This window comes from Galendromus occidentalis, unplaced genomic scaffold, assembly GCF_000255335.2.
Source record: "Galendromus occidentalis unplaced genomic scaffold, Mocc_1.1 scf7180000077464, whole genome shotgun sequence".
Classification (NCBI taxonomy): Eukaryota; Metazoa; Arthropoda; class Arachnida; order Mesostigmata; family Phytoseiidae; genus Galendromus; species Galendromus occidentalis.
In genome coordinates this window covers 724880-857914 of record NW_003805452.1, presented here as the reverse complement: position 1 = coordinate 857914, position 133035 = coordinate 724880, and the positions used below count along the sequence as shown (strand labels likewise).

Below are 133035 nucleotides of genomic sequence, written 5' to 3'. Positions count from 1 at the left end.
TGGAGAAATCAGATTGGACGATTTCCCCGCGGAGCGCCTATCAGGCATCATTTACATGTGACGCGGAAATTCAGTCGTGCGGAGAGGCGGTTTGGAGGCTTCATTATCGAAGGGAGAAAACGAGAATCAAATCACAACAGACGGCCCACGCTTTCTGGACTTTGATACTCTCATACACCCATAGCGGGTGGCGGAGCCGTCAGGCATGGGAGAAATCAGGAAGACGAGGTTCGATGCTTGAAGGCGCACAGAGGCTTTTCTGGACCCTATCGGCATTGCATCGGGGGACATCGAGCGCCAATGATTTTCGAGGCTGCTGCTGAACGGTCTTTTGGAAACCGCTATCCTGGACTTGGCGTATGCCGTCGTTCAGCTATCGAAAACAAAGCTAAAACGGGCAGAACAGAGAGTTCGTGCAGGCTACCTCTGACTCCGTAGCGTCGGGGCGTATGTGTTCTCAGCAGCGTGACTTGGAACGTTTCGTGGGTTTCGGGGAGGCCGCTTGTCATCGCTCTGCCGATACACTAGGGATTTTAGATTCGACGAAGGTCCGACCAGGACAGGCGAGTCGTTCAATTCGATGTTTGTACCTCTGCATGGACGGGTCGGGACTCGACGTTTCGAAGCGGCCGATCTTCGAAAAGCTGGATATCATAACGACTTCAGGAGTGAATAATTTGGCTTGATCAAATCATACGGAGAAAAATCGAGAAGTCTCAGAAGGATCGGGGGACTTCTCGGAATTCGTGATCCGAGCGACAGAAACCGCAAGGTCAGCTTATCAATCGATTCGTGCGAATGCGACGCTACCTCAGAGGATATGGAACCGACGTTATTGTAGCATTCGGGGCGACTTCCGAAGCACGGATGGAGCCTGCCATCGTTCTGTCTCTACTGGGTATATTGGTGCCGGCCTTAGCGGAGGCGGCAGCTCTAGGAAGCCGCGAATAATCGGGTTCAGCATTAATCGAACGGAGTTGAATGGGAGCTACCAACTCGAAGCTCGACACTTGATGTGTCTGTCGAAAAAAATAAGGAAGATCACCTACCGCCTCGAATTGGCGACGGCCGCGCTTGAAATCACGGATTCTGCCAGCCTAGTCGCAGCCGCGCTATGATTCTGATAACTGGGATACGTCAGGCTCTCTGGGTCTTCGTCACACTCAAAAGAGGAATTTCCACCCACTTCGTATTGTCAACGCCTCGGTCCAGACTGGGCTTCCAAATCGCTGGTTTGGACTCTTCGAGATCCCAAGGCGGAAAGCTCGCCTCTAAAATCGACCAGGAAACTGGAATCGGCTTCGATTGACTCTCGCCGACAGCTATCAGTCGCAATGCTGTCATGACTTACTCGGCCCCTTGATGCTGTCACTGGTTTTTCGCGAGATAATCGCTCGTCAACAATCCTTCGGTCGTTTGCTTCGATTCCGATAAGTTGATAAACTTCGGCTCAACTCACCGATCCCGATACTCCTTGCTTCCGTTGGCGCCCATGCTCATAAACAAGGATACCCGCTCGCTGTATGATAAGCGCAATTGACGTTCGTCTGCCGAATGATCGTTTCGACTTACGTGGCGTTAGGAGTAAAAGCGAGCGCGCTCGAGCCGCCAAGGCCACAAGACAAACTGTTCAGGCGTCTGTGGAGAGGGAGTCGGGAGAGAAAGGGGCTGAGATGAGACGCGCAATCAAGAGATCGCGTGCAACTTACAAAAATGGGGCGCAGCGCCAAAGATGACCCGGTCATGGATCCCTGTCTCTGATCCAGATGAAATATCGAAGATCTATTTGCGCCAAAATTCGTCCTCCCGATTCCAAAAGCTATAGGTGACGTTCTGGTGTCTAGAACTTTCAGATTTCTAGATTGAAAAGTTTTCTAGAGAACCTTGGAAAATTTGATCCACGATAAGTCTATGGTGCATTGAATAGCCTTCCCAAAGCCGGGTCGAGAACTTCATTGCTTCCCGCAGGCGGCATTTTTCACAGCGGATCCCTCCGTGTCGTTTACGTGTCGGTCTCCCTCGCTGCGCAGCAGATGCGTGTTTTTCTCCTCTGTTTGTTCCTCCAAGTCTGTTGCTACGGACCATTCCCTGGCGATGTTTACGCCCGCATGATTCGTGATCGTCGTCACCTCGCGGCGACGGATGGATGGCCTCGAGCTCAGAGGGTCGCTCGGAGTCGGGAAAATCGTCGAAGGCACTGTCAGAGCGCGAGTGATCCGTGGTTCGCATCGACATGATTTCGACCAAGGCAGCGACGTCAAGGACACCACTGTCAAGTACATTAGCTCTCGCAAAAGAAGTTCATGGAGGTCGGATCCGGAATCCGGGAACGCACTCTGGAGGCGGTGTGGGGTCTTCTCGGAGACTCGGAATCGCAGCGTCGTGTGGACGGTCCAATCTGTACTCGCAATCGACGCCCAGGCGCAACCGGGTAGCGAGGGTTCTCAATTTGAATTACTGCTGAGAAAGTTTGGTGCTTTCCTGAAAATATCGAGCTCTGCCGAAACACCAATCCCTGGAATCGATAAGGCACTGGCGGCGATTCGGAGAGATCCCAAGCTGGGGATACCTAGTTGTGGCTTGTGAGTTCCCAGTATTCTACGTGTCCCCAGGGAGCGACCGATCTCCAGCCGATTGCATCAGCCACTCCACATTGATTGATCCCTCGCTCACGCGGTCGTTGTCTCGTCCTGCGACCGTGAAGAGCTCCTCCGACGGTCTGCTTAGAGAGCGCGGGCATGATTACAGTTGTTCCGTCTAGCGTAGGTATCCCGGGGGACTGGTCGGGACGTTTCCGAAGCTTTGTGCAATCGATGTGAATCACCTAGATACAAGTAAAGAAAGCCGCGCTCCCAACAATGGACCTTGAGATACTGAATTTTCAATGAGGGAGGAATGGGATTGATTAGTTTGATTCGATCTGGTGTTTTCGATATGATTTCGAGGATCGCGTCGAGGAGGATATCATTTCATCAACACGACGTCACTTCCGCTTCCCTTGGTCAGGTGAATCTTATGTATTCGACGTGAGTTGCCGGATTTCCCCGCTCCGAATTAACCTCGGGGTTCCTTCTCGCGAGAAGCCACTGCGAACAGAATCTATCCTGGAGCAGGATGTGTGACCCTTATAATCTCGCCTCTGAGCATTTTTCTCCCCTTGAAGCCTGAGCCAGGCGCCGACCTGAGCGCGGCTCCGACGGAGGTACCGAATGGATTCACGATTCCAGATTCAGCTGAACATGAGATGCAGTAGCCGACGAGCAAGCAGAACAAGAGGAGCGAATTGGATAGTGGGCCAACTCGTGTTTGTAGCGAATGGTTTCATACAGTGACTCATCTTGTTGCTCACTGGCTAGGTCGCTCGCTTGATGGGTCACTCACTTCACGCGGAATCCTGGACATTTATCAAAAAAAACCCGCGCAGGTAGTGTCGACGCCACTACCGTAATATTGCGTGAAAACGTCTTTCACCCTTTCAACACTAAAATTTTAGTTCTCTACTGTTGCTGTGAAATGACATCGTGTACATTTAGCTTTCAATCAAGTCGCGTGTACCTCGAATTTCTATAAATCATCGATGTCCGGTATAATTAGCGAAAATTGATCGGCTTTATATAGTATCAGTGATCGAGTTTTTTCGGCGTCCGAAGTCGTTTGTTTCCCCTCTTATGGATATTACTTTGGCGAACACGGGGCAGTGATATGAGAAGTAAGATATGTATGGCTCGCAGGCTACATCCACTCCTCTTGAAAATGTCAGGTCAATGCTAGTTTGGCCGAGCGTGGTTTTCTCGGACATTCTGCTGTCGAGTCTCAACTGGTATTTCGAATCCAGAAAATCCGTCAATTTCAGTCGTTCGTCGACTGAGGCATTGAAATCTCCCATCATGATCATGGGCATGGAATTTCCTACGCTTAGAAGAGGGATCTCATATTTGCGTAATTTTCGATCCAAAAAATTCATCAATGCCAAAAAGCCGATTCCCTGGTGCACGTAGAGGACAATGAGGTCGAAAACTTGCCCCGTGGCGCAGCATACCTGCGTAAGTGTCATATCCCCACAATGCACGGCGTCTGTGTTTTCTCGATCCTGCGTTTCGGCAAGTATGGGTGTCAGTGTAATTATTCCTGATTCATTCTTTGCGTATGAAGCTACTCCGCCCGCCCGTGTCTCGCATGGGCATAGATCGATCATGTGGAAGCCTCCGATGGCGATTGGTTGTGTTTCGTGATTCATCCATGTTTCCGTCACCGCCAAGAGATCCGTTTTCTTCAAGAGAGAATCTGAGGAAATGTCCTCGGCGTGAGCTTTCAGGCTCTGTACATTGATGTTCACAATCATCAGATGTCTACTGTCTTTATCGACCCCATCGATGAATTCCTTTATCTTTGATGTTATCGTAGGAAGACGATGCCTTGCTAATCGATTATACTCGTTTTGTACTTCTCGGATTGATGTTGTATTCGAGCCTCTGGCATGATGAAAGCAGAAGTCATCAGCGACGTTTGTGAGATAGAGACCTTCCAAGTGTGTCACTCTGCTGATGGCTACGTAAACGAGCTGTTGTTTATGATTCTTGTGGTAGTCATAAACAATATGTTCGAATGTTCCCCTTGTGATTTGTGTATTGTCAAGGCGCAAGCCGGTAATACGGGGAATTGGAGGCGCCGACATTTGATTCTCGGGGTGATGTTGATGATGAGTGATCGTAGGTCGATTGGGACCCAGCGATCATCCAGCTCTCCAGATTTGCTCCGTTTATGAGCTCTATTCTTGACACGGATACGGCGCCCTATGAAGTCTGATTCGAATTCCAGCCATAGGCGTCTATAGTCGTGTTCATCCTGTGAGTTAGGCAAGTGCTCGATATAACGTAATGCGCCGATCGCTCTGTTGACCAGTCCGTCTTCCACATCAATATTTGTGGTCAACATGTATGGATAACCTTTGGTCAATGTTATCTGGTATGCCAAGTTGCCGGTGTCGCGTGAGTTCATTTTGTGGACTTTTCCGATAGCTTCCCGCCTTTCACCATCGGTTCTGTACCCGGTATACGAATCCATCGCGATTGATATTTCCGTTGTCTCTGTTGTCGGAATAGCATTGGCGTTGAATTCTTCGACGTCTGCGTTATTGAAATACAAGCGCACTATTTCTGTAGATAGATGAGTTTCACACCATTCTCGTGTTCGGAATCGGGATTCAATGATATCCGCACCGTATTTTTCATAACGATTCGGACAAGGCGGGTTTTTTTCGATCGAACCTTGAGCTTGCCGACCGATCGGCAGAAAAGTTCCCAAATATTTCCCTTCAAGCAGCCAGAGGCCACGTAACCTGGAGTCCGGTAAAGGACGACTCAATCTCTGGAGAAATGGAAGAGCTCAGCATATAGACATTGACTTTTGGCTTTTATTGACCGGGAACTAGGTATGGGATCCGTGAAAATATTTACATGAGAAGCTTTCATTCAGGCTTTTAGCTCGCACGATTCGAGCGAGTGAGAGCTTTTTGTGTGCGCTATGAGATCGATTTCTTGAGTGAATCTTTCATTACATCTTCGTACGTGGCAGTAATACAATGTGAAAGCTCCCTGGGAGCGGATGAGTCGACGTCTGTGCAGAATGAGGTTGGAGCGCAGGTCGAAATGTTTTCCGCATATCTGAAACGAGAGGTATAAATTCCTTGCATGAGTATTGACTAATGACTTCCTCGACTCCCCCGTGGGAGAGCTTCGTATATGGAAAATACCGGAGGGCACGATACGAAAAACCACGGGTATGCTCACCACACAATCGAGAGGTTTCTCGTTCGGGTCTTGAGCCGCATGGGTCAACGAATGGAGCTTGAGGAGCCTCATGGACATCAGGGGATGACCGCACGCGGGGCAGAATACGACTCCGGAGTGATCATCGTCCCTGAGAGCGGAGCTGCGTTACTTTCATATGGACGCGCAATGCGGCTCGGCAAGCATTGGAATTCTCATCAATTAATCCCATCCCTACCTGTGGTTCTGTAGAGCGATGAGAGTTTTAAACGATTTTGTGCATTCATTACAGCTGTGTGGGCCACCGGACTCGCAAGCGTTTGTTGTTTCGTTCTCGTTGCTATCCAAGCCTGACTTCGGCCACTGCCGCCAGTTGGGGCCCAACTTCAGGGGCGTTTCCTTCAAATGAGAGGATATCACTAATGTATATTTATATTGCACGCAATATTGGTCCTCCTGATCGTGAGATTTCCGCGTAGAATTATATTCGCGGCGTCACCTCGATGAATTGGATTTCGGAGCACGGGGGATCGGAGGTCACATTGCTCGTAAAGCAAAACTCATCAACTAGCTACTTACGCGTTGCGTGGCAGATTTAGAACACTCCTTAAGGTTCACGTGCGTTTCCAGAACCGACTGATCCACCGCCGAGAATCCGCAGCGAGCGCATCGGAGTACGCCAAGGCAATTCCGAGCTGGGAAAGGTGAGAGGATTCATGCAGTGTTCGGGTGAAAAACTTAGGAAACTCAAGCGATGGCTGAACTTATAGAAGATGTCGTGAATCGAACGCAATGACGGGTGGAGGTGCCACTCGACGGCATGCAGGGGGACTACAGCTCCTTGACTCCATCAAAAGAGGCCAACACATATTCCCCATGAGGATCAGATCAGTGAATGTGAGGGGACACGGAATGCTCCCAAACGCAGGAGCCAGGCACAATGACCCGCAGGATTTCCGGAGATAGGATAATCCACGAGGAAACCAATCATCTATCAATCATCGGTAGTTTCCAAATGAAAAAATGATAGATTATGCGGGTGGGCAATGCAAGCACTAGAGCTGCAACTCACACGAAACAGCATGTAACCCGACGCGCTCGAGGGTGAAGCTCATGACGGCTCTCGACCGGGCTCATATTCTGAGTCGCTCCTCGGATTCCTTTCTCTGGGAGCTCTCGCATAGATGGATATCCTTCGGCAAGGAAACCCAGGAAGTTCGAAAAACGATTGAATCGGTCATTCCCCGGGGATTGAGATCAGTCTAGAATTCAGGGCCAGTGCAAATTGGACTAAGCATTACAGCGATTTGAGCTTACGGACCCGATAACAAAGAGTAGGTCAATGTCTAGTCTCGACGAACCAAAACCCGAAAATAAGACACGCGTTGTATCCGATGAATATTTATTGGGATCCCTCTCTTCCTATTCCTCGGTGTTCCCTTCCGATTTTCCCTCGATTACGAAGGTGAGTCCGTCTCTTTTCATCCTTAATCTTGAACTCAGAACAGTCTTGACGAGGGCCTGAGCTCCTCATGAGGGTGGTGTGTGGTGAGGGTCTTCGGGAGCTCACCAAGTTTTCTACTCGGAGCTGCGGAATTCCAGAGCATCGATAGTGAAATACGTAGTAGCGATCAGGTACGGACACGATAGATTCCCGAATGGGGATCACTGGAATATCTTTGCTCCCTTCGATCACCCTGAGCTTACTTCGGAGACTGAACACCGTTCGACGTGCTCGATGCGAAGCACGAGCGGCGCCCGTGACGTTCGACGTGCTCCACCGGAGACTCCCGCAGGTGCCCGCTCCCCACCGAAGCCTCGCGCTCGCGAGGTTCTTGATGCGTCGATACGGTCCAGGAAACTCCTTCCCCACTCGTATACGTCGGGAATTCCTCCCCGATTTCCTCATCGGATCCTCGGCTGCCCAGCATGATATCGTTCGGCTCGACTATTATTGCTCGCTGAATTTAGTACAGTCATTGCCTTCAATATACAATGAAATAGCGCACCGCTAACCGTCGATTTTCGGATGGGCCGCATACATCGTTTCGGGAAGATGAAATGCTGCATTCCCTGTCCCTGAGATTCAAATCAACTCTTTCTCCTAATATTGTTTCGCACTCCTGCGGCTGGACCTTTTTCGCCCAAGCACCCTCATCCGATACGTTGTGATTCTCCTGCATCACTGCGTCAGAACTCTTCAGATAAGGGAAAGTTGTGCTTGTGACCAGGATTGCGCTAGTCTATCGAAATCGATTCTTGAGGTAGGTGCTTTCTGCAACGTTTCCCAACTGTATAGCTTCGATAAGACCTGGAAGCAGAATTTCTCTTAATCACTGATTTTTCCCGCTCATTGAACCCCCTTGACATTGAATCCAGACGAAACTCTGAGAATGGCAGCTTCTTTATTACACTGTACACTTTTTATCTGAGCGAGCTCAGAACTACAAGATTCATCTGACGATGCTTGCCAGAGGGTCATCTCCCGCGACTTTCATCTTTGGTTTCTGCGGCAAGCAGACGACCAATATCGAGTCCCACTTTTCAGGACGCGGCTCTTCAAGACATGTTTTGAGCTGAACTTCGGTACGATACAACTCTCCCGACTTCCTACCACTGGTTCAGAACTATTGTGGGGCTTGAGGCTTGATATTCATGGGGAATAGAGATCTCCCGGAACTCGAGGGAAAGTTGTAAAAGACACGCGACGCGAGCAAATTCACGGGAGACTGGCACGTCACGCGTGAGTAATTTCCCTGACCAGAAATGAACATACACTCAAGGGTACTAGGAGAGTAATAAATAAAGTATCGAAGAACCAAGGTTTCATGCTCCTTTTCATCACAATTATGCGGTTCGAAATTCCGAGCGACGGAGAATCTTTCTCAGCATCTTCAACAAGGCGACGTTAGGTACTTGGCATGATCCGCGAATCCGAGTCCTGAATCATCATTCCTGTCGAAAATGAATGCGAATCATTCTTGTGAGTCCAAGGACCCGCCCTGCCAACTCGCATCGGCGTAAGCCTGTAATTGTTACGTGATGCTGATCGCTGATCAGAGCTTGCGCCACTATGAGACTTCGAGCCATACATGTCTAATATCCACACATATAGTAGCTGAAATCAAAATCGAAGCAGCGACCAGATCCGTACAGATGGACAGCCGGGATTCTCGATGGGTGGCTGATCGGAGCACACCGAAATCGCAGAATGGAGAACACGAGATGAGAATGCTCGATAAACTCACCTCTGTCACAAACGGGAGTCTCTCGGAGGAATCATTCGACGTCGAAGCGCCCTCTCCCCAAGCACCGATTGTCCTGGCGTGCGCCTGATGCTCGTCATCTTCGGAGAGTTCCTATCGCCGTCTGGGCCAAAGCTCGACGCTTTCCCTCTTTATCGCAGGCCTCAGCCCTTCCATGACTCAGACTATTCTTCGTATAATGCATATGATACATATTGAAGATCGTCGCTACAACGAGGTCATAATCCGTAAACAAGCAGGAACTTTCATTCGAGATTCTTATTGAGTCGCGTTTCCCCCATCGTTCAGCAGAATAATCTCGTCGCCTCGGACTGTGGTCATCCAAGTATCATCAAAAGTTATCTCGCTTAGTGAAGTGTTGGGACTTGATCGGGCTCTGGCGCGCGTACGATGAAGAGCGCTGCGAACACCGCTGAAGCTCGGAAGGGCCGCATCGATCATTTGAGAATCGTAAATCGGTTCGAACTCCCTCGCGACGCTGGCCATCACCTCGTCGTAGATATCTTTATACGACCTGTCTGGCCTCGAAAGAATGAGCCTTTTCATGTGGTCTTTAGCAGTCCTCCTGATGATCTCCTTCACTTCAACTCCGTGGGTGTGCGTGCCCGTCAATTTCACGACTTTCGGCGCGGGGTCCTGTGGAGAAGTTGGGAATATAATCAGCAAGGGCTTCGAATGACTTCTCCCGTATGCTCCTCCAATCTAAGTAAGAAAATGAAACGTACCTTAACCACTACTACCCGAGCCGAGCAGTCCTCGGTTTTTCTCTTGATACACCGGCAAAAGAATTTCCCGTTGTTTTTTTTATCGACCTCGTATATGAAGTCGTTGACTCGGAACATGGGGTTCCTCCTGGCAGACGAAACTTCCTCGACACTCAGGTCTGCGAAACTCTCCGCTCCTCTGGAATAGTCTGAACGATACGCTCCTAAGGCGCCGGGACATAGAGTCGTTGCTCGCTGGGGCAGTTTCCCCGTCAAGAAAATTACTATTGGAACTGAGACTACGTTTCCTGACCGAAAAACCGACTCCGGGGCTCATCTAACTTCCACTTTGAGCGCCCCGAGCTCCATTCCGCCGTTACGAGTGAGTTCGAGAGATCTGAACCGGAGGTCCGACTGAAGGGGTAAGTGTTTTTTCCCGATGACGGCAGCCATTCCGGATAGGTTTGCACCTATTGACCATGGGCCCACATTCAAAAGAGAACGCAGGCGCCGATAGGAATCGGATTGAAGGACGGAATCCAAAAAGTTTTCTGCTCCCAATATGAAGCCTCCGGAAGTTGACTTGAGGATTTGTTCGCGCACGGTTCAATTTTTCTAGCAATTTTTCCGCTTCAGCGGCTCCAGCAATAATGATCTCCGATGAACAGAGTCGGCTGGGGAACACCAGCTCGGTCAGTGCATGGCGTACTACTACGGCTGCCAGTGAGTTCCGGATTGGGCCGATGACAAGGAAGACGACAGGATTCCGGTGGGACAGCAAGCTAGAATTCGTTTTTATTCCTATCGAGCCGAATACGGTAAGTCGGGGGAGAGATCAGTTTATTTAGATATGACGACCCTGGAGCCGTCGCGTCGGGAGGGTCCAAGTTGACCTGCAAGCAGAACTTTCCTTCAGTACCGGATCTTATTCCGTCGCTCAATAGGCTCTCTCTAGCTCAGGGCTCCCCGGAAGGGGGGCCTGGGACCCCCTGGCGGTCTCAGATCCTGTTCTCGACGCTCCCGAATCCCGAAGGTCGGTGAGAAGTTACCTTTTCATCATCTGAAGAAACATATTCGATACAGCTCGCAAGACTGTCGACCGTACCCACTGCGTCAGAATTTCTCGCTCGATGAAAGACAGGAACATAGTATTCGTCCGGCCAAGAAACCGACTAGGATTTTCGCTATGACATTGCAAGAGTCCCGCGCTGGTGAGGAATCGGGAGCCTCTGGTCTAGCTCGAATCGAGAGGTTTTACGGATCCTCTGCATCGGTCCCTTCAAGAACAAGACCGGAGGTTTCACATTCAACGTACCAAGTATTTATTTATTCATTTATTTATTATTAATTCAGCTTGGCTTCTGCCGTAGAGGCTTTTAGTTGCAACAGTGTGTAGTGTAATAGTTAAGGACCGCCGGATGCTAATTGCAGTCAACTAGAGCAAATGAAAGAATTTTCGGAATACAGCGACGGTGACTCATCGGGAATACTGTTCTCAGTTCTTCCGAAGGATAAGCGCAGGTCACTCGCAGGAGTCCTCGATCAGAACAAGCAACCTGCATCATCAGTGTAACGCTCGTCGAACACAAGCCCAGGGTTTCTCACGTTCCCTTCTCCCCTCACGCCCAAGTCCTCCTTTCGATGATGGAATCAGCCCACTCACTCGCGGAGTTCCCTCGTTTTTGGTTGTAGCTTTGAACGCTTCTTTCTGAATCGACTCCTGTATAGATCCATTACTACCACAATCAAATCCGCGACGGATAAACCGATCACATGTCTGGGGATACGTTTGCTGTGTTTGATTTTATGCCATAGATTTGATATATTTCACTCTGAGCTACCGCGCGAGGATACATCAGTACTTGAAGTTGCTGCTGGCAACCGTATCGGTGCGATGTACCGTTTAAAAAATTCTCGACGATAGGGGCGGTCACGACAAGTCAGCTTCCGTCATATCCTCGTTGCGAAGACAATTCTGCGATGATTGATGATACGATAGCGAGTTCTTGTGTCTGAACTGCCGACCGCATCGATTGCACGTGAAAGGCTTTTCGCCGGTGTGTATCTTAACGTGACGAACGATACTCTGTTTATAATCTGTAACCGACGCCAGAAAGAATCGTTGGACTTTCAGCTCCATCTCCATAAATAATATCAAATCAAATCATGCTCGGAGAAGAATCTAGGACTCCTCCTCACCTGTGGTGAACTCGCACAGGTCGCAAGCGAACTTGTAATCACGAGTTTTCGAGTACAGTGAATCGTTCAATTCACCAAGATCCGTTCCGAAAGAAAATCCGAATAGGTGCGCACCTGTAACGACACGAGAATCATTCCGGATTCGCATATTAGAGGAGTCGCGAGCTTTCCTGGGTCCGCTTGACCGGGCCCTGTGAATCCTAATGGAAAATCGTCGCTGGGTAGAATGAGACGCAAGACTGATTCGAGACGAGATTTATTCCACTATTCAGCCAGATCCAAGCCGACAGGGCCTTGCGCGGGTATCACTCCTCTGGCCAGTGATCGGAGCTCGTTGCTCTCCTACCCTTCCGGCGGCCCGGGTCTGGAAGAAGAACTCGCTTAGGTCTGGTCTTGACTTCGACGCTACTGATAGCTTCTCGGGATTCGATCAGCGTGAGGCTCATATCGAATAGAATCGGTAAGTCTCGAGTAAGAACGAGGAGACTCAGTTTTTCCAATGTACAGGCGTTTATTGCTCATGAACGGTATGAACCGCGGAAAATTTGCCACCGGCCACCGAAATAGCTTGTTGGAATGAGTGAGACTCTTCTTCGAGTGTATTTGTAAATGCTATCTGCCATAGAAATAAGTATTCGGAAAAGACTTAAACATCACAGAAGGTTGTGTTCAGATCACGATCATCGCAATAGATTGCAGAAGTGTACAATAATGATATATCGACATGTTCATCCAGGCCGCGCCTACGGGCCGGGACGGCCCTCATCAAAGCGAGACTACCAAATGGAATGACCACCTCGGTGTGACACCTTTGGATGTGTTTGCGACCACCCTGTGTACGAGTATTGCACAGTATCTCCTATAGATAAGGTCATTCGTCGGCTTCGAACGCTTCCTCATCTTAAAATGTGCATGCGTTCCTCACCTCAACGCACATACTAGTAGGAACAATCGGAGCTTTCTCGCTCAGCAGTGCTGCGCAGACGATCCGTAGCATACCTGTAGTATCCTTCAGTCGAATGATTCGACTCCTAATCCTGCGGAAGCTCCCCCCGAGGATTTTCGATCGCGTCGAATCAACTTCCGAAAGTACATCGGCTACGGTATGCTCGCTATCGAGCTCTACGCTCTCAGTATCCGTGATATAGTGACTGAATAAGGTACAAGAAAGTTCGCGGAGGCCTCCGGCGTAAACAGCTCGGGGACCGGACTGTCGCCCAGGCCATTTCTCCATCACAAATTTTCACTCTGACAGTGATCCACTTACATAGATACATCATTATTCGTGACTCGCTTCCCTATTGTCTCGTGGGGCGAATCGCTCTTCTTCCTTTCTTCCGTGCGTGTGTGTATAATATTTGTACTTCTTTTTATGTATATATATATATATATTATGATGTTTATGTATACGTATATGCAGTATTTTATATTTTGAAGTAATACTTCAATCTCGAGTAACGACGCAAATCGCGGAAGATATCGTGTTCGCTGACCTAATACTGAGTGCATTCACAGATTACGGTATGATGAAGTTCGCAGTCCCCGGAATCGCCCGTCCGGGCCCTCCGGGTCGACAACTCGCGAACTTCATCGAGGATTCAAGTTAACATCACAATAGCGGTTCGTGGCGAACTGTCATCCAGACCATCAACTTTCAGAGCTTCGATCCGAGGGAACGAGACAGCCGTCTCGTGAGTTCCATCACAGGGTCGATGAGTGTGTCGGAGTTTCAGAAAACAGGCAAGATCACGATTCACCGAGCGCTGCACATTGGCGCCGCTCATGACTACCCGAGTCCGAACCGCATCCCATGAGCGCTGGGTCGACTCCGAATATTTTCCGTAATTCCTCTCCTCTTATTTGCTACGACATTACGATGCCCGCTCCGAGAAAGCGAGAAGACCAAAGTTCATGAATGACGAACTCTAAGAGTATCCTCAGAGATTCATGAGAACGACCGAAGCCCGAGAGAAGGATCGAAGCCCTGCTCAGGTCTGACAATTAACGCCGATCACATCTTATCACCTAAACCATTACCACAACCAACAACCTAGGTTGATGTAGAAAGCCGTGCGAAGTTCTTCCATAGTTGATGAGATTGAGATTCTCCACGTGAGTAGTTGAAGTGCCAGGCTTCACCGATTGAACTCAGAAGGTCTCACCGTGCACGCGTCTCAGATGAACATTCAGAGGACTCTTTTGGGTGAAACCCCTACCGCATACGTAGCATTTGTACGGGCGGGATCCAGTGTGGGTTCTCACGTGGTCGACCATGTGGGACCTGTTCATGATTACAGAATCGATGAGAAATCGTAGAAGCCTGAAGGGTTTATTCACCAGACTACATAGTATCTGAATAATAGTGTTGAGTAAAACAATATACTCTACTCACCGACACAAGGTTTTGTATTCGCAGTGCAGGCAGTGGTAGAAGCCTTTATTCCCATTCCTCAGAAAGTGTTGACCTTCGCCCTCATTTCCCGACGACCCGAAACTTGACCCCTGCGGATCCAAGAGACCAGACGACTCCAGGAGCTTGAGATTCAGCAGACTCACTGTGAGGGAAAAAATAAGACTTGTCCATTGAAATGATAAAGAAAACAACCAAACAGACAAAATTATGAACCGAAACCGAAGATAGAACTCAGCCAATCAATGAGAGGAGACACTTATATTAGGAATGATTCCATGGGGAGCATTCTTAAAGGAAAGGAACCAAAGGTGGCATGCCAAACGAAGCGGCAAAATGTGTTTATTCGAACAGAATAACAAAATATGCTGACGGGGTGAGGTTCCTCCCGGGAAAAACGCCGTTCCGATAAGGGGGACTCACAATGATCTATCTTCGTTGTGCATCTGACATTATCAATTCATGGAGACATGACCGTCACCAGTGTAACCTCAAGTTCAGAACTTTATTCCACAAAAGAAAGTCTCCGTAGGAGACCTCAAAATGATACAAGTTTTTGTGAACAAACTGGATGATATTCCCTGCATTTCCGCTACTTTTCGGGGAACCACCAGCGGGATTCATCTCTTGATAAATGCTTCCTCGATATCGACGGCTGCTGATTCGGGACCGATCGGCGAAATGCGCTTCCAAACCGATATTTGTATACATTACAACTTTTCTTACTTACCTAGCTTCCACAAAACATATCGCCCCCGACCCACCTGAAGAAACACCTACTACGAATATCCTCGTATTCAAAACATTGCACTAAATGAGATCACTGACTTCGTCTCGGTAGTTCACCACGAAGCCATCTTCGGACGTTGAGATCGACAGCCGTCGGTGTTTCCCGACGAAAACCGTCTTCGGGCCCTGTTTCAGGAGAACTCTGATTCTGCGACGGTGAACGCGGGGGGTCGTCACCGGAAAATACAGAGTCCATATCTTGCGAGACGTATCTACACCTCATATCTAAGCTCATCATATAAATACTAATTACATGTTTCATGTTGTATTCAGGGGGAGAGACGCGAAGTCTTTGATGCGAGACTGGCTTCGAATGTATATCGAATGAGTTCATCACCAGCGAATGATGGGTGCAACGAGGTACGCAGTATAATTGGATACTTTGTGAATGCTCGAGACCAATGGCACAGCAGGTCATTCGATTTCCGATGATTTGCAGGGACGCGACCCCCAAAGGTTGGTAGCTCATTCCCTCAAGGCTTCCTGGTCGTTCCGTCCCGGACAGAGCCCTCGCATGCGGTGCATATGCAACCCGAACTTTTGCGTATATGATCGACCGCAATCAACGCATTCGAATCTCTCGCCAGTGTGGATGCGCAAGTGGCGATTCAAGGTACCCCGTTGTGTAAATGTTTGATGACAGATACAGCATGGATAAGGTCGCTGTTTCAAATGGACTGTGTTGATGTGAATTTCCAGTATCCTCCGCGTCGCGTACAGCTTCAGGCAGTACGCGCAGCGATGACCAATGGACGGGTCTTTGAACGCCTTCGAAGGATCTGAAATCGTCATCAACAATCGCCGTAAGAACACGATTCATCCCCGGCTCTAGGAGTTTCTAGCCGAGAGCTTCTCCAGTCGATGTCCTCGAGGGAATTTATTCTCGAACAGTGTACATGCGTCGCTTCCAGGGTGTCGACCAGGGAAATCTGGATTTCTGCCGCTCTTCGGACTCTGGCAGCGAGCCTGGAAGAAAAGAAGAGTCAGAGCTGCTCCGGGGGTTTGAGAAGTCTGCGCGACACTCGTCTCAATCAGGCAACAATAGCTCAGCTTGCCGGATTCCGCATTTTATTCAAAGAGGCTATCTATCTTTGAGCAAGATCATCAAATGGAGCATTTCATCAGTGAGATCAGTTTCCTCCACGTCGGGGATAGCGGAGGAATGACTAGGGAAGGACAGTTCACGGGAGCCCTCGGTGGTTACGATTTTCCTAAAACAGGCATAGACGGTAAAACGATTGAGAAGGGTTCGGGGGGAGGGTGCTCTTGAGTAACGGGTGCGTTACTGATCACTTGATCACCTACTTATGCCGAGACCATAAGCTTGCGCTCGACGGATTCGCCGGAGGAGTCCGATCGAATCCCGGGAGACTCTGTCAAAACGTCTTCATCACTTTCCGTTCGTCGTAGACGCAGTCCAATGTACCGTGCTTACGCGCGGCATGGATTCGGACATTGTTCCTCTGGCTGGCTGCATACCCACAGATTGCGCATCGGAAAGGTTTGTCTCCTGTGTGTGTTCGTTCATGTTTCACCAGTGTGTCCTTGTAGATTGTAGAATAATTGCAAAAACTGCATGGGTACCGCGCTGAATTCATGGCAGTCATAGCCGTTGCAGCTTGCTGCCGGAACTCCGCTTGCAGATCTTCGAAACGAAAGGTTCCTCCTTCCGATACTGGATCGCAAATGGTCTCGGGGTCCGCTGGGGAGGAAGCGGATGAGAATTAGGCGAGGGGAACTACAAGTCGTTTGGTGTGGTTCTCTTATCAGGAAGTCGTCGACCACAAGGACGAATCGATTTTATTAAGAACACACTGGCGGAGCCGCCGACATGTCTCCGATATTTTTCCCGCGATGACCAGGTATCATCCCCTGGACATTGAGACCTGGAACATGGAATTCGAGTGAGCTCGGATGGGCACAGGAAAACCCACACTTTTCTCCGCGTCGGAATAATAATATTTTCGGAGAGGAAAACTAGATTTCCATCGTCGTAGGGCGAACAGCTCTCTCCGAATTTATTCCATCTAATGTCCCTTCGTTACTCAATATTCGTCGATTTTCCATCGAATCCGACGGCTACACTCTCCATGCACACGTATTTGCTTTTCACCATATTCGGGAATCTTTAATCCTTGATCTGGACCACTTTTTATCCAGGCACACCGAAGTCTACACGATGAGATCATAATGGAGTCGCCTTGTGCCGACTGGGCATACTATACTGGCGAAATGTATAGCTCGATTGATTGATTGATTGTTTGTTAGTCAAGTCATTCCATCGATCATTATCTACTACTCTCACATGTGACTAGAATGTTTGTCGAGCACAGAGACCCCTAGGAAGTCCCGAGTCTCATCGACATCTTATATTATTCGATGACTTTTTGAGAATCACGCAGAGAAGTTGCGGATTCTAGATCTCGGGATAGCCCGGGTGGATTCTCCTCGTATTCTAGATCGAAAAGGAAAGAGCGCTTTCACATGAGGTCCGAGACTGGGTCGTTTTGGAAGCCGATCCTTTCATCTTCGAGTTCTCTGGCCATAGCCATAGTCAAAGAACAGGCCATTTCATGTCGCTTCAGATGTTGTTTGAGACGTTTCCCGCAGTAACGGCATGTGTACGGCTTCTCGCCTGCAAAAGAAAACCATGAAGTCAGCATCATACTCTCTGTGAGGTCAGCCCATATCGATATCTCGAGAACGAAGTCGACTGCAATCTTTACCTGTATGCGAGCGAATATGTCGTCGCATATTAGAGCCGTAACGGCTCTTGTAGTTGCAGATTGGGCAGAAGTATTTCACATTCTTCTGCTTGCGACTGTTTTTGCCAGATTTCGACCCAACAAAGTCAAAGTCGTCGTCTTCGTCATCGTCGTCGATTTCTTCTGTCCTCAGAACGATTCTTCGGAGATCTGATTAAGAGGGGCCCAAATTAGGGTTTTCGAAAAGATAGATCAGCTCTATGTATGATGGGAAGGTAAGGGGGTTCGCATCCCGCATACTCTTGACATCGAGCCCGCTGGGGAACCCTGAGGAGAAACACATCGTGACTCCGGGGAAGTTCCAGCATCTGGCTGGGGAAAAGCCGTGATCAGGCGCTCGTGCAACCCATCGGGTCGACGCCGCGGCTCATGAAAACCCGGTTTGACTTCAACGAAGTGCCAACTTGACATTTCCCCCTTGACGGGTCGCTAGGGCGAGCAGGGCTCTAGATCTGTGATGAAGAAAGTCCCATTTCAATAAACAAGCGGGAGCCGAATTCGCCCCGGGCTCTTGAGTGATCGGCCTTGAAAAGGTTCTGTCGCACGCGAACACTCCTGAAGCGAGGAAACTGGGTAGCCTCATATTTATTTTCCAAGAACTTCACGGCGACAACTTCACACATTTTTCCCTATAAAGCTGACGATGGAGACGCTGTCTGCAAGGAAGAAGAAACGATTAAGACTCGAAACTACAGTTCACAATGCCGAGAAATTCTTTGAACCAGACTCTATCGCCCGTCTCTGGCTGCATGGGCATCGGGAAGCGATACCCGTCTGATGAGATACCCCCGGATGTCCCCGAAACATAGGAGCCGGAACTGAAGGCCGAGGAAGGCATTCCATAAGGCTGACGAGAAACAGAAGTCACAAAGCATGAGCTGTGGAAGAAGAAGATTATAGCACGAAAGGAGCATGCAAACTCAAAAAACTCATTTTCCAAAAGTTGGAAGAGACTATGTCGGTTGTTTATTACAGCAAAGAATGCATGATTGGTGGAGGATTGCCAGTTTCCCCTACCATCAGAAGAAACAAAATCGATGAATCAATGAATTGAAAATGCGTCAGCTACCGAATCGGAAAGAGATCATTGTTGGAAAAAAAACTCGTCGAGTACAGCTCAGCGTTTCGAAGTTTGAAAAACTTTGTGTCGCACTAAGAGATGGTCAAATAGGAGCTCCTGAGTGTCGTAACCACAAGGGCACATAGGGCAGGTGAATTTTCGCTCGTGAGTCCGCTCATGCCGTTTAAGGTCGTCTTTCCTCGCGATCGCTTTACCGCAGTATCGGCAGTAATGTGGTTCCCTACCTGCAAGCCACAAAGAATCGAATAAAGCCGATTTCGAGGCGTTGAACCGCCGACTTTTCAGAAGCTCCGAGCTACTCACCAGTATGACGCAGTTCGTGACGTTTGACGTGAGAGCCATTAGCCGACGTGTATTCACAGAATCTGCAAGAGAATCTCTTCTCTCGTCGGGCTCCACTTTGAGGCTGTCGGGCGATGGTGTCGATTATATTGGCATTGGCATCTCCGTATTGACCGAAACACAAATTTTCTTTCATCATTTCTACAAAGATGATGCGTATGTTAGGAAGGGAGGATAAATGATCCGGAACGGAAAAGAGAATTCTCTCCGACTGCAAGCCTGAGTCCGGAGCGAAACGAATCTTGGGAGCTCGACAGATGAGAAACTCCAAAAGAGAAAAATACTACACAGCTCGATGTTGGTAGCGATTAGCGCCCAAATATATGCTGATCAGACTATATAATGAATGAAATCAAATAACTCGTGAATCATAAACTAATGGAACCTCCAAATAAATAGACAGATCCGGGGAAATAAAGTCCGGAGGAGAAATCGATGATTCCGGTTCTGCACGCACATAACGATTGTCGGCGGTCGCGCGAATGTTGGGAGTGATTTTAGTCTTTATTGTTCTTTCACGACAGGGCTCGATGAATTCCGAACCACCGGCCCAGGAGATATGTGTGTCACGTCATTAGAATTATCCGAGGGAGTGAGAGCAAAGATACAGTACAAGAGGAGTCTTACAATGAATGAAACGGGACGGCAATCGGTCGTGACGACCCATCACGCCGTTGGCGAGTTCACTTATACAAACTGTACACTACAGGCTACAGGATCACAAGTTAAGGGCCTCTCGATGGTTATCTCATTGGAGCGGCGTCTCTGGATGCTTCCGTCGAATGTGGGAGTTAATGGAGAATTTGCGTCGGAATAATATTCCACAACGTGGGCACTGGAAGAGCTCGGGAGCATCGATCAGGATTGATTGCGGCGTTTCCCGACAGGAGTCGCTTGGGCCTCCTGTCGAATATGGGTCCGATTCCGTGAAACGAACGAGCTCATAACTTGCGCCTGTCAAAATTTTGTCGTTTTAACCGAACGCTCCAATAGACTTCTCCGAGCCTTCCCCCCTCCTCCGTGAGCCCGGAGAGTTTTTCGGGATCATTCGCTCCTTACCATATGAGTGTTCACCGCGCTTTCGGAACTCTACTCGCGTGATACTGTCCGGCCGCATCGAGGTGACGCGGTACTTTTGCGTCACGTCAGCGGTCCCGTAGGGAACCACAGGGCTCTGAGCATCCTCTGAAAAATGCTGCTATGACAGGATTGCATGAGCCGATGAAGTAGACTTGTCCCCGCTCCTCTCACATTAGTGTTAAATCGCAGAAGGAAAGGTTGGCATTCGGAGGATGGGTGGACCCGTTTAGGCGGTTATTCTCGATCCTTTCAGGACCTGATCGATGCAAGAAGAGGAAAGTTTCAGCACGTCTGCGGCTTCGCATAGCCCTTATGAGCATTTATTGAACAAGTCACTGTTGATACAAGGGAGAACTCTGGCGTACGTTTGCATGGAAGCGCGGTGCTTCGAATATGGAAAAATTTGGCACAAAATGGCTTTCGGTGGCTCGCCACGTGAGGCCAACGCGGGAACGATCTTCCCGCTCGAGCTTGGCGACCCCGATATGAGTTGAATCAACTCGTAAAGGCAGATCCAGATGATTCCATTAAGGAATCATTCTTGTTGAGCTTGGGAGCCTTCACCAATCGGAACGTTCCTACCCAAAAAGACTGATTGCCGTTAGGGGGGACAAGAGGGAATGCATTCCAGAAGCCACCGGCACGTTTTCAGGTACACTCATACCGCCATTCAGTCTCCGAACAGTGTGCAAAGCGCCCAATGAGACGGCCGTCGAGACAAACATAGACCGCGAAGACAACGACATTGACTACACATCCATTGCATGCGACGATCGAGCCCACAAATGTACGTCCATTCTTTCATCCATCCATCCGTCCTTCCGCTCGGTCATGGGCTTTTCCGTGACGTCGGGCCATGAATCAATTCGAGATGTCTTCTCAGTGATTCTTGGACATATGGTTCTCAAGGTAATTCCTACGACTGAAACTCGCTTCGCACTTCGAGCATTTATGGGGCTTCACAGAAGAATGGACCCACATGTGTTCTTTCAAATCATAGCTGGTCCGTGCTCTGTAGGCGCAAACGGAGCAGGAGAATGGTTTCGCGGTCGAATGTGTTTTCATGTGTTTCTTGAGATATCTCTCCTGAGCGAACGTAGCTTCACAGCGGTTGCATTCGAACTTTTTCGTATCGTTATGAACTTCCATGTGTCCTTTCAGATTGCTCGATGTTCGAAATGCGAGTCCGCATACTTCGCATTTGTAGTTGCGTTCGCCCGTATGGATGGTGAGATGCTGATTCAGGAAAGTCTGCTTCTTGAGGCGTACGCCACATATGTGGCATTGGTACGGTTTTTCGTGCTCCAGCTCGTGGTCACGCATCTCACTCCGTTTGAAGGTCCGGAAACAGCATTTATCGCATTGGTATTCGCGAACGTTCTCTTCTTCTGTATCCGACGACGATAGTAAGAGGGTCTTTAGCTGGCGCGCGGATCTCCTCGGTCTTGTGGATGAACAGGACGCTTCCTGAGCCTCATCCGGGCCTTCTTCCTCTTCCGCAGACGTAGCGTCTTCGAGATCATATCTCGTTGCTGTAAGATTGCTGTTTTCAGTACTCTAAATGAGCTCCAACGCCGGGTCTATTGACTCGCGATTAATACAAAAAAATACACTCTCCGCCACCGCGCACTCAAAATCGAGGACCATCACCCGCTCGTTCGCATTAGTATATAAACACAGGGTGGACACTCCATCACCGAAGTACCGCGCAAATTAACGATGCCACGCTGGGCTATCCAGAATAAAATAGCGCCAACACTATTCTGATTCCCGAAAGAATCTCTCAATTTATTTAGCAATGAAGAGGTTTACATCGACGGTTAAGCCAGGATCGGGATTCATTCAAATTCTCCCATCGCCGGATTGTTGAACTCGGAATGGTCACAGTCATCAGACTGGGGCGTCTGCAAGGAAATTTCCGAATTAGAAAGTCCTGAGGCTTAGCCGAATTGAAGTATTGAAACCAGGAAGCAATCATATCGTAGAGTTTTCGGAGGAAAACCACGTTTATTTTCTAAAAAAATGGTGGATAATTGTCACATATCACTTATCGGGTTCTATCAGACCAGCAACTCCTGAAGTTCTTCGCGGTACATCGATTTCGATTTCGACTTCTCTACTGGCTCGGCGTTGTCGTTTTCTGAGCGTGCTTAGCCGCATGTTTCTTCAGGGAAGAGATATCACTCGCCGCGTATGAACACTGATCGCATTTGAAGGGTTTTTCTCCCGTGTGGGTTCTTGTATGGAGTTTCAAGTGAACTTTCTGCGTGAAGGACTTTTGACAGCTCTCACACTTGAACGGTCTCTCGCCCGTGTGAACTCGCCTGTGGCGCAACAGTCGCGCTGGATATACGAAATCTTTTTGACAATATTCGCATATTGTTTTACCAAGGTCACACGGCCGCACACTTCTCGCAAGAGCCTGTTGGTCTGCATTCATTCCTTCCTGAGAGGGTTCAACGTGTTGAGGGGTGGGTAGAGACGGATTCCATGGAGTCGCCGAAGGACATGCTGGACGATCGTTTCCAGCATTCGAGCTTCCTGAAGCGCTCGCGACGTAGTCTATCTCTGATTCTGCTCCCCTCACTGCAACGTGTATTCCTTGGAAATCGAAATCATCGAGGACAGACAGGCGTGGGGCAGCTATGAGAGCGGGCGGCGGATTATCGAGTGGTTGAGGGGGGGTCGTCGCGTCAGCCAGTGATGAGGAAACGTCGACAGTCTGGGACATGCCCTCCGTGAACTCTCTCAAGGACTCCTCGAGCTCCTTGATGATGGAATCTGCCGTGACTGAAACGGAATCTCTCGGAATGAGCTCGAATAATTTTGAAAGAGCGCCCCCGCAAACTGATGGGATCATCATCAAGAATCAGATGTATAGGGATTCAGGCGCAAAACTCACCCTCGAGATGTCGGAGGGGATGCTGGCACGCGTTTTAGTTCGGGAGATTGCACAGCAACAAAACCACACAACAGCGTATCTCGGCGAGGGGAAAATGCCTCCATGGAGGTGTTATTCGATATCACGATCGACAAAATGAGTCTGACCATCGGGGATGATCGATATGATTGTTAGACTATGATTCGTCCCAATGCAGGCAGATATGTACTTCGTCGGATTTCATGTTTTCGGAGATTTATTTGAGGCAGTATAGAATATGTTTCAGCTGCGATGGAATCGAGAAAATCATTCAAGAAGGTGGTCTGGCTGACATTCTGCGAGTTTTTCTGGAAAAAATACGTCCCCATTAGAGGGAGCGATCTACAGTCCAATCTGAGCCCACGGGTATGTAGGGCGTCTCCCGCGGTATACAGTACGATGAAATTAAAGACAAATGGATACATGGTTCATCATTCGGACTGTATTCTGTGAGGCAATGAAGAACGGAACGTATTCTGTAAATTACAGCTGGCGGATGAAATAGGTGATCGAGTCGGACAACAGAGAAAGATCACCGCGAAACAATCAGCTGAGTATAGTGTGCTGCTCTATTCCATATTCTTGCTATGAGACTTACTGTATATCTGTCGTGGGAGATTCTTGCCTACGGTAAGTGACCGACTGATTGATATGTTGATGGCACGCGGTGGAGGCTCACGTTCCGGGAAACATAAACAATTGCCCCTAGGACACGCGAAAATGAGTGTACACTCCCCAATATTGCTTTCCGGGGCTCGAGAAATCTCTCAACTCGACCGAAGCTGCCCCGGGATCGATTTGTTCTGCGAATGAATCGGGTCTCCTCCCTTGGTTAGGCCAACGAAATGAATGCATCAGACGGCGAGGGAGAATGATCATGGCCTGACGGGTGCCCTTCCATCGACATCGGAGTGCTCAAGGCCCGGGGCAACCTCGTTCGGCTTCTCATTCTTCTTCCCAGCCCTCGTTGATTACTACTTCCCATTGAGATCATTGCGTTTGTGGTCGACCGTACCTATTGAATATGCTTCCTGTGCACAGTCACTCTTCGATTATTGTGTGTGTGTATCGAGACCCCTCTGAAGGGAGGCGAGCGACAAAGAGGGATTGAGGTTTCGGAAGAGCTTGGATGCATCGAGGGATGTCGTCTCGGCCCATCTAGGATCAATACGCGCTCAACTCTCGGATCTCGATTATGGGCTTCACGAATGAATGGAGAAGTATCAAGGATTGTCTCCAACTCGAACCCGATGTTCGGGAATTAGGTATGTTGTTCAAGAGAAGAAAACAGCTATTCACGGTCGCCAACGCTTCGACACCGAGGATAATGCCGGCTAGTCCCTCATGTCGTCGCGAATGCTGCTTTCCAGAAGGAAGCTTTGCCCGACGAAATAAATGCATGGATTCGTGAGTCTACGAAACTTCTGCCAGCTCGTTTCCTTGAGCTCATGAAGGATGCAGGAGCCAAACACTCCGGAGTTCTCCGGGGAGGGTAAAGGAAACTTCTCTGTAGAAGAAAAGCTCTGCGAGGAGGAACGCGGCATAAAAATCACCGTGATATGATCGTGATTTCCAATCGGAGCTCGTCCGGCCTCATTAGAGACAATGCGGGATTCTTCGCTACTCTAATACAGCCCTCTGAGTCGCGGAAAAAAAATGCCATTGAGTCTTGATCTGATGCGCCTTTTGAGCAACTTGATTTTGCGGACTCAAGCTCTCCGCCGAAGGATTCTCATCCAAAAAAACAGGATGTCTTCCGCCCCCAAACTAACCCGTAAGGCTTAAAGCGATATCCGCCCTGGGAACTATGTTCTAGGATCGGAACTTCTCCTCAGCCTGATAGTTGGAACCACGATTGGCCCAAGTTCCCGAGGCAGGTTAGTACGCTGAGAACTCAGATGGCAAACCAAGTACTTAAGACTCACGCAGTAGAGATCAAATTTTCAGAGAAGGCTGAGTTCATGAGGTCCTCGGTACATGGCTCGTTGGAAGCTTTCTGAACTTCGTTCTACCCCCCCCCACCCCGTGTGTCGTGGAAACGGTTCCTCAAACCTAATTGCACACTGATATGCTGCGTCAAAAATATTCCTCATCCATGGAAAAAGATATCGTGGAACTTCTGATAGGATCTCGGTACAGCTGGGCATCTCATTCATTGGAAACTCGTCCATAACTTGAAAGATTCAGCTTGCGTGATGAGGAGTGATGCTCGCGATCTGGCTCACAGACGTTGTCAGCGGAATCGCATCTCGTGTCGTCTGCCAGGACAGACTTTGTTGTGTTGATAAATTCCACTGGGATAAGCTGTTCGGTATTCGCAGCTCTTGCACTTGTATGGCTTGCCCCCCAAATGAGTACTCATGTGGTACTTGAGATTATTGCGATTGCTGAACGTCTTCGTACAGTACGAGCACGCGTAAGGTTTTTCCGGGATTGTGTTCACGGCTTGAACAACGTAGGACATCGGTTTCGGTGCCGGAGGATATCCCATGTTCGCCGGTGGATAGTGGTGGTTTGTCTTGCAGTCGGGCATCTGTAGGTTGAAAGGACTGGATTCCAAGAGACGGGAGATTTCCACAAGGGCTGCAAGGCAGAAGATAGTCAGCGGGGTAGCCAAGGCGGCGGCGAGTGATCCATTCCTCCCTCGCAAAAAATTGTGCCAGACCTATCGGTCCTTGACGGATGGGCCGATCGAATAAAGCTATACTTCTAAAATGAAACTACCCGTTGTGAAACAATTTTTTTTATTGACCGTGGATTGATCCTCGATGCCGGAAATCTCAATTTCGGAAATATCCTGCAGGCTTGGTCTTGCTCATTTCCACTCGGATCCGCGCGTTCTCCATCTGCAAAAACAAAACGTGTTATTTGCGTCCTGTCCCCAGAGTCAGATGAGAATATAATTATTCCCGGCGGCCTCGATCGAGGAGGGCATGAGGCTACAGAGCTGTCGTCAATCTCAATGGACAAGTTTTATTCATCGGAAAACAATCTCTTGAAAATAGTTATCTCTAGATAATAAATCAAGACGTGTCATTGCAGCTGATAACTCCAGCGAAACGTCAGCTCTGACTGAGATCAGTACCAGCACTATCCATATGATACCGCGCGACCTCGCCTGAGATCATATTCCTGCTCTGAGAGCTATGTACCCCGGATGAAGCTCATCTGAAGGTCTGAAAGTTCGTGCATTCAAGTCACAACGGTACCCTCCCGGAGAATCGATGGGTCTGGTGCGAATACTGGTGATGATGATGAAGTTTGATGTGATGAAGGGTTAAGCGCTCTGGCACAGATGCTTGGCTTTAATGTGAGTTTTGAGGTGTTCCAGACGACTGTACTTCATGCTGCAGTAAGTGCATCCATAGGGCTTGTCTCCGGTGTGCTTCCTCATATGACGGTGCAAGTCATACTTTCTCTGGCATTTATAGTCACAGAAAGGACAGAGAAAGCGAAGTCCCATCCGTCGGTACACGAAGGACTGGTCTGAAATATCACAAGCAGAAGAGAATCTGAATCCCAGCTATTCCTGGACCGCCAGGAGCTTCTTTCCCTACATGTCAGAGTTCGGATCTCGCCGAGGATCCAGTGACGGACAATTAGGCCATCCATCGGACGATTCGCTCGTCATCTACACATTCTTCCACAAGGATCGCAAATCTACAATATCTACGAAACAGCATTTATTCGGTCCCGCTCTGCATGCTCCTGCCTCAGAGGCCGACGCCTGATTCAGGGAGCAAGCGAATATCACGACTCGATGATGTCTGATCTTTCGGGAAAACTCCGAAAAAGTACTTCCCTTTAAGGCCATCTCGTCTTGGTTTTTCGGGGGCTTCGGAACGCCTAGAAAAGAGAGCCTCGATTACAATCTGCTCCGACGGACGTTCCCAATCAGATCATTTACGAGCACGGTTTCGAAGAGACCGGTGTGTATTCCACAATGATATTTTATTTACATTTCTCCTCCTTAAATATCTATTCCCGTTCGAATTCTCTGATAGACTCGTTTATACGCAGTGCTAGACATCAGTCCGCTTAACAACTCTCCGCACACTCCGAGCTCCGATAAATCTGTGACGACATTTTCTAACAAATAAATATATATTTCCCATCGAGGAGCTAACGAAACGGAAAAAAAGTCAAAACTTATAAAGCATTTTCCGCAATGACTAGGCGAATTCCAATTCCGCTCATTGGATTCTCTCACGGTCACTCGGATTTGGTGTTGATGCGATTCAATACAAAATGACTAGTCGATCTGACGGGTCCAACTCGTTGGCGGTATAGGAACTGCAAGCAAGGTAGGTTCTCAAATCAAGAGATGATAATTCTTCTTCCCAGGATTCCTTTCCGCGATGAAGCATCTTCATTGGGAACGATCTCGATGCGTGATGGTTTTCAGTCCTATCGACTCACCAAAATTGGGTACATTGCTATAACCATGGACGCATTTGATGTGTGATGATAAGCTACGATAATTCTTGAAATCCCCGTTGCAAACGCTGCATTTGAAACCATTGCCCGGACTCCCTAGATGAACTTGGAGATGTCGCCGCACGTCGGGCTTCCGCGCGGACGTATATTTGCACTCTGGACAGACATAAGAACCTAGGAAAACGAACGTGATTATTACGAGCATTGAGATAATCGCGCAACGGATCTGATCGGAGAGCGAAGGTCGCTGCTCTTTACAGACCTCTCTTCAGCTGATGCTCTTCTAGTTTGTGGGTGAGGAGCTGCAAGCGATTCACGAAAGGTTTGTCGCAGCTATGGCACACGTTCTCCTCGAGATCGACCTCGAAAGCTTCTAGAGGACCCTCTGGAATATTAATTATTTCTTCTCTTTCATCCCGTCGTGTTCATCCACTCATAGACCGCGAGCCGCGAGGTCAATTATGGAATCAATGGCAGGAAAAGAGAACAGAGGTGAAGCACAGCACAAGCCTCTCTGGATATTCGCAGCGGAGTTTGTCGTCAGACAAAAATCGGAGCTATCAGCTTAATTTGAGTCTGGAAAACGAGCTTTATTGACCAGTCCCTGTACCAATCCCACCAAGCACTGTCGTAGGCGATAGCTATCGAGAGTTCTTAGGTCTTCTGGAAGAAAAGGACTTTCTCAGGTTTGCACCGTCACTTTACCGAGAGTATCGTAGTATTATGGACCCGAAGAACGAATGAATGAGCCTTGCTTCTCGGTGCAGTCTGCTTCCTTGATCCTGCTGCCTTCTCCACTTTTATTATTCTTCAACAACAGATTTTTCTATCGCCTCGTCTCTGCTACACAGTTACGGCTATCCGTCTGCAGAATCCACTAACGGGTCAGTTTCGTCAAGTAAAACATATTCAATAAATAACTATACATAGAAATGATTTGAGCGAATGACTCTCCTCCCGTGCTCCCGTTCTCTTCTGACTACGAACGGCGATCCTTCGTGGTCAACACCAGTCCGTACGACGCTCACGGGGAAGGGGAGTCCATATAGATTGTTTCAATCGGAAACTAATTGAAAAGCTTGGCCTCGTAGAGAATCCTGAAGCTGGCTAAGTCATCTGGCCTGGCTTTGTGAGCACGCTGGACATGTTTGGCGAGGATAACTTCGATTCCGGGAGACATCCTGTACGGAACCGAGCATATTCGGCATTGAGCGAACCTGTTCTCTTGCTCGAACCACGCCCACACGGGACTCCTCGCGAGGAGTTCAATGCCTCCAACTGTCTCCAAGTGTTCTCGCTCTATGGAGCAAGGCGCTCCTGCCAGAAGCACACCTGCAACCGAATGTCGGATGAGGATTCTGGGGTTGGCGATTGGCGATTGAGCTATTTTTAGGTCGCAGACGGTGACACAAAAATATCTTGAGCATTTAATGAACATTCGTTCTGCTTTTCATCCCTTGCTGATATAGCGCCCGCGAGATTCACGATGCTGTCGGGACTCGTCGAGCTTCACGTAGTGGTCTTCCCCTGCAAGGAAAACAATGTAAGACACCTCGCCCCGGAAACGAATAAGTTGCCGGATGTTCTCAGACATGACCTGTGTATTCGACACGAGCCATGGCTCCAATCGGAGCCGGCGTGCATTGTATCGGTCGAGTTCTATAGAAACAACACGGTCGACGTTGTGAACCAACTCACTCACACCTCCCCTTCGACTATACAGAATGAGCAGACTTGAGTACAGAATCCTCTTTATTCAAATGGGAGCCATCCCCAGTTTTTTTACGAAAGCCAAAAAAGCGGCCAACGGAGGAGCTCGACGAGATCTTTAGTTCTGTGTGTTCTGACGGTGACGATTCGAATATCTAGGAGTTCATGTGGACTCTGACACACTCCCAACCGCAATACCCGCATATCTGGTGTCTTATTCTCCAATCCAGGGGACCGGAGATCGTACCAGCTCCTCCCGGAGCTTCAACATGCGTACATGAGGAGATCACCCATGCTTGATTGATGCCCCGGAGCGGATTACGCCACGATCCGCTTCCATTCGGGCACTTATCTAAGTCGATCAAATGTAACAAGATAACATTGGGGAAAACAACTCGTCTCCCCGAGAGATCCCCTCCTCCATCGAGGGCCGGAATCTGGGACCCAGGTTTCACCGAGGAGGGAGATTTCTACTACCGGGTCATAAACATTTACATATCTCTTCAACATAGGCGCCGAAACCATTTGTACGTGGATTCCTCACGGTGTTTGGTGGTCGGGCCACCGGGACGTATTCAATATTCCCTTCCGATGGGATTCAGCATTCCTCGGGGGATTTCGGGTTCGTAAGTTCTTTTGTTACGAAACGTCTCCCATCTCATCGTCATCCTCGCTGCTGAGTTTCGCTAGACTTCGTGTCAATCTCGTCCGGTTGCTCCTCGACTCCGAAAGCTCAGCGGTCACCAAATCTTCCGACAGATTGGACACCAGAACATCTTCCCAAGTGCCGCTGATCTCATTCCCTCGCGAGATGCTCGCCATTTTCAGAGCGCCCGCGGTTCGCAACTGCTCAACGTATTGAGGCTGGGGCGGATGACTGTGGGTAGCGATAGCGCTCTGCAATTGAGTTTATTCGTCTGAATTAAATCCCCAAAACCTACGAGGTGAGCTGGTCCAGAACTCAAATAGTTGTGGAAGCTCCTTCGATATTCACCTATAGCTAAGGATAGCTGATCATTAGAGCTCCTGAATTTCTGACATTTTCATTTTCCGACTCTCGAATGAGGATAAATCCGATTGCGGCATCCTTATTCTAGCGTTTCCCGCATCGTCCGGCGGCAGGAAAAACTCATCAGAGGCGATTCCCTCGTCGATACGGTCTTCGCTCTTGCAGATTGGAAAGATATGAAATGTCCGAAATTCAGGAACTCTACTCATCATTCCCCGAGAGCTATCTTCGACGCGAGCATGGAACTACATCCATGTGACTGATGCTTCCACTTACATTGACCCTTTCGTTCAGGGTTTTGGTTCGGACGCTGCATTGGGGAGAGATGCAAACCCAATACTGCTGACCGTTCTTCCCAGTCTGGCCGTTTTTACGATAGAGATAATTGTCCACAACGAGCAAAGGATTCCCGCGCTTCGACATGACGTACTGCGCGGGTTTTTCGTCCGCTATGAACACCGACGCTTCCTCCGCTTTGTCTCCTTGTCTGGTACGATACAGCAGGTCTCGGTTCAGCATCAGGATCTTCGATTCGGGTTTCGAGCCATCGGGATATGAGAAAATCACCATCCCTGCGTTTAGAGCATATGGAGAGGATTTTAGATGGGAGACGGGACGATTCCCACTGGGTTCCTAGGATTGGGAGGTCATGATCGTCAAGGAATTTTATGATATGCGGATTTTTTATTCGTCTCCGGCGGTCGCTTCATACAGTAAAAGGAACCAGGACTCAGGGTCTTCTCGTTACGATGAACTCCGTTTCATGGATGAATCAGAGACGCGGGCGAAAAATCAATCCTCGGATGTCCGTACTTGAACGGCGCCCGTTCACGGAAGCTTTTTGCTGGGGAAAATGTGAAGAATATGCCTGGTTCCCCGGTGAACCGATAATCTGGAAAATAGAACTAGTTGTTAGCGACCGTCAGATTAGTGCGCTCGATCTCGATCCGATCGGACGAGGCAATTTCAATTACGGAGCTATCAAAGCGCAGGACGCAGCGGAAGAATTCGTCGAGCATCTATCATGTTGATAGCAATGCACAAGGAGGAGAATATATCATCAAGGAGCGCCGATTGATCTTGAATTTTATTTCGCAAATCGATAATTTCATTACGCTTTTATCGCAGATGTCGGCCTCGGTTCAACAATCATTGATCCCTCGATGTCGCCTCAAGGCACCCCGAAATCCTTGTGAGTCATCGACAGCTCTCTGAATGTCTATATAAACTTCCCAGGAATGCAACAATAGTAAATGATATATCGGGTTGATTCCATGGACGAGTCCATGTTGCACAATCTACATCACAGGGTATATTATACACATGTATTGGAACACAATGAAGGAGCTTCCAGCTCCATGATAATCCGATACACTCAGTTTGGCCACTAGTGAGCTGAGGAATCGCTCGCATGTACCCTCCCAGAAAGAAGTACGTGCGGGAAACTCATGAAAAAATTGCACTGCTCGATCGAGAACTTGGCGTAAGAGCGTTCGGAAATGTTATTCGGCCCTGATTGTCTCTACGCGAGGTTCGCGTACTCGGGATGACACGAGTGTATATGCTTCCGCAAATTCATAATGCTACAGCTGACGCCCAAATTGCATCCGTACATTCCCTGGCACAGTCGACATAATGCTTGCGTTTTGTCAATGGTGAGCAAGAAAAACTTCCACGCCGGTGAGCGGAAGGATTGGCTGACATCAACATACGTCTGGTGGCCGATCGTGATAAACTTGGCCTCCGCTGGGAAATTCAATGAGAATGCGAGCTCTGCAAAAGAAAAGTTAACTATTCGAGCGAGCATGGGTGAGCACGAAATATAAGAATCTGGAATCGTATGTGAGATACTGAGGTAGACCTCTCCGACCGAAGAATGACCAACCCCCTCTCATTCTCCTTCTTTTCTACAAAAATCAATTCACACATGCAATCCAAGCGGTGCGGTTCCTCCTTGGATTGCCCTGTAAGGAGAACAAGCGTGAGTGGACATCCATCCATCACAATCTCCACCGACTGAAAGTCCGTCGCCCCTCACTCTGTCCATCAATCACAAAGCGTTGGAAGTACCATTTTATTAACTTTCAGCAGTATCCTCATTGACTACACTCGAATTGGTCAGTCGAATTTCTATCCGCTCCCAGTGACATCATTCCGAACCCATGACAATGTTCGAGAACTGGACTCTAGAGCTTGGGCCGCTCGCTTCCGATCTTTAGCGGCCCACCATGACAGAACTCTAGCGAATATCCATCCCTCATTCGCCTAGGAATAAGTAGTTCATACGAGTCTATACGCTCATTTTCTAGATTAGGCAACTCCGTCTCCTATGACTTAACTTTCAATGACTAGCTTCCCATTCATGCAACATAATCAAGGATACCATGGAATCGTAGGCGATTCTTCCTTATATCTTTGGTTTCTCTTTGGCTCGGACATGGATTGCGGTCTCATCGAGAACTATGAAAGCTAGATCACCTCTTGCCAATGAAGTCCCGAGCACCAATCGGTTCTGCCATCTGGGCGTCAAACAATCTTCGCTTCCGAAAATATTGCAAAAGAGCAAACTCATCGAGTGAAAACTCTCAACAAGTTCCGTATGAGCCTGTCTCGTGGAAGGTAGAGGGTAAGATCCTGTGAAACGAGCCTTCATCTCTGACGAGCCTTTTGTGTAAATATATATATGTATATCCACCAACAAACGTCCAATATTCCAACGAAAGCCTATTATTGCGAAGACTACTAGTGCTCGATCGAGCTCATCAAAAATTCAGACGCTATTTTTATGAACGGTGCGAATATGACGTTGGAGCTTGCTTCGCTGGCGGAAATTATATCCGCAATGCATGCAGGGGAAAGGACGTTCTCCGGTGTGGGTTCTCACGTGATCCATCATGTGCTGACGATTCACGCTCTGGTAAACACAAAAGGAGCACATGTAGTGTGACTCGCTCCTGAAGAAAAGATTCGGCTCCGAATAGTCAAAGTTATCCACGAACGGAGCTATGGAACCCATCAGCGGAGAAGCTGCAAGAAATCAGGAAGAAATGACTGAAATAATTTTCGATGCGACACAACGAAGTCGAATGGAAAGAAGCACATGACTAGATGGAACTAAGTGGGGAAATGAGTCGAATATAAGATGAAATCGAAAATCGCATGGCATATCACGATACGCGAGGAATCTTCACAAAGAGTCAGGCCTGAGAGAGGTCAATTTGACGGAGAACGAGCATACGAAAGCATCTCGCAAGCTGGGTTCTGACGATTTGCCAGCATACCGGCATGAGGAAGGGGGCGGGCGCTCGAGGAGGAACATCGTTCGGAGCTAATCAGAGGATGGCATGCAGAGGTCAAGCGGGGGGAAATAAGGCAGGACCGTCGGAGAACGAAAAAAGAACCAAAATAAATTGCAGCTCCGCCATTTATTCAGACACGACGACCTCTGCATTCGAAATACTTTTTCGCTAACGGGGAAATACCATTTTACATGCGCTCAAGCAGGTGCCGCATTCACCGAAGGTACAACGAGCCTGTAATCTGCAAGAAGACGGAATTTTAGTATATGATCGTCGATTTCGGCATTTCGAAAAATGTCTTCGGGATTCAATGAGCCTCTGATGCGATGAAATAATTGAAACGATAAAAAAAAGCGACCTGCTGACTTAGTGGACCAGACAAATTTATTACATACTCAGGGTGTGATAAGAGCGATATCGTAGCGAGGAGCTCCTGCATGCAGAATTACTCCCATCTACGAGTGAACATGTCGCATACATTGCACGAATTCGTACTGTCTTAGTGGGAATAATATTGCGGCCCGTGGCGGGCATGAGGATCTCAGAAAAATTATCGACTGCCGACCGCGAAGACGCTCGAACGTTCTCGTCCACTGTATTGCACTACTTCAGAATGCTCGATATAATACATAAGTTCCTGAGAAGGGGGAACTGGTCAGACGACAAATCGCTGCCAGCTCATCGCCAACGGCCTTTCGTAAAGTTGAAATCATCCGTGATGTCGGGTGTGATAGGAAATGATTTTCTTGTTTCACCACAACCACATTGCATTAGCACTCCTTTGCCGGTACGTATCGTAAATTCACCTCTTCCAGATATGCTAATCGTATTGCACTGCTCACAGTTTTGTTTCTCCTCCAAGTCGATATAATTCGATATATATTTAATTATTCTGTCATGATAATTTTCGTGTAAATGAATAGCAATAATACTAGGTATAGAATACTCAGGTTTGCACTCTCGCCGCACGCTCGGAATATTCGGGATGTCCATTCTGTGCTCGTCAAGGAACGAAGCAAACCCCGAACTGACCCGAGGCGAACTCGAACTCTGTGGAGAACAGCTCTTATTTTATCCGATCCTCTGTGGGTTTGTGTTCGTTTTCATCTTCAGAAAGTGAGGCCGCGAAATTCTCTTCCGCTCCCTTTAAAGCACAAATCCGAATAGTGGTTTTCTGTTTCGATCGACTTCGCTGCCTACGGACTACTGTAGTCGCATTGTTCCGTCGTGAACGACACATCTGTCCCGAGGATGATCAAGAAAAAACTCTTACGCTAGAAGGGATCGGTCGTCAGCACGCCGATTCACGTGACGCAGCGTCGCGCTGCTGGAACCATTTGCTGCTGGAACCAACCGATTGGTCGGGAAGAAACGTTTGTTACGCGGTGTCTTCGCGTGTTTACAAACGGGTCGAAATGACTCGTCTGTGAGCGTGTGTCTCTTTCGGAGAGTGTGAATGAGCGAGTCTGGCTCCGCGAAGGGGACAGAAACCTCGTAATACATGATTTTGAATACAAAGCGCAAAACTTCTCTACGCTCCGGGAACCGGCTCCAAGTTCCACGGTCCCCTTACACAACCAAACTTTAGATCAGCACCTGGTAGGGATCCTCGTCTTCATCGATCACTCATTCATAGCTAATCTGCAAGTCTATCAAACAATCAATCAATCTGTCATGCTTCTAAAAGGTCTTCGTCACGTTTCCGCATTTGCAATATGATCGATCCCTATGTGCTATAAAAGGATTTAAGTCGTACAAAGAGACTAAATCGTGCTTCTTCCTTCGTTTGAACCGTCGGGTGGGCGGTCGGTCGTTCGATCGATCGAGAAGTTCGCCTAAGAATACCAGGTCACTGCTGCCACGTTTCCCACACCCGGCACTTTATGCGTCAGCTTGAGATGACGGGTCAAGATGCTTTTCTGAGAGAACGATTTACCGCACATCGCGCATTCGAAAGGCTTCTCCCCGGTATGCGTGCGTACATGACAGGTCATGTGGCCTCGTTGCGGTGAGGTGTACGGGCAGTATCGACACGAGTGCATGCGAGCGTTCGGGTCGTAGGTGTAGTGTTCTCCTTCTTCCAACGAAGGCAGAATCGAGTCGACCGATTCCTCTGCATCAACTACGCGGAAATGCGGCGACATTTCGTATTTGCGATTTGGTTTCCGAACGCGGCCTTTTCCTTCTTCAAGACGGAAGAATCCAGGATTAGACGATGATGAGCTCACTGCACGGTGGGAGAAAGGAAAGTATGAGTTCTAATTCAGGTCAGCGGTAAATCAGGATCAGGGAAAATCGCAATAAAATACAAATATGAGCAAATGAAAGTGGTGGTCAGATCATGAATCGAGGGAGTTGTCGAAAGAATGAACGAATCCAGCTGTCGAGACAATAATGATAACAACAATAACAGGGGAGATGCGAGAGCTCGCCAGGAAATCATGGTTTTCCCTAGAGTAGGGAATTCAATAATAAACAACACAATTCAAGCAGAAAAACGGAAAAAGAACGAATTTATCAAGCCAAGGAAGAGACGATTCGATGACTAATCGGAGATGACCCAGGGGAACTTAGGAAGAAAAAGTCGAGCCGCCAACCTGATCTCTGAGGTCTATGATCTGGAAGAAGAATTCATGTCAATATGGTAATCGATCAATTTTTCATATGAATCTTCAAGGAATTCGGCATGGCAACGAGTACTTGTGGATGCGCCAACATCACAGGAGTGATTTATTTACAATGTTATGTTATCTCTATGGGGTAAGATGTGATAGGTTATTCACAGTGATCGCTCGCTCGCTCATTCCGCAAGTTCAGCTATGATGTAGCCCTAGTTTCTACAGAGGATACAGGAGATGGTTCGGGAGTGAGGAGCACCAGACCATGCCCAAAATCTTTGGTGGAGACAGATCGCTCGCATTTCGCATTCGAAAATCCAGAGTTCCCTTCATCACTCGCAGAGATCAATAGAGAGCCCCACGCGACACAGTCTATAGGGATCGTTTATGATGATTTCTTAGAATACAATGAAACACGAAATGAAGACTTCTTGGCGCTCTGTCAGAGCTGGTAAAATGCTTGTATGCTAAAGCAAATGAACAAAACAGAATAACGAGTGGTTCAGACTAGATTACACAGTTTACCGTCTAGCCGCGTCTCATGCTGACGTTGCTGATACTGTTTATACACCACTTCTTTGGAAACTGAAGTCTACGTTTCTTCTCTGACACAGCATTATCGAGTGTCAGTTGACGGTATAATGATTCCCGAATCCTAGGCTCCAAGGCTCCACTAATATTCCTCGAGGCGAATATTGTTCCTTTTGAAGTTCTGGTGGACCTCTCGATAGTGGCGATAGAGAATCCCTCGCTGAGCGAAGGCTCGACCACACTCAGAGCACTGGAACGGTTTCTCTCCGGTGTGACGCCTAACATGTGATTCCATGCTCCCTTTGACCGTGGTCGAATAGAGACAGAGAGTACAGCGGAATATTCGCCGTGATTCCGAATGGATGCTGGGATTCTCGTCAATCGTGATTGGGAAATTGATATCTCGTCCCGGTCTCCCACGGCGACGGACCATGTTTCCTGTGAAATGCATATCAGGGGTGACTTCGAATCGAAGAACCTAGAGCAACCCGACGATTACTGGGAGATCTTCCAGTCAATAGCGTGTTTTTAGGACAAGCGTCAATCTTTGATCCGAATGAATATTCCGCAGCGGAGCTATTCATTTCAGTTCGGGATCGGGAGTTCGCTGACTTCCCGTAGGATAGATCACCGCGTCTCCTCGCAGCCCCAAGAGCTGCCACGATGGTTGCATAGCGCGTAGCGCGTCTATAAGGGTAGGCTTTCTAAGCTTCCGGTAGTGGGATCGGGAGATCAATGACAGGCTTGAGAGAATCGTATCACATTTATTCCTCGCCCAGCGAATTCTCCCGTATATTCGAGGAGCGCCTCTGATGCAGCTGTGAAGAGCGTCGAGTTATGAAGGCCATGGCAAGCGAGTCCACGCTGATTCTGGAAGGAGGGGCAGAGATCAGTTCACGCTCGGAATCGAGGATACCTCACAGAATACACGATAAAGAGCGTCAACAGATTATCTAGACTCTGGATCGAGTCCACGCGAGAGCTGGCTTCGATAGGGATCAAGTACTCTTGCTGTCGCTCCTTCCAAAAGTAGGCGTCTAAGGATCTCGAGCAGCTTTCCTCATGAATCTTCATCGCTGTTAAGCCCGAGACCGATTGGTCGGTGCGGATCCCCTCCTATATGCCTACAGTTTTTGCAAATGACGCTGGACGAATTCAGAGAGATATTTGCGGAGCTCGCTCCGGATAGTCGTAGATAAGGCACAAAAATTATCCGGCAGCAGTCCGTCGATCATCAGAGGACGGATGGTGTCTCTCGGGCTTTCTGGAACGATAAATATATATAAATATATCGTCAACGCTGGAAACTTTCTTCGTTTACCCTTCATATGATGCCCTTCTGATTTTTCTATTCCAAGAAAGAGTCTAAGAATCTCCTCTTGGTCATCCTGACCCAGAAACCGGGGTTGAGCGGGACCGACTCGGAACTTCCGACTCGGAAGTACGATGTGGTTCGAGGAGGGGCAGAGACGAGGATAGACAACACGAAATCGGGAGAGCTGCTGATCTACTAATGTATCAAAATCTCAGCTGGCGGCATCGCCCAGAAGCTGAGTCAAGGAAGAAATCATAATGAGAGGACACAGAATCCCGAGGATTGATAGGTTCTGAGCAAGAGAATGAAACATACGGATCGCTTGAGAAATAAAACGAGATTTATTCCTTTAGGAAACCCAACGGATCCACAAAAAGAACGAAATGAGGTTCTTAATAATGAGATCATACATAGGTTCTCTCTTCCAAGGGAGGGAGACTTGTCGAAAAAATATGAGATCATGGTTTCAGTGGCGCATATCCGAGGGTAGACCACGGCTACCTAATCAAGTATGCGGGAAAAGATATTGACACGATTCCAAGCAGTTTCGAGCGGACAACCTCACTAAGTCAAATCATAATTCATCGGGACCCGGGAAGCCGGGAATGAAACAGGAGTGCGCGGAGCTCCTAGACATCATATGCAAGCGTCATGCAGACCCAGGCGATCACAGGGGAACGCACTCGATTTGGAGCAAGTCTTTGGATATCATTCTTCGGATTCTTTAATGATTGCGGAGGCCGCGATTCGGAGGAACTACCTAGGATTTTCAGAGACTTGGGATGCTCCCGGGAGATTCGAGACTGAACTCGCATGAACTTATGATTTGAGCTGGGAAATGCAGATTGCGCAAGGTTGGGTTGGAAAATAAGCACGCGATCTGCCTCACGGTGTTCACAGACACCGCCGGGTGACGGGTGACCACAGGAAGTGAGATCAGCCGACGGAGAATACAGTCAAAAAGCGTCATTTCGACTGACACTGAGTATCATTCAGAAGAGGAGGTCGCTTTAGATGGGACTGGGCACTCCTTGACAAGTCTTGCGATGCATGTAAAGGGCCGGAGTGGACGGGAAACCCTGTCCGCATCTCTCACACTTGAATGGACGTTCCTTGGTGTGGATGGCGCGGACGTGATTCATCAAGACACTTCGAACGGTGAATCCTTTCCCGCAATACTCACACTCATATGGACGTTCCCCTGTATGGGTCCTGAGATGTGTTTTCATGTTCCTGTTGGATTTATAATTACAGACGAGACATCGGAAAGATCCGTCCGGATCTCGGACCGACAGATTACCTAGATCGCGACAGGGGGATCTTTCAGAGGTTGAGTTTGTCGAGGTCGAAGACGTCGACGGCGACGAAACTACGCTAAATAGGTGGCTGAAAACGGCGTGGAGTTGGGCGCGATCCATGTCTTCTTTGAGCGGGTCAGGAACGTCTGCAGATAGCGTTTCAAAAATTTCATTACGAATATTTTCGCGAAAGCGTTCTGCAACAGCTTCCTGCATATCGAGCACACGAGCGAAATCATCATCAAACTCCAGAAGAGAAAGCCAGACATGCATAAGTTCTGATTGAGAGCATATGCCAGAAAAGAAGACTCGCTGAGCGGGACGTAGGCGTCGCGCATCTGATTCCACGGCGCTATTCGAAAGTTGTCCCGAATGCATATCAGTTTTATTGCGTCTCAAGGACTTGAGAGAACATTCCATCGAGAAGCTCTTCGAGGTCCCATGACCGTTGTCGAGAATCCGGATCCTAGGCGGGAACAGACCCTGGAAGAAAAACGAACGTCAGTTTTGCTCATCTAAATCTCTGCCAAGAAGAATATTTGCTTCCGATAGAGCGAATGAGAACGCGAGATCTTCAGGGTAGAAAAGTAGACGTTGGATTTCCAACTTTATTGTGTTAAACTTGCGCTCTTCTTTCATAGGTTCTTAGTCATCATGGAGGGATTGTACACACGGGGAGATGCCCTTCCTTTACACCAACGCGGTGTACACTAGTAACAGTCTGGCAACAAACGACTCAGCGTTTTTCAACCATCGTCTCGAGCCGGAAGTTCTTGGCACATGCTCCTTTGAACCATAAATCAACACAGTGAGGGAGCAACGTCCAAAATGTATAAAACGTCGTCCTGCTCCTTCGAGTTAACATGCGTACCGGGTATGGAAGCTGATTGGCAATTGTCGCGAGAACTTTCCGCCGTCTGGCGATCGTTCTCAGATTATTGGCTCGAGTTCGAAAACGTAGTGTCAAATAAACGGATGTTTGGCACAGTGTAGAAAACTGCTCATCGTCAAAAGTGGAGAGGAAAAAGAGTGGAGGATATGATTGTGGCGGTATGAGAATTATCTCGACGTATCAACCGTCGGCTGCCCTGGTCATTTCAATTTCAAACCGAATTCGATTCCTATTTAGGCAATCCGTCAGTTTCCACCTCGTCGCCACAGCTTGATCGGAGGCGAGGTACTCGATGGATGGCGGAAGTCGATCCTTGGCGTACAACATTCATCTCGATATCCCCATTTCGGATCCCTGCTTCATTCTGTCCGCCGTTCTCCATTAATGAATTCAGGCAGAAGCTACCGGATCAGACGAAGGAAAATGTCTAGTATTGAAAGCTTGGCAATGAATGTTGGTGGAGATGAATTATGCGAGACGGCTGTGCGCCTCGGGATGGCTTTGTGATCCAGAATGGAATCCCCCTCCTATATATGCCAAGGAAATGTTTGGACGCCTGCGGACGCCACTTTAGGCGATCCTTCGATCTTTCGTATGGTATGTATCTATGTATGTATGCATCTTGTACTAGGGATTCGAATGTTCGGTATTTTATGGCACCGCAAAGCGAGCCATCGCTATAAAAGTCGGGTGTTCGATGAGGGCGAACAATTTGTTCGATAACGATAAATTCTTGAAAGGTGTACAGTTTTACCGGGATCGTTCGGAATGCTTGAAGTAAAAGCTCCTCGTAAATAAAATATGGTATGATCAGAATATGATCGTCTCTAAATTGACTACATAAGGTACACCCGTGCGGTTCCACAGCACTGGGACGCTCAGACACAATCTAAAATGTAGAACAATGAAATACAATTGATTGGAAAACTCCCCCAATGTCCCGAAGACTTGAAAAAAGTCAACGACTCAGAGTTGAAGACTCTCGGAGGCGGTATGCGGGATCTTCTCGACCCGGCGATCAACAACGCCGCCCCGATAAGAGTTCTGAGCGTTCCGGTGACGGACCGCGATGAATGTTTCGATATTGGAACCGAAAGTGGCCTATAAATATATCAGTATCGATGCTTGAAGGAATATGTGAACCTTGCGAACCCTTCGGAATAGACAATCGTCTCTCCGTTTTCTTCAAATGCCTCTCGTTCAAGTATAAACTGCCAGCTACTCTCAATTTGGCTGCTGACAACAACGATCGACATCCATTGAGTCGGACAACTCGACCCAAAGCGTAGTCTCTCCAATTGAACCGCCAGCTCAACGTCAATCATCACTGTGTAACTGTGTACTATAATGTGGAATGTATTCTAGAAAGAATTCGACGTGAATTCTTCGGACCGCTCCCTGGGAGCGACACATCCTCTTCTCTATAGCGAAAGGAATAAGGTCTGTACGACGATGCTTGAAAATCGGCGCCGACTCTCTCGAACGCGACGGACTACCGAAAAGTTACTTCGAGCCAGGCTCGATACCGGGCTTGTGATTGTGTCCTGGATTCAATGATCAGAATTTCTAGAAAGAAAGCTCTACTGAGTTTGCTCGTTGGCGAGCTGGTGTCGAATGCGACACGTCTTGCGGTGGACTGCGAGGGCTGCTGAAGACGAGTAGGATTTCGGACACAGGTTGCAATTGTAAGGCTTCTCTAACGTGTGCCGTGATCGCACGTGATTGTCGCGGCATTCCCGTTTGTTGAAACAGCGCCCGCACATCGCACACTGATACGGTTTGACGCCAGTGTGCGTGCGCACGTGCTCTCGGCAACGCGATCGCGACGAAGTTCTGTGCTCGCAGAATAGGCAGCGGAACCTATAGGGGATTAAGACACTTCAGACTTCAGAGCAGCTCCTACCGAGGCTTTTATTGAATGCAAAACTCTGAACGGCGGGATAAATACCTTTCGTCGGGATCGCGGACGATGTATTCGTCTTCCTGGAAGACTTTCTGAAGGTCGCTTTCCCGGTTGAATCTCGCCATTTTACCTGAGGCGTCTTGTGTTAGCGAATCACCGTACTTGCCGACGAGAGCATTGTTGTTGCGTTCCATGAGACGAGAAATATCGCCGTAGAACTCGTTATTCGAGAAGAGATCGTCTAGAACAAAAAGCAGTCGACCGAGTCAGAAAAATCCGCGGCAGTTATCAATACTCGACTTGTCGTTGCGGTGGGTTCGGGACGGAAACTCAAGTTTGTTAGGAAGCACGAATACAATGAAAACAAAACAAACAATCGGGGATTTATTGGAATGCAGAACCTAGGCCGAGCGAACGAAGAAATGGGAAATGTCAGAGATATCAACGAACTCGATAAAAACTCGAGAAACGATGAACTTGAAACCTCCGATGCGAACCATAACTGCAAACAGGCTGCGGAGAGTAATCTCCGATCTCTTCACGTTCCAGATCAACTTCAAGAGCCGAGACACCATTCCCTCGAAGAGACGCACTTAAAGAATCATGACGTGTAGAGCAATCGGCTCGCCAATGAGGGACTGAACCCCTGAGAAATGGGGCGAAAACTACTCCCGAAACAGAGTTATCGTTCTTTCACATGTGGGGGGCAATGCTCAAGGAAGTCCCTGGCTAAATCACCAGCAGCTCCTCTCAGCCGAAGCGTTTTCCCTCGGATCTACCAGCGACTTCTTATATTTCACAAGGGATAGGAGATAGGAGTGGATGTTCTCCGAATCAGATGTGGACATCCGCGAATTTCCTGACCCAATGCGAAGTAGCTCTCGGAAAATCCCGATTCGCAATGATCTGTAAGAAGAAAATGCTTGATAGAATTTGTCAACGCTTCTCTCAATCCAAATGAACATATCACCGGTACCCTTACCTCCCCGTCTGTGCACTTATTCTATTTTGCGGTTGGATGAACAAAGCATGGAAGGGGCTCGGGGCCCGCCGCTACTGGAAATAGTGCGACTCAACCCAATACACCCCAGCCTTTACTCAGGGAGAGTTCTCTTCGGACTTACACTTCGAGCTTCATCAATTGGTTACATTCCTCGAGGAGCTCCACAACGAACGGACTTCTCAAACGAAATCGAGGGAAACTTTTCCGGACCATTCTGAATTTCTGCTCAAAAATGCAGACGGATACATTGCCAACTTCCTCGCGATCGATTGGAGCTCCTCTTAGAAAACACAACGGGGAATCGAATCCAGGACTTTTTTATTCACCGCCCACTGATGTCGAAGCGCGTTCATTCCCGCGTCCACGATGGAATCTCGGCACACGGTCTCGCACACCAACTGCCTTCACGGCGGATCCTTGCGGAATCCTAAAATATCTTCTCAGCACATGCCTCGAGCCGATGCTCATCGCTTGAGCTCGAATCTTTGGGTCTCCACCAATCCCCAACATCCATCTGAGCAGGTCGACTGATCGATGGATGTATAGTTGGGCTTACATAACTTCTACGTCTCTCGTGATGAATGGGCAGATTTACAGTGCATAAGTCTCGCTGAAGTAGACGCGAATTTTTTGTTGCATCTTTTACACGTAAATGGTTTTTCGTTAGTGTGCTTGGCTCGGATGTGATCCTCGAGCCTCGTTCCGCGGCTAAATTGTCTCTCACAGAAAGAACATTTCAGAAGAGACGCTGCCTGATGGTTCTTGTAGAAGTGATCGCGGATCGAGACGTAATTAGAATGCTGGAAATCACACAGAGCACAATAATAAACGCCGTCCACCTGGCGGCCGTTGCCCGCACAGTGAATTTTACTGTTGAATCTCTCGTCTTCTCTGGGAGGCGGAGTTCTCTGTGGGGTCCGGTTTTGCTCTTTGGAGGTTTCTTTGGTGTTGTTCTCTGGGGGCATTGGCTGCGGTTCCTCTTCTTCTTCCTGTTCTTTTCGCGAATCGTTCTCCCCAGCTTTCCGACAATCCTTGTCATCGGAGTCGAAGACGCCCACGGCCTCGACGGCGACGCTCCTCTTCTCTGGAAACGATTCAAGGCTTAGGCTCCGCGCCAGCTCAAGGTGGTCCTGTTCCCTCTATCCCCGTCAAAGAGTGAGTTTCCGCACTGGATTCGCAAATAACTTCGGGACTTATTTATGACGGACGAGCAAAGAGAAGAATGACGTTGCTGCGCTGCGGGTAGTATTGGAAGTGTGACAAGATTCTGCAAGGAAAGAAAGCATTAGCATTGGTCGGTCTCGCCCGCTCTGTCGATCAGCGACTTCAATGATAAACAATGAGGAGGATTCACTCCGAATGACTCCACTCGATATTTATTCCAGGTTATCGCACCTTCCATCGATCAAGACTAGATTCTCGAGACAGTGTTTACTACCTACCACGACACCATCCATGCCGTGAGAATTTCAAGACGTCACTTCCGAGATTGCGATTCCCTGAGCGGATACCTCGCGTACTCCGATGGGATAATCTCTCACCCTATTCCAGGATCCTACGTGATCAAAGTCGAGCTCGGTCGAACCACGACCCGCCAACGTTTTGATTCGCGAGGAGAGCGCCCCGTATGAACTCACCTCGAGTAAGGAACTGGGCTTCGATTCCTCCACTCGGATAAGGTAATCCTCTCAACATGGGCTACTTAGAGGAACTCTATTCCGGCTCACGGTGACTTCAGGGTGCTCCTTTCACAGGAATTCCGCTCACAGGTCGAGTTTCGACCTCACTGAGGGCTCAGACTCGAGAAGACCTGCTCGAGACAGATTGCCCGAGAGAATAGGAAGTTGTCGGAGATCAAACCGCGAAAAATCTGCGCCCATTTTCACGACGATTCGATTAGGAATTTCGAATTTACAGACCCCTGCGCACCCCAGGAGCTCCTTGTGGACCTTGGCAACTCGGGTGATGAGCGTACATCACATTACCTCTTGTCGAACTAGGCAGTTTGCCGCTAAAACTCTATTCAGAAGAATAGCTGCCCTTGGCTCTACAGTCATCAGTCACCACTGTGTTCCAAGTTCCAGAAAGTCGGCTCGCGCTATGCCTCCTTCGATAGTAATATACATACACAGCGGTCAATGGTGGGAATGATAAAGGCGTATCGTATGCTTCGCCGGACTCAGGTAAGGTACCTACATATGCTTAGAATCTGTAGGTAGCGCGATCTCCGCTTCCAATGCATGGGATACAGCTGTACACTATAAATATATTATACTATATGTATAAGAGATCTGCCGCAGCGTTCTTTTGAGTAAATGACTAGAATCGTGAATGACTAGAATGTTCATGATTCATGATCAATGCGCGGGACGAGATTACGAGAGAATTCCCGCAGAGCTCTCAATGCGCGGTTCGTATGTGTTTGTTCAGGGACGTCGAGCTCGTATAGGACATCTCGCAATGCGTGCAACCGTACGGTCTCTGCTTCAGATGGACGGTTCGAATATGCCGAACTAGTGGACTTCTCGCGGCGAATGTTTTCGGACAGTAGGAACACACGTAGGGTCGCATGGCAGCGTGATGTTGGTAGAAATGTTTTTTGAGACTTTTGCAGACCGCGTTTGTGTAAGCGCAGAACCTGCAGAAGTACATTCCGCCGAAGCGGCGATAATGCTCCGGTCCGAAGCGTTCCTGCAGATCATTGTAGAACCCGAGGGCCACTTCTTCGTTGGCCATCATCCTCGAGTCGTCTTCATCGACGTCGTAGGAGGGATCGATGTCTGAAAACACCGGAGAACCTTTCCTAGTCAGATTTTTATATTTCGGCTCGGCCAACCTTCCTCTACTCGAGCCGTCGGCCCTTCGTTCGCTAAATTCGGAGAGTTATGGAGTACACGGAGCTCCATTTGATTGAAGCCCGTCGATAGCAGCTATTTTTATTCAGCGGAAATTACTCGGGCAGAGATCGATATCCCATGGGATTGGACGAGGCGGCGACTGCGATGATCGTCTCGATCCTCTGGAAGGAAAGTTCGCGTTAGTCGGATCGACTTCTCGTTCTCACATCTTCTCGCAATTATCCGAAGGAAGTCGGATTTAGAAATTGACTTCATAGGAAACCAACAGTCGTTCTCTTCCATGAGAATCGTTTATTCTTAGGAAGCGCGTTCCATAATACGGCTACATCCGACCGTCGGAGGAGTATTCGCAGCACAGATGTGGATAGACTGAGTGATATGGGGCGGGTACCTATGATGATTTATCATTACAAAGTTGTGAACATCGATTGTGACGAACTTATACCATTCCCGCCATCGTGGACCCGAGGATACGGAGAGCAACACCCACAATGAACGGAATTCAAAATGACCGACTAATTTCATTGGGTAGGTTGATTCCTGTGCCGCGTGTCGACCTGGTCCACCATGGGCAGAAAACACACTATCTGACGGTCCCCCACGACGACGGGACTCCGCTGTCCTTGAGTTAAGATTAGATGGTCGTTGGCACCTTTCAGACCTCTTCATATTCCCTCTTCAGCTACGGTCTGTCGTCTTCGAGATCAGGTAGAGTTTAATATCGTCGCACCGACCTCTCGGAGCGAAAAACTCCCGAATCGAACCCCCGGATCTGAAACTGTCGAGTCCTCCGATCCTGTCGCTTCAGCTCCCGATTTTTCCGGCTCGATCCAACCGGGGTCGACCCGGAGCACAGGGCGCTTGATCAGTCTTCGCGAACGATACAGTTTTCGAACAGAGTCTTTCTCGGACTATCGGGCTGTGATGCGGTAGTTAAGAGATTATGCCGTCGCGGCCAGCCGGCTGACACTGTGCCGATCCAATTTCACTTTCACCATTGATTGTGATTGCTGGGCGAAACTAGTGCCAAGTTACGGCCTGGAGCTGAGTTTGAGCTTTCGTCGGCTTGCCAGGGTGAGCAGTATTGATATGTTTCCAAACTTTGTCCTGAGAGGCGTATGTATTCGAACAATGTGGACAAGGATACGGCTTCTCTTTGGTGTGTATACACCTGCGAACATAAGACACCCGTGAGTCAAACGCTCATAGAGCAAGGTCGCTGCGGCTCGATAGGCTACGACACCATGAACTCACCTGACGTGGGTATCTCGGCGATACTTTCGCGAAAAGGTTTTTTCGCAGAAGTAACACTTGTATTCTCTCTCCTTCCCGTCATGCCTGCCCGGGGTGCCCGCATCGGCGTTACTGATATGATTGTTGTTGTTCTCTGCACGTTCGAGTTCGCTCCCTGGCCAGGGCATGTTCAGAAGACCGATACCGTCGAAGATTTGTTTCCAGTCGCCTGCGTCTAGAGAGGAGGTTGGAAAAGGGAACAAAAGTCAAAATCAGAACGGGAAAAGAACAGAAATCGAAGACATCATAGAGCAAACACGGAATTTAATGAGCTCGCTTGAGCAACAGAAGCGAATTATAAAGAAGGGAATAAATCCGCAAACACCAGAGGAACTTCCTGAGAAAAACTGAACATAGATACGGGGAATATTCATCAAGATAAATCATAGATCGATTTTTATTAGGGAAAAAACAGAAGGCTGAACTGAATGAAACTCCGGAACAAATGGAGGGAAGGATGGGACCGGAAGGTTTTGATCTTTCAAATCTGCGAAATCTGGAAGAAGAACTTGAATCAGTTAAGGGGCTCCGTATGCGCACCTGAGCGGTAATATTTATGTTCACTCCACGCAAAGGCTCAATGACTTATCGGGGATTTCTTGCTTCATCGATTGAGAGTTAAATCTATCCCGCTGCTTTCGGCCCGGACCGCGACCCATCATCTCAGGGACTGAGCGAGGTTCCCCCATGGGTGTCAGTTACTGGCCTTCTACGAGCGTGGATAAGCTCAGTCTGCTGAGGTCTTCGAATACATTTATAGACGCTCATTCAGATTGGAGCATCTCCGAGCGCCACGGTTTCTCCTCGTCCGGGCCCCGGGGAAAAAGTTCACGCTTTTGGAGATATGAGGTTCGAACGTAAAACACTCTTCGCCGACGTGCAAGTCCTTCTAAGTTTATTTAAATAGTAGTATTCATTTTTACATTGGTTTTACATGATTTCCAACAGCTCTCAGAGGACCGACCCCGGAGATACCAATTTCTTCTCATGAGGTCGGAAAAACAAGGAACAAGGGAAAAATCACCACCGAACGCACTTCCGGGGCAGGAAAGAACGGTTTCCAGACAAGTTCTCTCGAGACTCTCTCCTAGTTCGAGGGAACCACCTGAGGTTTCAAGCTCTCTGATCAAGAGAGATGAGGAGCCGATCAATGAAGCAGTGACTATCAGATGACTCGATCTTACATTCCTAAGGCATGTATGCTGCTCTCGGTGAACTTCTATTAAATGCTACTCGGTTCGTTAACAGAACGCATCCAGCCCTAGCGCTACGCTTAAACAAACTACTTGGTACCTACAGCTCTAGATTCTTGATGTGACTATTTACCACAGCTGTGGTAGAGTTGTGAGTTTCTCGAGAAGAAATCCCTATTGCATCGGTCGCAACGGAAGGGTCGCTCTCCCGTATGCACTCGTCGCACGTGATTATCCCTTTGAACAAGCGTGCCGAAGGTAGAACCGCAGAATCCGCATGAGAACGGCTTCACCATACAATGCTTACTGTTAAAATGGTACCGCACATTGGTCACTACCGGCGAACTGTAGTCGCAGTCCGGACAATGATAGAGACCGTTTTGTCTTTGTAACTTCAGCAGAGGTCCAAGTTGTTCCGAATGCGGAGCGATTTCTAGAATACTTGACGAAACTAGGAGGCTGCTTGGGAGGGATGCCGCTAAGCTAACGGGAACCAGAGCCGAACAAGAGCTGAACGGAGGTGACGGTGGATGCGTAATTATCGGTGCTGGCTGCCCTGGTGGTCCGGATGGAACTTGAGAAGCCGGCCGACCTACCAATGAAGGTCCGGTGGGGGTTATCGTGAATTGGCCTGCAAGCAATTTTTGGAATATCAGAATCAGATGCATTACTCCTTCTCTTTCGGAAAACGAGGGTGGTCAAAATTCCGAATTTATTCACACAAGCAGAACATCGAAGGTCTCCCAGCTCGTTGGCCTTAGAAGCAGTCGGAGCTCTGAAAGGAGAAGAGACGTTAGTAAGGATTCCCTTGGAAGTTCATTTCTGGCTGCAATCTGAGACCGATAGCTTTCCCGTCCGTCGATAGACCCGAAGCACCCGAAGAGATCATAGCGGACGTTCTTCACCGTGAATACACATTTATTGACAGTCGTTATGGGAATGTCTCAAGCTGGTTCGAAAACAGACAACGGAGTCGATTCGTATTCTTACACTATGGGACTCGGGGCAGATTATCCCGGGAGGGAAACAGCACGCTTGTCGGATCACGAAACGGAAAAATGATGTGCAACTACGGTGAGAATGCGGCGATTTCGCACTCGAGATATGTGCTCAACTAATCAACTACCCAAGCGGAACCGTAGCGGAGGGACCATCCCGCTGATTACACGTTCGATCCGTGGAAAACTCAGATAGACAGGTAAAATCTCACAAGAAATGCCTCCCATAGCGTGTTATACGGTCACTCGCGACGAAGCGAGTTCTGCGAGGACCGAAGTGATTCAAGAGCACGTGGCTATTAATAGAATTGAAACAGGCCGATCGATAAGAACATTGGCGACAGACATAAAAGCCGGCTTCTGTGATCTGGAAAGAGTCCGTCTGGGATCCTCTGAGCGGGCCGGGACATAAATCGCTAAACGATGCGGAGACTCCAGACCGTAATATATCTGTAAGAGTGATAATTCTTAGCTTTTCACATCATTAGTTCTTATTCTTGGGGCTTGGGACCGAGTATGTGGAACCATAATCGATATACTTGGGGCCCGTATTTCGTTATTAGCGCTCTACGGGACGCCTTTGTGGGACCTATCCCCTGCTAGCCGATAGAGTTTCCTCCTCTCTGACTTTGCTCTCGGACCCGCCTCGATATCCGGAATCTTCGCAGCCTAAGGGAGCAGTAAGAAATAATCAAGTCTTCAGCTCGAAAAAAATTTATTCATTTCAATATGGATTACCAACAATTGAGGCTGAACGGATAAGTTCGGATATGTATATAAGGAGCATATCGATGATATAGAAAAAATATGCGTTCAATATGTGGTGTAAATATGTAGCTTGATGTGTTCCGAATCGATCTGGATAGAATATTCCGAACGGTTCCAGTTGCTGCAACCGCTTCTACGATTATACCGATGGGTAATTCCCCAGTGTTTGTCAGGTCCTCTCCGGATTTACCTAGCGATTGCTGGATAGTTAAAGTAGACGTATAGCTTTTATCGTAACAAAGATTGCAACTAATGTATTGGCACTCCAATGGCTTATTCGGACACGAATAGCAATGATGAAGGATCAACACTCCGTAGTTCGTGTTCAGCGAGCTGGGAGAGGGGTGCTTTAAGTATGTGTAGTTCGAGTGTTAAATTACACTCAGGATTTCTCATATTGTAGTCTAGCATCGTATATTGCGTAGAGCTCATGTACGCTCTGTAAAGTAAATTGAATAAGGTTCCCCATTGACAATAGTAGAGGAAAATTAACCGGGTTGCGAAGCAAAGTCTTGATATTGGACTATCGATCGGCGCTCCGGATCGGATCACCGTCTCAGTTAGCCAGGTGTTCCAACCAATGGAATTTCTGGTTGTGTGCCTTCCAGAGCTCTTTGCGGGCGAAAGCCTTCTCGCAATGGGCGCACTTGTAGGGTTTCTCGCCGAAATGCCGGGCCTGGATGTGTCTCTTCATGTGATCTACTCGACTAGTGTTGTATTCGCAGTGTTTGCAATGGTGCAGAGAGCCTTGCGTTCGGTACTGATCGTTGTAATTGACTTTCGATTCCACGGTTATCATGGGCAATCTAGAGCGGGCCGAGTAACTCCCGATATAGGAGTTGTCTCTGTATTTCGCAGGCAAAACGTCGCCGACGGGCATCGGATAAAGCATTCCTGAAATGAAGGGGTGCCCGAGTTACGAATCAAACGAAAACATACATAAAATCAACACAATAACGATATGAGGAAATGAAACGGGGTTACTGTCAGAGGGAGCGAGTTCGAGGGAAAAAAGGGAAGAAAGGTCGAAACGAATGAGGCCCGACCCAAACTCAAGGAGAATATTTATTCGATCCTGGACAGCGATAGACCAGAAAATCACTGAGCGCGATCCGCTGTTTGTCTGTTCAAAACTCTCCTCCGAATCGAGAAATGGAAAAAAAAGGATCTCGCACAGCAGCTCGAGTATTCAGGCATATCGATCGACTGAACAGAAACGGAACGGAATTCCCTTGAAATGAGAATCAGACGAGAAGGCGGGGAGCGGTAGAGCTCGGAAGACTTCGACGAGAGGAGTCACATCTGGAAGAAGAACTTTTTATTAGCTTTGTTCTGGGGGCTCCTTATCGATATGAAACATCAGCCCGTGAGAGTGAAAGAATCACCTCAAACCTCTTTCCGCTTATGAAACAGATCGATATCCTATTTATTCACAAATTCAACTATTCAACATAAATTACACGAGATGAGATTTCGCGCTGGACAACATTTGAGGTATGGATGATCACTTCCTGCCGTTGTGCGTACTTTTACAATGCTGCCATAGATGGTAACTAGACGGGAAGGCTTCATCGCAAAGCTGGCATTGGTACGGCTTTTCTCCGGTATGAAGTGTTCGGAGATGATCTTTCAGCGACATATCACGGCTGAAACCTTTTCCGCAGAATGTACACACATACGGTTTGATGGTGCTGTGACGATGCCAAATGTGCCTTCGCATATGATCGACTCGCGAAGTCGTGTACGAGCAGCAATGGCAGCTGAATAAATCTCCATCCTTGGCGAATTTCTCGTGAGGTTGTGGTGGTCCCGTCAGAACTATTTGGGGACAGAGGTCATCAGCCCGCACCGGTGCGGCTGGATCGCTCAGGTGCGGCACAGGTGGGATGCTCGGTAGGTGCAGCTCCTCTTCATAGATAAACTCTGTGGAAAATGTAATGCGGTCAGATACCCCTATACCTTCCAAGAGCGGTTCCGATCCTTGCGAAGAAGAGCGCGGCCGGGTTCCAATTCAGGCAGGGGAGCAGTGCCCCAGTGCCTAGCCGCAGATCGAAAGTTACTTTATTGTCACGAAGGCTCCAGATATGAGGGATTTGCGTTTTCCCGAGGGTCTCCCGAGCGCTGCGACGTGAGCCGCGATTATCTGGAAAAAAATGGATCTTAGATGAAACAGCACCGCGATCCCACTCGACGAGGTGAGCTCTGCTCAGAGTTTTTTCGGGTCGGCCATCGCGCGATGAGATGATATGCCTGGCCTTCCGGAGTTGATCAAAAGGTCACCAGCGCAGAGTTCCAACGTGAGCTGCGATTTATTAATATCGACCTTCGTTCAATCTCTCACGCGAGTCCTTATCTATAGTACAATCAGTGTTTCACATAATTTGGGACGATATATTATCCATCGTGTAAGTATATAACTTTCTTCCCGACAAACCCATATTCTGCCTCGTCCCTCAGAACTTTGAGTCATCGAGCCTCTTGTACCCTGTACACATCGGACTAGCTTGCGAATACCTAGCGTGAGTCGAGAAACAGTCACAAATTCCTGGTCTCGCATTCGATAAACACTGAGGGAACAGTAGACGCAACTTCTCCTTTCGGAGCCCTCACGGATTGATAGCTCACATCACACAAACAATCGCCTGCTGCCCTTCTTCTTCTCGCCCTGCACATATGTATCTCTCTACCTATTCTTTGAAAACAAATTCCCAGATCCACATACCAATATGACTAGTTCATATATGTGACCGTTGATTAACTCGGCGTCGAGGATGTACAATAAACTTTGGTGTCTCTCAAAATTAAAAACATAGCCTCTCTGATGAGCGACACTAGCCGCTATCCACGCTTCATCGTACAGATATCTGGTTTCAATCACGCTCCTCCAGTCTCACTTCCACAGAACATCGTCGAGGGAACTGACTCATCTGTCCGGTTCGACTCCTGCCGCGAGCTTTCCAGCCTCGTTCAGCATCCTCACTGTGTCGTTACAATTCCATAAAAACCTGTGTATACAGAAACGCAGTATCGAGCCAGATCCGTATCCGGAATCGTGGCCCGACGATATGACGCCCTACCGGTCTCACGTCGTCACCAACCGGCGAATTGCCTGACTGTAGCGAGAAAATTACAGTAGAAAACAAGCTTCCTCCATCGAGCAAAACACTCCTCAGGATTTGATAAGTCTAAACTGTCGCATTGAACCTCAACAAAATCAAAGAGTGGGTTTTCCCCCTTGCAGCAAATATTTAACAGCGTCTTCTTGCTGAAGGGAGAACTTCCCGTGTTTTCGAAATCCCAGATACTGATTCCTCGCCTCATGAACATGCCAACATAGCTCCCCGGGTTCTGTCGTCATTCGATTTGACAAGACCCTGACAACTTGCTCAGCCCGAAGATTTTCGAACCTCCGCCAACGAGACGCTATGCCGAATGATTGCGGTCTTCGTGAAGCCGCAAAGCACCCGATGACGCGAAAGTTTTCTCACAGTGTTGGCATCGAAATGGTCTCTCTCCGGTATGTTTAGCTCGCAAATGGGAGTCCAGTACCTGTAGAACAAGCCACCGGACAATTTTGATCGTTCACCTGAGCAGAAGAGCCGGGACTTAAAACTACGCGAAGCGAGTAGTTACCTGCTTGGTGGAAAGCCATCGGCCACACAACAGACACTGATACTTCTTGCGAGACCATTCCATAGCCGATTGCGAACCTAAACCGAAGAGATTCCAATCGTGATCATTCCCTGGAAGAGCAATTATCTTGTCAATGGAAGTCTCTAGAGTCGAAGACATTGCGCCTCAGCATGAAATTTTCCCAGTTTCCCTCTCTGATCGGACGGCCTAAGAGCGAAAAAGAAAATCTGTCCCCTTTGAATTTTATTCCTCATTATGGATAATTTATTCGGTTTTAGCGCATATACTTTGTGTACAATGACAGCACCACGCTAGCCGACATCCGGCAGACCGTCCTTATGTGGCGACGAGCCGATGACGGCTGATTTCTCATTTGTCTCTCACAACTCCGATTGGATGAGTTCGACTCTCGGACATCGCTCGAATAAATGCTACATCGTAAAATCGGCACGGCTCCTGGAAGAAAATGGGTGGTCAGAAAACTCTCATTCCTCCGTCATACCTCCACGGTTAAATTGAATCGACAGCCGCCGTAGGCGAAGGAGAATCAGGTAGAACACACAAGTAATACAATACTCGACGTTTATATTCCAATCACGGGTGAGACTGCGTCTCAGCATAACACCGATCGGATCCAATGCGATTCCGCAATACACTTCACTCCTCCTCCTTCACTTCCCATATATCTATAAGAATATCTACACAACAACCTCATATATTTATATATATCTCCGCCTGAAGAACTTCTGCCCCGTCACCGGAATTCTCTTGACTCGGCGGATCAGAATTTTGATCCGATCTGTGACGCTCTTCACAGCCTCTCGGGAAGTTGTACGACCCTCAAAAGCGACTAGACCTCTTGAACTGCACGTTTTGCTCATACCTATGCTCTATGCTAATTACGATTACAGTAGTCTCTCAATCGAGACGATCACCATTCCCCCATTCTCACTCAGTCTTCCTCATTCGGAAGTGCCCTCAATGATTAGGCGCTCGTGGGTATATTTGAAAGCCGGGTGGTCGACGAGTTTGTTCTTTGGGCGATCATCATCTCTATGGGCAACTCGCTCCACCCATTTGTCAGTGATCGGTACAGCGCAAGGTCCGAGGGAACCCCGAGACGTGGATCAGCTCCCGGTATCTTGCTGACCAAGATTAGAGATGTTAAATCGCCTCATTCTTCGAACAGTCGTAACACTGTTCGTCCCCGATCTCCGTTGCTGTCGCCGCGTAACGCGTATCGCGTGATTCACCACCGGAGTACAACTTAAAGCTTAGAGCGAGTGAATCGGTTCTCTAACGTGAATCCTTTCGACTGTCGACTCCAGGGAATTCGCGCAGCTGCACCAGGCTGGTAATCTCCCGGACGGCGCCGCCCCGTGGGATAGAACCTCACCCCCTCTTGCTCACGGGTAGCGGGATGGGGAAACCGCATGAGAAGACTGGCACTGTGATTATTCTGCAGCTCATTTCGAGAGCAGGACGAGAGTCGACGATTTCTTGCAATCAACCCGAAGTATCGTTGAAAGTTCTCGGCAGACATCACCGCAGGCAGCTGCGATGAGAGATATCGTCCTGCAATTCAGTCTCGCCCGTCGAGATCCGTGAGTCGGGCTCCAGAGAAGTGTAACGCAGCCTATTCCGACGCATCGAAAACAGGGTAATAGAAACTTAATGGTTCCGGTGCTCATGCAGACGGAGAGCGGGCGTGGTTGCGAATGCTTTGCCACAGAGAGTACAAGGATATGGTCTTTCCCCCGTATGACGTGATCTGATGTGACCTTCAAGAGCTTGTTTCCCACTCATCCATCGACGACATACATGGCATTGAACTCGTCTGGTCCCGGTCTCGAGCGGTGGGGCCAGAGGTTCCAGAGTCCAGCCCCTCCAATCGGGCGGTGGTGAGTCTGAAAGTGTGGAATTGTTTCTGACACATATCTGGCTCCGGAAGAGGGATTCATTGGCCTCAGCAGGATCTGGGCAGATTGGCTGACAGTTATACACATTATCTATCGGAGCCAGAAATTTCACGGAACCACTCAGAGTCATTTATTTCCAATGCTGAATCGATCGAAATCCGTAGAGACTTGAGGGGCCTGGACGTCGGATGACCGATGGGCAAACATCTGTAATTGGAAAGAGCGATTAGGTTCCGTTCAACGAGCTTTCTCACGATAGATTGTAAAAAATTTAAAGGCAATCCTGCGTGAGGTTCTCATAGCAGAGAACAGATCCGACCAGTAAGATAATCCTACGCATTCATGGGCCTCGTGGAGAATGAGCAAGATGAAGATAGAGTCGAAGACATCTTTATTCAACTCATAAGAAAATCCGAACAGTCACTTGAATGATCAAGCCGTTTCGAACGCCAGTGGTTCCCGAGACCACCTCAGAACTCAACGAGAGCAAAATCGGCTCACTCTTATATCCCCATCCGCTCGTTTCCGCCCGTATTTACAATCCAAAGTCATACATTCTGTGGGTATGGGAAAACAAAAGAAAAACGTAGGACTCAAATGCATATCGCCAGACCAAGACATCCAGGTCTGAGCTAGCTTCCCAACGGATAATATGACTCCATCTTTCAACAAACCCCTAAAAACTATGATCCGAAAAATGCCCCAAGATTTTAACAGTTTGTAGTTCTTTGTCACCTTCTCCTGATGCTCAATCTATGATAATGTATTTGATATTATCTAGTTGGCCAACGGACCCGTCGTCGAGTGAGAGAATGGCTAAGCGTCCTCCATTCTCTTACACGATGGGAACTGTGCTGTCATCTCTGCTGTCATCATTCAGTATTAAACTTTTTCCGTCGAGCACTACTGATACCCCCGTCACATTTTTAATACTTTGCAAAGCCATCCGTAAAGCCACCCGGAGCCGTTCCCGCGGGAGGAACGTATCTTGAAGTATCCCGATCCGATCGAGTCCACCTACTCCCTCCTTTCTCACGTCGACAAGAGACATGTCAGAAAATGACGAGTGGTCGTGTTTTCACGAGGGCACCTGCTGGCTCTAATCGTCCCCATGACTGCTTCCTCGTCGAACCTCATTCGACTCTGCGATTCAAACCCCTTACAAAATAGCTTTAAGTAGCGCATTCCCTCTCGATTGGGCTCAATGCTTCAATGATGGCGGTCAAGATGATGATGCGAGTGATGAGAATACCTATCTGACGAATTTGTGGCTTGACTCTTATCATGACTTTCTTCGATGACTCACTTCAGGTCTTCATTCATGGCGATGAATATCGTCTTCGCGTACCAATGTCGCTTGACTTCGCAATCATTTCTCTTGCTCGTACCTCTCAGGATGGTGCCTACGCATGTGCATGCCTCTGGTATTTGGCGCGCAGAATCGTTTGACGCAGAAGAAACATTTATAAGGTTTCTCTCGCGTGTGTGCGGAGCGGATGTGATTTTCTTGGTTGCGTCTGTTGGCGAATTTTCTGAAACAGATTGGGCATTGGTGCTTCATGAGGAGTTCTGGACTCGATTCGTACGCCTCCACGAACTGAACGGGGGCGATGCCGTTGCACTCATCTTCCTCTTCTTCCTTGAAGTACGCCACGGGCTTGAAAGCTGAAAGCGAATGCCTGATTAGCTTGGACTGTCAGCTTATGCACCGCCGTGGCCAGCGTCCGAGTGATTCCGGTGAGCGGTGTGAGGTGTGAGCGATAGACCAGACATTTCCTGCACTAAATGACACTTAACAGCATGGAGATATTTTATTTGAAACTTCGAGTTATCGAACAGGTCGCGACCAGAAAGATTTTCTTGCAAGACACCCCTTTCACGCACATGTTAATTGCACATTGAACCTGAAATGGAACCCACCGCATTAGAATTTGTTCATCCTCGTCGATCAAGCATCAGGAGACTGCCATAATTTTTCTCAGCCGGCCGAGATAGAGGGCACCGCTTCAACTTCGTTTGAGCTTTTTATTTCCACTCTCTCACGCACTTCGCAAACATAATGAGTTCCCTTCTCTATATATCTATCTATGCACGTGTGTGTGTATATATATATATATATATATATTTATATATTTATAGTATGTCCTCATCTCCTCTAGATTGTATAATTATTGCTTTCATGGCCAGAATACGATCGACTGACGGCTCGAGCAGACCAACTGTCCGAAAGATACCATCGTCAATCTGATTGCATTTAGGTTCAACAATTGAGTTAACGCTTGCGTTCAATCATTAGAAATGACTCTTTTCAATAACAAGGAGTAAACGCGAGACTCACGAGTAGCCCGGGGATGGCGGGGTACCCATAGCGACTTCGGCAATTGACTGTTCGAAGATTTTATCAGGTAACTATGTAGGATGTAGAAACTAATCCCGTGAAAGGCACAATCATTCCCCTCATCAGAGTATTCAGAGGATAAACAATCAGAGTGTGGCAATAACAACACATCCGATGGCATCGACGTACGCGACGAACCCTTTGGGTGAGTCATCGACATCAGTCGCTTTTGAGTATGTTGCAAGCTATTGATTACCTATGAAATTGCACTTGTCGTCTCTAGATGAAAAGCAGGAAAATCGCGAAATCTCTCCGAAACGAGAAAACTGAGGCTCGAGCTAGAGTTTCACTTTTTGTGAGTTAGAATGTGATTTGACCGCCGCACGGCAGGCCTCAAAAATCCGTCAGCGACATCGACCCTTGTAGAAGATCGAAATGCCGAACTTTGACGTGGCGGTGAAGTGAACTCTTCTGGTTGAAAGTCATATTGCAATGAAGGCAAGAGAAAGGCCGTTCTCCTGTGTGAATTCTCTCGTGACGGATCATTTTGTTTTTATCGACAAATAACTTATCGCAAAATGTGCATCGATGTCCTTTCTGCATCGAATGAGCGTCCATGTGCCGGTTGAAGCTCGTGACGCAATTTGTGCGATAGGTACACGCACAACAAGCGTAGCGAAACTTCTCGGGTGAGTCTTCTTCCAGGAAGATATCGAGCAAGTTCCGATTGGCGTCCTCTTTCCCCGGAAAATCTGTAAGGACAGCGATTCTTTCCTATTGAGCGATTATATGTAGCTGATCGCTTCAGCGAGCGACCTGCGTAGACGCGGCGACGATCCTATCGCAGACGATGCATGACAGCTCCAGGAGTAGTAGTGGTAACGATCAAGCGAGACGGCGACAACATTGACAACGGCATGGTAAACCCACACGAGCCTTAGTAGTGGTAGCACATGCGAAGGGGTTAACTGGAAGGTTAGTGGATCGATGTCATTGTCGCATTCATCAATTTCACCCGTTTCGACCGCCAGAAGGCATTCAAGCCACTCATTCGAAGTCTCTCCACGAACTAGAGGGTGAAGGAGGAAATCCAGGCTCGCGATAGGACGTCTTCTCGCCGAACCTTGGCTCCCTGGCTATACTGCCTTAAAAATCCTGAAGCCTGTGGCTACTCCTCTTTCACGGAAGCGAGCCTAAGAGAATACGGACAATTCTGGAATGTGATTTGCCTTTTTTACTCTAAAGAAAGAGTATCACTGCCTAGAGCTCAGCAGTCTCGAGCCGATCAGAAGTCTCCTCTCGCGTACCCCGCGAAACATCTGGAAGGAGAATTATATTAGTCACGCTCTTCGCCTTTGCATTCGAGACATTGATAGAATACGCGTACCTTCCGTATATGAGAAACGACAGAGAAACTGACATGACGAAGCTCGCTTTTATTTTTGCGTTCGCCTGAATGGTGAGTATTGAGAGTTGCATCGCCGAACACCATCGGATACGAAGCTCTTGCAAGTCCCATCAACACCAGGATGAATTAGATAACGACTAGACATTTTTTGACGCTTTATCACACGCCATCAAGTTACGGATTCTTGGAGTTCGATGCATTGCGGAATGTCGGCGAGCCATCGGAAAAACTCTTCGCCGTATGTCGGGCGCTGGCCTGGGATTTCTCTAACAGCGAACATTGCACGGAACAGCGGTCATATCTCGCAATAGATATGAGATCGGTAAATCACAAGATCTGTTCGTAGAATACCACAACGTTGTACAGAAATATGTACCTAGGACAAGGTTCAAGTAGATGTGCTTTAGAGATCATCGATTCGGGGAGTATTATGATATTATTGTAAAACCTTTGGAAATTCGCTGGGATTTGATATATTCTGCTTCTTTGAGCCCAAATAACATTGATCGAAGCCGACTCCGCACAATAGTGCAGCTGTACATACACGACGACTAGCGATTCGAAATTCGATCAGTCTCACGGGCCCCGTCGACCCGCCGACGCTTTCTTATCAAGAAGGATGTATCGTATCACTTGAGCCTATATATGTTTTCATCCGTTAAGTGCATATTCTTCGTATGACTCTTCAGGTCTATGTAGCGGTCGAATCGTTCCGTGCACCGCGTACACCGAAATGGCGGCTCTGGACCGGCGTGAGATTTTAGGTGTCCGTTCATGTTCGATCGATCGCTGAACCGTCTCTGACATATTGGACATTCGTAGGGCTGGAATATAAAATCTCCTGATTAACTCCGCCATCCTGATTCATTCTTCATCCGCGGACGAATAACCTATCGGGCTGGTTGAGCTTGGGGTTGCAATACACCTTTTCACCGGTGTGGATCCGTAGATGGACCTTCAGATTGAAACGGGTGCTGAACGATTTGCCGCAGTAACTACATGATAAACCTCTGATTGGGATGATGACTTCGGGCAGGATCGGCTCATTCATCTCCTGTATCAGACCCCAGACGGAACTGGTCTCATCTGCATCGTCATCGTCGAAATCGGTCTCTGAAAATTTCGGCGACATATTAGATTATTGCCGGCGCGTGCACTCGATTGGGCGCCTACGAAGCGACTGAGCTGCACGCGAAGACGACAATGTCGCGGATTCGAAGGATACGTAGTTCAAAGCTCTTCGCGAGGGATCCCGTTTTGGAACGAAGAGAAAAGAGAAGAAAACGTTAATATCGAAGTTTATTCATACATATGATCTTGCAGTAAATCGCCCTAAATGCCACTATACCATATTTAGAAAAATGATTCAATATCGATGTATGTCAAAAAAAGAAGATAATAACAAGGATAGAATCACAGGTATGAATGAAAACCAGCACCATTTTTTAAAAAAGGACATCTGAAAGAGTGTGGCGGACAACTATGAATATGTACGCAAGTACAGTTCATAATGTGTCGCATATGATTGGTTTAGTATAAACAATAATAAGTGGATTGTTGGTTCGTTCGGAAAGTTCATTGATGATGCGCATCATCTCTCGCTAATAAGTGCTTTTCGAAATCAACTTGCCCCGTTAACATTTCTTTCGGTGATTTATGCTCCAATGAGAGAAATGTACACTCTTATCGATGAGATTGCCAACAATACAACAGTACCCTTATCCAAACACCTTGGTGAGTATGTGAAAGTTTCTCTCTCGCTCGTTCTTCGATTATTCCGCGAGCGATCTGATCGGAAGAAAATTCGTATGCGCAGGGTCCTTTGATACAACAGATGAACGCAGGAACAGCGAAAGAATCGAAGAAGGCTGATTTAGATGCTCTCGAAAAGCACTCAGCCATTCGCAATCTAGAGCGAGCCACATGATTGACGTGATTCCGATTCCGGAAATTCATCGGTTCGTGGCAGCGAGGAAGTCTGCGTTCCTCGGTGCTCCGCGCGGGATGAGCCGGTCTACCGGTATTCGAATGAAGGTATTCGTAGAAAAATCGGAGCGCAAAGTCCCCGCATCGCGCGGATCGGGAACCTCCGTCCATCGGAGCGCGGCGAATCGCAACGATTCAGCGTCCATGTCTCAAAGACGAGAGTGGATCGTTCACGAATGTCAGGTCCGACAGACGGGGAACCCTTCCCAGCCGAGCGTTCCCAAAATACGCAAAATCGTCAGGCGATGTCATCTGCTCGCGGCTTCTGTCGCTGATGAGCTCCTATCGTATATGGTTCACAAGTTATTGCTCAGATACATGGAATGTAGCTCCCTAGTTATGGGTATGCCCCCTGTGTTCGAAGCGATTCGATAATAGCCACAAAAATGAGTCGGAATCGCGACTCCATAGGATCACGGACTAATGCCAAGAATGCCCAGAAGGGAATCTCTGCGACTTGCTCCAAAAAATGGTTTGTTTGTCGGTATATTGTGTAGCACAAAAATATGTCGACCTTTCAACATTTCACGGACCTTGCGGAGCGGGAGCTCTTTCTCACCGCAAGTGGTGATGAGCGATTCCTGCTTCTGAGTTCACAACCAATGCCTCACGGGGCCCTGATCTTGGCAACAGGATATGGAGTCTCATCGGGTTCGGATATCTCATTTTTCCCGGGATAAAATGGAATTTTGAATTTACCACAGATATCTGTATAAACCTCTGGAATGCTCCAGCGAATAAGTCAAACTTTCAAATCGTTCCGAGCCCCTCGCGTCCGGAATGCATTGATTGCGAAATTTTCGCGGAATGCAAAATGATCCGAAAACCAACATCTTCATGGCACCGGGTCTAAGATCTCACAGTCAGTTTTTGTAATCCTCCAAGTATCTGTGTATAAGTACACGACCTACTACATATTTGACGCAGCGATATCAAGGATATCCCGTGAGAAACACCTTCCATAAAAAGTTACACATTTGTTTTTGAAAAACCGTAGGCGATAAAAACCGGGTATGCTCCGAGTCCGGAATGTTGTTTTAGCTGCTCCTTTTAACTCCAAACAATAAACACAACGAGGAGGAACTCTTCATAATGCCATTTCCAATCCAATGGGATCTCTTCCTCCGGAATCTCGGCCCGGATGATATCTCTCGCCCCAAAACATTGTGAGCGGCGCGAGAGTTCCACCGCAGGCGCCTGAGTTAGTCCTTCCTACGCGCGTGCTTCGCGCTACAAATCTTGAAATGAGCTCGGAAACCATTGGGGTTGCCTGTTTTGTACGCGCAATACGAGCAGGCGTACGGCTTTTCCCCAGTGTGGATCCGAATGTGCACCTGTTGGGAATACTTGCTACTGAACTCCTTGTGACAGTATTCGCAACGGAAGCGTTTGGCGCCGGAGTGTTTCAACTCGTGGGTTCGGAGGTTGGTCTTCTGCGTGAAGCCCTTTCCGCATATTGTGCATACGAAAGGTTTGTGACCTGAATGCAGGAGTAGATGGGAGCTGAGATAAGACATTTGCGAGAAAGTCTTTCCACAAATGGGGCATGTTCTGCTTTGGAAAGACGGGCCCGGCAGATCGTCGCTGGATGACGCCAGTTCGGCTAAGAGTGGCGTCAGAACGGCAAAGTCAAGACCTGTAAAGGCCGCTGCTTTGAGTTCAGATTCGTGATTTCGGCAGACTGACCGATGAAGTCGTGTGAGTCGAGCGGCAGACTGGGTGAGTTGAGGTTAGGCGATCGTTACGCAAGCATTGTAGTTCGTAGGAAGGAATCACCGAAGCATGGGTTAATGGCGAACCCTCCCGCAGATGCTGGAGATCCCTCGAGAAGTTAATTATTAGTCGGAGTTTCTCCATTCAAAGAAGACAGCGACGCTGTTCGAGGACGAGATTCGATGGCCGAGACTGCTTCCGAGACAATTTATTTTGCATTCTGATCTTGAACAGGGACAACGACTTTTGGATCCGTCACTTCGTCTGGGTTCGGAGCCTGTAAGAAAACTGTGGTGAGTGTCTGATCGGAATCCGTCTGGCAAGAGGAAACGATTTGCAAATGATAGGTAATGGCCCAAGCTATGTGGCGCGATTGACGGAATGAGTGACTTGCTGAGAGACAAATGCACGAGGAGAAAAATGAGGGAGTACTTTATCGATTGCCGAAATTGTATACATAGACATATTTTGGGTACTAAGCCTATCGGAGGACTGGCCTCGAATACTATCACGTACATTCCGTCTGGCCAGTGAGAGCTCAAGACGCTATACGCTGGAAATCACAGGCCTCGAAGTATCTCTCTCGTATCAATCTTCTCCCTGACAATGCTCTCTCAAAATCAACAATGGAGCGTCGGACTTATGGTCAGAGGAGTCTCAATTTTTCCTCGTTCTCAGTACATGCGCCGTGACTGCCAGAAGGACATCAGCTCTCTCAGGATGCAAACAAAACACATGATCCTTGAGTCGATTTCGTTGAGAGAATAGTTTTCCGCAGTCTAAGCATCTGTAGGGCTTTTCTCCCGTGTGAACCCTGTTATGGATCTTGAGGGAAGTTCGCTCATTGAATTTCTTCCCGCACAAGGCACACTCGTGGGGTTTTTCACCCGTATGCGTTCTCTCATGGCGGTCCAGATGACACTTCCGACCACATCTAGAAAGGATCATTGATTGAACCAACTGATTCGTCCTCAAACAGGCGAGCTTCTCATCCTAACTCAGCATCATCCAATAGCTCCGAACCTGACCTGTAGTCGCAGAAACGACAAGCGAAAGGCTTCAGTCCGCTGTGAATCGCCACGTGCTCGTTGTAGTGGCTTCGTCGGTTCGAGGAATATGGGCAATGCTCACAGACGAAGCGCTTATCGGAGAAAACATACGGCTCTTCAGCGAACGCGTTCTCCTCATTGATGAAAATACTCCCGGATTCCGCTTCCAGCGGTATGCCTTCTGTAGAGAACAGAGCTATGAGCGTCGAGACAGCGGGACCCCGAACATCCGATTCGGCTAATGCAGGCATTCCGCCCATCAGCCGCGTCAACTAACTAGACATCGAACGACTTGACCGGGGAACTCTTGAAAACGTTTTTTTATTCCTCTTTCCGCACTCGAATGTTCTCATTATCGAATGTCGGAGCTGTCGGTCACATCTCCCGATGATCTGAAACCGAAAATGGAATTATCAATTCCTTCTGCAATCATCCCAAATTGACGTCAGCACCATGAGAATCGATAGGGAGAATGTCCTCGACAAGCGTCTAAACCGAATTTATTGACCACGCTCACAGAAAACGGCCCCCTATGAGCGGCTCGCTCCTTGAAAGTACAACTTAGCACACGATCTTCCATCGTTCATTAAGTTTTTGTCCCGACTATCTATGCATATTCGACCGATCTCTCCACACGACAATAATGCGAACTCCAAGACCGGTCGGCGAGATCTGCTCACTTTCTCAAGCTTCTGACTAGAGTTATTTCCTCCAACTACTCAAGAACATTAGCCAAGGGAATACTGATCATTTCAACACGCTGACCTAGTGTCCTTTTCCGCATGGTCTGAATACTGCCTCATTGGCACAGTGGATGGCCATTGGCCCGTCGACTAGCTTATAATTCATTGCTCTCTCAACGGCTCAAAATAGGAATAATATCTGACACCTCGGACTAATACGACTCCCGACAAAGCCCCAAGATTAGAATCGTGACCGGGAGCGAAAATCTCAATTGCGCATGAGCTCACACACATGAGCCCACATTCTTCTATTCTAGCAACGCTAAAGACTCCTCGAGTTCTTTCGCAAGTTACGTAAGCCGAGATAGGACTCATCGCTATTTACACCGAAACAGCGGGCGGAAGCCCGAGTCATTGTTCGCTTTCGGTGGGAATTTTATTCTTTGGAGGGACTATTCCCCGTTCAGAGGCCCTCATGTTCGCTTCCTTCGTGCTTCTCTTCACGGAAAATCCGTCATCGTCCCCATTGTGATATTCGTAGTTCAAAGCTCGCCGAGGAATAAGTCTCCGATATCTCTCAGTCGAACGAGAATCAACCCGGATCCTCTCGTGAATGCTTGTCAAGTGGTTCAGTAGCAGAGGCCGAGTCTGCGGGAAACAGCTGGCCGTGACAGGGTTCTCAAAAAGCCATCCGTACGCGGCATGTGTCTCATCGATGCACGGTGACGTTTCTGTACGTCGTGAAGACTCAGAGTGCCGACGCATCTTTCATATTATTCAATAGCTTACGGCTTCGCTACTTGGTTCCGCCTACAAAGCCGAAATCTTCAATAGACGGGAATTCTAGAGTAGTGCAAAGGCTCTCAATCTCACCAGGACATCTCCCAGCCTAGCACAGTACTGCGAGTGCTGACCCTCGACGGGATGCGCTATGCCTGATCTACCTTCGTCAGGACTTCTAGCCGATTCGAAACCTTTGAGGATTTAACTCAGATTTGAGGCTGCGCTGGCGCTCCGTCCCTCACGATGGCGGCTCCTTTCCGGGTGGAGGGATCGGACGTGATCGTTGAAGCTGCGGTGAGTCGGGAAAGAGAGACCGCACAGGCTGCAAGTGATCGAACCAACGTGTCCGTCACGGTGGAGATCACGGCGTTGAGGGTCGCGGAATATCTTCCCACAAACATCGCAGATATACTTGCTCTCCCTGTGTAGTTTTTCGTGCTCACGAAGATCCCGCATGCTACCACAAGCGTAGTTGCAGTATTTGCAGGGGAAAGGTCGTCCGTTGTTGCACGTGTTCATGTGATTGATGAGATCGCGCTGCGAGGTGGATTGATAATTGCACTGTCCACAGATGAGTGGGAGGATCGACACGGTCGGAACGCAGGCCTCCTCCGTCGGGCCCTCTGCGCGGGAAAAGAGACCAAGACAATCTTTGTATTAGCAGGTGCCTGCCCATGACCGCTCAGTCGGTTCTGGTGCCGGCATCGGTCCAGCTTCGTCTGCTTACCTTCTTCGAAAGCGAGTTCTTCAAGAGATTCATCATCGTTCGATGGGTTATTCTCTTTGTCACTCACGCTGGCGGAACTTTCACAGAGATCGCTCTCTTCGTCCTCTTCGGCGGTGGCCGCGGCGTAGGCTGCCAACAGCTCATCCACCACATTCGCTGCTGCTAATTTAATGGCTGCGTCCTGCTCGTCTTCCGGAGTCGTTTTCGGCTTGACAGCTGGAGCGTCCTCCGACTGTTCTATCTTGGAGATGCTGAACCTTCCAACGCGACGGACCGAATCGGAGCCAACGTCGTCTTGAATCGGAGGAATTCGAACTTGAGATTCTCGCTACTCTACCCTACCGAGCCCAGATGGTCCTCTATCGAGCGAAAAAAGCTGATCGGGATCGAATACATGAATCTATTTTATTCTCTTATGGGTTCGATGTGTAGCTCGTCCGAGTTGCAGATGATGGGAAGCATCTCTCCATCTGGAAGAGGATAGAGAGTGAGTGACTGTTGGAGAGTATTCAAATTCGTCGGAAATCCCGACGGAAATAGGATTGAGAGTCACGGTTTGTACAACAATCTCCATCCTTAGCTTTATTCTCTGCTGACTTCTTGACCTCTGGAGGCCGAAATATATATTTACACATTAAAATGAATAAATACGTAGCGGTCTCGCTACTCTTCCGAGCATTCGAGTGTGTTAAGACACCTTGATCCTCCGCTCATCATACCTGAAGTCGTGAGTTGAGGACTGCCAGTCATTCAGGGATACAATCACCCAGTCGACCCGTTACATTATTTCCTAACAATCATATATCCATGCTCGGACTACATTCCAAAAGGCATCGGGACACTTATGTACTTGTAAGCAAATTGAGTTCATCGCACCTCACAATCGATCGAGACTCTAATAATCATTTGTTGCTAAAAAGTGTTCGTTGACCACCGGCTGAGCGAATTATCCGGTGAGCCCCTACAACGGAACGGCTCCTGCGCACACGCTTCCCTCGGATGGCTTCACTAACAATGGCGGATTCATCGGATTGCAGACGCTATCGAAGAATCGACGAACGATAGAAAAATTGAATCTCGAGTGCAATATTCGCTTCTGAGCAAAATGCACAGCCTCAATGAACGTCTCGAGAAAAGAGAAGAATTGAGTCGTCAGACGAGAAAATGAGATCTTAACAGAGTGTGCTCGTAGGTGCCGCCAAGAACAGCGCGAAGCACCGAGGGTTTCCATCGACGCTTTCAGCAAGAACCATTCTCACTTCAGCTCCCTAATCTTCCATCTGCACTCCTTCAGTTTTCCGAACACTTCCCATTGGGTTCACCCTGTGAATGTAGTCTCAGGTGCCGCTTGAAGTTGCTACTGTCACTGAATGAACGCGAACACCGATCGCACCTATAGGGCCGTTCCCCCGTGTGAACGCGATAGTGACCACTGGCTTTCGCACGGGTGGCGCTCGTCTTCCCGCAGATGTCACACTTGTACGAGCCGTGCGTGCCTTTCCGCAAGGCAGGGGAGACCTCCAGTTCCGAGTAGTCGTCCAATGGAAGTTCCTGATCGAGCGGAGTAGGCGAGAACGTCAACGAGTCTGAAATCAGAATTCGGTCACTTTTGGAAGCGACAAGAACTTTCGTGTGAACGGCAGGCGAAGATGGTCAAGCCGAACGCAAATCAAGAAGAAGCTCGGTCCTTTATTTCTCGCTGTTCTCTGTAATGGGCTGATAGGAGGACAGAATCAATCCGGTGATCGCTTCTAATCCTGTGTTGAATCCTCAACACGCAGTCTGCAATGAGAGTTTTCGTTACCCCTCGTATCGTTAAAGGGCTATCATGGTTGACTGAGACGGAAGTCTGAAGGGAGAGTCAACAAACTTCGACTGCCTAGTCAATAGACCCCCTGCGACCTGATGCTGGAATGAATTCACGAGAAGAAATCATTCAATGCCCAAAGCACATCGCCTCTAAGCATTCGACAGGGTAGTGATAAGAGAAACGAAGCAATCCGAACCTCAGCAGTTCTTAGAGAGACAACAACATCCGGACAGGATACCTCTTTGTTTTATAGGAGTTTTTTTAGAAAGAGTAAGAAAATTATTCTTGTTCGCAAAGCGTTGATAGTGTCACCTTCCCTCGATTAGCGATTCATTGCGCAGTCGTTAAGGAGTTAGACATATCACGGGAATCGCGCACGATAAAACGTGTGAATTATACAAGCTCCGGACTGACCATTGGAGTAACGATTGAACAAGCTTCACTCGCGGAGTGACAACATGAGGGTCTATCAGTTATTTCAAAAATGCATTTTCGCAATTGAAATGATTCGAGTATCCTCGTTCAATGATAGACATTTCTTGAATTTTTTCGTCCCATCTAAAAATATTCTGTTCGTCTCGAAGAAAGAAATCGCGGGTGAAGTTTCCTGAATGTCTTTCAGCAGATTGGCTTCGTCGAAAACGGTCCCGCCCGTCGAGATGAGCCCGATCAGTTGTGATCACTGATGGGAGTTGATGTGCGCTCGGAACTTCTCTCTGCCCGCTAGCTTGGCCTTGCATCGCATACAGTTGAACCATATGGTCCTCGAAAAGCGGGTCTCTTGCGATTCGGACGAGGTGTCTGACTCGTCGACGCTTTCACTATCTCTGGAAGAGGCAGCTTCGCTGCTCCGTACAGGGTTCGGGATCAACATTCTCGATCGGGTCCGACGGGCTAGTCTCACTAGCGGACTAGATGCATCCGGTGCGAGCAAAGTTGAGTTATCCTTCCCCTTCTCCGGAGTGATATTTGCTCTGCCTCCTGAAACGGATTCCTTTTCAGGCGCTTCGGGCCGACTGATGAGACGCGGATCTTCGACAGCTTCTTCGTCCATTGGTTCTTCGGAGCTCTCTCTATACGTGAGATTTCGGGGCCTGGGTCGGAGTCGCTCCTCAGCTGCAAGGCGGAGATATCGCTGTAGCACATATTCATCTGGATCGTTTAATTGGACCAAAGCATTCTGAATTAGAGGCAGTTTCTCAAGCGAGCCAGCAACGTATTTATTCTCTTCGCCGGGATGAAATTGAGGAGCGTTGGAGAGCGGAGGGTTAGCCAAGCAGGAGAGACAGACAGACAGACAGATGTACCTGGAAGGAGAAGATGATTAGCTCCGAGAGAATTTTCCGCTTGAGCCGCAATTTTTGAAACGTGAGAGACTCAGGTCAAAGCGCAAGAATGCAGAACGGCGACGATTTTTCATTATAATCGCACGAGACACTTTTATTTTTCCTCAACGCTCCGCCTCCAGGAGCACTTCCAAGCTTCGAAGTCAATGACGATAAGGTGCTCAGTAAGGTTAAATAAAATTGCTATGGAGCTCGCTCGAAGGCTGTTCTATCATGTCCGAAAACTAAGCGTACCGGGGACAGGGGAGCGGTTTGAAACACCGACAGCGGAAGCTGCAGGAGTCTGAGCTCATAGATTCTATGATTTGCATGAGATGAATATGCCGCCTTGATATTGCCAACAATTTGGTTCCCAGCTATATTTTGGCTCTGAACACAAGATTAAACCGTAGTAGCTTCGGATTCCGAGACCGAGCCCCGACTGCTTCTTTCTTATTTGCAGCAAGCACACGCAGAATGTTTCTTGCGCGGCGATCTCTTGATTCGGAGCCCTCTATCCTCCGACGACTCACGACTAGTAGATGAAACTGCAAAAAAGAGATTCAATGCGGACTCCGGCGCTTTCTAGGTACCTGTGCCTCAAGCGGGTTTCCTCACCTTTCGGTTTTTCTTTGCCGTCCGTTTCTTTGCTTGCGGTCTCGAGGTTGAAAGTGACGTGCTTACGGGCCAACTCTGCAGCATTTCTTCCAGGAGAAATGAACAGCTTGGTCGCTGACTGGGGTTTAGCTATCCGTCCCGTCAAGGTCGCGGATTTTTCCTTCCGGGGAGAATTCTTTCTTCCCTTCTCTTGAACGTCGGACCTCTTCGCCATCTTGTAGGTGGATAGACCCTCACCGAACTCACTCTCCAGAGTTTCTCCGAGTTCCACGAACGGGATCGGGAAGAATTGTAGTGGCTCCTCATCGTTGTCATCGTCAGATTCGCCGGCGCGAGATTTTCGTGCTGGAAAAATCCCAGAATCGACTCATTCAGAAATTGCTCTCCGTGGCTATTGGAGGTACGTGGTCGAGGACTTGCTTTTCTAGGCCGAGTGCATCTTTTCTTAAATCTATGAGTTTATTCGAGTTCGATATCAGACGAATCAGAGTTTGGCGTCGAAGTCCTGTCCACTGTCCATGTGCCGGAAGTCCTGTAAGGCAGAAAGTGGGAATTAGTAGGCTCCCGATCTCGTTGAGAATCCATCAATAGCACCTCATGAGTCGTGGAACTTCGCTCTCCAGCCCCATGTCGATCCAGGACGAGCATCACGATGCGAATTCCATAAATCTTTATTAGATTCAATGTTCCAAAAACGTCTCAAGCTGATATACGACTGATACGTTCGGCGTGCGGAGAGAAGACATCGATCTCCAACATGATATCGGGGGTAATCTCCCGGAAGATGCAACAAAACACGACGTCAAAACACTCTATAAAAATATCGTGCTGAACTCTGTATATGTTCTATGTATAAGTTTCACAAAGATGTATATTCATAGGTATTGCAAACAAGAAACCGGGTCCAGAGCAGCTATCGACATTAACGGGCATAGCTGATGAAATCACCTCTCCATTTAATCAAAATATATTCAATGTTCATATATAAGTGTATGATGATTATTTCTTTCGCACAAGAGGCATCGATCATATATTAGGGTGATACTCTCGTTCGATGATGTGGGCGGGTGAGCTCACAAACCCGTGTGAACAGCATGATATTCCGAGTTTCACAGTCAGCGGTAAAAATCAGGAGTAAATACTTGGGAACTCTCGCAGACGTTTCGTTGGATTCGATTTCCCATTCGGTCGAGTGACAGCGAATGATATGTAAGCTCTCTGAGAGAACTTGAACTCGATTGCTCATAGCAGATCGTACGCAGCTCACGATAGTTTAGGGGCGGAGGATTGGAGCAGAAGTTGCTGCTGCTGTTGTTTCTGCTGTTGCTGTTCCTGTCGCTTGAAAGGTTCGCAAGTCAGAAGATGTTTCGATATCTCTTCCTTGACGGCGGTGAAATCGCAATAGCCGCACTTCAGGAACTGTCTTCCCTGATGCATCTTCGTCGCATGGTTGCGTAGTTCCGTCATCGAGTTGAAGCCCAGGTCACAAACGTCGCAAACGTGATTGCGTCCGTGCTCGTGAACTTTGAGGTGATTTTCGAGATCCAAGAATCCTTTGTTGCAGATGTTGCAAACCTGGAAATCAAGGTCGCTCCATGAGTTGCGGAAAGCATGCGCACCCAATACACCGGGAGAGCCCCACGGGCGCTCGTCCACGGAAAGTTTTGTCTCTCACCTTGGTGGTCGACTGCGACTTAGTCTCATGAACTAGGGATCGGTGTTTTTTATAGGCACGAGAATCTTGGGTGATGAAGGGACAATCGTTGCAGACGTACTGCCAGAACTGATTAGCCTTCCCCCGGGTACTGGTCTGAGTGAGGTAATCGATATCGGTGCCAGGTGGAAGTTTGACGATGCCCGGATGAGTGGTCATCTGAATATTCGCGTTGAGAACGTTCGTCCTTGGAAGCGTCGTTGTAATCTGACGAGCATTGATAATCGGCGTCGAAATTCGTGTCGTAGGCTGCAGTATGCGGGGGATGATGATGGCTCTCGATGGTGTCAAGGTCGTAGGTTTCCGCGGCAGCGATGAGTATATTGCACTGTTGTTGTTCGGTTCCACGTCAGGTACAATCAAGTCTGGGTCCCCGAGTTCTGCCAAGCGCATTGGGAATTCTGGGAGGAGGAGAACGGATCACAGATCAGAATTGACTATGCCTCGGGGTACGGGATCAGGTCGACACTTCTGCTTCGCCACCGCCACACACATCGGACTCTAAAATCGCTTCTTTTTTCAAATTTATTCGCCACAATACGGCCAGTTTGCGTCGACAGGTCGAACAGGTCCTCGAGCTTTGGGGATGCTGCGCCGAGTTGGAGGCCTCGCGTCTGAAAGCAGAAATTTCAGTTAGTGCTGATTAACTCCTCCTTCGCACAGGAACTTCGAAGATTGCCTTCCTCTTGGATTGAAGACTCGATTTTAAGGAAATAAATAGGTATATGAAGTATTTTATTTTTCGTTGTCATAGATTCTGTAACCGGGTTCATCGGAATGGATTGTCTGCCTGGAGCACGGTCGTGGATCGACCACACCTCTGTACGATCGCTGTGATTCTCAGGCGCAAGCTTCGTCACAACAGCGAATATTGCGGGATGATGATAGTAAGTTCCATGATTTTTGTTTGAGAGCCTTTTCGCCACACACGTCCTCAGAACGTCTCATACATAGTTTGGAATACATGCGTGTTGGCTTTTGAATTACTCCACAGGAATCGATGGGTCAAAAATGTCGAGGGTAACAGACAAAAAAAACCAATTGCTGGACGCGAATTCAGCAGCTCAATGGATGGCGAAAATCTAAAGCAAACTAGAAGAAGAATGTGATCGTGAGAGAGCGACTTCCGTCGATGGTTCCGAAGTATTCCTCCGGTTCCTTGCTAACTACAGAATTCAAGGTATACATGGGGTGATTACATCGTTGGGGGAACATATTTGTAGAACGAGGAGAAAAAATGGAAATGCAGTACGCTGCTATGAGAGAAAAATCTGCGGCCCACTAATAGTCGAGTCTACAAAGAAGCCACATACAGTTCCGGGGAAGGCTTCCGCGGAAGAATCGATCGGGGAACGGAGCGGCTTTCGGGAGTACCGCGTCTACGCGGTGGAGAAGTGCGGGGAGTCGCAAATACGTATCTGAGGAACATCCGCAAAGGATTGTGAAGTCGTTTCTCCGGTAAACTGGCGTGGTTCTGTGGATGCGGCTCCCGCGAGCCAGGAATCTCCGAGAGTTCATCGGAGTTGGTGGTTTTGTACGGAATCGTACCGTTCACACTGATGCTTCGGCTTCGATTGTGAGCTATTGTAGTCGGTGGATGGAAATATCGCTACCTATGAAGATTCGTTCGTCCGTTCGTTCGTTCGTATGTATGCATGCATGTATCGTGGTAAATATGTTCCTCAACATGAGAGAACTGCTTCGTTGTACCTGTTGTGACGTTGGTCGAGGAGAATGATGAAAGATGAGCGTTGAGGAACGCTCCTAATTTCACATTACCTGATCTTATGGAGTAACAAAAGAATACTCGAGAAACCCATCGGGTCATTGCATTGTCCACTGGGAGTCCGCTGGCTCTAGCCATGAGAACTCTAGAAGGTAGACATAAGCCTGGAAAAGGAGTGCACAAGCGGCTCTATCGATTGATGCGCGACCTGATGAGAATGAGCGTTAGGCGGGGTATTCCACTGGGGATAAGTGTGTGAAGAGCCGCTCGTTGTTTCAGGGAAAATGCGTTGCGATGATTGCACGTCTCGATTTGGAATTCGCTCGCTCGAACTCATTAACGGAGCTTCGTAGTCTAGATTCCCAGGGAATATGAACGAACAATCCTTAGAGCCGCTGTGCGGCGCGGCACAAAACAGCGGTTCAATATACAGAGAAACGTCAAACGAATTTCAACAAAACAATAATCGCGAGAAATCCGCATTTCAATCTCATGTCTGGAAACGGCTGCGACCGCTGCTGTCGTCCTTGACAACGGCGCGCATTCATCAGGTGGCTTCGTCGGCAGCGACGATCTTCATGTCGTTTTCTTTACTTCACTCGCGGCGACGGAAGTCCTCGCGTCGAGAGGAATACTTCTTGAAACGACGGGAAAGGTTCGGGCGCTCTCCGTCTTGTCCGTGTCGCTGCCCTAGTATGTCGTTCACGTGCTCGTTGTGATCCGTCGAAGATTGCAGTGGCTATAATGCACTTAGGAATAACTGTTTTTGAGAGCTTCGTGGGAGAGTCTCTCTGACTTAGGGTTGACGACGCGGAAGGTTCCGTACAACATTGATCAATGACCCAGTCCGGACGCCCTTTGGGGGTCGGACAACGAGCTTGTAGAATGCCATGAGGAAGACAAGCGATTTTCTTCTCGAGTGACGCACTTCAGAGGGAGGCACGCGCCTTCTACGTTGAAGTCACCAACCGCGTTGTCTCGTGACCATGACGGCGGCTACGTTTCTAGCTTGCTGATTGTTCGGTATTGCCCCATGCAAATGTGTTGGAGGGTCTTCTGTGATCGCACGTTTTTACGTTTGAGGTTCATCGATGAGATTCACAATTGGGTCCCTTCTGTATCGGAGATTGCTTAGGAATGCTTAAATAGGTGATTCAATCCCGCTCTCCGATCCGAGAGCGTTGATTGTTCTCGAGCATCGTCGCCCTGAACTGTTGCTCCTCCGTCTGTCTTGTTGACCTCCACCGTTTCGACTGCTCTCATTTCGTTGTGGGGTGCTTCGATGCGTAGGATCCTGTACTTTGATGCTCTGTTCTACACATATCGACAATATCTACTATTTCTTGTAGATTTCACTGCAGCTCATCAAGTGTCGCCGGACGGCACTGCGATCACCGGATGAATATGCGCAAAAACTGCACTTGAATGGTTTCTCCCCGGTGTGAATTCTTCGATGGGTCTCCACGCTGCTCTTCCGAGTGAAGCTCTTGAAGCAGATATCGCACTTGAAGGGTTTCTCGCCGGTATGCACACGCATGTGACGTTGCAGAATCGACGCAACCTGTGTTTTATACGAGCAGTGTTTGCACGAAAATAATTTTCCCTCGACGGGAGATAGTTCCATTCCTTGTGGTAGACACCAGCCGGACATTTCTTCGAGAGATGAATCCGGCTCGGGAAGGATCCGCATTTCCAGACCTCCGGGGAGCGAGAGGACGTCATCATCTGCAAATTGAACCATGAGCCAGAGGGGAAAAGCAAACAAAATCGAAATAAATAAAACGAGTGGGGACAATTCCGACAATCGAGCAATATTCGGTCACAGGTTAAGAAGAAGAGACGACGACCTCGAACCCAGCCGTGACAAAACAATCGGGGAGGAGACACAGGAAATTTATTCAGCGGCGATATACAGGAAAGTAAGCAAACGCAGGCAACTGAGGAAACGATAATTTTCCGGTGCGGCAACTCAGGATAATGCCTATGCGATCCGAAGATACTGAAAATAACAGTATTTTGTCAGAACAGTTTTGCGATTTGCATTTTATTGTCCCATCGAATCGACTCGAAAGATCTATGAGAAACCGCATTCGTACACATCCTGCTTCCTCATCATTCGTTCAACAATATTTACATTGGTCTCGAGGACTCAAAATAAATGCGGCTACGGTGAGCCTGCGAAACGAGACAGCACTCCGAGCCCGCGATGACTCATCGGAAGCAGCCCTGGCACTTCGATAGCGATACCATGCAGTCGATCGTTGCACATCCGGCCTCATCGATTCAACATAGTAATATACATAAACTTGACCGGGGATAAATGCCGAAGACATGGCTTCACTGAATCCAAATATGCCAGGGAGCCAAAATGCTAAGAGTCTCAACTCCTTGGTGGGCTGTGAACATGGTACAAAGTTGTACATCAATATATCGACACCTCTGATGGTTCAGCGGCACGCGTAGAACAACGTGCTTCGAACCACTGGAACCAGGCGCTCTTGCGCAAGGATAGTAACTCGATCCCGAGAGTTTTGGGACCAGACGATTTGATCAACGTCTCGAGGGCAACGGCCCTCGCTGAACAGGATACGGGTCTATTGCACCGTGATTCGAAATCGAATCCTTCAAATTGAACCTTCACGCTGAATCTTATGGATTTTAACGCGACGCTTGGCGTGACTTTCATCCGCAGATCGGAGGCTACAGGAGCCGCACGGATCGCTTGGCGTCTCTTTCGAGTGTGTACGTTTGTGTATCGCGACGCTGTAACGCTGAGAGAAGCGTTTCCCACAGAGTTCACATTCGTAGGGCTTCTCTCCCGTGTGAACTCGGAAATGTCGACGTAGGCTGTAAGATCCCGCCGTTCTGTAGCCGCACAAAGCGCAGCCGAACAGCTGATCCGGTCCTGGAGTCAGCCTCTTCGATGATCGCGCCTCTTCCAGCGTATAGTAGCCCATGTCGATATTGAGCATCCACTCTGCAATTCCATCAGAGGAGTAGCCAGTTACATCATTGTACGCAAAGCACTTGCTATACTTGTCGACCCTTACTAAATGTAGACAGAACTTGTCTTTATTGTGATTCCATCGTTCTATCGACAGGTCTCCAAGAGACGAGTTCACCACTCGACAACCGGCGTTCGGATGCTGGCGGCTTCTGCAAGGGGAAGAATCGTTTAGAATCGGTTCGAGACATCGGAGAAAGTCGCGATTGATTTGTCTGGGAGAATATCCCCAACATACCGCCGTAGAAATCTCGTTGCGCCTACCGCCTACCCGATCGCTCGAAGCGTGAGAACATACGAGACGCTTTCTCTCTAGTCATCCAGGACGAATAAATAAGTTTATTCTATCAGAGAAGGAGGAACACTTCTTCTAATCGAAAGAGCTATGACATCTCGAGAGAGGGGTCGAGAATCTATCTAACAATTGCACGCTCTCCATATGTACATCTACAGGATCAATAGTGATGAAGATGCAGGGTGACCTTTTTACATTTCTCGGATTTTTTGCTCGCCTCCCTTGTCGAATACAATCCCCATGAATCCAATAGTTCGACACCGGCGTTTCCTCACCGGAATAAATAAATCTCTCTTTGACTGCTGCCCGGGATTTCCGTCGATCAGAACAAATTGAATGTTTCCATTGATTCAGGAGGGCAGCCTTCTGATTACAGATCGGTCTTCATTGACAGAGCAGTCCATTTATCTCTTGGGGTGTCGATGAATTCAGAAGTAAAAGTCCAAGGTGATGATTAAACTCTAGAGTCTCACTCTAATCTCGATCTAGCCTAACAGACTAACTAGTTCACACATCAGCACAAACAAAGCGACCGAGACGATCAAGCGTCGAAAACCGCGCGCTCGACCGCGATCTCGTCGGAAACTGAGACGAATAAAGCTTATGCTCCGCGAATGGCCTATCTTCCGTGAGTTCGAGTAGTCGAAAGCGGAGGACCAGGATTCCCCCACAGCTGATCAGCAGGGAGAAGCTTTCGACCGATCACGACGCTCACATATTCAGTCGGCGGGATACACTGTTATTTAGATGCAGAACGGCATGCTCGAAGCCTTTCACCGTCAGACGAGACACCATGGTACATCGAGTTTGGTGAGTGTTCATTTCTCTTCGAGATCGCGTTGTAAATACTCCACAGTGGCACGTAAACGGCTCAGCTTCGGGATGCGTCCAACGATGTGTGTCCATGATACCCACTTTATTGAAACGTTTATCGCAATAATCACATTTGAAGGGCCTCTCGCCCGTATGGGTCATCACATGAGCTTCGAAAACTTTCTTCCCTTTAGCCTTGCTATAATGGCAGATTGGACATTTGAAGTCATTGTTCATTACGGCACAGTCTACGATCATTTGCATCTCTTTGACAGTGATTCGTTGGGGTCCAGCGGCGTTTGGGTTTGTGGGTTCCTCGTCTTCGACGATGATCAATTCTCCGGGCTCTTCCTTGAAAACTGGAGCAACGGGCGAGTACGCGTCAAGCGATTCATCTAGGATCAGAAGCGGCTGGCGCGCGCCTGAAATTTCGGATTTCGCATTGAACAAACGCTTCTCGAGCTCTCCTCCTGCTCTTCTTCAGCTCAGACTTTTTCACTAGATCGTCCATTCGATGGGTGAGCTTTGACTGTTTGACGGAGCTCGGTATTGCCTCCAAGCATTCGGGGCGCGAGAAGGAATTTCAATTTCCATTCGGAGGAGTTTTTAAATGAAGTCATCCAATTATCTCGGAACGAGGACTAGGCCTCACTGTAGAGCTCAATTTGAGGGAAATCGAGAACCGAATCCAGATCGGAGGGGAGCGGGATATAGAGGCGAATCCGAACTGGCTGAGCGATGCCATCGACGAGAGGTGGAAGCAAGTCGAGTCTCGGCGAGTCAGACTCCCCGGGTCAGGATTACTGGACGATAAATCGGCTTGTTCTTCGAATTCCCTCGACACGGATCCCAGCTATTCAACCACTGCTTGAATGTGGGGAAATAAGGTTCCCCTGCATTTTTATTTCCTTGCGGAAGCTGACGACCACTCCACCAACGAGAGACACATTGATGCATTGAGCAGTGTGGCCGAAAATCATCGGTAGCAGGGCGATGGCGAAGGTCGGCCCGAGAACTAGGATGAGGGAGCCCCTCTCTCATCCGCCATTGAAAGCGATATCTCTGGAATTGGGAAAATCATGTCAGACGAGCTCATGAACTTCAAGATGAATAATCGTGAAGCTCGAGGGAGTACGACACAGGGATCGCTCTATCATTTCGCTTTTATGGTCGAACAGAATCAGTATACATATCTCCAAAGATCTTGAGAGCGAGTGAGCCTGGCTCTTATATATATATGCATGTATATCTCATTGCACTTCACTTCACCATTCATGATCTCCTCCTTCAACTCCTGCTATTCGAATCCTCACATACAGGTCAGCTCATCGGCAAGAAATGAAGCCTCCCGACTGTGTACTGAGAAAAGCCGTCAGACACATCGGGCCCGTATCGTGACTACATTTGGCTTTATATTATCCCGTCACTTTGGACTTCGAAAAATTGTGTAATGTACACGAAGGATTTGGAAAAGTCGAACACTGTCCGAGCGTTTCCTTCATTGACTCGCGCGCTCCTAACATTCATTATCTACATGAAATGAGTATTCGCTACCCCACTGGGTTCTGTAATTGCAGCGGTCGCAATGGTACAAGGTCCTCTCGTGAGTCATCATCCGGTGAGAATCAAGGTTGTTCCAAGTCTTGTAGGCTTGACCACACGCGTGGCATCTGTACGGCCTCCTACCTGGGTGCACTTTGAGATGCAGAAGCAGCTGAGTTAGATTTAGGTAAGTGTTGCTGCAGTAACAACAGACGAAACACGTGTCGTCCTCTCGAAAACATTGAGCCAACGCGTGATAAACCATATTGCAATTGGCAGACGGATCGATGTTGGGTGGATCAACCAATATCTCCATTGTCTCAAAGTCTTCCTCTGCCAACCTTGGTGCGTGCAGGCTTTGCCCGCTCACTGTAATTGAAGCGCTAATGAGATATCGAGTGCTATCCTGCGTCCATACGTCGAGGGGGTCGCCTTAACGTGGTCGCGAGCTAATAATTGGATAATTAATCAGCCGTTCGCTTTGCCAATCGTTTCCTATTCTTTATTGAACATCCATCTCTACAACACGTGATGTCGGACCGGTTGATGGAATCGATCGCGGAAGCGGATGACGATCGTCTGGAAGGACATAACGGGGTTATCAAGGGCTTTTTTCCAGTCGAATCGTCAGATGCGATCCCGCCGCCCCAAAGAGAGAAGCTCAGAACTTGTAGTCGAGCAAAGACTGCCCTGATTTTATTGAGAAAATAGAGAAAATTCGCAGAGTCTCCTCCCGATTGAAAAATTGTAGATGTATAAACTACATGAATCGATGTAAAAATATGGAACCCTCCTCATTTCTGTTCATTTGGAAACATACACAATACTCAACAAAGTGGCCCTTCTCGGGCCGTTTCTTACTTCAAAGATAAGACGGAATAGTAGAGATTGTCGACGAGTATAAATAATTCTTAGCTTCCTTCCTAAGTACGAAGAATGAGTTCAGCGGAACCAGCACCGCAAAGACGAGCTTTCACACGGGCAAGGACCGTTTGAGCTCTTGAAACCGTAATCTTTCCCGGAGCTGTACCGCTGTACCCCAGTTAGTCTGTGGCTAACGGCGCATCGACATCGGAAATCGGAGACCCCCAATTAGACGGCCGCCGAGGGATGTCGATCTCTCTGCTTGCTTTTGACCAACCGGAATCATGAGAGTTTCTGATGATAGACGCAGAAAAATATTCTCTGAGAGCTTTTGATACCCAACCTGAATAGTTATCTACAGTCGAACCCGCTTATAAGAGACCTCTCGGGGAATTGAAAATGGTCTCTTATATCCGGTTTCTCTAATATCCGAGGTATGGTCTTTCGATGAAAAGACCCGAAACATCTCGTTATCGTATGACTCGGATGCCGGTATCATGATCCTGTGGAGAGACGATCATTTTCGGAGCAATGATACTATCGAACTGGCGTGTTATCTCATTCGCGCAGGTGCCGAGAGGAAGAGGAGTCATGGAAGAGCAAACAGAAATTCTACTTGAGACGGTTCTCTCTTATATACGAGGTCTCCAACATGGAACTCTATGGGGCTGGGGTTTGAAAATTGTCTCTTACATCCGGTTTTCTCTTATATCCGAGTTTCTTATAAGCGAGGTTTTCAACATGAAGCCCTATGAAGAAAAAATCGGGGAATCGGGATCGGTCTCTTATATCCGGTTTTCTCTCTTAACCGGTTTTCTTATAAGCGGGTTCGACTGTATTGCGACTTCAGGCAGGCAACTTGAGTCGAACTTCGGTCGCCGGGACGTTGATCACGCACCTATTGCACTGTCCCAGAAGCGAGACAAACGAGAAGACACGTCACAAACATTCATCACAAAGTCCTATTACCATTTTGCTACGCAAGGCACTGTCGAGGCATAAAATGCCTTTGGCTTTCGAGAACACATTTCTCAGAATACTTGTACGCTAGATAAATTTTCGCTATGAAAATTGTTCAAGGAAGAAACTTCCGGCACCGTCACTTGGGCTCGCTGAGTTTGATGTCATTGGTTCGGACCACATCGAACAGGACAGATACAAGTCAAATCAGAAACGCCTCGCGGACATCCGACGCTCTAATCAACGTAGGCCGAAATGACTCCGCTGCTCGTGTTTCTTCACGTTGTACTCGGCGTAGTCCCTATAGTCACAGAATCTACATTTGTGGGTTCCCAAAGCTCGCATTTCGGACTGTTGCGTCCACCCGCCTCGGATAGTGCGGCGGAAAGTACCGCACTGATAGGAATGCACCAACAGGGCTTGTTCATCGACTGCTTCGAAACCGCAGCCTGTGCAGAGGAAGTCAACAGGAGCGGAGATGGGAGCGATGGTCACCGACGGTTCTTCAAACGGCGGCGTCCGAGCCTGTAGGCGCTGGGCTGCAAACAAAGTACAGCCTTAGTCGATTGCTCCCCTTGCTTCCACGATTCTCGTTTCGGGGGAAGGGGGTTTGAAACTCACCGAGTATTGAGCAGCCCGGGATTTCTTCGAGGACCAAGTTCTCTTTCAGATGGGTTATCAGCAGAGGCGGCGCTGGAACGGAATCGGTGCCCCATGGAATTGGAATTCGTTGCGAACACGACGGAGAAGAGGAAAATCATTGCGTGGAACGGAATTCAAGACGAACGACAGCGAACGGGATAGGAGAGTACCGAGAGAATCCACGAAGGTCGAGGGAACAGTCGGTCAAAAGAAATACAGAGTGAAGCTAAGAGCAAAATACAAAATATAAGAAATGGAAGAAAAGAATCAGAGGAGCGTCGAAACTGAGAGAAAGCTTTTATTGACATTGTCCTAGGGTGAAACTCAGCAAAAAGGGACTCAATGAAGGATGCATCGAGCTCCTCGCGTCGGAACTCTGAAAGAACAATTAGCATTAGTTCCGTGTGGAGCGCAACGCGACAACAGCGTGCTTCGCCCCGCAAAGTTTGGGCTATATTTTCGGATACCCAGCCAAGAATCTGACGGATATTGCAAAAAATGGTTTATTCCAGGAACGAGTTTAGAGAATTACAAAGGGTAAGAAATGGATCAAAGAGACTTCAGACTGGTAGACTGAATTTGAGCATCCGAGGAGAAGTCCGATTGTCAGCAGTTTCCAAACAAGTAGACATTGATCCAACCGAGCATATTCCTACCTTCATCAAATACTCGACGATGAAATGATGAAAGCACTGTATAAATAATCAACAGGCATATCTTATCACTTATCACATCACAAACGTTTTCACTCGGCGGAATACAGGTGAGAACAGCGAGACGCTGCACTTATGAATTCCGACAGTCCCCATCCCAACGTCCCCATCCCTGATGCCTGAAAATCATGACGGGACTCGAAGCCTATTCCGTGCCGCCAGAGGCATCGGGGGAGAAAAAAAATTCAGAGGTAGCAGCAGAGCCACTACCGTGTAGAGGACAAGAAACGTCTTCGGGATGGCTATTCGTAAGACTTGAGCATCGTTATTATTTCTTTAAACTCAGCTCCTACCCGAGCGCAATGGAAATCCACGATCGCATAGGTAAGCAAGGGTGGGTTAGCTCCCCAAGGAACCATAGGCAATCGCAGACGTCACAGCTATGTCAGAATCCATTGTCTCGGAATGATCGTTTGAAGCGAGTCGTGGCTCGTTGCCATGCCTGCGTGTAGGTCCGATGTCGCTGACATCGGGAATCGGGAGTCACCTCCATCGGACTGACTAGCGCATCAATGCTTCTATTTCTTTGATTCGTATGTGGTCTCGCATTGCTATGGGACTTGCTCACCGTATTCAGTCGACGCGCCCGCCATTGCGCTGTCCTTTCAACGCCTGTACGGGGCCGTTTACAATCACTAGGAGTTTTACTCCGTGAACGAGACTTCCGACGTCTGGAACTGGCTCTTTTAGGTCTCATTATCACTGGTGAAATCGAACTCTTCACCGAAGTTGGGGAAATATCTTCTTTCGAGTGGAAAATATATTTTTCTGACGGTGAGTTTCGTTACGCGCGCTCTGGAAATTTGAAATCGCCCTCTCCCAAGAGCAGCCATGTTCACGGGAGAATAGGGCGTATAGGGTGTCATTCTTGCCTCCAGGAGTTGATCTGTGTGTATGGGAATTCCGTAGGAAGTATATGAAATTGATGTGCCGTAAATTTGCTATCTAAAGAGACCAACCGGGTGTCGATCGGTGTAGAAAGCACGGAGCTGGAAGGCGTCGAAAATGGACAAGTTTCGTCACACTTTTGGTGAAATACTAGGCCAACCTTTTTAAAGACGTTTCACGTCAAAACTGGTCCAGGTCGTACAAATATGCTCATGGTGGCACCTCAAATTGGCTTTATGTGGACAAGATCGATGTTGTTCCCTGCGATTTCATGCTCGTGCAAGACTATGAAGTGACGCCTCTGAATCCACAGTCCCATCTGAATGTTCCTCTCGCGGGATTACGCAGCTGAGGGTAGTCGAACTCGGACGACACGCTCGCGGAGAGACTGAGGGTCGCGGTGTCTACAATGCTTGCAGCCGCAGGGTTTTTCCTGGGTATGAATCCGTTCACGAACCTGCAAGCCGGCATCGCAATTACGATCTACAACAATGATAAGCAGGAGTCTGAACGACGATTCTGAGCAATGCGGAGTTACGTGTGCGCATGTTCGAAGATGTCTCCGAAGTCTTCAGACAAAACCGGCAGGGTAGGGTTTCTCACCGGCGTGGACCCTCTAGTGCTTCTTCAGATGACCGAGTTTCCCAGCTCTGTATCTATGTAGAAAAGTGGACTCGCGGAGGAGACAGACGGTTTCTCGAGGCTGAGAGGAGACTGAGATCAGGTAGAAAGGAAGGACAGTCCAGCACATCATTTTGATGCTCAAAACTTTCCCGGGCTGAACCACACATCCAAGGTTCAACGTCCCGGGTACTGTCATTCACATTGCTTCCGAGGACGGATCCATGGAGCAAATGTACCCAGGAGGATCAAGGCCGAGTACCTGCATATTTTTCCGGCAGCAGGGATCGAGCGGCGTCGTTGCGGCTATGCACGTTTACACGAGTAGTGACAAACGCGCAAACCACCCGTCGGTTATTTCCTTTCGGCGCGTCGGACCCCCAAAACAAATCACCGCGCCCCCGTCGCGTCAGAGTGCAGGAGACGACAAGGTATATACTCAATTGATGGATATGAGCCCGGAAGACCTCGCTGCCATCCAAAATCGTGCGTTCACAATCGCTCTAACCACCAGCAAGGGAAAATTGTTTCCGATTCGTTGGGGCTGCCGTCGAGTGAGTCGAAGTTTGAAGTTGCAAAGCTTGAAGCATTCGATAAAACTAGGGATGTTAATACGTAATCCACGACCACCATTTTTTTCCTTAGCCGTGTTTTCAGATCAGAATTCGTTGAGTTTTCCAATCGGGGCAGGTGCGGATTGTGCATGCAGGCGGCTGCCGCCGGCACGATACAATCGATGCAGACAGAAGAGGCGAATTAGAATGGAGGTTGGTTGATATTTTTATTATGGGTCCTTCGTAAACCCTGAGTTGCTCCAATAAAACTAGAGTTTTGGCGATTCTATCGTACACGTCACCGCGGAAGAGAACCGGAAGTCCTCCATTCTTTGATGATTCAAAACACATTTTGATGCTACAGAGACACCGTCAAGGTTTGAACAAGGTTCACACTTGCTGGACCTTTTCTTATCGGCAGGATACATTCATTTCTTGCTCAGACCGCTGGGACCACTCAAAGTGTTCGCTGCACCTCCACTGAGCATTATGTAAGGCGTTTGTTGCTGTTTCTGCTTTTCCTGCAGTAGCTTGAGCGTATTTAGGGGTGTGTCACTGCTGGACATCTGTTCCAGTTTCTTGATCTGCTCGATTTTCTTCTGACGTTTATCGATCTTGTTTTTCCCCGAACCCTTCCCGTGGAATTTATGCGATAAATATCGGAAGGCTTCTTTCTGGTTCAGCAGCCGACCGCTGTCATCAATGTAATCTAGCTTGACGTCGGGCTTGTAATTAGACTTATCCCTGAAGTCCGAAACAGGTCCATGGCTATGGTTGTTAGCACCACCTCTCCTTCCTGGAAGAAAAAGTTCATTCAGGTCCTGCTTTTCAGGGGGGTCTTAGGAATATCGGGATCGCCTATTGGGATTGCCTCGGGGAAAGCCCGTCTGTACTGACCTCGTCCTTCGTCATCGTAATACTTCTCCTCGATTTGATAATTCTTTGCTGAGAGATCCTGGAGTTTCTTGACCGCGGCGGGATTGTTCTTCGACTCGTCCTCGATGAAACCTTTCTTGAGCGCAAGTTTAAGGGCGCCGGCTACGCCTTGTGCGACATTCGGTTCCGCTTCGAGGATAGGGAATGCTTCCAGATGTACAGGAATAACTTCCGCATGAGGAGCCCGCTGCGCTTGTTTCTGTTTCTGCTGAACTGAAGGATCCACCTCGGACCACGTATTTTTCAATTCCTCCTCCTCTTCTAGGTCCATAGTCCTTTCAGGCTCTGTAATCGAATCTGCTTATTCCGACTTGTCCCGAAGAGGCGAAGAGCGACCTTGCGGACGAGAAGCTGCTGAGCGACGATGGGCTTACCTTGATCGACTTCCATGTCTTCGTCGAATGCGGACTTTTCCTTTGTCTCGTCTGTCTCCTTAGCGACGTATGTAGACTTCGAGCCGAGAGTTCGACAGAATTCCGCCGTGGAATTCATGATCATCGAGGGGGCGAAGGGAACGCCTGAGCTATTTTCGTCGTCTTCGGGCTCGTCTTTAATCGAAGCGATCTGTGCCGCCACCTTCTGTACGATGAGGTCTTCTTTCACGATATTTTTAGCTTTCTGGAGCCGGGAGCGATAACGCTGTTCCGGGAGATCGTCTTCGACTTTGAAGTTTGAGAGATCCTGGTCAGGCTCGATCAGATCATCCTCGGTGTCGTGTTTCGGAACTCTCTGACTCCTCGAACCATGGTCTGCCTTCGTCACCTCATCGCCCAAGGGCAGAAGATCGTCAGCCTTGAGAATCTCGCGCTTGCGGATCTTGCGGATCTTCTTCTTAGGTTTTCTGAAGGCGGCCATCTCCTCTCCGGTCATGTAGTCTCGAGCGAGCGCAGGTTCTGGGAGCACCAAGGATTCCTTCTGCTTGGAGAGTTTCACACGGATTTCCTCGAGCTCTTTCTGCTTCCGCTGTTCTTTATTGATTCCTATCTTGAAGCTCTCTTTCTTCGCGCCATCGATTTCCTCGTCGTATTTCGACAGCACGCTTTTTTTATGCACGATGCCGAATTCGTCGGCGTCGACATCGTCGTATGGATTGTACGTATCGATTCCTAGCTTTTTGTTCAAGACACTCTTTTCGGCCTTCTCGTCATCGACGAGATTAACGTTCTCTAGAACGTCTTCCGATTCATCCAATACGCCATGGTCTTTCAGTGTGAGAACAACTGTGTCCCCTTCCTTGATTCTGTCTTGTTTGTGCACGATTTCGATTCCTCGGAGATCTTTGGCGGTGTACTCCTTCTTGAGAGACAACTCTTTATTGACGAGATCATCAACACCTGCGAGTTGTCGGAAAGAAATTCTGTTACGGGAGATTCGAACCACAGCGTGTGTTGCCCAGACGCGATCAGAATCATCGACGCCTCATCCTATCTCGATCCCTGACCTAATTCATTCTCCATCTCCATCAGGAGTTTTTCTCGAGCCGCTGCTTTGGCTTTGTCCTGCTGCAGCTTCCGAGACTTCTCGATCCATTTTTCGGCGTCGTCGTCTTCGTCGCCGTCGGCCAGAGTTTTAACCTTGACAAATAAATTTCAAGTCAATCTCTATGAGCTCGGATGACCCGGCCGTCTCCTGGCCATGAATCAGATCAGGAGAAGGGACTGGGCGATATAGCTAACCTTTCCGTATTTTTCTTTAATCTTCTGTTTGTCGCGAAGCGAGCGAAGTTTCTCGCGGAAAGCTTCCGCCTCTTTCTTGTCGGAAATATTTTCCGTTCTGACGAATATTTCGTTGTTCTCCCCGCTGCCCTTCTTCTCGTCTGCTCCATCGTCGGTTTGCAGCGGTTTCAAGCCCAGCTTCGCCCTCAGTTTATTTGTTTCCTCAATACTCATCGAAAGTTTCTCCTTGCCATCAGGAGGAGTAGCCTCTCGAAACTCTGGCGTTGCGCTCCGCCTCTTCTCTGCGGACGTAAAGTGTTCTCAGACTAGATCAGCATCCGTTTCCAGACAGAAATTGAGGCGAGTCAAGTAATCGTCGATTCCGCCATCCAGAGTTCAAAGATCCGGGAGAAAAGGAGATGCGATGCTCGGAAGGATCTCCACGGCGAATTCGTGGTGATCGAATCTCTGGTACTCGAGAGACGATCTCCGTTTCCGATGCTCACCCCTTTCCGGTCTCCCTGACTCTCTCCGATCCCTTCTCTCGCCATGAGAAGTTTTCTCATCACGGTACTTCGACGAATCTTTATGCCTCTCCTCCTCGTCCGAATGAGTCCTCTCGTGTTTGTCGGGTTGCTAGGATGGAGAAAGGTGCACATGAATATCACAATACCCACCCACCTACCAAATAACCTAACCCTGAAGTGAATCGAAGCGTAGCAATCGAAGTCCGAGCGATGATCCGAAGAGCAAAATCCCACGATGTGAAAAACGTTGGGTAGATGAAAAAAATTCCTCGCAAAATCCAGATGTCGACGAATTCAATCGAGCCGAGCTCGACGAATCGTGGCGACCGCAAATGAGAGACCTCCTCTTCTGTTACCTTCTTCTTCGCATCCATCGGGAGAGCATTTCCTCAAGATAAAAATCAAGCATCCAAACTCGGAATGAGGGTTGATGGACAAAAGGTTCTGGCTTGACCGAAAAGCGAGATCGTCTTGCTGATCCGGGAAGCCGATTTATTTCTTTATGATACATCGCTTCAACGAAGTGAATTTACAGTTCAGAGTACCTAGGACCTGTAAACCTGAAAATTGTTACCCCGAAGTTGCGGGGATGGTCGGTCCGCACAGCTTGGGGGTAACGAGAAGCTGAAAAAAATCAAGTGCTTCGCGAAACGGGCCGACTTTGAATCAGAGCCAAGAGATCTCGGTCGTGGTTCACAGAACTACCTATCTTCGACACGCGGTTAGAGCTGGAATATAAAGCAGTTTTTGAGGGTTCAATGCATTTATCGGGGGAGCCTCTTGATGGAAACCTCGGGAGATCAACCTCTGGACAACTCAGAAGGAAACGAGCGAATTTTCCGCAAACTATGGAAGGCCAATGAAGGCGAGGAAAAACACGGGACTTGATGCTCAGCCGAAAGTCCGGAAACGTGTCGTCTGATCTTGCGTGAGTCATTCGAAAGCAAGGATAACCATCGTCAGAAATTCTCAGGGAGAAAAAGTCTTCAGAGATCCTGATCCGGGCCTTAGGATATAACAGCTGAAGTATGGTACATGTACGGAACGAGGAACCGTGGAGAAAAATACCGACATATCCTCTCCGGACGAATGGAGACCAGACGTTCCATCATCATTTCGGTCCCCGACAGCGAGGACCGCGCATCCTCTCGAGACGGAAGAATGAGCTTGTCAATGCACGGACTAGCTCTCCATCCAGAGCACACGAACTTCCTGAAGATACTCAGGGAGCACCTCCCGGAGACCACGTAAGGCCGAAAGCTCCGTATATACTCCGCGATCGCTCTCGCAACAATATCTTGCCCGTTCAAAAGATGCGGCCGCGCTGTGCGATGGTATGTCAAGCGACAGGTTTTCTTACCAACACTCGAGTCATACCGCCTCCATAACGACCAGACGGCGCTGCATGTAGGAAGCGATGCACGCCTACAGCGCCCTCTCGTGGCACCAAAGCACACTTGCTTTACACGGACCTTGAACGCTCGCTTGAACAAGGGCATCATAAAAACGGCTACAACAAGTCGGAGCAGGACATTCCCAAACAACTTCGACGGAGCGAGCTAGTGGTCACCGCCGCATTGGATGATTTCGCTTGCATGGGCAGTCTCGTATGATTTCAGTTCCTTGATTGATGTGTGAACGCAATCTTGGAGCACAATCACATGAGCCGGCACAGTCTGATTATAGGCGCCGGTTGGAATAATGGGGGGAACTTCTTCTGTTTGGAGCAAGCGTTTGCCTAGGAAGGGCTACACGGAACATGGACCGAATCGGTATGCCGAGTCAAGAGGCTGCAGAGTTTCTCTTGAGAAATGAAATCAATCAGGTGGGACTGCGACCGACGGTCCGCGTTTCCGATTCAATCTAGCCGGTTGTAGACCCGCTGATCTGACTGAGCAGAGACGAAAACGCGCATCGGTATGATGAGAGCCTTCATCACACTTAAGCTCTGGACATCGTGCATCAAATTACCGAGCGATGATCGGAGGGAGACCCTTCGAATCAAAGATCTCCCGATTCTCGGATATGGAGGATGAAGGATTGATGTACGGACCGGCTCGGGATTCAAGCAATGTTCCCTAGGATGGATCGCCGCGGAGCTATGCCGGCGACTCCGGAAATGGAAGAGGCGGGACTTTCCTCTCGCAATCAACGGAGGAATATATGTATAATGTTGTCAATCCGCCGAGATACTTGACTCGGAGCTTGTGTACTGATAATTTCCGTCGCGGGAGCCAAATTACTCAAACATCCGCATCAGCTTCAGGTGTTTCCAGCTTTCGCGATCTGCTCAAGGAGACCATCAGGATCAACATTTCCTTGTAGGACGGAGCAAAGCGCTTATGGGTGCCGTCTCATTGAACTCCATGAGAGGTGCAAACCTCGAAGAAACTATCGATGAATCTCGGAATGGAATTCGTCGACAAGACAAATCGAGTCTCCTGTGAAGCGCCGAAAGAGGAGAACAGAATGCCGGAAGACAAACCCGCGCATGCTTGCCGCAATCGGAAGTTGGTCTTCCTTCGGGATGAGTCGGCTCATTGCACGTCAAATATATATTAGAATCATGTCTCAGACCATACTGGCTCCTCAGGAGCCCTCAAAGACACGAGAGTTGATGTCGCGAGCAAAAGTTGCCCATCGCTCCACGAATCAAGGATATCCTGGGATGCGATGCCTCGATCGATCGTGCAGCACGCCGAAACATGCTGCTCTTTCTCAAAGGAGACCACATCTCGAAGCATCTATGATATCAACGCAGAGAGATTAGAACACACAGCCTAGAGGCGCTGAGGGTGCCGGAAGGTATACCCTGCGAGTTTCGAATGCATGTGATTCAAGCATACCCTTCTATCGACAGATTGAGAGCGATACGAGGAGCGCAGGACATGCTCCCTCCGATCCCGGAATCGGTTTACGTGGAAATACGGACGCGAACTTCGGGGAGTCAAATATTCCAAACAGGAACGATTCGTAGATATTCGCAAATTCACTTTTGATCTGACTGAGGATAAACGGCCGCATATTCTCGCAAATTATTGAGTCGGTCGGCGCGGAACCCGAGAATCATATGGTTCGACTGTTACGAACGGAACGGGCGCTTGATGGATGTCGAACACGTCGATATATCCGAGAGTGGACCCCATTAAACACTGGCAGCACGCTGCTAGATACATTGGTTCAAGAATCGTTCGTTACCTCATTGTTCTTGATATGTATTCTGGTCAGATGTCTTGTCGAGAGAGGCTCTGGATTCTACTCCTGATCGAACGATCGTGAGATTAAGAGCCGATCTTGCAGGCATCTTGACCCTCACCAAACGTAAACAAACAACTTGATCCGAACGTTCTGAATCGTCTTCGGCTTTCGCATATGACGATAGAACTTCGGGAACTTCCCGGATCCCTCATGATAATTTCTCCCGAATGGTCGACAAGACACCTGTCAGAGCGAGAAACCACAACCGAGTCCCGCCCGTAGTTCTGGAGCCCCGAGTGAGGCTCTCGAAAATGTAGAGTAGGAGACTCAGATCTTTAGAGAGCTCGATCTTTATCGAGCACAGTACGACCACGTCGGCCCGTTTCAAATAAAGAGGTAACTTACGTCTTCCTTAGAGTCCTTTTGAGGTTTTTTCCTGCGTCGTTCGTAGATTTCGCTGTCTGATTGAGAGCTCGAGCTCGACTGAGACCTGGAGCGCCAATCCTTTTTGCTGCGTTTTCGCTCCTTGTGACTCTTCTTCGAGGATCCCATGGTAGAGTTTTAGGCTGGCACTATACTGAAGCGTTTATTCCACAGTGCACGTAAGCCACAGATCACGCACAGAAATCAAAACAAATTCTTCGTCACCACTACTCGATGCACAAGCGTTCTCGCTTCCACAACACAGGAGGCTGAATTCGGCCGCGACTTTGCTCCGGGACGGCCGGAATCGAGACACTGACACTCTCACGGATCTCACACTCAGAGTCAATAGTTCGTATAGTCAACTTCACTTTACGTAGACGCCTTCACAGAGTGATTTTCTACGCCCGTCTCGGGAAATTTCTTAAAAACGCAGCCGACTCAATCTAGCTTTCGCCTCACGAGCCGTTCCAAGTTATTTGCTCGATCAGGGTTCGTAGCCCCGAGCCTCTGCAGCTAGACGAATCACTAATGAGACCCAGAAATATGCCAATTTTCACTTTTCATCAAGCATAAATCTCACGCAGTCCAGTCGTGGGCATCGTTGGACGTTCTCTGTTTACAATCCTTTCATCCCGCTGGGCGCGCCATTTTTTGACGTACCATTGGTATTGCGATCGCTGTTCGGAAATCGAGCTCTCGATCATTATTCTGGCGGATTCCAGGATCAAAGAACTCTCCAACACCGCTCTCGGAGAATCCGTGATAAGAATTACGCTCTTATCGGTTTCCAATCCGGATGTATGTACCGCGATCGCGTGCCCAACAACGCTCGTTATACCCGAGTCGTATCCAACAACGCGCGCTCTCGATAGTCAGTCAGTGTAACAGTGAAGAGCCTCAGGTGAGAGGCGTGAGAGGAGCGGTAAGTCGAGCCGTGTGATATATATCCTGGTGGCAATATCTTCGGAATGTTTGTTGACTATCCGGGCCATGGGGGTCGTATTCGCCCCGAGCTCCGATTAAGTCAATGAAAATCTGGGATACGGTGCGTCGGCAGCTACTTTCACCGGACTTGCCACCGGCTCCTCCGTGGACAGACGAGACATGTCTCGTCAGAAGAGAATCACCTGTGACAATATTGTTGCTCGGCCGTTCGATTTCGAATGTAAACATCATTGGGGAGAGGCGGTTCATGACTTGGGTCCTGACCTCTCTCATGCTGATTGGGATTGTTCGCGGTCTCGAACTCCGGAAACCTAGATTATCAAATCCGTCTTAGGTGTCTTCTTTATCCGCGTGCACCGATTTTGCGAGCACGAGTTCTTCCTTAACTGTCGCGTATTTCTCCAGTTCGTATTGTGCGAGGATCGATCTGATGTCGAACGAAGAAGTTCGAGTCGGCAGCTCTCCTCGAGCGAAATCATGGAGGAAAGGAAACCCTCCGTCCCGGAACCAAGCCGGCCCATCAACGTCGGATTCGAGTCGTGAGTATAATGACTGCGAGCTCCCCAGCTCTGTTGGCGGGACCAGCCAGGAGTGCAACGTGGGCTGTTTGCGATCCTCTGAGGTCAGGAATTGGCGGGGGGACTCTCCTGCTCGTTGAGCGTGTTTTGTCACGCTTGCTCTGCCTCTCTCGCTCAGCAAAAGAGGGTCTCATGCATGCATTGACCGTTGCGGGTCACCGCCGAGCCTAGACGGAGTTCCCGTCCCTCCCGCTGATCGATGTCGGGGCCCCGTGATGAACCACCCTGGAAAATGGCTCGAATCGTTCGCTACAAATGATTTGAATCCTTGCAGAACAATCGAGGGGCGAACATCGGGAGCGAGTTTTCAACGGAGCGTCCGGCGAAGTAAAATTCAGTCGCCGGAGAGCTGGAGGACCCTCTGGGCGACTCAGAGGCTATCAGCACCAACGGAATGAGAGGAACAGAGAAGCCCTTCGCGAAGTGGCCTCCCAACGCGACAAAGAGCGAGCCACCGAAAGTGACGATCTCTCGGATGAAATAGTTTCCAAGCTCAATGTCCATGCAGAAGTGTTCACACCCGGGACAGCACAGGCGCCGAACGCCCCTAACGCTTCCCCGAGGGCTCAACGCAGAGCCACCGGGCATCAGGCGGACAGCGGTGCGGCAGCGTCGCATTCCCAATCGAGATGTACAATGAGGTTTCCGTCCAAACGACCGCCACCGCCGAAGAAAAAATTGGAAGAGAGCAAGGCGCAGAAAGAATCACTCGAGGAGCAGCTTCAGAACGGGAGCTATGATTGTGTTATCTGTTGCATCAGGGTCAGGAACGCGCAACCAATCTGGAACTGTCAATTGTGTTTCCACATCTTCCATCTCCGGTGCGTGGCCGAATGGGCTCAGACTTCGGTGTCGCGCGAGAATCCCACGTGGCGCTGTCCCGCATGCCAGGGGGAATCGGCTGTCCTGCCTGCGATCTATCAGTGTTTCTGCGGAAAGCAGAGGAACCCACAGAGCGCTAAATCCAGCCTGCCCCATAGCTGTGGCCAGCTCTGCCTCAAGCCTCGTCCGTGTGCGCACAAGTGTAATCGACCCTGTCATCCTGGGAGGTGTCCTCCATGTGAAGCTATCGTATCCCGGTCCTGTCACTGTGCCAAGACAAAAACGCAGATCAAATGTGATAGCAAAATGAGCTTCCATTGCGAGCAGAAATGCGGGCGACGGCTGCCGTGTATGAAGCACTACTGCCAGGACCGCTGTCATCCTGGACAATGTTCTCCCTGCGAGGAAATCAAGACCATCGGCTGTGTATGCGGGAGATCGTCTCAGGAGGTGTCCTGTGAGGCTGAGGATAGTTTTCGGTGCGATAAACCCTGTGGGAAAACACTTGACTGCCGAAATCATGAGTGTTCCGCCGTTTGCCACAAGGGTCCTTGTGAGAAATGTAAATTGGCCCAAATCAAGACCTGTCCGTGTGGAAAGATGCGCCTCTCCGATACCTGGAAGTGCTCGCAAGAAGTTCCTCTTTGCACGCAAGCTTGTGAGAAGACGCTCGAATGCGGCCATCGCTGCCTGGAAAAGTGCCACTTCGATGAGTGTCCACCGTGCACGGTCCCGGCGCGAGGGTGAGTTGTTCGCGTCAAGCCACTCCGATCTCTACACGTATGAAGCGATTCCTCCCCCCCCCTCCGCCCCACCCCCTGCCTGCCGATAGAGGTTGAAAAGATCCTTCATTGCTCGTGCGGATTTTCTGACTGTCGATGTTTGTTACAGGAAACGCTGTCGATGTGGGTATATCGTCGATGATGCTCAATGCGGCCAGACGACTTTGATATGTAAGAGAAGATGCAACAAAAAGAAAGTCTGTGGACGTCACAAATGCCTAGATGAGTGTTGCGACAAGGAATTCCATATCTGTGATCTCGTCTGCGGGAAAATGCTCTCGTGTAAACTGCATACGTGTCAAATTCTCTGCCACAAAGGATCCTGTCCAAAATGTGATAACGTCAGTAAGTGATCGATTTCGACATCTCCTTTTCTCCGTCAAAATGGCCACATGATCTCGACCCGTCCAGGCTCTGAGAATTGATAACTCGAGCTATGGGTCATGTCCTTCTCGTCTGGCACTGAATACTTTTTCGCATCGAATAGGTTTCGACGAATTGAGTTGTCATTGTGGCGCGTCGGTTCTCTATCCCCCGATCCAATGTAATGCCCCTCCGCCGGAATGCACTCAGCTCTGCAACAGAGAGCACAGCTGCGCACATCCGGTGAGACATCCGTGCCATTCGGATGCATCCTGTCCGCCCTGCACATCGCTGACTGAGAAGAGATGTCATGGTGGTCACGAAATGCGTCGCAATATCCCGTGTCACCTTGAGGTGAGTCGTCGCTGTCCGGATCATCGGGTTTCGATCGAACTCATGCCCTGAATCCAGCTGAGCTCCGAATCTGGATCTGGCTCGGAATCCGATCCAAAATCGAGAGAAGTCTCCTTTCGCAGAATGTGTCCTGCGGTCGAGCTTGCGGCCTACCTCTGCCCTGCAAGAGGCATACCTGCGATAAAATTTGTCATTCCGGAGAATGCCCGGAAAAGTGCGAACAGCCGTGCCAGGTGGCTAGAGATTGCGGGCATCCCTGTAAACTGCCATGCCATGACATTTGCCCACCAAGCACTTGTTTCGCCAATGTCAACCTGACCTGTCCTTGCGGCAGGATCGTGGAGACTCGGAGCTGTCATCAATTCCAGCTAGCCGTGAACAATCAGATTCAGCAACGGATCCGTCGCGGAGAAGATGTTAATCTTGCAACAGACCTCATTCAGGTAGATTTGGCGTTTGTCACTCGGTTCAATGCTCCTTCTGCGATACTTCCGCGAATGATATCGTCTGAAAGATTCTTCTTCCAGTTGTCCAAAGGCTTTTTGAAGTGTGTCGAGCAATGCGCCATCGAGATCCGTAATAAGAAAATGGCTGAAGGTTTCAAGATCGACCCAACTAATACGTCTTTCACCTCGGGCTTGTACACCGACTTCGTCAAAGATGAAGCTCGCAAGAACTGGCAGTTCGCGTCGAAGATCGTGCAGAAGTTGAACGATTTGGTGGACTTGGCGAAAACGGTAGACCTCCTCGCGGATCTATATGGAGCCCCATGTACAAGAATGAAGAGTCTGCCGTCGGGCTCGAGTAACATTGACACTATCGTTTACAGTCGTCACAAGCGAGTCGTTCTTTCTCATTCGAACCTATGCCTCGGGATCAGAGGCGGTTCATTTATGAGTTGCTAGAAGTCTACAGGTGCACAGGTCAGAGCTACGACCAGGAACCCAAGAGGAACATCGTGGTGACGGCATACAAGTTAGTTTCTAGCGGTTAATTTTATGACGGATGACTTGCTGAGTATTCAGGTTCCGTCCATCGTTCAATCCTATTCTCTCCATCTCCAGGGAAAAATCGATAATACCGACGCTCAGTTTGGGGAGCGCTATCGGATTCGCAAACCCGCTACCGCTGAGAAAACTTGTTTAGCATGGAAGCATCTGTGATCACCTGTATGTGGAACTTGACAATCGCCTCGTATCGGGGTCAAAACTGTTCCCAAATCGAGGACAGCGTATATTATTGATTATTATTATTATTCTTATTATCATATCACGAGAGCAGGGATTACTCTACCATCGCCGGGCCTTCCTCGTCTGTGAGATCCCGCTCTGCGGGGAAAAGACGCGATATTCCGCACTCGAGAGCGCGGAAATTCCCGCGAGCTTACGTAAAAGCATCTATTCTATTTATACATAAAATAAAGAATTTCCCGAGTGTAAATTCAGCTATGAGGGACTCGGGAAAACACGAGAATCAACTCTCCTTCAGGGCTCCATAGCGTAGTAAAGAGTTGCTTCAAGGCAGCCACCCGGGATCCATCTCAGCTGCCTACCTAAGACTGAATCCGACTCGTCATCTCTCCACTAATTCTAAGCCGATCTGATCTACGACCGAAAAATCGCGAGAGTCGTAGGGACCCTCCATTCTGCTTGGGGCATCTTTCATAGAGTGATGACAGCTCCGAGTACGCAACGTACCAGATCTTATTTATTTGATGTCAAAATCTATCACTCCTCAACCATGCGATCTGGTGGATTTTCACTCCTTGAAATATTGTGGATTAGATTAGAAAAAATGCTCTCACACAATGCTCTTCGGCGGCATCGCGAGGCTTCGTTGGCATGTCCGTTTCCATCAAAGCCATCCCGCCCCCATATCATTCATCATGCAGTTCAACTTTCTATACATTGATTTCATTCGTCTCAGCCTATGGGTTCGACCGTCCGCTTGTCGCTTCCGGCTACGGCGCCGATCTTCTACTTCAAAGATATCCCTCGATTCGTACAATCGCTTCCCCCCACAAGCTGTTGTGATTCAGACCTTTAGGCATCAGAGCCTTGCTTTCAGACCATCTATTGTCACTTATATTATTAAAGATGATTTCACTCGCCGCCTAACAAGCACTCAACTGCATTATTCGTCTATCCGACGCGACGTTTTCGATTTCCACGGTAGGTCATTCATGGAAACAGTGCGCTCCGATGGAAGAGACGGACCAGAAATCCGATGTTTCTCTGATTGGGCTCATTCGGATACCGGCATTGATTGTTCTCATTCTGAAGATGTTTTTTTTTTCGGCAAATGACGCAGCGCCCTCTCAGAACGAGTGAACCGGTATTCGAAAGGCTTCACCCAATACAGACGATTTGAGACGATGGGATGATCGCTTTGAACTTGGGGTGAGCACACCCCACCGCGCCGGCTATTCGTATTCACCGACTCGAAGTCAGAACATATTCCGTATTGGACAAAACTAAGAAATCCGATGGTGGACATGAACCGGGAACGAGTCAAATCGATGCAAGAGATTCTTCATTTCGGAAACGACCCGTTCGCCTACGCAAGTTCAAAGAAGCATGGGACAACCCAATCGATTCCACAACGACAGAAGCGTGGCGGGGGGCCCAGACTCGGCCCCTCAATAATTCCCGCCAGCCTGTCGATCGGTAATCCTCGCGTGGTCACATGTGTTTGGGAACTCATATGTAGGTACTTCGAATACAATGCGAGAGAAACACACGAGCTCGATGAGGAACCGGGGTCAAGACCGTGTTAGAAAGGTTCTCTGTTAGGAGGAGAGGGATGTGAATTGCAAATGAAAAAAGGTGTCTCATGGAATTAGATGTTTCGGATGCTTTTCCTTCGGCGTCTCGGGTCCGTTGAGATATCTACATGAAATCGACTGCGGGACCTCACACAGCGGATTCCTCTCTTCCGCTGATGTCGATCATCAAGAGGAAAAGATCTCTCTCCCTCGCCCATGGCCCCAGTATACATGCATGCCCAATGATACAACAGTGTGTCTAGCATCCGAACCCGCCGGCGCGGCGGCCGAGGACTCCTCCAGCCGCGCCCGCCCGTTCGGGCTGGAGGAGCTCGGAGGTGTTGCCAGGTCTCAAGAGTCTCCATTACCCGAGTCGGCAGTTTCAGAGAGAGTTTCCCCCTCGGACTCGTCATCGTCCTCATCGTATCCGTAATCATCGTCGGTCGCGAAACCCGTGCCGAAATCGGTGTCCTCCACGTTGTTCCGATTAAGCGATGATCTCTTTGTGGCGATATATTCCTCCGTGGTCAGTGGCACTTTCACCCCATCTCTGGCAGCCTCCTCCTGCGACTCCGAGACAATTTTCCTGCGGGAGCGGCGAGAGTTATCGCAGGGCAAAGTGATGATTGTTTCATTCGATCGCGTCTCGTGCGGAACACGGTCTCGATCAAATGACCGTTTCGAGCTTTAAATATAGCTCTAATATAATATTCAGTGTCGGAGATGAGCCCGTCCTGGAGATCATCTAGAGCAGGGCATTCAAACTTACCTGACGTATTCGACGTAGTCATTGTTCTCCCCCTTGCTCTCTTTCCATTTCCGATACATTACAGAAGCATCGACATTGGCCGGGGAAAACGTATTCGGCTCGTTCAGGAGGGAGATAACCGAAACAATCACAGACCTTTATGGATAGAATTATTGTTTTTAGAGTTTCTGCACCGAGTCTTGTTGGAAATACGGATGGGGCTTCTCGAGCGGGGTTGCCTCCGATCTTTCCTTCAGAACACTCACTGAACACTTTGGGCTGGGTTCCATCTCTCAGAAGCCGGTTCGCCTGAGTGCGGATCATCACCGGCCGGATGAAGTATCGAAATACATATTTCTCCATTCTCATATACGTTCGGATGCCACATGCGCGTTAAGAAGCTCACTGTCGGTGGCGAAAACGGGTAGTTGGCCGGGAAACGCATCAATAACTGAAAATGAGAGCGGAAATCCGTAAGATCTCCCCCTTCCGGAACTCTAGCAACATGTGGAGTGAATCTCGCACGTCGAAGTCTTGGACCTAGGCACTTGATAACGATCGTGATATCAAATTTGATCAGGACATCTGCCATGCTGAGAAGGGTTCAGAGCAAGCCCTCAGTCAATCGATAAACATTCGAATCGAATTTGACATATGCCCGGCGTCACCTCTCATCGGATTGCGAGGCCTGCATCTCCGTCTGCAAGAATGGTTGCACGAATCTACGCTTCCAAAATCGAGGAGTTTCCATCTTCTGGTACAATAAGCGCCGAAAGAGCACACTGGTGATACTTCACACACGGATGCTCGGTCGAGGAAGTGCTTGGTCAGGTGCGCAGTCGGCGGCGCAAGTGCCTTGGACCCAACACTATCGTATTTCGAGCGAAAAATTTGAAACATGTACGATGCGATGATTCAGACGATTCCCGAGACGCGATGGTGAGTTTTCTTGGAGCCCATACATTATTGTCTGCTCGGAATCACTTATAATGAGCATTCACCAAGCTGGATCCCGCTGAAGGCCATGAAATCTCTCCATCCGCAATCTGGCGCCGATCCGAACCGCGAGATCAACAAGGGGAGCTTATCCGAATGGAATCAGACTCCCTCGATCTCTTGTGGCGCCGTCGCGATTTGCTCTCACGTGGCATTCCAACCCCATGTGGCATCCAGGAGACACAATATTTTAGAACGAGATGGAGACTCACGCAAATGAGTCATGCACTTTCGCTCGCAACGTAGTCGTCTCGCTGCTGCCTGCTTGCCTTTGAGGAGTTCCGCGGCCGGAGAATCGTACGGGACTATCCTGATCGAGAACCCTGTATGGATTCTTTCAGGAAGGCAGCTACCAACAATGCGAGCTCGGAAGCAATGTCACGAATCTCATCACGAACCCAGGCTCATTCCATCTCGCGACGCAAGTCTGCGAAGTTACTCCAGAGCGGAATATCACCATGACGTGAAGCTGCAGATGGGGGCGACGGCTGTTCTCTCAAGCGGGAGAAGCCATCCGAAGTTTCCGGGGAGTTCAACGGAACAGGCGACTACCTAGTACCCGGTGAACTTCCCCCTCGATGGTCGCTTCGTACCGATTCACAGACTCGCTAATTATGCGGGGCGATAAATTTCAAGTACCTATTTCCTCTGCCTACGGACGGATAGGGGGAGTGCTCGATGCAAGCTCGGACCTGTTTTCACCCGTCAAGTGCATTTGCAAGATAGATAGCTTGCAATCGACATAATTGGGAAAACGGACATGCGGCGAAGTCTTGTTCATGAGTTCCGAGGAGCTCGGCCGTTCTCGGCGGAGAACTCCGGAGAAACCTACCTTGAAGTATCCGCCTTCGTACAACGTCTGGGGTGGACCGAAGATTCCGACTTCCCATTCGAATATGTTCTCTTCGCTGAGTAATTTCACGGTGAAACCTTCAGCTCCCTCATCCATCAACTTTTTCAATTCCTTCTGGAGGCATTTCTTGGCCACGCTCTCCATCGGCGTCTGCGTTATGGTTCTCGTCAGTGAACAGGAACCACAGGGTCGAGGATTTGGTCTTGAGACCGCGGCCCGCTGCAAGAATATCCTTGAGGAACTGCGAAGCGCAACAGGGCTGATGAACAAATAGCCCGACGATGAAGAAGCAAACTACCCACCAGCAACACCAGCTGGAGACCGACATGCAATTTTTTGGTACGATGATACGGAGGTGCGGCGCTCCTAGCGGTAAGGAAGGATTGGTATCTTCAACATACGTTCCTGAGGAACGGGAGCAACGGGCCACAGAGAACGACAAATAATCATCCCAGATGTAAGCGGAGGTAAACTTAGATTGCAGACGGACTCGACCCATAAGAATCATGGTGTTGATGACGATGATCTCTGCCTGACAGGGGCGAAACATTTCGGTCCCTCCGCACTCCGCATATCTAACACCTTGGGGCTTGAGACAGCAGAGAGCAGCTGTTCTAGTTCTCTGGATCAGAGCCAAGCGACTGCTATCAAGCATCTCGGTGTCACTATGAACGTCGTTTAGCTCGGAGAATACTCTTCTTCGGGGGAATCTATTCAGATCGCGGAGCCGCTGTCGCTGCTTTCCACATCGTACCATGTCGTCCTACGTACGTCTCGTTGGCAGTGGAGAGCTTCCCGCTTCTGCCTCTTTCCCGGACATGAGCCAAATGGATCAGGAAAATGTCGGAAGACGTTGTAGGCATTATCGAACAGAGTATTGCCTGAATCGACCGTTTCTCCGTCGGGTCGGCTTCTTCCGTCTCCATACCAATGATCAGGGCTCCCTGGTGCGCGGGCTCCTCAACCTCGTCCTCCCGAATCCCTTGCCCCCGTTGGGTGGGTGAACCTATGATTAATTCGACGCTTGATCCTGGCGATCGAGCATACCAACGCGTACGACGTTGTGATTAGCGGATTACACATGGTGTTGAGCACGGAGCGCAGATATGAATGCGGCAATGAGCCATTTCCCGGCTCAGCTGCCGCGTTCACCAAGGATACAGATGGTCTCGGGGAATCCTCTTTCGCATTCAATCTGTGGTGCGAGGTGGAGTGCAATCTGACAGCAGTTGCGCTGCCGTCCGCGTTGATGCTTGGCGGGTGGATCAACCGCGTACGTTCTGTCTCCCGCTTGAGTAAGTGAGGGTGACTTCCTCACCAGAAAAGTTCGAGCCACCCCGATCGATTTCCTCCTCAGAACATAAAAGTAGACGTGCAGTCTCCGTATGATGCCCCGCCCCCCATCCTCTCAGAGAGAGGCGTATGGAGCCTCCTCTCCATTCCTCTCTGCACGCGGCTTGCAACTTGTGGGATCCTGTACGGATACTTGCGACGTCGACTGATGAGGATATGATGAATGCTTTGCTCGACTCCGATATTTTGGCATAGATCGGCAACCTCATCAGCTGAACACCCGTCGAGAAAATTTCAGATTCGTTGAGCTTAAGCAAGCGTTTTCTTCCTACGCTCTCCCGTAGCTTCGTCATGCGTCAAAAGGTACGATCCTGCGCTATCCCTAGCATGTGCACAAGATTACGAGTTCCGTACGTTCGCGCAAGCTGATTTGATCCGCCTGCTTATTAAACTTCGACACAAGTAGAAAGTTATATCGGGAGACTCAATCGCGTTGGGCACTCCCGCACGGTCCATGTCGTTGATCGGATACGTAAACGCGAAAAGCTTGCTTCGGTGAGCCCCCAGACCGTCAGCTCATTTCACCGTCTGATTTCATCTCTACTCGCTTCTACCGAAACAGCGGCGCCGGAGGAAAGCAGTTTTCACTCTTGCATACCCTGAGATCCCGACCTATGCCTAGACCTTCCTTCCCGACCTGAATATCAGCCGGCCTCGGTAACTTGAACCGGGACCTCTTCGTCATCTCATCCTATAGTCTCTGATCTTGGATCTCAGGAAGCGAGGAAGCTCTCTCTAGATCATCCCATACTTCCTCTCACCGGCTGCGGTTGCAGCGTCGTCTCGGTCATCGCGAAGTCTTCGTAGGCTCGTCCGCATTCCTATTCCAGAATGGGAGAACTTCCGGCAGAGGTGGACGAAACCGATCTCGGAAGTGGTCTGGCAGAATCGATCGTTGTCGAAAACTGTGTTGGAGTCGGGAAATCGTTTCTCCATTTCGATCGAAGAAGTCACTGAGGTGTCCGGAGGATCTGTTTTCGCATCGTTCAACTCCAACGATCTGAAAGGAATTTCAAGAAGGACTCAGGATTGTCAAGGCGACAGCACCGTCTGTTTTCCCGAACGACGAGATCGAAGCGATGGAGCACAGCGGATGGACGGCGGAGGAGCTCAAACATTATTCTCGCGGCTTCAACTTCGTCCTCGCGCCGGAAGTTCTCTCCGCCGGAGGGGAATCCGTTGAGCTTATCGAATATGGCCAATTGATGATGCCTCGACCTCGATGATATTGACAATTGAAGGCGACGAGGAACTGCAAGCTCCTTGCTTTGAAGCGGGTGCCTTCGCGACGAGTGGAGTAAACGCGCTTGGTGAGCCCGCGCTAATGCGATCCATATCGAACAACTTGAATTGCGAGAATTCGGTCTTCCGGTCGCGAGTCACGACGGGAACAGTCCGTATCTTTCCCTAATACGGACACGGGTGTGGTGAGCCCGCTCAATACTCCAACCGGCTCTGAGCTGTTTTCGGCGGCGTGTACTACCTGGACAGACGAGTAGAAGGTCATCTGGCTTACGCGAGATCAATCGCGCGAGCGCTGTGAGACTTCGAAGAGCAACACTCCGTGCTCTACCCGTCGTTATTGACCAAGATCTGATACCGATTTCTCCTCAGCTGAGGAGCACATCTCTCGAGCCGCAGTGATGCTGTATCAGGAGTCGGCGATCGATGAGTTGGGAGCCGGGCCTTTGCTGAGGGTTTCCCCGTCGCAGAGCCGACCAGCGAGCACCGTCATAGAGCAAGGTGCGGGGGCGGGGAGGAGGGTCGATTCATCCGGAGAGCTCGGTAGTCGTTCATTCCATCTGTCGCAAGGGCGGCTCGAGAAGATCTCCAAGCAGTAGTGAAGAGAACCCATCCCAATGGTGTGGAGAGCTTGCTTCAATATGAGGAATACGAAGCGTTTCTACCCGATGGCGACGCCTGGCCTTTACCTTGACTACGATTTCCAAGAGGCCGGAACGATTCCCCGCGAAATCTGTAGGGGCGAAGGGTTCCCGCCGAGAGCAGTCGACACGGACCTAACAATGTTGGACTTTGGGAGAAGACAGCAAGCTCGAGCGGAAACGCATCAACAGACCGCTCAAGGAAGCTTGGGGAGGTCTGTGGATCTCCGGGTCATCAAAGTTATGAGGCGGGAGGGGGATCAGCCTGACATGCGAAGGGTGAATCCATCGTGTTGCGAATATAATCGACCGCGAGTAAGCCTTGGCGAGAGCTGTTGATTGGTTGGCTCAACATGGTTTCATTGGAACCTTTGCCGAGTAAGAGCCGGGACTTGACGGGGCGAAAAACTTCCCGATCGAGAATTCGCCAGAATGACCACCCTATGATATAGCTTCCTGAATAATCTGACGAACCATCTACGACTACCAACGAGCGTCCCTCTCAGGTGATGGGACCTTCATCGGCGATAGGCATAGGTCCCGCTTGTTCCGATGACTCCGACAAGGCGCGAGCTTCATGGGGAGCCGAAATCGAGCGCGCAGAAGCCGAGGGAGGAGTGACTTGAACCTCGGGGTGATTCGGGGCTCTATTCAATCCGAACGCTTCAACGAGACAGTCTGCGGGCTCCCGAGTCAAGCAGCCCCCTCACAGCCCGGTTGTGATCACTGCTTATGATTATGGACGTACCTATGTATGGTATTGTCTAGATTCTAGATTGTAAGAAGAAATTATTGGAGAAACGAGTTGAGGGCTCGAGGGGTTGAGGGCTCCGGGAGGTTCCGAGGTAACCCGGACTTATTCCCATGATACGTACGAGCGAGAGAAATCGTCGCGGATAATCTCCCGGGCGGTCAGCGCCTCTCATCCGGACATGGAATGAGCTTCGCGAACGGTGGTAATCGCAGTCCATCAACCGCGCAGACACGCAACTCAGGCGGGAGTAGTGGAGGGAACCGCGAGGCAGCTTGCGCAGAAAACGCTCACCTTCAAAAAATTGGAGTACTGTACCCTCCGAAAGTTTCTCCGAAACAGCTCCGATACGATATTAGGCTCCTTGGATAGATTCCGAGCCATTCTTCCCCTTTCCTCCCGTCGCTCCCGTTCCTGAGGTTTCGTGGAGTTTCTGCAAGGATTACCCCTAATCGGAACGATCCATTGCATCGCTCACCGCTTTTCCTTTACCTGAGGATTTACCTGCCTCCCTCTCCCCAGCAACGGTAGTAGCCGTGCTCGTCGCGCATCGCCGCGAACATCCCGTGCTCCTCCGCCTATGGTGTTCTTCGCTTTCCTCATATCTCCTGCTGTCAATTACTCGAGTTTCCCCCATTTTCCCTCTCCAATACTGTTTCACGGTCGATCCGCTTCTCTAGATTACCCCGTTCTCCTCCATCACCCTACTTCTCTCATTTTCGTTTCCCATTGCTTCCCCGTATCTTTCACTCGACCCCTACCTCTCCTCAAATTCAATCTTTCGCTGTTCTTTCGTGGTTCCATATTTTCCCCTATCCGCGACACCTATTTCCCCCCTTTCCCAGTCTCTTCCATATTTCCTCCTCTCCAGGTGCTTTACAATCTTCTTCCGCCCATTCTGCGAAACGCGCCTGTCTGGCCCTTATTTTCGGCAGCCGGGAATGGAAAATATATACACTCAATAGGATACACTCAATATTCGGACTCGTGCTTCGTTGTTGAACCTCCCAAAAAACTGTCCTCCACTTTCTGAAACCCCCCCCCGCTCATAACTCATAACACTGATTATCATCTGGTCCATCCGCTCTTCTCCCCGTGCTAATTCCTATGCTGATTCCGTCTTCGATAGGTTCGGATGTCCGAATCGGATTCACTGGTTTTTCCCGGTCATGCTTATCCGTCTCAAAATTTTCCCGTCTCTCCCTTCATTCCACCGCTTCTGTCACCACATTTCCCCGTGTGGGGATGGTCCCCAGGTTTGCCACAGTCCGAATGGGCACCCATTTACCCCCTCTTCAGTGATTCAGCAGCCTCCCCATCTCACCTGTGTCCAGCAAGGGTAGTTAGAATGTGACATTCAACGACGGAGCACCAACTTGAACACAATAATTTCTGTTTTCGGTGGAATGGTGGATCGCTGACACACAGCAACTCCTCAAGAACCTTCGGCAAATAAGGGAGGACCATGCGACCGAAATTGACGGTGATCCGCCGAGCGGTTTGGGAGTTTAAAGGTTACCCACAGACAAACATACATTCGCTTTTATAGATGTACCAGCCTGGGGAGCACGGCCTACGACCCCGCTCCTCATCTTGTATCCGAAGTGATACAACTGGAAGGCAGCGCGAGAGGCGAGGTAGATCCCCGCGGGTGGGTGATTTCGGCGAATGCGGGATGAGATTCGCAACCTGAGCACGCTGCCCTGATTCCGCGTCGACTAACGATGCCCTGAGGAGAATTCCAGGAGTTCCTAAAGACTTTTGCGATCACGGACAGACGCACTTTATTAGTATTTAGTAGGGGGATATAGATTTTATGTTTGCTTCATGTGAAATAATGTTCGTACGCCGCTCACTGAATTACATGGCGGGAGGCACGAAGTTCCTTGGGAAATCGGGAGTTCCATAATTATCATTCAGTGGGCGGAGCTCGACAGATGCCATTTCGCGCGGCGAAATCGACTGAAGCCGCGTGCTTGACAATAGTCTAGGGATAGAGAATTCGAAGGAGTCCTTCCTTATTCCGATCCGCTATCCGTCCTCGAAAGGATGTCGATTTCAAGACCGTCAGCTCATTTCATCATCTGATCTACCAAATCACTTGGAACCGTCATCGACTCATCCTGCGGGCGACCCACTTTCGCCAGCCGACATGGCAGGTGATTTTTTCAGTGGAATCGCGCTCTTCCGAGCTTTTCCAGGCACTCGACCGATCGGAGGCGGTTCCCGTGCTACTCTGTGGGTGAGTAGGCGTGACGAACTCCTCCTTTGGTAATTCCGTCTGGCGCATTTTCAAATTACCTCGCGAGCTGATGAGGTGAGACTCGCAGACTCGAATCTCGGACAATTCCGTAATTCAGAACACCCTCCGCAGTCCGGAAACCACAGTTCGGGCATCTTTGAACTGGATCAGATGATCCGATTGGAACCGGAGTCCGTGACTTCGCAGTCAATCAATTTGAAAGTTGGCGCGGCAAATGCCGACCGAGCAGCCCGTGGTGAGAGCGCTCAGCTGTTCTGTTGTCAAGTCCCAGCTGACCTAGGCGTCTGTCTCTGACGCTCGAGAGTCCGCGATTGCCATATGCACTACAGAAGTCGCCGCACCGAGTGACGTGTCGGCATTCCTGAAAGAGTCAGTGGAGTGGAGTCAAAGTTGTAAACACCATGCGCGCGCGCATGCCGTTGTAGCTGCTCCCTTTCTGACGCAGAGAGGTTCGAAATAACCACAGGAACAATCGGGGAATCGAACCCAGAACGCACGAGTCACCAACAGGACCTGATCACTGCAAGTGCCTCTCTCCTAATTGATATACGCCGCAGAAATCTTCAGAACACAATCGAGCACCCTATCGCTATAAGTAAGTCGTTTTGTTCCGGTGTTCGACACGCGTCAAACGCCTGCTGGCTAAAGCTCCGAGACGCGGGAATTCTCAAAAGCAGGTGGCCTTCCGCGCTCATTGGTACGCATGACGTCTTCGGACGTCTTTCGACGTTCGACCGTACGCCGTGTTGGCTCTTCCGATGTCAGCACCTTTTCAAAATAATGCGGGATCGATTCACGCCTGCCGCAACCCTTACGTATTCGCTTATCGTGAGCTCGGCAGACCTGAGGAGATGAAAGATCATAATTCGGAAATTGTTCCGCGGCCTCGATGTCCCTCCTGTACTACATGGGGTGGAGTCATGGCGTCAGGTTCCGTTATTTGCTATCGGGGCTTCCAGAATATGACGGGCGCAGTTTGTAATGCTACCGTCGATCGAGGGCTTACATGGTCGAGCTTGTCAAATCTTCGCTTATTATCGGAACCAAGGTCGTGATCTTGAACGTCGAACTCCATTATTGCTCAATCAGGTCTCTATTTCTGGTTCATCTGGCCGATTCGGTTGCGATTCAGGAATCTGTTTCGTATTCAGAGGACCTCACGGTCGATAGAACGTAGGCATATTCACCGTCTCTGGTAGCTCTTCTAGACAGCTGGAGTAAAAATAGCTTGACAGCCTTCTTCGTCATAAAAGCAGTTCGGAGAAACGAGGTTTCTAAGAGTTTCTAGTTTTTTTCCCTAGACTAGAATCGCCGGAACCGAGAGCATCTGTCGAGAGAGCCTTCGAGCTGTTTACCCGACGGTGCAGAACTGGCTCGCCGTATTCATGTTCGTCTCATTATGATGATCGCAGTGACGCGGTACGAGATGTTGACCGAGATCAGAATTAAACGGGGAAATAGAGTATTCAATATGTCGGGCTCGCGGTGTCGAGCGATAGATTTGTCACTATGATGCTTCCGCTTGGAATTTAGATGGCCCCGCTTCTGTGAGTGAGTGAGAGACTTGTTTTCCGCTGTCGAGAAGATAAGAGGACTTTTCTGACAATAACAACATTTTGCCCGCGTCGGCTCCCACCGTGAGACGAGTGGCTTGTTTTCAACGATTACGATCTGCAGTCTAAGTATTGAACGGCGCGCCGCAGTCTGCGATTCGTCGACGGAAAACTCCTGTCTACGTCCCGTTTTCGTGAGAAGCGTAGATCGCCCGTTTATTCGGGTAACCTGCGCCCTTCTCGGTCGCTCTTTTGATGAGTGCATGTCACTGACAGGTCATCTAGCGTGATTAGTGAGAGATCGGAAAGCGGAGACCGCTCATCTCGCCGGAACGCGAAGCGATTGAATTCGGCCAGAAAATTACGTCTCGACAATCAACCAACGTCTATCCCCTCCTGAATTCCTAATGATAATGGAAGACCTTCTGCTCTTGAAAGATGACGCAACATTTCAAGCGACACGAGAGACGAGAGGGATGTCGCCGACTGCTGCTTGATTCAAGTCCGGAGATGACGCTGATGACTTTCCGAAGAGATGGGTCCGAGATAAGGGCGATTCGTGCTTTTTCTCGATGGGAGACCGGTGTCTTCCGAGGGATTAGAGCTCGATGTTGATCAGTTGGGACTCGGAACTTGTCTGTGCAAGATATCCGAATGATTCGCCACTTGGACGAGTCGTGTCGAGAAGCGAAACTCACGAGTGAGAACCTAGATGACGATCATCTCGAACGAGCCTTGTTTTGAGCTCGGGATGATATACAGCTGTAGATGCGCTGTCGGACGAATGCTGGTTTTCCACGCTCCCCCCGCTCGGCTCCGGACGGCGATGACAGCGCTCAATTGGAATAATTTATTGGGACTTGAGTCATTGGATCGGATAGCCGAAACCGTGCCGTCCACGTGCTACGATCAACTTGCCATGCAGCACTCGACATGACGAGTTTTTTTTACAGTCCTCGTAGCCGTCGACAAATCCTCCTCTCCACCGTAGAAAGAAGAGAGAACCCACTGCTGACGGCACCAGACCCGTTGCCAAAAACCGAGGAATTATAAGCGTGACACGTCTGCCAACCATATTTGGAACCGTTCGGAACCTCCTGTGCACGACACGTTGGGAACTCAATCACGGACGTGTACAAGATTCAGAACTGATTTCGACATCTCCGAACTCAAATCCAGTCTCGAAGTATTTCCTCAAGTGAAGAGTACCTAACTGAGGAAATCCGCCAACATGAACGGGAGTGGAAGTTCACCCGAGGTGAGTCTTGATTCCGCTCAATTTCGCGCGGACTAGAACCGGAAGTGAAAGCGGAACGCCGAAGCTTAGTCTGGTCAATATTTATCGAGAGGCCAAATTCCGAGAGGCATGCCCCTCCGATTTCACTTGAGAGCACATGCTGTGAATGAGTCGTGTGTATTTCAAGTGGATCCATCCACGGATCTGGGTAGCCGCGTGGGCCGTATGCTCTCGTACGGGAGGAGGACCCGATCCGCGATATTGCTGTGTAAATATTTAGGAGCGTACTCGCTCGTCGATTGGACGAGGGAAACGTGCTCTGACGATGTAGTGTTCCTCTCGGATACTCTCGGGAATCTCCGCGGCTCTGGGACAGCTCGTCAGAGTATCAGAAGAAGAGAGCCGCGATGTACCGTTCCACCATGCAGTGAGTGACAGCGAATGTGACATCTCGGAACCTCGGGTAATACTCGACTTAGGTTTTTTGAAGGAGAAAAATTTTCTGTTAGAGAGGACGATGACGAGAAACGGAGGAGACGCAGATGAGGAGAATTAGCGGGGCAATGCGATTCAGTGACTTTGGGGATACCCAAGCCGATAAGTCTCGCCGAGCGAGACTTCGACTTGGGTAGTGAGCCCCCGAAATTACGTACTAAATCAAGGTACCGAATGGGTGAATTGTCAGCCGAAATTGAATCTTGAGCTCGAATCAGCCGCCCCCACCTCCTCGAGAGCGTTTTCCGCGCTCGAGAGTTGCGTGGTGCTGCTAAAGGTCACGGAGAAAGGAATTCTACTCAGATTTGCGATGTTCCACGGAGAGCGAGCCCTCTACGCTCTGAGGGTCATACGAGTTTAGAAATTCGGATAAGTCTCCCATAGAGCTAAGGATCGGGGTCTATTCATCATTGTACCGTATTGCGTGACGCAACAGACTAAGGTCGTCAGCGTCTTGCGGCTCGAATTCTAGCATGGTTAGGTACGGTGTGAGCCGATGAACATCAGTGGGCCCTATCGAAAGATAAGATACGTGCCCTTTCTCGAGTGACATCGCGGCCAGACTGTTGACTCACGGGCGCCGACCGAACCTTTTTCGAGATTCTGTCAGGCGCCTAGTTCTCTGGAACTCTCGTTTTCGGCTGAATCATGGATTCCCAGCCCGGCTCCAGGGTAAGCCTCATGACTGGAATCCTCTGGTGCTGGGTGGTTTGAGCTCCACTGCTCGCAAGTCGCGACTCTCCGACCGCTTCAGGAAGGAATATCTTGCCTCGAAAAATACGAGAACGATGTTGATCCATGATTGAATTTGGAGGAAGGAACGTGGCTCAAGGAACGTGAATTTTAGTCAGCGTCGGAGATGAGAGCTCTTACAGGACACGAATAATTCGAGGGTCACGTCTTTTACAGATTCATCGTGCTTCGAACAGAACGCTGTCCGATGGGATCGATGGATCAGATGCTCATCCGCCCAAGAAATACTACCGAGAACCTATGCATCGGATATTCGTAAACAGATCTCTTCACCTAGATAAAATTAAGTTTTTCGGGTTCGATATGGACTACACATTGGCTCAATACAAGAGTCCGGAGTACGAGGTGCTCCAGTTCACTATGCTTGTGGATCAATTGCTCAAGATGGGCTATCCCAATGAACTCAGGCAGTTCCAGTACGATCCAACGTTTGCCATCAGGTGGGTTTCCTGAGAAAGTCTACAGGTCTCTTCCAGCTTGTGATTTTTCGAGGAGGTCGGGAATTCCGTCTCTCCATGGAGATGTGTCATTCCAGAATCGATGGAGCCGTACCTGAGGAAATCTTATGAAATGATTAATAAATAAATAATTCCAGGGGCCTATGGTTTGACACCCTGCATGGAAATCTGCTCAAAGTCGATCCCTACGGGAATATTCTAGTCTGCTGTCACGGCTTCAAATTCCTGAAAACATCGGAGATCTACGAGCTATACCCGAACAAGTTCATCAAACTTGAGGAATCGAGGGTTTTTGTGCTGAACACCATGTTCAATCTTCCAGAGACTTACCTCCTGGCCTCTCTGGTGCATTACTTCACCACGACACAGGGCTACACAACGTGAGGACTCGATAAGCTATTTGATCCTGTCCTGAAATTGTCGCTTCTATGATGCGCGAAGTGAGATGGACATACGACATACACGATTAGATACTAGATACAAGCGCTCCGGACGCCAATTTGTCCGAACCTTCGTTCAAGCACCATTAGTCGAGCGATCCGTGCGGACGGACACCGCAACCAAGTGATAATTTCCTGTTATTGCATCCAATCAAATCATTATCGACGGTCCAATCAAATCAAGATCGATTGCTTTCCAGAACGAAGACGGGAGTGAACATGGGCACTCTGTGTATGTCATTCAAAACGATTTTCCGGGACCTGCGTTGCGCCATGGACATGATGCATGATTCGGTGAGTTCAGAGGTCGAAACGGTTTTCTGTCGATTCTATGAATGGAAGAGTGAGTCGCCGCTTCGGGGTTCGGGATAGCTTCTGGTGGATGTACTGCCGTTTACTAAAAATCAACGACTGCAAACTGCGTCGGCCGACCTTGGTGGGCGAGGAAATATCAACCTCCGTGGGTCAGTGGCGATGGCTCGATCAGAGTCGATTTTCATAATGAGAAAATATTTATCATCATCAGCTGCGGCCAGCAACCAAAGCCTGCTGTGAAAAAGGAGTAAAATCTCAATGGGTAAATCCTGACACTGACTGTTGTGGATCATGTTCCGTTTTTCAACTTGAAAGTCTTGTTGAAAATTCTCCCCCATCACACAGTGCGCTTTGCGTGCCACTCTGAATACCTATCTCCTTGCTGGAAGTCACCCATTGGAGGAACAGCATGCGACGATTATATCCCATGAGTTGCATCAATCAACTGGCCTAGCATGAGGGGACGTTTCCCCGTCGAACTCTCTATCCGCAACTCATCCACTCCCCCCGGCAGCTATCTATATGCGTCCGATTTCGCATGCGATCTTCGGCCCTTGCCACGTACGCTCAGTTTTACGCTTCGCTGCGAATCTCGGAGTTTTTTATAGCAGGTTATTCTCTTGTACAGAACATCCTCAAGAACGAGACGGTGGACAACCTGGAAAAATACGTGGAACGTGACGAGCGTCTCCCATTGCTGTTGGATCGCATGAAGGCTCACAACAAGACAATCTTCCTTCTGACGAACTCTGATTTCGCTTATACCGAGAAGATCATGAGTTTCCTGTTCGACTTCCCGTCGTGCAAGGACTGGAAAAGCTATTTCGACTACATCGTCGTCGACGCCCGCAAACCACTGTTCTTCGGAGAAGGGACTATCTTGCGTCAAGTCAATACGGTGAGGAGCCTCTCCTGGACTGCCTCCACCTATTCCGAAAGAAAGACTTTCATGGCTCTGAGACAGCATTGACCTTCCAGGAGACTGGTGGTCTCCGCATAGGAAATCACATCGGCCCCCTCCAAGCGGGCCAAGTCTATTCTGGCGGGAGCTGTGACGTCTTCAATGAGTTTCTCAGGGCCAAGGGCAAGGACGTGCTGTACGTAGGAGATCACATCTACGGCGATATACTGAAATCCAAGAAGACCAGAGGTGAGCCGATGATTCCTTGCCGAATATTTTCCGCGTTAGCTCCTCCTTATCCAGCGTCGTTGACACCGAAAAAGTTAAAAAGCGATAATTCGTCTCTCTTCGAAGGCTGGCGTACGTTCCTTCTCATTCCGGAACTCGTGCATGAGCTCAATGTTTCGATGACGCAATGGGTGCTTTTCGAAAAACTGCAGGAGCTCGACGTCGAGCTCGGGAACGTCTATCGCAACTTGGACTCCAGCTCAACTGTTTGCCCGGACATCACTAATATTCAAGACAAAATAAGGGTACGGATAAAATTCCAGATTCTCATCTAAATGCGACCTGACCTTGAATAGGAGGCCAGGAGGCGAAGACCGGTCCGATAGTAACGAGGAAGTCTTGACTCCATGCACAGGAAACCTCGCACAATCTTGACATGTGCTACGGAATCTTTGGATCTCTTTTCCGATCGGGTTCGAGACAAACGTTCTTCGCCGACCAAATCTGCCGCTACGCAGACATCTACGGTTATACTTTCCTCAACCTGCTGTACTACCCGTTCACTTACATGTTCCGATCGCCGGCGATGCTTATGCCTCACGAGTCCACTGTGGAATACGACGAGTCGTACGAGGTCACACCGTTGCACCTCGCGTTGACTCGAAAGGTTAGTTGGTGCAAGGACAGTTCCACTGGATTGCTCATAGGCCTCCGGGAAGTGCGCGCGACCTAGCAGACGAGCAGGCCCCTTTCTTTTCGCTACTACCGTCTTCTTGCCATTGAAATCCAGGTATCGGTGCCAGTCAGCTCGACCAACAAAGTGCCTCAAACACCGACGCAAGTAACCCATCATCACGACATGGACGACGATGATGAAGAGAATGGGAAACAATAATTTCTCTTTCGCACTCGGAGGTCTAGAAACTTCCCGATTCCGTTTACTCCTTCGAATATTCGGGGGAGTTTTCGTGTTCTAGGCCTGAGCGAGTCGCTTACGTCGTTCTGTCGAGAAGCACTTCCCGGGCCTCGTGAATGGAGCGATTTGCGAATTTCAATCATCATCTTGATAATGGCGGTTCTTGGGAAAGAGGGGCGGGGTAAGGGGACTGGAGACGGAATGGGATCTTTGCGAAGAGGAACTTTCAGTTGTCTAAGGAGATTGATTCATGTGAGAGAGCTGGGATGATATGACTGCAGGATATGTCGCCGGATGATATCGCTGTAGAGTAATATATTTTGAGGAGCTTCCATCCTACAAAGATTGTTGTGCATCTTTGAGTGTACGTTCATCGAGGAACGTCTCACATTTTTGTATCGACCTTGGCATGCAACGATTTGGTTGGAATAAAAGAGAGAGAAACAACATTTTGTTCAAATTTTACTTTTTTCTTCCTTCAATTACATTACCTTCGGCGCGGGAATGCTCGCACGCCAGACACATATCGGGCCCGATTCTGCCCTCGAACATATTCCAAATCTCAAGGACGCTGATCCTGACTTGGGAGACGGAAGAAGTTTCGGATAGCTTCCATGTTGCTTAATTTCAGGATTTCGAACACGAAAGATTCTATTCACGGCTTGCCCTCGCGGATGAACATTTAAGGTTTTTTTCCCTCCTCAGGCTGGGATGACAAACAAGCAAATTCCGGGCCTGCTTCCGAGAACATGCTCGAATCGTGGGACATCTGATGACTCCGACGACGAGAATGGAGGCTCGCCCCTTGACAGTGGCGAACCCGCCTGACCCATGCACCCCCATCAGGAGACATCCGACGGAGAGAATTACGCACAAGGAATGATACAGATCATCATCTCATAATCTGTCAAGATGGTTTCGTGCTTGAGCCGATTCCGACGTAGAATCACCGTGGTCATTCGCTCGGACGTGTCGAGAATGTTCTCGGCTCCGCGTCCCTCTGTCGACACGCCAGTGACGATCGAGCAAAATTTCCTGAGCTCACTCGCGCTCGCTCTCTGCTCAAGACCAGCTCGAGGTCGCCTCTGGCACTTTGCTTATCCGCGGTTTGAGCTCCAGTGAGCTCAAAGAGTCCGTCTCGATGGAACACTCTCGCTTCTGCTGCTCTGTCTCTTCTCGACGGAACGTGAATAATCGTCCGTCGCGTATAACATGCGAGACTTCCGAGGAGACGCGAGTGCGGCCCATAAGAAATTTCAGGCACGACGCGAATGGACATCCATCTATTGATGAATATGCAGAGGTCGTAGTGGCCCCCAGTGGAACTTCACGGCAAGAGAGATCAAGACCCAAATGGTGAACCTTTCTGGGAAAAGTCTCCGGAGCGTTCAAACTTATTTTGAGGAATTCGTTCCTGAATTGCGTAGGTGCAATTGGTGGACAGCCGACTGAGAGGTGCTGTTGGGTACATCCGAAAGTGACCATAAGTCATGGATCCTCTCTATAGTAGCAGTAGAGCTCGGAACGCTGAGTAGAGAAGGCGCTCCGATTTCAGGTATCGGACGCTCAAGTCACGCGAGAACGCCGAAGTCAAAGCAATAGAAACTTAGGTACATGTCAAAGTATTTGTCGGGAAAGCTTTAGGGAGGTCGAATCCGGGAATAATAAACTCGAGTGATACAGCCTCAAGATCCGAGAGAAATCGCTCATTAATTCGATCCTCTGCCTGCTCCTCCCTCGCCGTCAAACTCAAGATGGAGGCTTCCCCGATGTGATTCCTCTCCCCACGATCAAATCAATCCCACTCTGGTGTTTGAAGGGCTTGGAAAGCCGAGTGAGAGATGATTCGGCGGCACTCTCCAAGGCGGAAAGGATTGCTTAACCGCTCCTCCTCGTTGTGCCCGGGGTCGCGCGCCCTGAATGCGGAATGATTCTCGAATTTTCCCGACAGGGTTCTGGAACTCTGTCATTGGGCCGAGGAGCGACCGGGAGCCTCAGCATTCAGCATGCGAGAAAGAGCAATAGCACAATAATCACAGTAGAACGTTTTTATTTCCTTCGGTGCGCGAAGAACGTCTCGAGGTCTATGTTCCAGCCGACCTGGCGCTAAAAAGGTGGAGAGAACTCCTCATCGGAACTTATTCCCCGCGATCACTTCTTCCATGGTTGCCTGTAAAGAAAACCGTTTTTCCTGATCTGATAATAAGAGCTTCCCTCAAATCAGAACGTCCCTCAGTCAGAGGCTTACCGAAACGTTCGCTTGAGGTGCTGAGTTTCACATCGTGACAGGGACCGGGTTGTTGATGTCAATACTTGCGATCTCCTGTGCAAAGTAGATTCCCCCAAAGAAGAATCCCCACGACTTCAGGAGGGACCATCGGAACGGATCATAGTACCACGACTCCATGAAAATTCTTAGACCACTCTTGCCCGCGGTTGATCTCGGAGGTCCGTCCGATTCAATCGATAGGGGCATCATGATGAATTAAGCTGGGTCGCTGCTGAAGTGAAGTTCGGCTCCGGAGGCACTACGCCGTACTCCCTCTTGGTTCCACTTGTTCCTCCGAGTAAAAAGAACCCACGAGAAAATGCTTTCAGGATCAACGCGGAGAGAGATGTTTTCCTCCTCCGTTGAGAGCTCTTCTGCTGCCGGGGGAGAGACTGAGACAGCTGTGCTAATGATCTTTGCTGAATATGTGAACGAGATTGGGCGCCCCGATCGCTAATCGTGACGCATCAATCCTCCACCTTTAGGTTTGGCTCCATCGAATTGAGCTCAGATTGCGTCTATCGTCAGGCACATTGGATCTTGCGAGAATTCAGGCTGCGCGAAGTCAGTCTTCGACCGTGAAATCGGCATCCATGGGCGAAGATTGTTACGATCTGCTGATTCTGCTGTGCCGATCGTCAGGTTCTCGATCATTGCAAGCGCTCCGAGAAAGTTCCTCGAACCATTCAAGAAACCGCGGCAAGATGACTTTGAGGAGACGAGAAAAATCGAATCGAGAGGCTGAAGGTGACGGGTACATGAGGGTAGAAGATGGAGAATCGGCTGTATGGGAGCACGCCATCGGGGCAACGCAGATCGAGAGTTCTGCGGGGGGCAAGAGCCGCTCAATGCACCCGCGGTCCCCGACGACTAGCGGAGCTACCCGCTCGCCCCTGGCTCAGAGTTTACATAGGTAGATAAGTCCCCCTACGGAAAGATATCTGGTTCGCGGGAAAGAAGAGGCTTGCAACATTCTTATCCGTCATTGCATCGGTGACACGAGGGGGCTCCCAGAAGGAACTCGCAAGACTGTGTCGATATCTACATTCCAGAGTCTTTAGTATTTCACAGAGGATTCTGTACAGAGTGACCGACCCAGCCGGTAGTAGGCGCTCGATCACGTCGGACGGGCGTTCCAGCATTTAATGAAATCCACCTCAATATCTCGGGAGTCCCTCTTATGAAAACCGTAGATCTTGTCGATGTTGTACCGCAGTTGGGCGATGACCTCGCATTTCAAGCCGCGTTTCTCGGCTTTCCGGATCAGATGCTCTCTCGTCGATGTTTTGTGTAGGGAATAGATGTGCTTAGAGCACAATGAAGAAGCTATCTCGAGGAACATGAGATCAGCTCCTGGAATGAGACGATTCGATAGCGGACCTCCAGCGAATCCCGAACAATGAGGGCCGAGCATCGATCTCCGAGCTCACCTTTATTCCGGGTACCGAATGGAGGGTTCATTATGACAGTGTCGGCCTTCATTCTCATCATCGATGATAAGTGCGAGACGCTAGCTTGTAACATGGAGATGTTCGTCACTTCGAACTCCTCAAGATTGGACTGGAAAATTTCCAAGGGGCCCGAATCGATGTCGATCGCCACAACTTGGCTGGAAAAGATGAAAGACATGTCATGAATATGCTGGACTGATGATTGTGTCATGGGGATTGAGCACTAGACATTATTATACACCAGCTCTCTATGGCTGAGTCGAACCTCGCTCCAAGGATCGAGGCCCCTATAGAAAGTATGCCTCCCCCGCAACCCAGATCGAGAATCAATTTCCCTTCGATGTCGCCCGATGAGAATACATGATGCAACATTTCAGCTGCAAGGTAAATTCGTGTCATCCGGAGAATCGCGGGTTTGGAAACCGTCAACGAAACCGTTAAATCAACGAAATTTTGAGCACACTTTGGGATGATCCAGATTGGAAACTGTCGCAGGATAGATCAAAGGAAATCTTCAATCACCTGCGATGTCAGGGGGTGTGGGGTATTGTTCCAAGTCTACGTTCGGGCTGTCAAAAGTCTCGACGCCATCCAAAATGGATTTCAATTTTTTCAACTTCATGCTCAATCGATGCGACAGTAGATGGAGAACTCAGTGCCTGCGACTATCCGCTCAAGCTCTTCCAATGTGGGCTAAACAGTCTTTCCTGGTGCCGTCGCCGAACACGCAATTCGCGAGCTCCACGCGCGACGCTTGTTTACATCACAACACCATGTGCTGGCTGTAAACGACGGAAGTCCGGATAGTCTGTATTCTCTCAAGCATATTCGTCATACTAGCTCGAGTCATACCCGGAAAAGGTAGTGGGGTCTCTGGAGAGCTCCGTGTCTGATTATTTCCCCTGTATCTAATTATCATCCGCTGGTGCTTAAGGTCGCTATTGTGCGTGTTGAGATCCGACACTCGTTCCTGAGGTACGAGCCGCCCGGGCCGCCTCAGCTCGCTCAAAAACTCGGAAATCTGAGTATCACTGATCTTAAGAGCCTGTCTGTGAGACTGCAGTCGGACACTGATTTGCAGAGTTTCGGGAAAAGTTCCCTACAGTAACGGTGGACTATCTGATTCGGTGCACAGCTCACACAGCGAGACATGCAGGTAAAGTGAACTGAAATGGGGAATATCCTCTCATTTGCTTGCCGAATACAAAATAGGACAAAAGCCCTTGAGCCGGCTCCTTATAGGGAAATCTCCAGGCGGAACGCGGTTTCCTGATTTTCTGCGTAGGCGGGGCTCGGAGCTGCAACTTCGATAGAACTAGAGCCGGCTTCGCCGCCAAGATCAAGGGAAGGCGGAAATCATAATGTTGTGTTGAACAGCAGATAGTGTCTCATTTCTGAGGCTGAGAGGAACTCCGCAGTCCTTATGACCCATCTAGAGAGAGAATCGCAATTCCTTGCGAGCCCTGCGAGGTTAAAGTTCTGGGAGTCGACCAGATCAGGGGAAGTCGCTCTCGCGAAGCCGCTACGGGCTTCCCCCGCTTTTTCTGAATGAGCGTGGCGAAGTCGGAGTATTGAATTGGCATTTTGCTCTTGCTTTCAGAACCCAAATGACGACACTCAATGGAATGATGCTCTTAGGAAGCATGGAATCATTCCCGCCAAGAAAGAAATAACAGAGGATCAAATCAAGTCCCTGATCGACGAGGCGGCTCAGAAGCGACTCGAACCCAAAGTCAGTTCACATCCTAGACTTTACGCTTCATTCTATCCGATTCTCGGCATCGCACAGCGGTGATGCCCATGAGCGATTTCAGGAAAGAGATCTCGGCGAACTGAGTCTGGAGGAGCTGGAGCTGCTAGAAGATGAAGAAGACGAACGGGCTCTCCTTGCCTATAGGAATCAGAGAATCGCCGAAATGCAAGCGCTAGCTCAAAAATCGAAATTTGGTGATGTCAGAGAGATCGCTGCCGACGATTGGGTAGAACAGGTTAGACCCTTCTCTGACTTTCCGCCCCCTCATCTCTTTCTCGTCGGATGCTCTCGCTCGCGATTTCCTCTCACGCCCCTGGTTCATGCTGATATGCTTTCGAATTCAATATCACGGATTGCGCCTCATTTCAGGTCAACAAAGCCGGTGAAGGAGTCGTAGTGATTGTTCATTTATTCAAGAATGGGATCCCCTTGTGTTCCTTGCTGAACGACCACTTCCAGAAGCTCGCTGTGAAATTCAAGACGGTCAAGTTCTTGAAAGGACAGGCACAGAGCTGCATGCCGGACTTCCCTGACGCGCACCTTCCCTGCGTCATGGTTTACCGGAATGGCAAAGTGGAGCAGAAGTACGTGGGACCTGACTTCTGGGGCAACAAGCCCTCACTGGACGTAGTCGAATGGCTTCTAGGTGAGTTGAGACCCCTTTCTGGAACCACCGGCCGCGGATAAATTCAAGGGCAATTCGATCACAGAGCACCTCCCTAGTTGACTCAATCGATGCCGTGTTCTTCTGCAGCGAAAAAAGCCAAGGCTTTCGTCACAGACCTGGAGGCGGATCCCAGACCGAAGACCCGAGACGTTCTGATGAGTCAGCTGAAAGGCGATGATTACTCGGACGATAGTGATGATTAAAAATTATTATCCCAGAACGGAGAGCCTCCTCGGAGAACGCTCGCGTCGGTGGGAATTTGAATACTGACAACGATCATCGACAATACTTTACCTCCTATTTAATAATAAATCAATTTAAGCAAGCGATACTGTGCTTGGAGCTAAGAGTCCTGAGCCTTGCTAAATCCTTTCGGATCCATTCTATTTGGAAGGCAAGCTCCGAGAAATCACGATTCTTCAGCGCGGGGGTCGTGCAGATCAGCGGATCGGTAGCGGAAGCGATCATAGTCTATTACAAATCTTTAATCCGCTAGGGCTATGGGACGGAGATCAGCTGTCTCCCTGATGCCGGATTCGGGGGCGGGGGCCCTCCCCCCACCCTCGAGGACTCCGACAGTCCATTTTGAAGCAGGTCCCAGACCTCGATTTCCCCTCCCGTACGTGGGGCCGCCCCTCGAAGGATTCCTGGACTCGCCAATGTATCATGTCCTCCGTTTCCGTCCCTCTAACACTCAGTCGAATACGAACTCAATATCCCCCCTCATTCACGAGCCGCTCAACTTCGCATCGTTCATGCAGGAGCGAGCTAAGAGTCCACAAATTCGCTTAGACATTTCCTTCCTCCTCAGCAGAGATCATCGCCATCACCATCGCGATCCTGATGATGGGTCCTCTGCGTTTACAATACGTCTAGGTACTCCGCATGCCATTCGGGATAATTTCCCGTCGATCTGCCCCTCGTCGGCCCAGCCCGGGAAAATGCCGGTTGAATGTATCCTAACAGCCAAGTCGCTTGGAACGTCATATTCTCTTCTCGGAGAATCGCGTGTCCGAAATCCGGACCTTGTGCTCAGCCGTCGCTAAGCGGTCCGTTCGTTTGGAGACTTCGGTTTCCCGCGAAACTTCCCAGAGCTCCAAGCCCAGTGTGAACTTCCTCTCAACGACTTCCGATCCCTGATCTGTTGGGCTGCAAATGAGATCAAAACAAGTGAAGCTATTCCGGGTGTTAGACGGCGGAGAATGCCAATCAGCATCCGCCTTTGGCCCGCGGTTCCCAAAGACTCGGAGGTTTATTGTCAAATAGAGTGGAGAGCGGTGTTTCGGTGGCCCCCAGTGGAAACACAAACTCTCTAAAAGTGTACATCTAATAATGATATCGAACGTCATTCCTGATGATTGCCAGTGACATGATTCGCTGAACAAAAGCTTTTTCCGCGAAAAAGTGAGTTTCTTTGATGGTTCCGACGATACTCGACCAACCCGTCGTTCACTTCATGTGCTGTTTCACGGAGCTGCCTGCTGAATGCGTGCGTTACTTTCCCGATGGGAGAGCAAGTACAAACCTCCACCAGCGAATCACATGGTTTCGCCGCCCGTCTCTGCCGTTACGGGCCGGGTACGCACTTGCGGACTCAGACAGAATTTTTTCGGGATGGCACCGGAGCGATGTCAAGCAAAAGATGATTCTGCGTTCTGAGAATTATTTCAGTCCGCGCAAGTCTATTGACAGAAAGTTTGTCGCTCGGAGCAAGAGTGACCAAGCTCCCAACAGAACCCACTGCCCACTATTATCCATGTGATTTTCTTCATGATGGCGCGTTATTTGACAGAGGCGCGAAACCGTCATGCCCCATAGATTCGGAACGAAAGCAAGAACGGGAAGAGATACCAAAGACGTCCTGCGCTATTATCGGAGTCGCCTCAGACGGTCAGGAGGCTCTTTTCTTCTGAAACGACATTTCTCGCCGAAACGGACGATTCCCCGCGCGTCGATTCATTCAGTCTGTCTGTCTGGTGGGCAGCGGTATTCTATGCGACATGATTGGAGGTCTTACACGGCAGATCTAGTTCAGGCCGTGGTCCCTAATTTAGGCGATTCTCATGATCGTAGAGAATTTATTTACTCCGCCTCCTGGGCGGCTCATCGTTAGAGAGTTGGAAAGGAGACGAGCTAGCAATGAACCTCCTCTTCTTTCAGTGGCTTCGAGTCTGCGAGACAGAGTTCCGTACTTTGTGGAAAGACTCAAATCCCGCAAAGATGAAGTACGAGCGGCCGCGGCGAAAGAGCTCGAAAATCTTGTCAGCTCAGAGCTGCGCTCTCTGCCACCGGAGGAGATCTCGGCGTTCGTCAATGACTTCACGCAACACGTTTTCAAGATGGTCTCTTCACCGGACAACCATCAGAAACGAGGAGCTATGCAAGCGATCATGGTACTCCTCCAGGTGTCCGACCTCGGCACCAGTCAGTTCTATTCGAACTACATCAAGCAGGCGCAGGGCTCGAACGACGTCGACGTCGTCACGTTGGCGGCGAAAGCGCTCGGTATGCTCGTACAAAACTATACGAGCAATGCCGCGAAGCCGTACTACGAAAGTCAGGTCCAGACCTCGCTAGACACCCTCACATCGCTCGAAGTGGACAAGGATATTCTTCTGAACAGCGTACAGGCGATGAGCGCTGTCCTTGTTTTGAAAGAACTCGCGACAGTAAATCCCACATTTTTCTCAAAGTTCCTGGCTCGGTTTTTCGAGACGATATTTCTCGCGGTCGAGCACCCCCAACCCGAGCTGAGACAAAATGCCGTAGAGGCATTGAGTGCGATCTTTCGAATCATCGTTGTACGAGAACCTAGAGAACGACAAAGGCTTTCATACTATGACAGCTGTCTCGATCGCGTCCTGGAAGCTCTGGCGGAGGCGTCGACCGTTCCGCCGTCGAGCAAAATCCTCATCAGGGAAGATCTCATCCACGGCAACCTTCTCGTTTTGAATGAACTTTTCCGTTTCTCGAATTTGGAATGGGAACAAAAATTGAACAAAGTCGAGGACATCATCAAATACAGTCCGGTCATCCGGGGCAAGGACAAAGACACGCTGACGTTCCGACGGGTATTCAAATACACGAAGCGGCCCGTCAAGCAGATCAGGGCTCTGGCCGCCGTCAGCCGTTTGGATAGTACACCGACCAAGGAGAGCAAAATCTGTAAGAGTCTGCTTTCGGAACGATTCGATCAAATTTGCAACCACGTCGTACGGCAGATGCAGCAGCGGAATATGTTCATTCACAAAGCCCTGTGGGAGCTGCTGCCTCGCATTGCCGCCTTCGCACCGGACTCGTTCGTTTACCGGAAACACCTCGCGTGTAGCTTGACCTATCTACATCAGTGCTTAAAACGTGAGAAAGACCGAGGTAACGCCTTCATTTCGGTCGGCACGCTCGCGCTGGCCGTCGGAGAGGAACACATCGGGGACCTTCGTTTTGTTCTGGACGTCATCAGCGAAAGCCTGCATTCGAAAAATCAGAGCGGAAGCAAAAAACGCCACGATCGAAGCTCCCCGGAGCCGGCGGTTTTCGCGTGTATTTCCCTCCTCGTCCGAGTGAAAGGCTCCGAGCTCCACGCACAGGTGGCGCAACTGCTCGACGCTATTCTTCAGTCGCCCCTCACGGGCTATATGGCCGGAACACTAAACGAGATCTGTCAACGGATTCCGGCCCTGAAAAGCGAAGTGCAGAGAGGTCTCCTCGACGTACTGTCGCGGATCATCATGAAGAGGCCTCTGAGCCATCCCGGAGACCCGATGCGGCTCCCGATTCTCGTCGAGAATCAACAGGATCCGGCGGTTATGGTACAAGCATTGAAAACCCTCGGTCAGTTCGATTTCGAGGATCATTCGCTGCTGCCATTCATCAAATACGTGGCGAAAAACTGTTTGTGCTCGGACCAAGCCGAGATCCGTCTTGAAGTTGTCCGGACGTGTTGTCTCATCCTTTCTCCGAAGCTGTACCATATGCGAAGAGCGAACCAATACAGCCCGACGCTCATGTGCACCGTCCAGGACGTACTCTCGAAGCTCATGAGCGCCGCTGTCACCGACTCGGAATCCGAAGTCCGTCGCAGAGTTTTGGAGTCGCTGACCGACAAGTTCGATGAGCACCTGGCCCAGGTCGAGCACCTGGACGCTCTTTTCTTGATTCTCAACGATGAGGTTTTCGAAATTCGCGAGCTCGCTCTCATCATCATCGGACGCTTGAGCTCCCTCAACCCCGCCTACGTGATGCCCCATTTGCGCAAGGTCCTCGTGCAAATCCTCACGGCTCTCGAGTACTCGGGCATGCCTCGGAAGAACGAGGAGTCCGCCAAAATGCTCGCCCATCTCCTCTCGAGTGCACCGAAATTGGTCAAGCCGTACATGCAGCCTGTGCTGAAGGTTCTCTTGCCGAAAATCACCGACCAAGAATCGCAGAAAGTCGGTGTGATCGTCGCCGTGATGTTTGCCATCGGCGAGCAAGCTCAGGTCTCGGGTCCCGAAATGGAACAGTACCTGGAGGAATTGATGCCGGTGGTACTGGACATGATGCAGGACCACGTTTCGATGGATAAACGAGACACGGCGCTCTGGACTTTGAGTCAATTGGTCGAGTCGACGGGATTCGTCGTAATTCCATACGAGAAATACCCAAACCTCCTGGGCAATTTACTTCACATTTTGGAAACGGAAAACACGCCGACCGTCAAGCGCGACGTTCTCCGAGCTCTCGGCTTCCTCGGGGCTCTGGATCCGTTCAAGCACAAACTGAACATCGGAGCCATCGAGTCGGATGTCACAGGAGGAGTTGTTTCGTTCTCGAACGATAATGGGACCCTCGAAGCTCCCGGAACTTCACAACACGCATGCGAGCTTCTGGTGATGCATAGCAACAACCTCGACGAGTTTTTCTCCGCTATGACCATAACTTCCCTATCGAAAATGCTGGGCGAGCAGCAACTAGAGAACTGCTGCTGTGCCATCGCCCGATCACTTGGCAACCTAATCGGTGAAGTCGGTGAGTCCTCCCGACGAATTTTTATTCGTGTTTTCCGCTGATTTCTGCGGTGGAAACAATTTCGGATGGCTCGATTGTTCGTTTCAGGCATGCGCGTACTACCGTATCTGTCGCAGCTCCTCCCGGCTCTTCTAGCAGTGATCCCTCGGAAGTGTTCGCATAGTTTAGCGGCGAAGCTCGCTCCAATTATAAAAATGACCGAAGTTGTGGGGAAGCATATATCGACGTATCTTGACGAAATTCTCAAGTGTACGCGGGAGCTGTGGGAAGTGAATTCTCCGATGGATCCTGGAGTCATGGATCTCGTACAAACTCTAGTCAGAGCTTTGGGTGAGCGAAATCAATGGATCACTGCGCACAAGCGCAAATTCGCGAGTTAGCGATGGTTGCCTCGGATCTTCCGAGGAGGTGGCGGCTCGCAGAGACTTCAAATTCCTCGACCCGATTTCAGGAGCTGATTTCAAAGTATACATCCCGAGGTTGTTGCCGCACGCTCTGAAAGTGCTCTCAAATGACGCCAGTCCCGACGACGTGACCCAGAAGCTACTGGACACGTTTGTTGTTCTGGGTTGCACCTTGGAAGAATATCTGCACTTGCTGATACCACCCTTGGTACGTCTCTTCGAGAAACCCGGAGACAATGAAGCATTCAGACGCAACGTAATCCAGACCGTGGATCGACTTGCGGATGAACTCGACGTCAGTCAGTTCAGCTCAATGATTGTTCACGGCCTGATTCGCACTATCGACAGTTCCTGCGGTGAAGAGCTTAAAGACGTGAGTATGAATTTGATTTTTGCTCCCTGAGGATTTCTCGAGCTGCCGGCTCGCATCCTTGCTTACCCATTTATCATTGTTCTTGGAAATCACCGGGCTCCTCCTTTCCGATTTACAGCAAGCTGTACAACTCATGATCATGATGGTTTGCCAATTACGGAAGAAATTTAGGATTTTCAAGGAGCCTGTTGATGAAGTACTTCGTCGCAGTTTTCCACAGGGCCATAAGAAAGTCGATGTTTATCACGCCATGTGTCATAAGGTAAGAAAAGTAGCCATAAAGGCTCAATCGGACTTGGAGAAAGATCGATGCGAATTGAACAACGGTCGATGGGTCAAGAAATGGCTCTTGGAAGCGGATTTAGACTTGCAAGTATCCTGAAAATTCGTTCCAGGTCCTAGAGGAGAGCTCACTGGCGGACGACGAAACAGGAATTATTCCTCATCGTCAGCGACAGCTGCGAGAACAGTCGATGGAGAAAAGCTCAACCGTATCCCACAAACAACGGGTCGGGGATGAGTTCATTGTAACATTAACGACAAATTTCGACAAGCATGTTCTCAACGAGGACTGGCTCACGTGGTTTGACAGCGTGCAACTGGTCACGCTTTCTCAGGCGGCCGACAGGGCCGTGCGCTGGTGTTCTACTGTGACCACACACGTCTCTCCTATTCACAGGTACTGACCGAGAGACGTATCCTAAACATTGCGTATACCGACTCGGGCTCGGCTGAATGAGGTCGTAATAATCCGATTCGATGGTCCACAGAGAGCTCTTCAACACGGCCTTCCTCTCGTGCTGGTTGGAACTGACCCGAGAACAGAGGGTGCAAGTGACGGACGCCCTCCACGAGGTGTTGAAGATTCAAGAAGTTCCTGAGGTCACGCACGCGATTCTCAATCTGAACGATTTCATTGAGCACAACGAACAGACCTTCTTGGATGTGAACATACTCGCCAGGAAAGCTTTTGAGACCAGAGCGTATGCGAAAGCCCTGCGCTACCGTGAGCAGCAGTTCGTCGCCGGTAAAGGCAGCGAGCCCGAGGTGTTGGAGTCGCTCATCATGATTAACAACAAACTGCAGCAGCCTGAGGGCGCTGCCGGAGTTTTGGAATATGCCAAAAAAGTACACAGACAAATCCAAGTGCGCGGTGGCTGGTACGAGAAGCTACACGATTGGAACGCTGCCCTGGTGGCCTACAGAGAAGCACAGTAAGTTCCGAGGCGGAGCAGTCACCGAAAGGCAGATATTCGAATTTACCATTCGAATCGAAGACACGGTACGGATCTCAAGAAAGGAACTTCCGCGTTTCAGAGTACAGAACCCTGAAAGTACAGAACCCGTCCTCGGTCAAATGAGATGCTTGGAAGTACTCGCCGAATGGGAGCAACTCTACAAAGTCGCGAGCGCGGAATGGGAAAAGTCATCGGTGGAAACCCAAGCTAAAATGGCTCGCATGGCTTCCGCCGCAGCGTGGGGTCTTCAGAATTGGGACGATATGAGAAAGTATTCGAGCGCTCTGCCGAAAAACGGTCTCGACTACGCCTTCCACCAGGCGGTTCTAGCCGTACACGAGGACAACTACTCGGAAGCTTACGTGAATGTGGACAAAGCTCGCGATCTCCTAGAGACTGACTTGAGTGCTTTGTGGAAGGAGAGTTATCCGAGAGCCTATCCGGCCATGGTGCAGGCTCAGATGCTCGCGGAACTCGAAGAAGTCATTCAATACAAACTCGTACACGAGCTCAAGGATTTCATCAGGAAGAAATGGTCAGTGTCAAGGATGATCCGTCACCATCCTCTCGATTTCAGCAGTGGCTCTGATCGATCATGGCCAGGGTCGAGCGTAGACGATTCTGACGACGGAACCCCGTTTATCCGCAGGTGGGATCGTCTCATGGGATGCCAAGCCGCGGTCGAAGACTGGCAGCGTATTCTACAGGTCCATAGTCTCGCTGCGTCTCCTCGGGATGACCAACGCACATGGTTGAAATTCGCCTCATTGTGCCGGAACGCCGGACGGTTGCAACAATCCCGACGAGTTCTTTCGACATTGCTCGAAGTTCCGGATCCGTCAGCGCACAATATCCTCCCGTGTGCGCGCAAGAAGCCCGAAGTAGTATTCGCATTCATGAAACACATGTGGAGGGAGGCGTCGATCGCGAAGGACACAGAAGCGAAGAAAAACGTCCTGAACCTCCTGCACAAGTAAGCTCCGTTAACCGTGACAAGCGCTCTTCGATCCAATTCCGAAGCTTAGGGGGCCGAGAGAGGAGAGGAGAGAAAGCGAATTGAGAGAGCGATGAATATTAATTCGTTTTCCATCGCAGATTCAGCCACGAGGACCTCCAACGGATGGTCAACGAAACCGGGCCCACCGCACCGGGTCAAAGTCTAGAGTATCGAGAACTCCTGTCGAAGTGCTATCTTAAATGCGGTCGCTGGAAGGAGGATATCGAAGGGATCAACGAGGCATCCCTCCAGGACATTCTCTATTATCTCACATTGGCGAAAGATCACAACAAGAAATGGCACAAAGCGTGGCACGCCTTTGCCTACATCAACTACGAAGCCATTCATCTCCATCAGCGATGCCAAAACCAGAAGAATGATTTCGGTCCCGGCCAAGGATATCAAGTAGCAGATCCTGATCGCGGGATGTCCCTACAGTTGATGAAGGACTTCACTGTTCCTGCCGTTCGAGGTCGGTTCCTCCTTTCCGCCTTTCCTGATTGTCGAAATCCTCTGCTGAAAGGGAAATTGAGTCTAGCTAAGTCTCCGGCGATTTTCCTTGCAGGATTCTTCCGATCGATAGCGTTGTCCGACGGTAGCGACGGATCTTCGTTACAAGACACCTTGCGCCTGTTGACCCTCTGGTTCGACTACGGACATTGGGATCCGGTCCTACAGGCATTGACGGAGGCGAAGAAGAGCGTTCCCATCGAAACCTGGCTCCAGGTTATTCCGCAGCTGATTGCGAGAATCGACATGCCGTACCCTAAAGTCGCAGGTCTCATCCAAGAACTTCTCATGGACATCTCGAAGCATCACCCCCAGGCCCTGATCTATCCCTTGACGGTGGCGCACAAGAGTAACGCGTGCACGCGTTCGTTGGCGGCGAACATTGTTCTCTCATACATGAGCGAGCATTCACCGAATTTGGTCAAACAAGCGCAACTCGTATCGAACGAATTGATCCGAGTCTCGATCCTGTGGCATGAATTGTGGCACGAAGGTCTAGAGGAAGCTTCGAGATTATATTTCGGGGAGCGGAACGTCCAAGGTATGCTTGACACCCTCAAGCCACTCCACGACCTCATGGCTCGCGGTCCAGACACGAGCAAAGAATCCTCGTTCCAACAGGTTAGCCTTGCGATTGTTCCTCTACTGAAATCTCGACATTTCCCATCGACCTGCTCTCGTCCGACGATGGGGCAGAAGCGCTGCATCTGCATTCAATGACTCGTGGCCCTCCGTTCATTTACAGGCATACGGCTTGGATCTAGTGCGTGCCAACGAATGCTGTCAGACCTACAGGAAGAACCACAATCTGAAAGAACTCGGAACTGCTTGGGATCTCTACTACAACACTTTCAGACGGATATCGAAGCAGCTGCCTCTGCTGACCAGCCTCGAGCTCCAGCAGTGCTCGCCCAAGTTGCTCGAGTGCACGAATTTAGAACTCGCCGTCCCCGGAACATACAACCCGAATCAACCAATTGTGAAAATTCATTCGATACACTCCACATTGAATGTTATCAGCTCGAAGCAGCGACCACGGAAGCTGTGTATCCGAGGTTCCAACGGGAGCGATTTCACTTTCTTGCTGAAGGGTATGCGAATCTCGTCGGAGTCCTTATGCTTTCATCCAGGGAACCGATCCTGGGATTTCCAAGACGCCGTTTCTTCCTTTAAGCTTCCATGATTTCGTCACTTTTCTTCATTTCCGATCGATTCCTCTATCGCTTGGTTTCGAAACCTCACCGACCGGGAAGACGAGCGATACAAATATCCAGCGCGTCTCACGCTCCTCATCCGTTCTGACGAAGATTTCTTTCCTTCCTCAGGTCACGAAGATCTGCGGCAGGACGAGCGTGTAATGCAGCTCTTCGGACTCGTCAATACTCTGCTGATCAACGATCCTGAAACCTCTCGGAGGAATCTAACAATTCAAAGATATTCGGTCATTCCACTCTCCACCAACTCCGGGCTTATCGGATGGGTTCCTAACTGCGACACGCTCCATACGCTGATCAAGGAGCATAGAGAACGCAAAAAGATCATGCTCAACCTTGAACATCGAATTATTTTGCGAATGTCGCCGCAATACGATCATCTTCCCCTAGCTCAGAAGGTTGAAGTTTTCGAGCATTGCATCGGAATGGGTTCATCCCATGATTTGGCAAACCTCCTGTGGTTGAAAAGCCCAACGTCCGAAGAATGGTTCGAAAGGCGGACAAATTATACTCGGAGTCTTGCCGTCATGTCCATGGTCGGCTACATCCTCGGTGAGTTGATTGACCAAACCTTGATCGACATCCTCCAGACAACGCGCTTCGCGCATCGCAAGACAGTCCTCGATCTTGAATGTCGAAACTCGAATTTTTTCTCGCCGCTCCAGGTCTCGGGGATCGCCATCCATCGAATTTGATGCTCCGCACTTCGGGGAAGATTCTCCACATCGATTTTGGTGATTGCTTCGAAGTTGCGATGACGAGAGAAAAATTCCCGGAGAAAATTCCCTTCCGTCTCACCCGAATGTTGATACTGGCCATGGAAGTCACGGGCATCGAAGGGACCTATCGAATCACGTGTGAGAAGGTGCTCAAAGTTCTCAGAAATCACAAGGATTCCCTGATGGCCGTCCTGGAGGCTTTCGTTTACGACCCCCTGTTGAATTGGCGTTTGGTCGAGGCCAATCCACCGAATGCGAAGTCGAAACTCGCAAGTCAACGACCCACGGATACGATAGTCGCCAGAGATAGCTCAGCCTCGGAGCCTCAACCCCAGCCGAACCCGGCTCCGACTGCGGGTCCCGGTAAGTTCGAGCCTCATCGTACTCGAAGATGACCTTTCTGTCGCTTGTAGGCAGCCGAATGTGAATCGATCGACCGTTTTCCAGAAACGAATACCGAGAATCAAGGTGTGCAATCCGATACCGAGGGTGCACCGACATCTTTCGAAGCTGTGTCTCGTGAGGGCACCGCCTTGCAGCCGAAGCAAGAAGTGCTCAATCGGAAAGCTGTCGCCATCATCAAACGTGTCAGAGATAAATTAACGGGTTGGTACCAGGCTCTCTCGACTGACGAGAAGTGATTCAAGTATTTTTCCCAATCCTCAGTCATTGCAGGAGGGCTCTACGAAAAACATGCCTTCTCTTTTCTCCAGGTTGTGATTTTGAGAATAAGACTCCACTGGACGTTCCACAACAAGTCGAACGGCTGATTCGTCAAGCGACTTCTCCCGAAAACTTATGTCAATGCTATATCGGTTGGTGCCCCTTCTGGTAGTCGCCTTCGAAGGGTCGGTTTCTCCGAAGCAGAAGACAACCTATGGTTCCACCATTTTGAAATGAAGCTCCTCGCTGGCGTCAATTGACAAATCATGCTGCTAGAGAGCGGTGATGACGAAGAGCATTTAGTCGCGCACGGACCGCCACCGGAGGGAGCAACATAAAAGGACATTTTGATGAAAGGGACGACAATGTTGAAATAGCCAAATGAAATGTTCACTGTTTATTGTTAAATATACGCTCATTCTGAGACGCTAGCTCGGGGAGGTATCATTCAGATCATCTACTCATTGCTTGATACAAAACTCGATATGAAATAAAAGTTGGTTCCAAGTTGCTCCCATTGAGTTTCGATGTCCGATCCCTCGACTCAATCGAGTTGAGATTCGCACCGAATAATCTCGAGAGGCTCGACTTGTCGCGCTGAGTGACCCTAAATCCGGTAGTCTCACTCTCGATAGCGCGCAGGGTTCCCGATTCCTCTCTGAAAGGACATAGAAGCTTCAACTTGTGAGCCTACGATCCCGTCAGATTCGGAGCTCAAGCCCTGAAGTCCCCCTCGCGAACGGAAGGAACGAAGTACCAAGAGGTCTCGAGAATTTCGGACCCAATGGTCAGACCGTGCTCGTACAAGTCTAATATGGAAAGTGCTTCGGAAGGGAGCCATCCATGTTGAGGGGGTAGATGTGGAGGGACTCGGTCAGAGACCGCCGATCGAGGCTGAGCGTCCAGGAAAGAAAGTTTCAAAGCGATGAGGGAGACCCTCGGCAGGCGGTCGAGCCGGGACGGGAACAGCTGACGAAGGATCACCAATCGCTCCATAATGTTCTGGCGAGAATGGCAAGGAGGACAAATTTCGTCGTTGAGCTTCGCGGACGGAGGCATTACGGAGTACCATGAAGATTGAAGGAAATTCGGCCCATGCCACAACATATGAGAGAACACGAATCGGACCAGATATGCGACGAACCACATATATATGTATGTCCTGATTCCGAAAGAGACGACATCCAGGGTCTCGAGGCGTTCCGTATCCGCGAGAAATCCTTCCCCGGCTGGGACTCCCGGTCCTTCATTAGCACTCGGAGCATTCAGAGTCTTGATGCCCGCGGCGTCAACGTGAATACCCCAAACGCATCAGGATCCTAACGGGGTACTCTGGAGCAACTTTCCGACCGACGGAGGGGAAAGGATGTCCTCCCCATAGCTCTATGGAATGTGCGTACCGTTCAGCCCTCTCAAGAAGCTCCCTCCTGAGCTTCTCGGGCCTGCTCTACAGCAGTGGCGTGGCGTGCCTCGATGATGCCCGGGGCGGATTCCTGAAAT

The 133035-nt window shown here is 49.4% G+C and overlaps 22 protein-coding genes across 22 annotated transcripts; 4 read left to right on the top strand and 18 right to left on the bottom strand.

Moving 5' to 3' along the window:
* Positions 1–5471: 5471 nt before the first annotated feature.
* On the bottom strand, positions 5472–9876 carry LOC100897695 (zinc finger protein 799). The gene is made up of 6 exons (XM_018639925.1): positions 9760–9876; positions 9424–9670; positions 6348–6463; positions 6007–6167; positions 5790–5919; positions 5472–5663 (listed from the first exon to the last, which is right to left on the bottom strand). The coding sequence occupies exons 1-6, from the start codon at positions 9874–9876 to the stop codon at positions 5472–5474; spliced, it is 963 nt and encodes a 320-aa protein (XP_018495441.1).
* Positions 9877–11668: 1792 nt separating this feature from the next.
* Positions 11669–16098, bottom strand: LOC100897548 (gastrula zinc finger protein XlCGF67.1). Its single transcript, XM_029111743.1, has 4 exons — positions 15675–16098; positions 14100–14218; positions 11938–12051; positions 11669–11835 (listed from the first exon to the last, which is right to left on the bottom strand). The coding sequence occupies exons 1-4, from the start codon at positions 15926–15928 to the stop codon at positions 11669–11671; spliced, it is 654 nt and encodes a 217-aa protein (XP_028967576.1). The 5' UTR covers positions 15929–16098.
* Positions 16099–17616: 1518 nt separating this feature from the next.
* LOC114828276 (myoneurin) lies at positions 17617–18184 on the bottom strand. The gene is made up of 3 exons (XM_029111742.1): positions 18142–18184; positions 17863–18051; positions 17617–17771 (listed from the first exon to the last, which is right to left on the bottom strand). Exons 1-3 carry the CDS (start codon positions 18182–18184, stop codon positions 17617–17619), a joined length of 387 nt encoding a protein of 128 aa, XP_028967575.1.
* Positions 18185–19018: 834 nt separating this feature from the next.
* On the bottom strand, positions 19019–21727 carry LOC114828275 (zinc finger protein 596). The gene is made up of 4 exons (XM_029111741.1): positions 21300–21727; positions 19782–19836; positions 19286–19535; positions 19019–19206 (listed from the first exon to the last, which is right to left on the bottom strand). The coding sequence occupies exons 1-4, from the start codon at positions 21725–21727 to the stop codon at positions 19019–19021; spliced, it is 921 nt and encodes a 306-aa protein (XP_028967574.1).
* Positions 21728–22421: 694 nt separating this feature from the next.
* On the bottom strand, positions 22422–26001 carry LOC114828274 (zinc finger protein 2 homolog). The gene is made up of 2 exons (XM_029111740.1): positions 25597–26001; positions 22422–22850 (listed from the first exon to the last, which is right to left on the bottom strand). The coding sequence occupies exons 1-2, from the start codon at positions 25855–25857 to the stop codon at positions 22521–22523; spliced, it is 591 nt and encodes a 196-aa protein (XP_028967573.1). The 5' UTR covers positions 25858–26001; the 3' UTR covers positions 22422–22520.
* A 600-nt stretch (positions 26002–26601) lies between these two features.
* LOC100909222 (zinc finger protein PLAGL2) lies at positions 26602–28668 on the bottom strand. The gene is made up of 4 exons (XM_029111739.1): positions 28644–28668; positions 28024–28146; positions 27744–27935; positions 26602–26810 (listed from the first exon to the last, which is right to left on the bottom strand). The coding sequence occupies exons 1-4, from the start codon at positions 28666–28668 to the stop codon at positions 26602–26604; spliced, it is 549 nt and encodes a 182-aa protein (XP_028967572.1).
* Positions 28669–29567: 899 nt separating this feature from the next.
* On the bottom strand, positions 29568–31199 carry LOC100909081 (uncharacterized). The gene is made up of 2 exons (XM_003744361.2): positions 30757–31199; positions 29568–30368 (listed from the first exon to the last, which is right to left on the bottom strand). The coding sequence occupies exons 1-2, from the start codon at positions 31048–31050 to the stop codon at positions 30111–30113; spliced, it is 552 nt and encodes a 183-aa protein (XP_003744409.1). The 5' UTR covers positions 31051–31199; the 3' UTR covers positions 29568–30110.
* A 4415-nt stretch (positions 31200–35614) lies between these two features.
* Positions 35615–39958, bottom strand: LOC108864389 (zinc finger protein 239). The gene is made up of 3 exons (XM_018639922.2): positions 39318–39958; positions 37088–37239; positions 35615–36006 (listed from the first exon to the last, which is right to left on the bottom strand). Exons 1-3 carry the CDS (start codon positions 39917–39919, stop codon positions 35615–35617), a joined length of 1146 nt encoding a protein of 381 aa, XP_018495438.2. The 5' UTR covers positions 39920–39958.
* A 2055-nt stretch (positions 39959–42013) lies between these two features.
* Positions 42014–47618, bottom strand: LOC100908934 (zinc finger protein 845-like). Its single transcript, XM_029111738.1, has 6 exons — positions 47452–47618; positions 47268–47368; positions 45862–46119; positions 43935–44423; positions 42382–42577; positions 42014–42293 (listed from the first exon to the last, which is right to left on the bottom strand). The coding sequence occupies exons 1-6, from the start codon at positions 47616–47618 to the stop codon at positions 42014–42016; spliced, it is 1491 nt and encodes a 496-aa protein (XP_028967571.1).
* A 3387-nt stretch (positions 47619–51005) lies between these two features.
* On the bottom strand, positions 51006–54101 carry LOC100908653 (gastrula zinc finger protein xLCGF3.1). Its single transcript, XM_029111737.1, has 3 exons — positions 54083–54101; positions 51977–52372; positions 51006–51343 (listed from the first exon to the last, which is right to left on the bottom strand). Exons 1-3 carry the CDS (start codon positions 54099–54101, stop codon positions 51006–51008), a joined length of 753 nt encoding a protein of 250 aa, XP_028967570.1.
* Positions 54102–55753: 1652 nt separating this feature from the next.
* Positions 55754–58957, bottom strand: LOC114828273 (zinc finger protein 569). Its single transcript, XM_029111736.1, has 5 exons — positions 58758–58957; positions 57886–57905; positions 57390–57666; positions 56114–56208; positions 55754–55989 (listed from the first exon to the last, which is right to left on the bottom strand). The coding sequence occupies exons 1-5, from the start codon at positions 58955–58957 to the stop codon at positions 55754–55756; spliced, it is 828 nt and encodes a 275-aa protein (XP_028967569.1).
* Positions 58958–60376: 1419 nt separating this feature from the next.
* On the bottom strand, positions 60377–64746 carry LOC108864388 (gastrula zinc finger protein XlCGF8.2DB-like). Its single transcript, XM_029111735.1, has 5 exons — positions 64475–64746; positions 64234–64380; positions 63024–63281; positions 60673–60742; positions 60377–60571 (listed from the first exon to the last, which is right to left on the bottom strand). The coding sequence occupies exons 1-5, from the start codon at positions 64744–64746 to the stop codon at positions 60377–60379; spliced, it is 942 nt and encodes a 313-aa protein (XP_028967568.1).
* Positions 64747–65993: 1247 nt separating this feature from the next.
* LOC100908514 (zinc finger and BTB domain-containing protein 17) lies at positions 65994–67438 on the bottom strand. The gene is made up of 3 exons (XM_018639919.1): positions 67408–67438; positions 66689–66982; positions 65994–66584 (listed from the first exon to the last, which is right to left on the bottom strand). The coding sequence occupies exons 1-3, from the start codon at positions 67436–67438 to the stop codon at positions 66163–66165; spliced, it is 747 nt and encodes a 248-aa protein (XP_018495435.1). The 3' UTR covers positions 65994–66162.
* LOC100908369 (zinc finger protein 271) lies at positions 67298–79851 on the bottom strand. The gene is made up of 8 exons (XM_029111734.1): positions 79680–79851; positions 78096–78415; positions 77004–77037; positions 76517–76858; positions 75238–75606; positions 72117–72556; positions 71892–72016; positions 67298–68117 (listed from the first exon to the last, which is right to left on the bottom strand). The coding sequence occupies exons 1-8, from the start codon at positions 79849–79851 to the stop codon at positions 67979–67981; spliced, it is 1941 nt and encodes a 646-aa protein (XP_028967567.1). The 3' UTR covers positions 67298–67978.
* A 1748-nt stretch (positions 79852–81599) lies between these two features.
* On the bottom strand, positions 81600–83307 carry LOC114828272 (uncharacterized). The gene is made up of 3 exons (XM_029111733.1): positions 83283–83307; positions 81981–82052; positions 81600–81898 (listed from the first exon to the last, which is right to left on the bottom strand). The coding sequence occupies exons 1-3, from the start codon at positions 83305–83307 to the stop codon at positions 81600–81602; spliced, it is 396 nt and encodes a 131-aa protein (XP_028967566.1).
* A 1685-nt stretch (positions 83308–84992) lies between these two features.
* Positions 84993–92106, bottom strand: LOC100901210 (U4/U6.U5 tri-snRNP-associated protein 1). The gene is made up of 7 exons (XM_003744309.2): positions 91499–92106; positions 87875–88004; positions 87390–87670; positions 87155–87287; positions 86088–87047; positions 85675–85998; positions 84993–85573 (listed from the first exon to the last, which is right to left on the bottom strand). Exons 1-7 carry the CDS (start codon positions 91643–91645, stop codon positions 85206–85208), a joined length of 2343 nt encoding a protein of 780 aa, XP_003744357.2. The 5' UTR covers positions 91646–92106; the 3' UTR covers positions 84993–85205.
* A 1572-nt stretch (positions 92107–93678) lies between these two features.
* stc (nuclear transcription factor, X-box binding stc) lies at positions 93679–96833 on the top strand. Its single transcript, XM_003744354.1, has 7 exons — positions 93679–94607; positions 94756–94991; positions 95134–95363; positions 95486–95806; positions 95891–96100; positions 96193–96338; positions 96428–96833. The coding sequence occupies exons 1-7, from the start codon at positions 93679–93681 to the stop codon at positions 96507–96509; spliced, it is 2154 nt and encodes a 717-aa protein (XP_003744402.1). The 3' UTR covers positions 96510–96833.
* Positions 96834–98478: 1645 nt separating this feature from the next.
* Positions 98479–100868, bottom strand: LOC100907948 (ubiquitin-conjugating enzyme E2 R2). Its single transcript, XM_003744353.1, has 4 exons — positions 100704–100868; positions 99142–99326; positions 98897–99031; positions 98479–98713 (listed from the first exon to the last, which is right to left on the bottom strand). Exons 1-4 carry the CDS (start codon positions 100866–100868, stop codon positions 98479–98481), a joined length of 720 nt encoding a protein of 239 aa, XP_003744401.1.
* A 6544-nt stretch (positions 100869–107412) lies between these two features.
* Nt5b (5' nucleotidase B) lies at positions 107413–114735 on the top strand. Its single transcript, XM_003744308.2, has 11 exons — positions 107413–107569; positions 109481–109785; positions 111169–111452; positions 111608–111850; positions 112111–112204; positions 112437–112487; positions 112854–113123; positions 113204–113375; positions 113481–113659; positions 113770–114021; positions 114145–114735. Exons 2-11 carry the CDS (start codon positions 109759–109761, stop codon positions 114247–114249), a joined length of 1677 nt encoding a protein of 558 aa, XP_003744356.1. The 5' UTR covers positions 107413–107569; positions 109481–109758; the 3' UTR covers positions 114250–114735.
* Positions 114736–117515: 2780 nt separating this feature from the next.
* Positions 117516–118612, bottom strand: Mettl5 (Methyltransferase like 5). The gene is made up of 4 exons (XM_003744307.2): positions 118513–118612; positions 118256–118367; positions 117970–118148; positions 117516–117892 (listed from the first exon to the last, which is right to left on the bottom strand). The coding sequence occupies exons 1-4, from the start codon at positions 118610–118612 to the stop codon at positions 117657–117659; spliced, it is 627 nt and encodes a 208-aa protein (XP_003744355.1). The 3' UTR covers positions 117516–117656.
* Positions 118613–118823: 211 nt separating this feature from the next.
* Positions 118824–120749, top strand: viaf (viral IAP-associated factor). Its single transcript, XM_018639938.1, has 6 exons — positions 118824–118851; positions 118925–119146; positions 119591–119722; positions 119805–119978; positions 120113–120389; positions 120498–120749. Exons 2-6 carry the CDS (start codon positions 119141–119143, stop codon positions 120611–120613), a joined length of 705 nt encoding a protein of 234 aa, XP_018495454.1. The 5' UTR covers positions 118824–118851; positions 118925–119140; the 3' UTR covers positions 120614–120749.
* A 1661-nt stretch (positions 120750–122410) lies between these two features.
* mTor (serine/threonine-protein kinase Tor) lies at positions 122411–131982 on the top strand. Its single transcript, XM_018639916.1, has 16 exons — positions 122411–122420; positions 122571–125417; positions 125505–125747; positions 125869–126194; positions 126313–126456; positions 126590–126873; positions 126965–127408; positions 127512–127967; positions 128082–128405; positions 128528–128901; positions 128995–129560; positions 129685–130030; positions 130265–130705; positions 130819–131168; positions 131334–131478; positions 131586–131982. The coding sequence occupies exons 1-16, from the start codon at positions 122411–122413 to the stop codon at positions 131705–131707; spliced, it is 7422 nt and encodes a 2473-aa protein (XP_018495432.1). The 3' UTR covers positions 131708–131982.
* The last annotated feature ends 1053 nt before the right edge of the window (positions 131983–133035 follow it).

Excerpts from the sequence above, each read along its gene's own strand:
- LOC100897695 (XM_018639925.1), bottom strand. The coding sequence starts at position 9,876 with ATGTTCCGAGTCAACGACTTCATATACGAGGTCGATAAAAAAAACAAC. Across the intron at positions 6,168-6,347 it reads CTAAATCTGCCACGCAACGC|GAAACGCCCCTGAAGTTGGG; the intron begins GTAAGTAGCTAG and ends TCTCATTTGAAG. Across the intron at positions 5,920-6,006 it reads ATCGCTCTACAGAACCACAG|GGACGATGATCACTCCGGAG; the intron begins GTAGGGATGGGA and ends CTCCGCTCTCAG.
- LOC100897548 (XM_029111743.1), bottom strand. The coding sequence starts at position 15,928 with ATGACGATTTCAGATCCTTCGAAGGCGTTCAAAGACCCGTCCATTGGT. Across the intron at positions 14,219-15,674 it reads GGTCGATCATATACGCAAAA|GTCCCACATGGTCGACCACG; the intron begins GTTCGGGTTGCA and ends AATCATGAACAG. Across the intron at positions 12,052-14,099 it reads TCATCTGAGACGCGTGCACG|GTGCGCACCTATTCGGATTT; the intron begins GTGAGACCTTCT and ends GTGTCGTTACAG.
- LOC114828276 (XM_029111742.1), bottom strand. The coding sequence starts at position 18,184 with ATGTGTTTCTCCTCAGGGTTCCCCAGCGGGCTCGATGTCAAGA. Across the intron at positions 18,052-18,141 it reads CAGCGGGCTCGATGTCAAGA|ATCTCCGAAGAATCGTTCTG; the intron begins GTATGCGGGATG and ends CCTCTTAATCAG. Across the intron at positions 17,772-17,862 it reads ACATATTCGCTCGCATACAG|GCGAGAAGCCGTACACATGC; the intron begins GTAAAGATTGCA and ends TTTCTTTTGCAG.
- LOC114828275 (XM_029111741.1), bottom strand. The coding sequence starts at position 21,727 with ATGCGTGACCACGAGCTGGAGCACGAAAAACCGTACCAATGCCACATA. Across the intron at positions 19,536-19,781 it reads CGACCGCCGACAATCGTTAT|TCGGAGAGAATTCTCTTTTC; the intron begins GTGCGTGCAGAA and ends TCAGGCTTGCAG. Across the intron at positions 19,207-19,285 it reads TCACGAACTGCGTCATACTG|GTAGGGAACCACATTACTGC; the intron begins GTGAGTAGCTCG and ends TGTGGCTTGCAG.
- LOC114828274 (XM_029111740.1), bottom strand. The coding sequence starts at position 25,857 with ATGCCCGACTGCAAGACAAACCACCACTATCCACCGGCGAACATGGGA. Across the intron at positions 22,851-25,596 it reads GAATTTATCAACACAACAAA|GAAGGAATGAATGCAGACCA; the intron begins GTCTGTCCTGGC and ends GAACCCTCTCAG.
- LOC100909222 (XM_029111739.1), bottom strand. The coding sequence starts at position 28,668 with ATGTTTTACTTGACGAAACTGACCC. Across the intron at positions 27,936-28,023 it reads AGAGCATCAGCTGAAGAGAG|GTTCTTATGTCTGTCCAGAG; the intron begins GTCTGTAAAGAG and ends TCGTTTTCCTAG. Across the intron at positions 26,811-27,743 it reads TAGCAATGTACCCAATTTTG|ACCAGTCCTTCGTGTACCGA; the intron begins GTGAGTCGATAG and ends GTGATATTTCAG.
- LOC100909081 (XM_003744361.2), bottom strand. The coding sequence starts at position 31,050 with ATGGTGATTTTCTCATATCCCGATGGCTCGAAACCCGAATCGAAGATC. Across the intron at positions 30,369-30,756 it reads CCCTGAACGAAAGGGTCAAT|AGCGCTATCGCTACCCACAG; the intron begins GTAAGTGGAAGC and ends ACTCAATTGCAG.
- LOC108864389 (XM_018639922.2), bottom strand. The coding sequence starts at position 39,919 with ATGCATTCGGGACAACTTTCGAATAGCGCCGTGGAATCAGATGCGCGA. Across the intron at positions 37,240-39,317 it reads GAGAGATGCGGACAGGGTTT|CACGGTCAAAGGGAGCATGG; the intron begins CCCGTCCACTCC and ends TCTCTATTCGAC. Across the intron at positions 36,007-37,087 it reads CTTCAAAAGGAACAATATTC|TGAGCTCATCATCGTCTAAT; the intron begins GCCTCGAGGAAT and ends CCCACCGTGCAG.
- LOC100908934 (XM_029111738.1), bottom strand. The coding sequence starts at position 47,618 with ATGCCCTGGCCAGGGAGCGAACTCGAACGTGCAGAGAACAACAACAAT. Across the intron at positions 42,578-43,934 it reads TTCAGCGAGACTTATGCACT|ACGATCTCTTCTCGAATAAC; the intron begins GTAAATCTGCCC and ends TTTTTGTTCTAG. Across the intron at positions 42,294-42,381 it reads GTCCGCGATCCCGACGAAAG|GTTCCGCTGCCTATTCTGCG; the intron begins GTATTTATCCCG and ends AATCCCCTATAG.
- LOC100908653 (XM_029111737.1), bottom strand. Across the intron at positions 51,344-51,976 it reads TCTATGGCAGCATTGTAAAA|GAATGCTTTATCCGATGCCC; the intron begins GTACGCACAACG and ends CCTTCATTTCAG.
- LOC114828273 (XM_029111736.1), bottom strand. The coding sequence starts at position 58,957 with ATGGACGCTCATTCGATGCAGAAAGGACATCGATGCACATTTTGCGAT. Across the intron at positions 57,906-58,757 it reads CATTTCGATCTTCTACAAGG|GTTCAATGTGCAATTAACAT; the intron begins GTCGATGTCGCT and ends GTTCCATTTCAG. Across the intron at positions 57,667-57,885 it reads GTTCAATGTGCAATTAACAT|CTTTCAAGCCCGTGGCGTAC; the intron begins GTGCGTGAAAGG and ends ATTCGCTTTCAG.
- LOC108864388 (XM_029111735.1), bottom strand. The coding sequence starts at position 64,746 with ATGCCTGCATTAGCCGAATCGGATGTTCGGGGTCCCGCTGTCTCGACG. Across the intron at positions 64,381-64,474 it reads TGTCGTTTCTGCGACTACAG|ATGTGGTCGGAAGTGTCATC; the intron begins GTCAGGTTCGGA and ends GATCCTTTCTAG. Across the intron at positions 63,282-64,233 it reads ACGGGAGAAAAGCCCTACAG|ATGCCCCATTTGTGGAAAGA; the intron begins ATGCTTAGACTG and ends CCAAAGCAGAAC.
- LOC100908514 (XM_018639919.1), bottom strand. The coding sequence starts at position 67,438 with ATGACTGGCAGTCCTCAACTCACGACTTCAG. Across the intron at positions 66,983-67,407 it reads TCCTCAACTCACGACTTCAG|ACGACGTTGGCTCCGATTCG; the intron begins GTATGATGAGCG and ends CTCCGATTCAAG. Across the intron at positions 66,585-66,688 it reads AGAACTCGCTTTCGAAGAAG|AGGGCCCGACGGAGGAGGCC; the intron begins GTAAGCAGACGA and ends TTTCCCGCGCAG.
- LOC100908369 (XM_029111734.1), bottom strand. The coding sequence starts at position 79,851 with ATGGAGATATTGGTTGATCCACCCAACATCGATCCGTCTGCCAATTGC. Across the intron at positions 77,038-78,095 it reads GCGATAAACGTTTCAATAAA|AAGCCGCCAGCATCCGAACG; the intron begins GTGGGTATCATG and ends TTCCCCTTGCAG. Across the intron at positions 72,557-75,237 it reads GCGACACTTGATGAGCTGCA|AATTCCCAATGCGCTTGGCA; the intron begins GTGAAATCTACA and ends TCCTCCTCCCAG.
- LOC114828272 (XM_029111733.1), bottom strand. The coding sequence starts at position 83,307 with ATGGCGGGCGCGTCGACTGAATACG. Across the intron at positions 82,053-83,282 it reads GGGCGCGTCGACTGAATACG|CGCCGCCTCTGCTGATAACC; the intron begins GTGAGCAAGTCC and ends ATTCCGTTCCAG. Across the intron at positions 81,899-81,980 it reads CCCGGGCTGCTCAATACTCG|CCCAGCGCCTACAGGCTCGG; the intron begins GTGAGTTTCAAA and ends CTTTGTTTGCAG.
- LOC100901210 (XM_003744309.2), bottom strand. The coding sequence starts at position 91,645 with ATGGGATCCTCGAAGAAGAGTCACAAGGAGCGAAAACGCAGCAAAAAG. Across the intron at positions 88,005-91,498 it reads AAAAGGACTCTAAGGAAGAC|CAACCCGACAAACACGAGAG; the intron begins GTAAGTTACCTC and ends TCTCCATCCTAG. Across the intron at positions 85,574-85,674 it reads TTACGATGACGAAGGACGAG|GAAGGAGAGGTGGTGCTAAC; the intron begins GTCAGTACAGAC and ends TTTTTCTTCCAG.
- stc (XM_003744354.1), top strand. The coding sequence starts at position 93,679 with ATGAGGTTTCCGTCCAAACGACCGCCACCGCCGAAGAAAAAATTGGAA. Across the intron at positions 94,992-95,133 it reads TCCAAAATGTGATAACGTCA|GTTTCGACGAATTGAGTTGT; the intron begins GTAAGTGATCGA and ends CGCATCGAATAG. Across the intron at positions 95,364-95,485 it reads ATATCCCGTGTCACCTTGAG|AATGTGTCCTGCGGTCGAGC; the intron begins GTGAGTCGTCGC and ends CTCCTTTCGCAG.
- LOC100907948 (XM_003744353.1), bottom strand. The coding sequence starts at position 100,868 with ATGGAGAGCGTGGCCAAGAAATGCCTCCAGAAGGAATTGAAAAAGTTG. Across the intron at positions 99,327-100,703 it reads ACGAAGGCGGATACTTCAAG|TTATTGATGCGTTTCCCGGC; the intron begins GTAGGTTTCTCC and ends TCTCATTTTCAG. Across the intron at positions 99,032-99,141 it reads AACCCAGCCCAAAGTGTTCA|GTCTGTGATTGTTTCGGTTA; the intron begins GTGAGTGTTCTG and ends CTATCCATAAAG.
- Nt5b (XM_003744308.2), top strand. The coding sequence starts at position 109,759 with ATGAACGGGAGTGGAAGTTCACCCGAG. Across the intron at positions 112,205-112,436 it reads TGGACATGATGCATGATTCG|CTGCGGCCAGCAACCAAAGC; the intron begins GTGAGTTCAGAG and ends TATCATCATCAG. Across the intron at positions 114,022-114,144 it reads ACCTCGCGTTGACTCGAAAG|GTATCGGTGCCAGTCAGCTC; the intron begins GTTAGTTGGTGC and ends ATTGAAATCCAG.
- Mettl5 (XM_003744307.2), bottom strand. The coding sequence starts at position 118,612 with ATGAAGTTGAAAAAATTGAAATCCATTTTGGATGGCGTCGAGACTTTT. Across the intron at positions 118,368-118,512 it reads CACACCCCCTGACATCGCAG|CTGAAATGTTGCATCATGTA; the intron begins GTGATTGAAGAT and ends TTTACCTTGCAG. Across the intron at positions 117,893-117,969 it reads ATTCGGTACCCGGAATAAAG|GAGCTGATCTCATGTTCCTC; the intron begins GTGAGCTCGGAG and ends GTCTCATTCCAG.
- viaf (XM_018639938.1), top strand. Across the intron at positions 119,723-119,804 it reads AGAAGCGACTCGAACCCAAA|GAAAGAGATCTCGGCGAACT; the intron begins GTCAGTTCACAT and ends GAGCGATTTCAG. Across the intron at positions 120,390-120,497 it reads CGTAGTCGAATGGCTTCTAG|CGAAAAAAGCCAAGGCTTTC; the intron begins GTGAGTTGAGAC and ends GTTCTTCTGCAG.
- mTor (XM_018639916.1), top strand. Across the intron at positions 130,031-130,264 it reads TTTCACTTTCTTGCTGAAGG|GTCACGAAGATCTGCGGCAG; the intron begins GTATGCGAATCT and ends TTCCTTCCTCAG. Across the intron at positions 130,706-130,818 it reads CATGGTCGGCTACATCCTCG|GTCTCGGGGATCGCCATCCA; the intron begins GTGAGTTGATTG and ends TCGCCGCTCCAG.